This window comes from Larimichthys crocea, chromosome XV, assembly GCF_000972845.2.
Source record: "Larimichthys crocea isolate SSNF chromosome XV, L_crocea_2.0, whole genome shotgun sequence".
In the NCBI taxonomy this organism is placed as follows: Eukaryota; Metazoa; Chordata; class Actinopteri; family Sciaenidae; genus Larimichthys; species Larimichthys crocea.
In genome coordinates this window covers 1,168,790-1,312,968 of record NC_040025.1, presented here as the reverse complement: position 1 = coordinate 1,312,968, position 144,179 = coordinate 1,168,790, and the positions used below count along the sequence as shown (strand labels likewise).

The 144,179-nt window shown below is 39.1% G+C and overlaps 1 protein-coding gene across 2 annotated transcripts; it reads left to right on the top strand.

Moving 5' to 3' along the window:
• Window positions 1-41,274: 41,274 nt before the first annotated feature.
• Window positions 41,275-85,259, top strand: ajap1 (adherens junctions associated protein 1). 2 transcript variants are annotated; one of them, XR_002042221.2, is made up of 6 exons: window positions 41,275-42,458; window positions 63,689-64,446; window positions 77,639-77,726; window positions 77,872-78,114; window positions 79,678-79,810; window positions 80,754-85,259. XR_002042221.2 is itself a non-coding variant. In XM_019263441.2 (6 exons), exons 1-5 carry the CDS (start codon window positions 42,430-42,432, stop codon window positions 79,748-79,750), a joined length of 1,191 nt encoding a protein of 396 aa, XP_019118986.1. In that variant the 5' UTR covers window positions 41,275-42,429; the 3' UTR covers window positions 79,751-79,776; window positions 80,754-85,259. The 2 variants fall into 2 exon arrangements, 1 of the variants encoding a protein (XP_019118986.1); XM_019263441.2 differs by having other exon boundaries at window positions 79,678-79,776.
• Window positions 85,260-144,179: the final 58,920 nt, after the last annotated feature.

Genomic DNA, 144,179 nt, shown 5'->3' with positions numbered 1-144,179 from the left:
CTGATTCTAATAAAGCTAGAACCCTATACACCATATGTTATTGTTTCCAAGCAGGTGATGATGGATGAGCCTTCAGACAGCCTATACTCCACCAAACGCCTACACAGAAACAAAGTGCCAAGGTTAAACTAAGACCACTGGACTTATCCCCGGGAGAACGGACATTAATTAAAGCATGTAGGCTGCTGGTAGTCCAATTTGTTTTGTTTTCCTCCTTTTCCTCTGTGTGTTTTGTTTCCTGACAGACTAAACTGAGCTGCTGCAGGCATTATATATTTAACTTCACCCCAAGAGGTTTCAAATTTGAATACACCCACAGCCTTCCGTGTCCGCTGTGCACAATAATTGAGTTTTTGTTTATTTTTATGGACACAAACTTGAACAAAAGAATTTCAGTGAGTGAAATCAGGCTGATTGGCAAAATCAGATTCAAACTGAAAGCCTGGTATGTTCAGCTTTCACATCTATCATTTTTATTATATTCAGAAATACTGATTTCATGCCCCAGAGAAATATTTGAGAACGGACTTAAAAGTTGACTATGAATCATTTAATGATTTAAGAAACTTCAAAGGTAAAATGAAGATCGGTCTCTGGAGAAGTCTTGATACCATTAGGAGTTGCACAAAATCATGGCTGAATAGCTTCACTCCTTTATAATGTCAAAGTTTCATTCTTGCGAAGGGGTGTGCAGAGTCATTCTCTGATCTTAATGCCATAATGGCCACAGTGAGAAATGGATTGTTAAATAGAGATGATAGAGGTACTGTGATAAATCCTGGTCACTATTCAGCTGGGAAACTTTCACCTCTATGTAACCTGTACCTAAGTGGAGAACATTGATTTGCTATAAAAGGATCACATACTCTTTCCAGTCCTTTTTTCTATCTGACCAGACTGCAACATGTGTAAGAGATTCTTTTTTCAGGTTCACTGCACTGATGTTTGATGGAGTCAGTGTGCTCTACTTTTCCAGGAGGACAGAAGGAGTCCTAGTCTAGGTGCCTTTTATCCTTTTTCCTCTGCTAATGGCTGGGTGCATGAAAGGGATGTCCGGGCCAAGACATCTTGACATCTGCTGGGCAGACACTCTTGAGCTTTGGTATAGATATTAACCCTCTGGGGCCCTATCAATGGTCTTATCAATTGCTTTTGCAATCGTGGGCGATTGTTCAGATCCCAGAGGGTTAATGGCCACCACAAAAAGATTGTAAATGATTTAGATAAACCCTTCAGCAGCTTCAACATCTGGCAAAACATTTCCCTTAACTAACACTTTGATGAATAACAAGGTATCTTCAAAACCTAAGGTCTGCTGTGCATATCCATGGCGTCTGGAAGATACATCCAAACATAGTGATAAACCCCTAACCCTCCTATACCTGGACCCCACCGAGCACATCTCTGTCACGTCATAGCCGCAATGCAGTTTTGGTCCGTTATCCATGTGGCTTCATACCCCACGAGTATGGAGGACTAAAAGTGCCAAAATTAAATAAATCAATACACTATTAAATAATTACTTAAATGTGTCATTAATTAATTAAAATTGGAAATAAATACATAAATGTATCATTAAATGTGTCATTAAAGTACTGACTCATTTTATGCAAAAAAAAACATATATAATTATTTCACTATTTCCATTTCATGATTTGCATTTACATTTCATGATCCTGTGTTGCAGTGCTTCATGAATTGTGAAACTGTCAAACTCCTAATGCCTGATTGGTTACCCTGTGCAAGTCAAGTCAATTCCAGATAATGGATTGATGCAGAGCTAGTGAATTCTAATACACTGGATGGCACTATTCACTGTTACGTTGGTTTAGATACTCAAACAAAACTTTACCACCAACGGCTAAAAATCAAGGGGAAGACTCGGCCCTACTAACCCCAAATGTTGAGACCGTGTGCAGGACAAAATGTCTAAAAGTTGCCTGGAGCTGCTGAGGGAAGCAGCTAATTTGATTGAGGAAGCTCTGAGCAGAACTCCTCTGGCTCTGGCGGCTCAGTCACAGCAGACACCTGCCGATCCATCACGTACACCTGTCCAAGGTAAGGTTGGGCAGGTGTAAGTAATTTCATGTGTGCTTTTAATCACAGCAAGAGCTGGCTTCATGAAGATCCTCCATTTTCTCTATCCAGGCACTCCACTTCAGACCAAAGCAATGGATCAGACTAGATTAACATTAGCCCCACCCACTGACTTTGATGGGCGAGTTTGACAGTTTGACAGTTCATGAAGCACTGCAACACAGGATCATGACATGTAAATGTAAATCATGAAATGGAAATGGAAATCAAATAATCAAATAATTATATATGTTTTTTCTTTGTTTTTTTTTACAGAAAATTAATCGTTATTTTAATGACACATTTATGTATTTAATTCAAATTTTAATTAATTAATGACACATTTAACTAAATATTTAATAGTGTATTTATTTATTTAATTTTGGCACTTTTAGTCCTCCATATAGGAGGAGTGTTTCAAAGATTTGGGCATTTTTTCTTTCAGTTTCTGTGCCTTTACCATGAGGAAATCTACTACAGTTAAACAATTTCCCGTTTGGCTGTTTTTACAATCAGAAGTTTGCACAGTGTTTTATTTTGATTATTAACCACATTATCTATGACGCATTTTAAAAACTTTGAAAACACAAAGGCAGAATGCAGAATTTTGCAAAGCAAAGCTGTTGTACAGAGAAGGGTCCACAAACAACCTTCACAGACACATAAGAACTCTGCATCCAACAGTCAATAGCTGTTATACTTTTTATAGGTGCTCTGCATCCAACAGTCAATAGCTGTTATACTTTTTATAGGTGTTTCTTTCTGCTTTGTGTAACAGAGTGGTTCTACAAGCACGTTAGTGCATTCATTGGGCGGTTTCAGAGAGTAACAAGGGTCTGAAAACACAATGAAAACAATTGGTTACGGCAATTTATTCGAAATATCCACTACACAATAAATGATCATAACCTAAAAACTAAGCACTTCTGAAAGCTCTTTTGGATTTCACCCTGAATTTCCAATTCATGGCTTTCTCAGAGCCAAGAAATCCCCTCCAGTTACCATAAATGATACCAACATAATATAATAAGAAAAAATCTACAACATCTGCATTGAGAAAATGGGACCCTCTCAGTTTCATTTTACTTTTGCTGCAGCCTCAGGGGCCTCCAAGTTAAAACGAGCATTGGTAAAAGAAATGAATTTCAGACACAAAAATGTCCCCCCCAAAAAAGATCTTTGAATATTTAATAGCTCAAAAGTCAATTCACAGAGAAGTTACACATTTGTGCAGATATGGTCTTAAAAACCTTGGGCCTAGGCATAAAGGGTAGCATCTGAAACCGCTCTGTTTGCTTTAAAGATGTCCAATATATTGTGCACAATCAAATTTGAGTATTTAATTGTATCTTAAATAATGCAGTTAAACTGCAGCCTGCTCTTGTGCCAACTAATATAACCCTCCACTGTGGATAAAATGATTTGTTCAATTCTTTATGAGTGATGGGAGGGAAAGCGGAGACGATTGGAGACTATAGACTTATGATAAATGAAATAAACTGAATGCATTTCCAGTGTGAGCAGACAGAGATTCAAAGAGACAATGCAATAAAACTGACCCTTAGAGACTGGCCTCAGTGAGATTGGAGGCACCATTAACAGAGGAGGTTAACATTCTTGAAGCAATTATGAGGAAACACAATTGCAATGGTCACACCTAAGCATCAAAATCTGATAAGGACATGTGGAATATGCTGATATGTTGGAATATACGTTTTCAAGGTTACAAGACAACATTGGTCAAAAGCCTGAATGGAGAATGAAAGTACATAACCGAGTGGACTTTTAAGATTATTAAGGTGAGTCCCAGTGTAGGCAGCGGGATGTAATAGCTTGTCATTAAAATTTGCATTACAGCCAAGAAATAAGCAAGCTCCGTTGATAACTGAACTCCATTTGTGTGGCTGTTTAATGGATCTTGTGGCAGTGATAAAAATGTGTGTAGTTCATGAAGAATTAATTACCACCCACAGCTGAGAAGGCCATGTTCAAAAGGAGAGCTACCAAACAACTGTGTCTTTTGTTGGTAGGAGTGTTTATAGGGCTTTAAAAGAGTTACACTTTTAACAGCCACTGCCCGTATATAGAGTTTGTCACTTCATTACCAGTTGCCTGGCAAACAGAAAAAGAAAGATTCCTCGAGGGTACTCAAGTTGTGACACTGGTCTATACTGAGCAGCAGTAATTTAAAGAATATGGACAATTTATATGAAATATCCTCGTAGTTTTTAAAATATCACTTGAAGCCACCTGCCATCATTTTGGATCAGAGCCATGACAGAAATGTGTCAAAATGCAAAAGATGTCTCAAAAACACTCCTGCAAGATAATCCACGACTGCACTGTCCATGAGATAACATGTGGACAAGGTCGATAGACAGGAACAAAATGCCAGACACAAACACGAGAGATCACAGTTCATTTCCAAGCATTCAATGCTGTTTTGAAAATAAATTATGACCATGTTTTCCATAATTACACCAATCACATGGTTATTACTGTAACTATGACAACAAGGTCTCCTAACATTTAAATATTTTTAAATGGGTGGTGTATGATCTACTTATCCATCTGTCAATGTATTACCTACAATAGACAGCAGTCAGCGTGCCCCCCAGTTTGGAAAAGCAGACAAGAGCTCCTGGAACAGAAGGAGCGGTATGCACTGCTGTGGATGGCGTCAGTAGAAAAACATACTTGAGCCACAAAAAATATCAAAACCCATTTACTTTACACTGTATTAAGAATATTTTTACCACTTTGCCTTGCCATTAGACTAACCAGTCCAACCTTAGAACCAGAAAAACACAAGCACACACAATCTTTGAAATCTTAGAAATGTTTATGTACAGTCAGAAAGTTGCAAGATCAGACTAAAATCAAACATCTGATCTGTGACGCAGTGCGTAGCACAGGTTGAAGTTCTAAGGTTAGCACCAAAGAAAAAGGCTGTGGTAAACAGATGAAAACATTGTTTATATAGCATACACTTAAGCAGATGTTGCTCCCATCCCTGTCTGCTTCTTCAAACTAGAGTCATGCTGACCACGGTCCAAAGTAGGTAGTACACCAACTATGGATGTCATACAACCTTACTATAATACCTGAACTATCCCTTTAATAGGCATTTTTAAACCAAACTGTGATTTGTTAACGTTCCAGTTCACCATAAAGATGTTGACTGGAGTTTAGTTCAGTGCTTTGTGCAGGCCAGTTAGGTTCTTCCACACTAAACTGGGATGATGATTTTTATGGACCTGGCTTAGTGTACATGGAGCATTGCCATCTTGGAACAGTAGAGGACTTTCCCCAAACTGTTTTTATGCCTCAAAGTTGGAAGCACACTAAAATATCATTGTATGCTGTAGCATTAAGATTTCCCTCAATGGGTACCAGGGCACAAAGCCAACATCATAAAAAAAACAACCTCCATACAAAAAGTACACTAAAGTATAGGGACTGCCTTTTGGCATAGTGTAGCGCCGGACCTTTGCCAGAAATGGCAAAACTCGTTGGTTTACTGACACTGAGCATGCGGATGGACAGCAGAGTGGTGGATTGTGCTACATGAGTAGTTTCTTGGGGCATTTTGTTATGTTTTGTTATGTCATAAGTTATGACACCTTTTTTTCCAGGAGTAACTGTGGATCAATTGCAATCCAGTGTAACTGATGTGAATCCAAGCTGACTACTGCTGCCATCTTTCAAGAAGAAGCAAGCTACAAACTTTCCACAGCCACCTCTCCAGCTTACAGAGGGAACGTATTTGATATATTTTTGGTGCAAGGTGACTTTAATACTCATGGCTATTTGATGCACTCTGAAAGTGCCCCTTTCCAACTGCAGAAAAAACATTATAAATCACAGAAAACATATATAATAAATTATTTCAATGTCATTGCCAGCCAAATAGACTAGAGTAAATAAGGGGCATTGACCCCCATTTGCTAAGATTAGCTGTGCATGAAGAGGTTTTAGCAGTTGAATTGTGTGAGATAATAATGCTTATACATTTTCTAACTAGCAAGTTGCAGAATGCCACTCTGAGAACCGCCACTATAATCATCTGTTTCTGTAGAGTGTGTACGATGCCAAAGTGGTTCATTTTGCTCCAACTTACATTTAGCTGAACTGAATGTGATATATAGTGCATTATGTACACTGTGCTCACGTCCAGCCAAGGCAGGCGCCAGAGCAGCTGAAAACAAGGACACCACAGCATGGAGGGCGAATTCCTCCACAGTTGGCTGTTCCATGGCTCAGGGCTCAGGCAAACATCTGTTGAATGTATTAAGAACTCAAACCGAGCCAATTACCAGAGGGAAACACAGCCCCTGGTCAGTCTGTCTGTCCTCGGCCCATTTCTGGTCAGATGTTGATGATTGCGGCTTGCTTCCATCTTCCTCCCTCTTTGCAGGGGTGATTGGCTGAGTCTAGTCCAAGGACGGGGATGTGGAGAGCTACAGTGGCAATAAAAAGCCAAACTGACTGAGTCATGTTGTTTATAAAGGAATCCATGCTGGAGTGGGTGTGAGGAGGTGGATCTCTTTGTTTATGTGTGTGTTTGTGTGTGTGCTTTGTGTCTAATCTCTGGCAGCTATTTAACGTCAGTATATTCAAATTCAGATATTTGCTTCCAACCACTGGGGTGTTTTAAGGTTCCTCTATAGGTGGCTTGATATGGAAGGAGGAGGCAATTATTTTTGATTGGACACAGATAACAGGCTTCTCTAAGTGGGTATGTGCCAGGTCTGTTCTGCACTGTAGCTGGTGGTTCAGTGACATCAACCCTGGATTAAAATGACAGCAGGTGAGAGATCAGTTATAGGTGTTAAATACGTAAATGTCACATATGTGAGAGATGGATCAATCGAGTCGCTAAATGCTGGCACTGGAAAAGTCACACTGAAACGACAGATGACTGTCTGCGTAAATTTGGATTATTTTTAGTTTTATTAGGAAAGTCTTGACGTTAAACCACAGTCATGAGGTTCAGGCTTTCCTGTTTAATGCTCAGGCCAAACACTCAAATTACACACTGACAATCTCATAGCACTGCAATGGGACTTGCTGAGTACTCCAATGTGGAAGAACAGACTGATTGCCTATGGGTTAAGGCATCAACCAGGAACCACAATTCCACAACACAACTTGATAGAAAAGTTAAAGGTCTAGACTCTAGAGTGTCAAATTTAGGGGGAGTGTATGTACAGAACATGACAGAAATGTAATCTAGTATTCTGACCATAACTAATGTTTTCATTAGTGTATAATCACCTAAAAAAAAATGTTGTACTTCTATTACCCTACTCATTATATTACTTTTCTGTTACTCCCCACAAAATTGGTGATTGCTTCCTCTTCCCACAAACCTGTCAGTGTTTTTCTGCAGCTTATGAATCCATAAAAGTTACAGGCTGAACGAAAAGCACATCTGGTCATCAAACTGATGATAAGATTCAATCTTTAAAACAACTTCTGTTATTGCAAATCATTTTTTACCTGGGGGTAAGTTCTGTTCCCTGCAATCTGGAATTTCCCAAAGATCTGTCATTTCATCCCCCACACATCCAGCCATGAGCTCCATTTGTTCTTTGCTTCTTGTAACCTGCTGTTCACAATTAAAAGTTTTGCTTGTTTAACTGTTGGAAGGCTACAGCCATCCTCCGCCTCCTCCTCTTTTACGTTATTGTTTTGTCATAAATCATAAGAGGGGTATCAAAACATTTGCGGTCGCATTTATTTAACCACTATTTGAACACAATGACAACAATGTATATTTCAGAGATATGACTATATTGTCGGTTGTGCTTGTTCTAAAGTGTGAACCTAAATGCAGACCTGAGGGTTGAGTGAACAAAAGGAAACTTTAATAACTTACTGTAGAGGATGGTAAACACAGAATAATAAAAGGTGTCTGGTGAGTTCAGGCAAAAACAATCAAAGAAAACTCCATAAACAGTAGTCCAATAACAAAAAAAAGTAATTTTCCACAATGTTGCAGATGAAACGAAAGGGTTGCAAACAGCTGGCAACTACATTTCTAGATGCCACTAAATTCTTTTGTCAAGTTTGTGGCCACGCTGCTCCTTTAAAAGGCATTAATCCCACTGTGAAAACAACACATAACTAATATGTGTATGGAGTACTCTGGTGTGTTACACTACACCTTGTGCTATTTAAAGGTGTGAAAGAAAATGCAGGATTGTAAATGTAACCTACATTTGGCCACCTGGACTGGGTGTTTGATTAGCGACTTCTTCTAGTTAGTGTTGTGATATGCAGCCGCAGTGTTTCTCTTCATACAAGCCCCGCAGACCTCCAGGTGGCTTTCTTTGATGCCTTGCTCTATTTCAGTCTCCACAGGCCATGCTATTATACTGACAGCAAAGATCTATGCTAACGTCATCATGGGGATACACTGCCTGACTTGCTATTTCTGATATAAAAACACTGTCTCAATTTTATGCTTTACAATTTGAAAAAAAAATTGAAAAATCCTAAAAAAAATCCAACATGATCTCAATGAACATGAAAGATGTGCTTGTAGCGATTTGAAGTACATGACCTGTTACACTTTTGTGAGAGCTTTTGTGACTTCTCTTTTCTGTACACAAGAGCTTTACAAGGGCTCTTTTTTTTGTCCTTTTCCGCAAAGATATGAGCTTGAGAATATTTGAAAGCCAGGAATGTCAACATCTTGTGGTAAAGTGACTTCTGCTTAAGAAAGAATACATTTTCTTGTACAAAGGAATTTTGATTATTTTGTTATTGTTACTGAAGAAATTTTTCCACTACACCTCCAAACGCTCAGTCAGAATGATTTCATATTCACTGACAGCACCCTGTCAAACAAGTGTTCAGCCTGATTCAGTACTGTAGGTCAAGCACCTCCTATAATCCAGTGAGAATAAATTGACGCATGCTAAAGCCCAATTCAAGTCAAATTGGGCTCCTGCACAGCTCAGTACGTGTGCAGTGAATAGCCTTTCTCTTGTATTCATTGCTAACAGAAGCATCCATCTTTAGACATCTTACTATTGAAAGGCCAGATTTCTACAACACTCAGTAACGCTTACAGATGAATCAAAGCATTCCATCTTTTCTCATTCAGCAAGACATGGTATTGTACACAAAAGGTGAACATGTAATAAAGTATTTATGGCTGCCCCCGTCTGGCCTATTACCTACACATGTAATGGGACACATTGGGCTGTGACTGCCCATCTGAGTGAGCAACAATCTTCCCCTTTCCTCACGGAGCCTCTGCTGGAATCCATTGACATTTCTTTGTTTATGTCGGGCCAACGGCACTATCAAACTGCGCACAACTTTCATGGGGGTGTCTGTCAACCATATCAAACTCAATTATTCCCAGCGAAGTCAGATACTTAGGCCTCCACCAAAAAAGTAATTTCACACCAATTAAAAGCTGCAACAACAGAATTTGCAATCCAGCATTGCGGACCCTGCCTGCAGCCCTGACAATGTGATACAATGAGGTCAGTTGCAAACCGAGCATGATGATCATAATGGCGGTGTCTGTTTTTTCATAGGATGAAGTAATAAAACGGGAAGGAATGATAGAAAATCCACACTACATGACAGGGGGGTGTCTATAGGGAAAAAGAGTTTGGGGAGGGGAGGTTTCAAGGGAATAGGAAGCATTCCTTTAAGTGTGAAGAGAAATAAACACACAGCATCTGTTGAGGACTATCGTGAGATAATTAAAACCCACAGAATACCTGTCTGGCCCATTGGGTTTTATAGCGAATGCTAAACTGCAAAATTATATTTAATGGAAATTGGGTTGTCACTGTGAACTGAAGAGGTGAGGAAAAAATTAGCACGGGTTACCTCATTGGCGCTCTGTTGTCATTAAAAGATCATTATAAAACATGCATGTTCAGAAAAAGAAGGGTTAGCTCCACTGCATCCATCACGGACTCGAACATCTATGACACCAAACCCGTTGGGTTCCAAAGATCCTTTTATTATGTTGTGCCAGCAGGACGGGGCCTCTTATCAAATCTCTCATCCCATTGGACCTGTTATGGGGGATTTTCTCTGTGGGAATCTTATTATTGACGGTTTTCTCATTTGAATAATTTCGCAATAACAAGAAAATGAATTTCCTGTGTCCCTTGCCTGGTAGCATTCGTGCAGCTAAAAAGTGTATCACTGTTTTAATAGCTTGCCTGTGGTTGTTTTTGCATCGCTTTGAACACAGTCTGGGAAACTATTGGATGTTGTCTGCTTGAAGATAATCTTCAGCTAATAAGGGCATTCATATTCTTGTGTCACTATGGTTTTATTTGGTCATTATTAAATGCATAGTTTAAACATGCCCCTTTTGCTGGTATAAAGCCTGAACTGTTTGTTTGGTGGGATTTAATGCAGAAAATATATTAGCAGCTGTTCTAACAACACATAGCATACATCTGTTGGCATGCAATGAAATAATACACAGTGCTGGATTTAACCTAACCCTTGAAATACAGAGAGGCAGATTCTTATCGCAGGTATCAACAATACAAAAATGTTACTTCTGTAACCTTTTATATCTACAGACACTGTATATCCTCTAACAGGAGTGAGTGAGTCCACCATGTTGAGCTGCTATTTCTACAGTAGCCCAGTGAAGTCGAACTAAACTGTTCATGCAATTTTCATGTATGTTTCACATTTCACAGCCACTGTAGTTTCTCTATCACGCTAGGAAGGACAGAAAAAAGTGTCATTTAAATTTCAGGGGAGGCAGTTAACTACAACTCCCAATGTGTATTTCTGCAAGAAACAATTAATTATCGAACTTGGAATACTAGTGGGGAATCAGATCTACCCCTTGAATCAGTTCCCTTTTGAGGTTTTTAGGTCATTTTTCATATCAATATCAATGTAGCAACTATAACGCTGTGTTTTGTTCACAATAGTGACAAAAAAGTGTTTTGAACTTGCTACAACTGATTCATGCCTCTGACGGGCCTCTTGACATGACATCACAGAAGAGCGTGGTGGCACAGATAAAAGATACAAACATGAAGTTTTAACTTCAGCCAAGTTTTAAAACATTTTTCAACTTTAACAAATTTCTGAATAACATAAGATACAACCCAATTGGAATCACCAATTACTGTTGTAGCAAATCCCTGTCTGAAGTCTGTGCCTTTGTATTACTGTGTCAACTGATCTTGGTAGTTGAGATTATTTGAACAGACAACACATTTCCCTAATTAACCAGTCAGGTACGTGGGTTTCAGAGCGCCGGTGCTGTCTGTGTTTGATCACTCTTGTTCTCTTAGAAGCAGGTAGCACTAACTACAAAAAGTACACTTGCTGCATATTTGTATTGGCTAATTATATTTTATCCCCTCCATCCAAACACAGGGAAGTTGTTAGCACACGTACACAGTGTCCTCTAGCTCCTTTGTAATTCCTCCAGACATTTTATCACTGATTCCTGTTTTTTTGTGATAACAAAAGAGAAATCATCTAAACAAGTAGAAAGTGGCCACAAACTTGACAAAAGTAATTTCAGGGCCTGTCAACATGCTGACTTGCTCTGCTCGAGACATCGCTGCAAACAATGGATATCAAGTCAGCAGAAAATGAGGGATAAGACTTGGGGCATATTATCTTGACCTTGTGTTTGGTCTCTTTTCAGCGCTCAGCTGGCAGGGAAAACAGAATGTACACAAAGATTTGTTGTCTGAGTGTTTACGTGGACTATTGACAAAGCCGCGGATGAAGAAGGTGTCCATTAAAACACCTTGGGCCTTACTTGTGCCATTGTTGAAATAGTCAAATAATTTATCTGTCTGATGTGAAAAGAGGAAAAAATCAATCCGGACAGAACAGCCAACATCAACAATCCTGGGAAATTACTATTGTGTAAGCTGTATGATATGTGGTGAGGACAGAATAGAAATGTGATTTCAACAGAGTGAAGGAAGTCTCGCTTCAGAGCACCAGGTAGGAGCACTTAGGAGCTCTCTCGCAAAAAACTTTCTTTAACTTTTTATGTTTTTCTGCATTACACATCAGTGTTGCATAAGTGGTTTCAGAATATGAGTACAGTATACAAGTCTGAATTAAAGCTGATCTGATGCTGTGGTTACTGGTGTGGCTGTTCTACAATAAAATGACGATAATACACTGACTTGTAATCAGTTGAATGGTCTTTCTGCACTATGTAACTTTGTGCTCTGGGTTCGATTTCTTGTGAGAAGAACGTAACGCTTTATGGCATTAAGTCACACACCAACAAATATTTAATTTCTTTTCATTTCAACAATTTTTTCCTGCTTTCCCTCTGATGTCCACTGGCAGTATGTTCTCATTACTAGTCTGGACGCCATGATGAGTATGATCTATGTGAAGTTTGAAAAGTTTCATGACGATAATAGATACATCGTTCCAAAGTCTGACAGTAGGGAGGAGGAAAAGACTTCACACCTACAGACCTCTGATCGTTGTGCTGAACCAGTGTTACCATAGGCATGGCAAATGAGGTTTTCAGATGCAGGTTCAGGGTGTGCCAGAACTAAAGCTTGGCAAGTGGGCAATGTAACCAGGGTCAGCAGCCTCTATGGACATAATAACAGTGTTTGAAAGGCCGAAGGTAATGTTGGAGGAGGCTAAGAAGTGAGAAATAGAGTGACTAAGCAAAAGGCCACCAGAAACAGTAAATCTGGACAGACTTTTTTTGGTGTTGTTGTCAGTCTCCACAGGCCATGCTATTATACTGGCAGCAAAAATCTATGCTAACGTCATCATGGGGATACACTGCCTGACTTTCTGTTTCTGATATGAAAACATATTCTCTCATAGTCTGATTTTATGTTTCACAATTTTGAAAAAAAAATCTTTAAATCTTTAAATCCAACAGGTTCTCAATGAACATGAACAATGAAAGTGATTGAAGCATAGCGATTTGAAGTACATACACTGAGCTGGGCATCCTGTTGTTGGATAGTACGTAATATTGACTGGCCATTATATCTTCTGTTGTTCCACTTCCTTGATGTTTTTTTATTTTATCATAAGTGATATAATCATAACCATCGCTTTAAGGAGCAGAAATATTTTATACTCAGGGTTATATAAAATTGGATGGTGCAACACAGTTGAATTGATTTAACTGTTTGATGTGGCTTCAAAGGTAAGGTTCAGTCCAAGCTGTTTTATTTCTACAATTGTTACTTGAACACCTAGTTGGCTGGTGAAGTAGCAAGACAATCTTTCAATTTATTCTCATATTTAAAACATCATTCTAACTATAACTAAAAGTATTTGACCCAACTTTGCATAAAATCCTTACCCAAACTTTGATTGGTTTCATTGATTTAATTTTTTAACAAGATTTACTCAAACAGGTGAAATGCTAAGAATGTGTGATATTTTTTTCTGTTTATAATACAAATATATATGTTTTCCATAGGTAGGTTATGGCTATATTTAGATAAAAGACATATTATATCATATATTTCACTTAATGAAACAGGTAGCAGGTTTGTCAATACATGCTTCCTCAACTGTGCTACAATACAACATTTTTAAACATTGCAAATAACATGAAAATAAACATGGGAATGTTTGTTTAGTGCTTTATTTTTGGTTTATCAGATCAGGTATCTGGTGAAATTTTAACCACTAGTAGCACTATGGACTTATTGACTTCCTGTCAATGGTTTCACACTTTTTCACTGATCAACAGTCAACTGGAGTAAAGTGTGATGAAAGGAAGAAGAAGATTGCCAGCTAGCAAACATGGATATAAACAATGCAAGATTTTAAATAATTTAAAATTGGCTTTGCAAATGTTTTGAGGAGAAATGCATTCAATGTGTTTATTAGGCCTCAACTTGACAAGAAATCACTACACGGTGTCTTTAACTCATAGTACTTATAAGTCTTGCTAAAGACAGCTACACCATACTAAACTGAGATTAAACAAATGACATGTCAATGATTTTAAACCATTTATATATGAAGCTAAAAACAACACCAAAGATTGTCCTCTGGGGACAATGACCAGTATAGAAAACTAGTAGCAACCTGCTACATTTTAGTGTCTGACAGATGGACGGAAAGGCAAACATCACAATTCTTCATCCTCACTGTTGGCACACCAAAACATTCACTTAAAGTGAAAATATAAAAGAGGGATGTCAAAATCATTTATGTAAGTTTTTATTAGGATCACAGAGGCTATTAGAGGTATTTTACATGAGGGTTTTGTTTAGCTTTCACTCCATTTCAGCCCATTTAACGAGTGATTGAAGGAATTACCTCCATACTCATGAATATTCCAGCGGGGTTAGGTAGAGGTTTTGAAACAATCTCATCCCAGATCTGACTGTTCTCATCAGCTAAACCCTGTGCAAACATTATCCACAATATCACTTGCTCAGAATCAAAGAAGATGTAGACAGAAATATAAGATCAGAGCGAGTTGCCTGGGATAACAACAGCAATGTATAGTAATATGTCTGAAAGCTTTCTGTATTTGATTTGCTTTTATAAATGCAAAAACATCTTCATTGTAGCAACACATAACAAGCTGGAGACACTTCAGACAGACTTGGAGAGATGCAGACTGAAGAGTGTCTGAAAAAATTGCTATCTTCTGTTGATTCAAACGCACTTTAACATCTCAATTTTCAGAAGCTGCAGATACATAATATAGCCTAAAGCCTAAGGAACTACTCTATGCCATAAAGGTATATGGCCTTTGGTGCTGGGCAGGTTGTTTACTTGTTAATTGTTTACTGAAAACGACTACCAATAGTTCTATATGGGGAATTGGTGACAGGAATGGAAGTCAACAGGCTTTTTGTGTGCTGCAAAACCAAAACAATAACTGCAGACTTTGGTGTAAATTTTCATTTTGCTCAGGGCTACGAGTCACCCTTTTGCAAAAGACAAAGTAATTTGATTCACAGTTAATGCAAAAAATATTGCAGGTTAAAAAATGGTCATAATGGGTTTTTGTTGAAATAGTATGGAGCTGTTATATATTTTGAGTCTCAAAAATATTGGATTGCTCCGAAATTAGTTCTCTTATACTACCAATCTTAGCTCATCGGTTTGAGACAAGTACCGGTAATTGAACATTTTAGGATGATTTTAAAGTCAAGTGTCTTTAGTTTGGGCCCACGTGACCATCAAATTCTTTTACAGAGACTGGAACATCAAATTGGCATCAAAGGAACCGCCTTAAGCTGGTTTAAGTCGTATTTCTTAGATCGATCTCAGTTTGTTCACGTCAATGATGAATCCTCCATGCATACCAAAGTTTGTCATGGAGTCCCACAAGGTTCTGTACTTGGACCACTTCTATTTAGTTTATATATGCTTCCTTTAGAGAACATTATTAGGAATCACTCTATCAATTTTCATTGTTATGCTGATGACACCCAGTTATATTTATCGATCAAGCCTGATGAAATCAATCAGTTATAAAAAGATATAAAAAGTTGGATGACCTACAATTTTTTTATGTTAAATTCAGACAAAACTGAAGTTCTTGTAATTGGACCCAAACACCTCAGAAACTCTCTTTCTAGAGACTTTACTTTGGATAGGATCACCCTGGCCTCCAACTCCACTGTAAAGAATCTTGAAGTTGTTTTTGATCAGGATTTGTCCTTTAACGTCCACATAAAACAAATTTCAAGGACTGCATTCTTCCACTTACGTAACATCGCTAAAATCAGACGCATTGTCTCTTAAGCGGATGCAGAAAAACCATGCATTTGTTACTTCTAGGCTGGACTATTGTAACTCTTTGTTATCAGGCTGCTCTAATAAGTCTCTTAGGACTTTGCAGCTAATTCAGAATGCTGCTGCATGTGTTCTGACAGGAACCAAGATCAGAGATCACATCTCTCCCATTTTGGCTTCCTTGCATTGGCTACCTATTAAATCTAGAATAGAATTTAAAATTCTTCTCCTTACTTACAAAGCTCTTCATGGTTAGGCACCATCATATCTAAAAGAGCTCATAATACCTTACTACCCCTCTAGAACACTGCGCTCTCAGGATGCTGGGTTCTTTGTGGTTCCTATAGTCTCCAAAAGTAGATTGGGAGCCAGAGCTTTCAGCTATCAGGCTCCTCTTCTGTGGAACAAACTACCTTTCTGGGTTCAGGAGGCAGACACGGTCAACACTTTTAAGACTAGATTTAAGACTTTCCTTTTTGATAAAGCTTATAGTTAGGGCTGGCTCAGGTCATCCCTCAGTTATGCTGCCATAGGATTAGACTGCCGGGGGACTCCCCCTCCCCCCAGGGTTATGTTACTAACCAAACTTCCCCGGAGTTTCTGTGCTCTGTCATCCAGCTGGTTCTCATGGATCGTGTCTGCTGCTGTGATCCTGCACGACGTCCACTACACATATTATTACTGTCATTATTGCTACCATAAATGCTACTGTGGTCATTTTATCATTCATTGTGATTCATTGTCATTTTGTCAGTCATTGTAATTGTACAATATGTTTGTGTTGATCTGTCCTGTACACGTGACATCCATTGCATGTCTGTCCGTCCTGGGAGAGGGATCCCTCCTCTGTAGCTCTTCCTGAGGTTTTGTCCACATTTTTTCCCTGTTATAAGGGTTTTTTGTGGGCAAGTTTTTCCTCACTCGAACCGAGGGTCTAGAGACAAAGGGTTTCACTCCCTGTGCAGATTGTAAAGCCCTCCGAGGCAAATGTGTTTTGTGACTTTGGGCTATACAAAAAAAATTTATTTTATTTTATTTATACTTACTGAATAACAAAATTATTTTTGATTGATTGAGAGAAGATTATGGTAGGTCTTGTTTATGAAAGGCATTGGTTGAACAATCAACAGTTCCTCAATTTGTGGAAATATTCGGTGTCTCTGAATAGAAACCTGCTATTCCAGTGAGGCTGAACAATTTCTTCCAAGCTGAGCTCTATACCACACTTGTTTATACGGCCAACATACAGAGAGCTCGCCAACTAATTCCACCTGAGACGAAGAGAGATTGATTATTGCACCAAGCTCGTGCAACAGACCTCACACTATAGAGTGGAGGGTCGTACATTTCCAGCTGATGGCTTTAACCTCAGTGTCGATGGAGAGGTGAGAAAATGAGATAGGGTTAAATAAAGACATGGTGTGAAGGGTGAAAGAGGCAAGTGATTACTGTATATGGATGAGACTTGAGTTAACTATGCAGTGGTAGTGACAGTGAAAGTGGGGCTTCCCTCTTACTGTTAGATAAGGTGTGAATCGTACGGTATGTAATAAATCTAATGACCTCTTGTCATAATGAAATATCTGGTGTTGCCTCTACAACCTCCACACACATGATTTGTGGCACCACAAGGTCATGGTGGTGATATATCTGTCACAACTTCACCCGTTTATTGCCAACAGATTCTTGTCCACAACATCATTCAGAGGTTGAACTGCAAAGCAGCTGTAAGACAGATAGGGCGATAAACCTGATGTTCTCTGTCTTTGTGCTTAAAATGAGAGCGACGTTCACTTTGATAGCTTAGGTGGTATGTGAAGAAGGACAAATGTATAGATAAGAAACTAGCGTGCCCTCCCTCTTGACAGCAGAATCTGATATTAGATGTTGATATTTCATGGTAAGTGTAAGTTTTGATTTGATGGGATCACTCAATAAAAGGTCAGGGGATCACCAAAAATCATTTATAATCATCCACTGGGGACCACAACCACATTTCATGTCGATCTTGTTTTCTTTGGCACAGTGCTGCACCAACACACTTTGCCATCTGTAAGGAATGAATCAATCTTATGAAAACTTGAATGAGAATTTTGTTGTAATTTTGGTCACCATTGCTATTAGTAATGGTAACTCTGCTCTGACCAAGATAAACATAACCTGAGGAGATTTTGTGTTGAGTTATGTTATGGAACAATGTTTAGGTGCCCATTTTATTTGAATCATGAACACATAAGAGGATGCACAGGGACCAAACGTATCAAATTCTCTTACTGAATCAAATTTGACTGTTAAATTCTATAAATCTTATCCAGACTGCTTATCATACACATTCATCACAGTTTACAAATTTCCTGGTTTAACTTTGACCAACTGTACTTAAAGTAGTCACATGTACGTAAGTACAATGGACAAACTAAACACTCACTCTGGTCATACCTGCTTTATCATCTGATCCCAAGCATTTTTGCCCTATCTGACTCTGTGGTAATGATGGAGCCTTGTTGTACAATGTCACCATTACTGATGATAGGAAAACCTCAAAATTCATCTCATGGTTTTGGTAAATTTCCACAATTCCAACATTCCCACTTTACAACACGACTGGCCAGGTTGACCAGCTGTTCTCATTTAAGTGCTTCTTTAATTTACATAATGTGTGAGTTAAATAGGAACTGAACTGAAATATGCTTTTTCTTAAAACATTTTTTTAGTCCAGTTAATTGACACCCCAAAGACAGTTTTGTCTCAGTTTCACAATGAAATCCAGTCACAGCTATAGATGATAATTATTTCCTCTTTTACCCAGAGCTGAGATAGTGGAAAGCTCACTTCTGCAATCTATGTTCATCTCATGGTGTAACGAAAGAAGCATATCCAATTAAAGCCAAACATAGATGACAAGTGCATCAGTGTGCCCCTGTGAAAATAAACTAACATCCATAAAAAGCAGCTGGTATGCCTAACTGTGGTCCAGTATCATCCTTGTTGAGCCCAGCAGCAGGATTCCTTAAAAATCCTGGACGTTACTTAAAAGGTTGGCACTGGCAGAGTGTTCTCTTAATATGCTTTTGATCCTGCACCCCTCAAGAAAGTCTTTACAGTTCTAAAAGTGGGCAAATGGTGATGTCTGTCCTCCTCTTAATGAGAACACCCCAGATATTATTCTCTTATAGATATTGCTCTCAGGCTGACTGACCTGTGCAAAATAACTTTGTGGTACTCAGTCATAGAGGGATGGTAATGAGTGAATTTAATCACAGCTTTTGGCCTTTCATGAAACACGTGATGTAAATTTTAAAATTGCCTTAGCCTTGGAGGAGACATGAAGACTTTAAGTGGAATACCACAAAACTGAAATAAACAGAATTCTGATGGCCTCTAGATGCCCAATCAGTATTTGTAAGCTCAAGTCTGACAACACCCCCAGAGCCAATTTTGGTTTTAGTTGCCAATTTATGCAAATGTAACCCCACATTCTTGAAGGTTAACTTACTCTAGTCAGTCTGATCTGTGGGTAATAAGCAGGGGCCAGTTTCTCTTTGGGTAATCATCCCAGATCGATCACCTACACAGAATAACATGCCCTACTTCTCCCTAAATAACACACACATTTTGGACACTTAATTTCAATCATCATCTTGTGGCATGCATGGTTTATAGCTCAATGGTAATGCTCGCATCTATAAAATGTGACGCATTGTGGGATTGTCAGCAGAAATGCATGTTTATGCAATGGACTAAGATATATTCATACTATAGAACCTACATTTCTCATTCTGAATTTGGACATTGATATAATGGCAAAATGTAAATACAGTACACTCATAATAAAAAGAGAGTAATATCAGACACAGTCGGGATTCACAGCAGGCTTGTGTTACAATCATAATAGCCCCCTCTACCAACAGAGGTAGGAGCTAAGTGTACATGAATCGACAATCTAAATGTTACACATCTATAATAATATTAAAAGGTCAATTATGTATTTACAGAATATGGCCAAAAAGGAATATCCTTTTAATGAATATGTTTTCTTCAATATAAAATCACCTAAAATCAGAAGAATCAATGTGTTTTGTTACCTTAGAATGAACCCTTTATATCTATAGACACTGTGGGTCCCTTTCCATGCCATGTTGCACTGACACATTTCTACAGTAGCCCACAATAGACAAACTAAACACTGCTTCTACATAGCATGTTTCGCAAGTATCCCAGTGACCAGAGTTTCTTCTTCATGCTTGGAACAGGAAGGCGAATGGAGGGGATTGCAATCCGCAACTACACCACTAAATCCTAGGCACTGATCCTTTAAGATTTGGGTCTTGTGTTCGTAGTCAAAAAAACAAAACAGAAAACAAAACAAAAAAACACAAGCAGTAAGATGATCAGACAGGTTGTAAATGAATCCCCCAGTAGTAGTTTTTTCATATTATTATTTTGATATCTTTTCTCATTTTCAACACAAAAGTTTACTGTCTTCATTTTTGTTGGGTAATTATTTCATGAGTGTCAGGTTTTCAGTTGGACGTACTAAATGTCAATAGAACTGTGTCAGAAACATATATTTTTATGTCAAGGCAATTTTATTCCAGTAATTATTGTAGAAATACATTTTACTTCTTCAGATGCATTGCATCCGCTAAAGAAAAAGACCTTATCTCATATGATTTTCTACTAGATACAGATCCTGTAATTATGAAATCAGTAGCCTGTCTAATTATGAGTTTTCCACATAATTAAGATATCTTTTCAATTATTTCATAGTTTTACATGTATTTATCAGATGATACGTTTAAATGACCCTATAATTATCAAATAAGGTCTCTAATTTGTTCTGGGTCCAATTAACAGAATGCAATGTGTTCCTGTGTTATAAACACTATGAGGAAACAATAAAAATCCTATAGAGCCTAAAGTCAATACGTCATAGATGCAGAGTTATAAACAAGCAACTGTGGTGCTTTTTTGTTAATTGGGCTTTAAATCAAAGGCCTTACAGTGAATAAAGCCACATATCTAGAGGGTGGATAAGTAAAACGATTCAATAGCCAACAATAAATAGACACCATAAAAGTGGCAGAAAACCATGAGGCTCTAGCCAATTTGAATGACGAGAGTAACCTGAGAACAGGGACTCTTGGAGCAAGCCGTGACAGTTCACACTTATTTTGCTTCAGAGTGTTGTGTTTCAAGATAATTTCCACCTCGCTCCCTTCAGCTCATCAGCACATTTGCATATTCTATTGCAAAAGTTTGGCAGCCACTGACACCCTTCTAATTCTGTTGTGAAACATCTCAGTCTGAATCAAATGTGTGTTTCTTCCGTGCTGAGTCCTGGCACAATGCACAGTAAGTGGGAGACTGACTCTTATATCACCAAATAACACTGCCATTGACTCATAAGTACAATAATCAATACCAGTCAAGCATTCTGAAGATTGAAACAGAATGTATTGAATGCAGTGTCTTGTAGAAAGAGAGCGGTGTGCAAGTGATCAATAGATGAGCTTGTCCTCATTAAGGGAGCAGATTAGGATAAAAGAGGCTGGATTTTTGGCTCTGACACACAAAAACACTGACCCAATAATTATTGGTACAATTATTAAAGTGCAATTAATAACATTTTACTGGCTCTTTGAACGAAATGGTAATAATGTAACTGTGGCTGCTAATGAAGTGATTTTGATTACCTTAATTGCTCCGAAGATTTAAAACTGTCTAAACAGGCAGTGCTGACCTGTGATTTCTGGAAATGGTCCTCAGTGAAAACTTTACTCTAGAGTAGAGTGAATTTACCACATTTAAATTGCACTAATACTCCCAGTAGTTACCTGAAATTAATCATTTTCTCATTTTATTGTTAAACATAAATATACATAGCTATTGCATTAATGCTGTTTAATAATAAGTGTGATACAGTGTTGTTTCCTCAATAAGAGAATATCACATTGAGAACACTTTGTAGATTGCAGGTTATTACTATTACAGTAAACAAGGTAAATAGTGTTTTAACTAGGTGATAGATTTTATAAATGTTATTTGTGTGTACAATATTCATTTTAAGTTACACTTTTAAAAAAAATCATCAATATCACTTAAGCCTTTTTAAAGATGGAGGAAGTTTCAGACCTTCTTGTACAGTAAGAGGTAACCAACCATAGTATACAGTGTAAAACATGGACGCCGTTTCTGAAGAGCTGTCTTGAAGCTCACACTTTGATGGGTCTGGCTGCAATCTTGACAGTCCTGCCTCTACCACCACCCGACTAATTTAAAAATGGACAAAGACGTGGCTAATTGGTGGAGATGAGGCAGGCAAAATGATGCCTGGGTACTCAAGCAAGCCACTGGAATGACACAAGCCTGCCAATCAAAGCAGCCATGCTGTTAAATATGCGTTTGAGCGGTCGAGTTATATAGAAAGTCACCCCCAGTACAGTTGTCATCAATGGAAAAATTAGCTATAGAGATTAAGGTTATAAACATGTTTATTTCTGCTGTGAAGTTGGACATTTTAATATAGGGGCTTATGGAGATTGGCTCATTCTGTAGCCAGACTCATGTGGCCATTCAAGGAACTGCAGTTTTTGGCACTTTGGTATTAGCTTCACTTCGCAGCAATAGAGGTTGGTTGCCGCTTGTAACCAACTAATGTAGCTAAAGTAGCTCACATTAACTAGCTTGCTAAAGTTTCTGTTGACACTGAAACAGCAATTTGACATGATTTCACAAACATTCAGAGCAATTCCCATTGTGTTATAAATAAATAAATGCTAGCGTGCTAACATCAACTTTGACTCCTGGCTCAAATAGTCAATCACTTTGTACCTGGAGGAGATACTGGGCAGTGCAAAATACAGTGTGAGCATAAAATTTGTAGCTAAGGAGACAGATAGTGTCTTGTGTTTTGATGTGTTTTGAATACATTGTGTGATTTTAAGCCAGTCATTTTATTCCCCTGGGGGGCTGTTTAACTTTATAGAATTGAATTAATTAATGGTCTGCATTGCGTTACTTAAATGGTACTTTCTCCTGTAAATAATCTAATCCATTCTAAATGTGTCAAATCTTAATATGAAGAAACACTGAAAAATGGTTTCGCGGCGCATACTGCAATATTTTTGCTCAGCTGAAAGGCTTGGACTTGCGCTGGATGTTCCTGTCTGCTGCTGACTAATTATGTAAATGAAATTTTTAGTTCATCAGAAGTTCAGGGAGAGTTGGCAGGGGAGAATGAGATAATTTGAAAAAATCTTTCATTTTATCATCCATTTGCATTTAATTTAAGGTCTCCAACATGACACATTCACTTTCCCTTCAGTGGTATAAAACATGATTCATTCATGATTCCAGGATAAATTCCCCTCCTGTCAGATCAGTCTTGTATCCATTAATCTTCCTATTTGTTTGGTTTTGGTTTGTCGTTTGCTATATTATAGACATTTTGAGAAAAAAAGTACATCTGTTCTGCAAAGGTCATACATAGGACCTTTTACTAAATGTGTAAATGTGTCAACACAATCACATTTAGTGAGGGAAAAGGCAGATTTACCAAACTCAAAATTGACATCACAACAAAAATACATTTACTACAGATGAGTGGAACATATACTGTATTTTATAATATTGCAAGTTATTGCCATTTGACAATTTTGATTGATTTTCCCAAATAGTAAGCACATCATTCACAGCAGGTGACATGTTTATTGTTGCTTTGTTTCAGGCTGCAGAGTCACAATTCATTCATAAAGTACATGTCTGTGCCATGTCAGTTGACTCTAAATTTAGGTTCAATACAGCTGTGTAATTCAAACAAATGGTACAGTGAACCATCAATTGAGCATTATGGAGGCTGAAAAGTCATGTATTTTACTCTAATATTTCACTTTTCTTCTGCACTCAATCAACCCTCTGCCAGCGTTGTGGGAGAAAGACAGAGTGAGGAAATTGAAGGCAAAGGCTGTTATATGTAAGAATCCCCACAACGTGCTTACTGATTTATTTTGTTTGCTCTCCCTCGACTCTTTTCTCTAGCTTACCTCTCCTTTCTCGCTCACTCATTCTCCCTTTCTCAATGTCTTCCTCGCTCTCCCTTCACAATTATCTCTTATAGCCTGTGAGGTGATTAATGGGTTTCATTTGACGTCCTCTCCTACCCTTCGCCAAGCACCAACAAATAAAACCAGGGCCCAACACACAAATTGTCCCTCAGAAGAGCCGTAAAACTCGGGGAAATACGGGGGCTGCAAAGACAATGAAGCAGAGAGATCTGGCCTTTGGAAAGAAAAACATTTGCAGAGGAACAGCCTGGAACAATTTCCTCTGTAGCCTCTCTCCCCAGAGAAATCCCCCTACTGCTAATCTACAGTTATTGCTACTGCCGACGGCAGTCTCCAAATTAAAGAGGGGAGGGGGATAAAAAAACACTTAGACCTCGTCTTTCCACTACTCGTTACAAACACTTTTCTTTTTCTGTGTTTCAAAGAGGCTGTGCAGGTGTCGATAGATTTGGCTTGTCATTGGCCTAAGATGTCTGAATGAGGAAAGGTGGCGGTTACTGACTCAGTCAAAGTCAAAGAAAAATCAGAAAATGAACAATAAGATGGTCTCGATGGAAAGATGGAAAGCTGTTCTACAGTACTTGCTGCTGGACTAGGGTGTTGATTAGCTGCCTGCTATGTCTTGTGTTGTCGCACTTGTTTGATGTTTGGCTGTGTAAATCTCAAAAATACTCATTTCTACGGAATGTTGCTTTAACAGCATGTTAATATTGTCATTGTAGGCAGTGTTAGCAACTAAAGCATCAGCCTCAGAGAACCAATAGTTTGGCTGTAGACCCTTAGTCTTCATTGACTGTTACAGCCATTATGGGTGGCCTTCCCTTCCTGATAAAATGTGATGTTTGCTCTCAGGACAGACTTTGGAGAAAGTTTGCACGGAGTCTGCATGAGGTCACTTAGAGACAGCCATTAGTACTAGGTACTTCACTGTGACAAGCATAAAAGACAGCACGTGGCCATTAATCACACTTGTGCTTTTTTATTTTTAGTCATTTATAGTTGTATTAAATATGTATGTTTACAGGCAAACTTTCTTCTCCAACTTTATTCCAACAGCTTTACTGTTCAGTAGAAATGCGTGATCAGTGTAATGTAATTTATAAAACAGTCAAACATCTGATCACAAACTGCAATTCTTTCCCTGTACATTATTAGACAAGGAGGGGCTTTCCTTCTAGCTCTAGGCCTTTTTCAGCAGTCTTATCCATGAGGCATGGTAGGAAATGCCATCCAATGACATTCAGCTCGGTAAAGGGTACATCAGTCCATCTGCTTTGCAGTTTGCAGCTGTCTGACCACTTACCAAGCCTTGTCTGGGCATCATTACCGTATGTTCACCATCCTTCCGACAAGTAGACCCTATGTGAGACAAATACAAAGGCAGCCCTGAGGTCATCCAGGAGTTGAAGTACCACAGAGGAAAAGGACAATACTAATGTTACGGTGTGCCACGCACCCTGCTGCTGCACTACTGTGGTGATGTAAGTGTCCTAACATGCCATAACATTGGTATACAACATGACATTTAAGTCATAACCAAAGGCTTTTCATAATTCCATGTCTTGTTTTTGCCCTGTATGGATGATAAAATGTCTTATAATACAAGCAGGACTCCAGCAGAGTCACACAGTCTCCTTAAACTTTGCAGATATTCAGTTGCCAATTAACAAATGGTAAAATATAACCCACACACAGAGCCACAGCAAAGGTATTCAGCAGAAGTGGATCTCCAATCAGCAAAGTGCCAGGGTACACCACAGTGTTTTACATTAACAAGGAAACTAAAGCAATGTGTAAGTATGGAGGGTTATAAATCATTCAAATCACTTGACTTGAAACCTTGAAGAAATTTATCGCCAAGTGTGGAATGGGATGGTGGTGGCGGTGTGGTAGTGGTAGCAGGGGTGTCTTGAGTGAGCTTTACAAGCCTTTCAATAAACAAATGAATAATTTTGAGAGAGTCGTTAGAAGTGGGCTGCACTGTTCGTCTTAAATTGATGCATTGAGGATAAATTAAATGCCACAAAGAGGGAAAGGAGCAAGCAAAGAAAGAGGGAATTCAACAGAGGCTATATTACAAGGTGATTAAAACAGTGTCTCTGTGAATTGCTATGCTGGGAGGCTAGCTCAAAATGAGGAACAGGGGTGTAAAAGAAAAAGGCAGGAGGCTATCTTTTAGTTCTGATTTGTTGAGGAAGCCTTTTTTTCCCACAATGTGCAGATTTCAGCTTTTACATTTTAGCATTTGTAAAGTGTTTGACATGCCGGTGGACTCGTGCAGCAGCATAATCATAACTCTAACTGGTTCCTTTGAAATACTTGAACATTTTTAAAGCTCTTTGACAAGTGGTACAAATATCTTAATGATGACTGCAGTGAGTATTATTGCTAAATGGCACTTTAAAACAGAACATATTGATGTACTGTATACTGTACATATATACAGCTAATATTGCAGTCCAGCCATAACAAGCTGTTACTACAGTAAGTGCTGTCATTGTTCTGTCAGGATTCTGATGCTCTGTATTGGGATGAAGTACATTTGGCTTCTGCTTTACACTGGATTAAACTGATCTGATTTGAGCCTATGATGAATCTTATTGGATTTGTGGCCCTCCTTTCACTAGCAATTGCATAACCCACAGAGGTAGGGGAGTACTAAAGAGGAAAATAGGTGTGGAGATGAGGGGCAAGAAGAGATCAAACAAATAAGACAACCTTAAATGCTCCCCCTTGAAATACAGAATGACTGAATGTGCACTAAATCTGCATTTACCCACGAGACAGAAAAAGCAAATTATTATGTCCGTACAGCAAATTCCTTTGAATTGCAGATGAAAGCAAATAAAACCTATTAAATGTCTCATAATACGCTGGTGGCACACATGCACTTATCAAGACACACTATTATTCAGCCCCTGGCAGACAATGGTAGTGGTATGGCATGGCCGATATGTTACAAGGATGATTGCTGCTTTTGCTTCAAGGGTCCTGTTCTTTCCAAATGTCATATTTGCGTAGGTTGAGAAGAGAAAAGAAAAGTTCATAGCCAGAGTGTCTTTAATCCATTGGCTGACATTTTTTTATTGCTCAGCACCAACGTGATTTACACCATCCCAGTAGTGCAGCCTGAGGAGTAATATCATCAATTTGGCCTAATTCAGTTTCAGTGACAAGCCTCTCGCACTGAGTAAACCCATTCCCTCTGATCACCTCACTGTTTAAGTGGCCACCAGTTAAGAGTGTGGGTTTATATAGAAAAGTCTGGTGTCCCAAAGTGGCATCATAACAACAAAAAGTCAGATTACTGTCAAAACATGAGCAATGAAGCGGAGAAAATGTCTATATTTCTTAAGGAAACTGGAGAAAGAACAATTCCTGTGTTAAGTCAACTTTTACAGAGAAAAACTAAAATTAATTTTTTAACTCGGAAACAGCAAACAACCTTAGCACAAGGTCAATTTAGTCACTGTTCAGGAGCTTTCTAACATATCACATGAAATAGATGAGTTAGAAATGGATGAGAAATCCTTAAAATTAGACTTTAATGGAAATTTGAACGCCTCACATTCCATGACAAATGGTCAAAACTCAGAACACGTGATATGATTTGAAACAGCTACCATATAGACTTTGTAATAAGATTGTTCTTTCAACTGATGTTTCCCAAGGTGAAGAATGAATTTGATGAACCTCAGTTTGTCAATATGGTCTCATTTAGTTTATTTGTGTCAAACTAGAAGATTTCATAGAGTTACAATGGTACCAGATATTGTTTTATCTGCTTGTTGTTGGATGGATGGTTGGATAGATGGTTCAGATATTGACAGTAGTTTAAACCAGTTAAACTAGTTCTGAACATCTTTCAATAGTCAACAAGGCAAAAGTCAAAGTTGTTGTCTCTAAGTTGTTAGTACAGTGACAAAAACACTTACAGAAATAGGATTGCTGTTACATTGTGTCTGCCTGTCTTTGAGGAAGTACCTTTTTACATTCAAATTGTTCCCAGTGCGACTTCAAGATCCATTTCTAAGATATGTAACTACTCCCTTCAATAACTTCTTAAAGCTTTAGGAGCCGCAAATGTATTTTTGTTAATGTTGGTAATATCTCTCTATAGTCTGGACTGTTTTCTATGTTAAAGCCAGTTCTTTATCGGCTTTCCTTCGAAAGGCAAACAACTGGCACTCTGTGGTCTGTCCACTTTTGCTCCTTCCCTCTCTCTCCATAGATATCTTATCCTACTTAATACCAAAGCCAACCAAGTGTGATATTGGCTGTGCTGGCTTTTCCAATGGATCCACCCACTGCACTCCAGCAGTATTTTTGCTCCACCAATAGTCAGGAAACCGTGGTTTATTCCAGCTCAAGTTTTCGTACAAGAGGACAGCATTTTTCTAGGTGACAGGTACACAGTAGTGACTTGAAATAAATCAAATTGCCCTCATGGTCATGGTGGTCATCATGCTCTGTTTCCCAAGATGGAAGTGAGGATCTTGTCTTCCTGACCCATGTTCTGCCTCACCAAATTCTGAAGAAAAACTTGTGATGTCTCTGGGTCCCGCTAAGCTCTATTAAAGGAGAAAGAATATGTCTTTTGAAGATTTTGTGTGTTGTGTGAGGTGCAATGAAGAATTCAAGTTCAAGTTCTCAATAAAGGATGACATTATATGCTTAGGAGTTTGTCAAATTCCTCTAGGTAACATAACAAAATCAATCAATTAACAGGCTCTGGGTTGAATTTTCTCGAGACTCCACTTTGAATCCACTGTGCAGACGCTGCTCCTCCCTTCAGGCTTTCATCTTTTGTCTCTGTACAAGAGTGTTGCCATTTGTTACAACTTTTTTCTGCCTAGACATGAGGAAAAATGTGCTGCACAAGTGTGACCTGGGAAAATGGAACAAGGTATTTCTTTGCACCACCCTCAGCATTATCGACCAATCAATTATAACATTCTTTCCTCCGCGGTGCCTCTTTTCTGTCAGTGTTATGCTTGTTTCCATAGCAATGACACCCATGCTCCCACACTCTGTACTTCCAGGTAGGCACTGCCGGGTTGACAATGCTTCACTGAAGAATTTCTCATCATTACAGCTCCTCTGCTAGACTAAAGAGAGATATTCTAGCAGTACATCGATTGTCCTTGAGTGTGCTCCAATAAATTTTCATTGATATCTCGTTGGAAGGCTGAGGCATTAACATTCAACTTACCAGAGTGGCTTTATACTTATGTCTCTGTGATTTAAGATGAATAAAAAGGGTCAACGTAGAAAGCAGTGTAGGATTGCGTTTATACTCTAAACATGATAAATAGATGAAAGGTGAAAGTGAAATGAGAAATGGAGCGTTACATTTGTATACATAGCATACCATTTTACATTGTGCTTAACTACTGGATATCTTAGCATCCTCTGGCCTTAGAAAATACACTGTTTAGCCAAAGTTTTGTCCCCACTGCTACCATAAATTGACCATTTCTTCAAGGTCAGCTCGCCACATTTCACATCACTGCACCCCCTTCCACCGGCTCTGCTGACGTTGCTCAAATCCTAACTGATTTATCTGACTTCCTTTGTATGATTCAACAAAATATAAGAGGCAGGAGAGATATGCTGCAACATATAACAGCCTCCAAAGCCGTGCATTACAGCGCTATGCTTTTCATCGCATTTATGTGATGAAGGCTGATTTTGTTTGGCAATGTGCTTCAGCTTTTTTGGAAAATTATTTTCATTTATGCACGGAGAATGCTCGAGCCAGAATGCACAGGGATAAGGGTCTTGCAGCTAGTCAATTAGCAAATCGAGCTTGATTTAATGTTCCCTCCACCATCTAATCATGCAAAACACTCAAGCGCTGTGGTGATTTATCACGTGCCAATCTTTCCCACTTCCAGCGAGGACTGCACAGTGTGTGAAATGGATCAAGCCACTTTGTTGTTTCGTTTCTTCGCTTATTCCAGGCATATGTCTGTGGCTATCCATAGATGCCAAATGAAAAAAGCCCAGTCTGTTTTCTTTGGAAAACATGTGCGAGTGGCCTAAAGACAAAAAATCATTGTATACTCAATACTTGTATACTCAATTTCATAGTCTCCTCAACTTTTCTTCTTTTTACTCTAAAAATGAGTTTCCATCTGAAGAACTACCTTTGCTTGCAGCATCAATGTTGCCGCTCAAGGGTGTCAGTCTGAACCTTGCAGGTTGACATGTGAAAAAACTGTGTGACTTCACAACAGCTGTGTGAAAGCAGATGAGATAGGTGAAAGTAGTGTATCGAGATATTGGCTGTTACAGTCGGAGCAAGGAATTCAAGCTCAAGTTCCCGACAAAGGCTGTACGTTATGTACATGTGCAGCTCCTCATATCTTCCTTCGGCAGTCATCTATGAGCTAGCTGAGACATATACTGCCAGCATAATAAAATAATATTTTGTTTTCCATTCCGCAACAAATACTACATGTAAATAAAGGTGAATAGTTGAAGCTTTAAAAAAAAACAAGTAAAAAAATGTGAAATAAGAGAATATAAAATTTTCCTGACAACAGTTGCCCTGGCCAACAGCCCAGTGTGCTGACTGGGTGCTTTTGTCTGTTTTGGGGTGTGTGTAATACGAATAAGTGCATGGCCATTCTGATGCTGATGAGTTCACACTTGTTCCTCACTCACAGACCCTGCATGCAAAGAGTTAAGGTCAAGGAAATCATAATCAGACTAAAGAAAGATAGCTAATAAAATTTTGTGAGGTAGAAGCATTCAATAATGTTTTAAATGAAAGTTAGGAAATAAGCAGTAGACCTAGTTTTCTGCCTATGTCATCAATTTCTAAGAATATCTGTCATCTTTTCTTCATTATGACTGTGTAAAATGGACTGTGTGGGCAGTTTTTGTACATTAAAAGGCTACTCTAGCAATTTGCTATCACACTTACAGTTTGAAGAGACAGGTTAATAAATAATCGTCAAAATCAATGCACCAGAGGCCAAGACGTCCTGACTTTTACTTCTCGGGGTGAGAAAAAAAAAAAACACTGGATCATTTCCTTCCCATTATGCAACTATCAACTATCATTCTTCAAGTCACTACAAACTTGGACTATGGGCTGTGAGGCCATTTTGGTGTAGTTGCAAAAGTTGCATGATTAGTAAAATAACAAAATTTAACTAAATGAAATTTTAATAAATGAAATTCAGTTAATGTGTGCCAGGAGCACATGTATCATGCTCTAAAGACCCAAAAATGTGGAAGCCAAGGGAAGCTTAAAACACTTTTTTCATCAGTGAGCATTTTTCATTGCAATTAGTTTAATGTGCACAATCTTGGAACACAACATCCAGTTCTCTTAAAACATGCATGCATTTGTTAGCCCACAGTAACACAGATTTTCTGTTAAGAACTACGGCTACTCATATACCCTGACTGTATCGTTTCCTGCGAAAGCTGCTCCTCACATGTTTTTGTTATACCCAAAACTGGCTGATTATTGGAACCACTTCTTTAAGGTTGTTTCTGAGATACAAGGGCTAATAATCAAACCATCCCCAATGATCGCCATGGAGAAGGCAATATTGTTGATGTGAAAACAGGCACGTTATTTAATTTCCTGCTAACTCAGAGATGGAAACAGCAAACACCACCATCTAGTACCTCTTGGTAACACGATACAATGTCTTTCTTAAACTTGGAGAAGATCAAGATCTTACTGCCTGGTTCAACATTTTTAAATCACTGGCAAGTATTTCCTACTTTAAAAATGTATCTGTTTTCTCCTCTGACTAGCTATCACTTAGAGGGTGAATATATCTTGTATAACATGGCATGTTATGCCTTTTGCTATTAGTGGATCTTTATTTTATTATTTGTTTGCTTTCCATTTGTAGATAAGTACAGTATGTGTGTGTATATGTGTGTGTGTTTATATCTATAGAATGTATTTCCTTTCCTATTATTATTACTAACTGTGGAGAGCCATCTCACAGGGGTGGCGTGGGATTCGTTAAGGTCTAACGTTTCAATATGTAAAATACTTTTCCTTGTTATACGAATATCTTTGTTACTGCTCTACTGCTCTACTAATCTTTCCAGAAAAGAAAAAAGAACTACAGCTACTGAAGACGTTTTTACAAGAGGCTGAGTATTCCTCCCCATGATGAGTAAATATATTTTAACTTAGAATTTCATGATGAAGCCTGGATCTTCTCCCTTTTCCCACTCATCAGTTTCTTCTCTCTCTTTTCCTCATCGCTGTGTTTTGCGCTACGTTTTCCAGACCCTGCTGTACCACACCTGTCCACTTACAGATTCACCTGACTGCTCTTGCCATAAGCCAACTCCCCACACAGCTGTTCCTCATTTGCTTGTTAGCTCCTCAGTAGATCCAAAGACAGTATCCCACATGCAGTGGCCTGATTGTGTATGTTATGTAACCATTGTAGAGCTATTCCTGTTTATCATATCAGACTTACTGCCCACCTATCATCCTGCACCTTGTTTGACATCCCATTATAACCCATAAGACCGATAAGTACAGAGCTGTTTATGTAACTTGACCTGTTCAGTCTGTTGAGTCTGCCAAACATCCAACCTCCAGCATTCAGTAGCCCCCAAACAACACAGCTAATTGTCCATTATTTCAATAAAGCAAAAGATTGTCCTTGGATATGCTGTCAGTATCACAACACAGTATCAGTCTACTTAATGCTCTTGAAGGCCAAGCTGGATTGTATGTAAATCACAATCAGCTCCACACATGGAGCGAGAGTCATGGTACACAACCACTATAATCAACATGAATCATAAAATATTGGAGGTTAGATTGCTTAAATTATGTCTGATTTACTCTGCCATAGTTACACATTATATACAATTCACAAGACTAGTTCATATATTTAAATATTTTTGTGATATAATGTCCTTATAAAATGTAAAAGGAAGCACATCATGCATTTTTGTTTTGGACAGTTCTTAATCCAACTTAATTTTATAGGGTGTAACTGGTGGTGGGATCGTACTAAATAGTAAATATATATTTTGTCCCTTCCAAATGCACTTTATACAGTGTATTAGCAGGGGTTCACAAATAAGGGAGATTTCAAACGTCTAAAACAAATCAAAGAAGAAATAAAGTGAACTGCAATATACATTGTTACATGTATTTCCTGTTTTATGTCCACAGCTTGAGGGCAGCCTACAGGAAACTGTTTGTAATGTCAAAGGCCTTGTGTTATTGCTGACATTAGCCCATGTCAGCGATTATAAACATGCCCCCGAGCTGTGATTGGACAGTTTATTGTTTTTCATTTTGGCATCAATGATGCTAAGGGCGGTAGGTATGATCTCAACACTGGTAGCTGACTAGGCGCTGGGGAGCAATGGGATGAATCTCTCTCAGCGAGAGAGAAAATCTCAGCAGGGGTAGAAGCATGTAGAGCTCTGAGCTCTTCATTCCAAAGATAATGTAAATGAGTTTTCTCAAATATTGGTAGGGCAAGTTTTTCTTCCTAAAATATTGGTGGGAACATGTTCTTACCATCTATATACAAATCTCTGCCCTTTTATTTTATATTATCATTATTATTATTGAATTTAGGCTTAAGAAAGGTATGCTGCTCCCTGCTGGGCAACACTGTAATTCAATACACCTCTTCACCTAGTAAAGAAACAAATAATTCATCTATTAAAGAGAAAAGGCTAAATCATTGTCTTTTTAGTGTGTTTTTTTATTGTTGAAATAAATGTATATATGAAAAGGAAACAATGAAAATACAAAGGAAATGCAAAAAACAAACAAACATACAATGTCTGTTGTATATGACTTTACTTTTTTGTTTGATTTGTTTCTGTTTGGGCATTTTGAATCATCTATACTCAGAGAGAACACTGATTAGTACAATTGTGGCTGTGTAGAAAAGATGGGAGCAGTTGAGTTGGATTTGATTTGTTGGTGTTAACCAAGAGGGAGCTGCCTCTTGAATTGTACTCTGACAGGACTGTAGAAGTAAATGAAAATATATGAATGAATCAGAGCCAAGAGGCCTTGCTTTGTGAGAGTATTAGAAAAAAATATTCAACATGAGGTAGTCTCCCTGACTAGAATGTCTGTAAGCTCCATTTAGCCTCTCTCACAGAGCACTGAGCGGGCAGCAGACGATTCAGGTAATGCTTGCTGACATTTGATGTAAATGTGGAAGTCCTGCCTTCATGTTTAAGCAGTTGGAAGCTGCTTTTATATTAAATATCCTCACAGACAACATATTGGATGAAAAGGTGGAGTGGATCCCTTTAGCTGAAGCTCTCCACTCAATAACACCCAAGAGATGAAGACCTACAGAACAGGGACTATAAATACCTCGACCATTTTCCTGTCCATTCATACAGTGACAGCCTAATCTAATTAAACTACCAACCCAACATCTGAAATTACAGTTTTATTCATTTTCTTGCAAAAAAAAAAAAAAAAGATCCCTTGAATTTCTACTGTTCATCCCAGCTGCCACTGAAACATTCATCCAAATAATGTTGCCATAGTAACACATCAGCTTTCTAAGTCTCATGCTCCACATTTTTTGGCGCATGAGATATAGTGATTATGTCAGATTTCCATGACATGCTGTATGGTTACCATGGTAAATGACTGTATCAAGAGCGTAGAAGTGGGAATATATTACGAGTCTATCGTTCTAAATTAAGGGCTCTTTTATCCAAATATGCCTTGTGTAATATGGCTTGAGTGCTGCTTATCCTTCTCCTTAAACATTGAAGGTGTGTGACTCAACACAAATCAGTAAGTGGCAATTATTTAGGGTGACACCTCGCACAAAATGATATAGTAAATCAAACTAAATGGAAACCCTGAAAGATCATCTGTTACACTTGCACCAACTTTTTGTCTTGATGTATTTGTTTTCATCAGCACTTCGAGTGCTAAGCTTGAATTTTGAAGGACTTACCTGTATAAGTCCATTTATAAGACATCCTCTATGTGAACCATAACAACAGATAATAGACTGACAGCAATGTTTTTTCTACCCTTACAGCAACTGTAGAATGGATCCTTACACAGATTACATTTACCAACAAAAGCAATGCATTTAGTCTTGGTCTGATTCTAGGGTCATGTTCAATATACTTAGGGGTTTTGGTGCTATCATGTGTGTCCTGTTTTATTTTGTAATTCTCCCCTCAGAGGTCCCTGATTTGTGTTTACCTGTGTCTCGTTGTCATGCCTCCTTTGTGTAGTTAGTTTCTGTGTTTCTTGGTTTCCCTGGTCAGGCCGACTGTGTATGAGTCATCAGTCCTGTTTAAGTTCCTCGGTTCTGTATTCTGTCCATTGTTCTGTGTCTGTGCTTCTCCCTCTGTTCCTGCTCCTAGTGTCTCTGTTCTGAATTTTCATTAAGTCAATGAAACTTTAAAGTTACAGTAAATCTACCTGAGTAAGACATTTTTTGTCTTCCAACCTCAGGTCCTACAATACATTCTGTGATGTTAAAAGTTGCTTGCAAAAAATGCACAGACTCCCATGACAATTGACAATTTCCCTTACATTATTTTTTAGGCTTCAGGGAGACCTGCCTACCAGCCAACTCTGATTGGCACCACTTTTTGCCACTCGTAGTATGAAGTGGGAACTAACAAATGTCCATATTGCAGCCTTTGCAATATATTTTATCAGTGCTTGTGATTACAGTTTAAATTTTACTATAAGCACTGACTTTGAAAGATGTAAAGCTGAGAATAAATTCTCAGTGCTTCAAAACTTTTGGCAGGGGATCCATCACAGTAGGGTAGGGTAATACTTTAGGTGTACAGAGTTGCTTCAGTTAACATTTGAGTTCAACTGCTTTAGATTTAATATTCATCCTCTACTACACTTTTAAATATAATAAAAAAATATAGTTTGTAATGTTGTTTTGAGTTAAATGTTCAGAAAGACAGACTAACCTATCCAACCTTTAAAACATGAGCACTGAACGGAGAGCACTGAAGTGAACCATATATTAATAGCTGGTTAAATGGGTCTTTGCATATACAAACAGTATAGATAGCTCCTGTGTAATCAAGCACAGGCAAAACTGAAAAGCTGCCAAATCACTGGATTAAGTGATTTTTATAATGGAAGCATATGGACAGAACCATTATAGTGCTATCACTTGACAAGAATTAACACAATTACAATAAAATTCTGAGTATGCTCAATTAACCCAGTGATGCCCAGTGCTAGATTGGATAGTCTAGCATGAAATTAGCTTCTTTCCATTCACTCTTTGTAAAATCAGTTTTACAGTAAAATCCAAAAATGATATAATAAAAACCTGTGAAAATGTACCCAGTTTCAACACATTATATTCAATTGACAGTTTTAAATTAAAACATCAACTCAGTCCAGTTTTAGTCACATGTGGTCACTCGGATCAACACGGTGTATGTTTAAATTTTAATGACATTAAACAGTATAATACTGCTGCAGGAGCTCTATAACCGGAGAGGAGAGCTGGTGTGTGAGCGTAATTACATTTTAAACATTTAGACATCTTCTAATGTATCTGTCAGTAATGGAGCTGTTTGAAAAAAAAGTTCCAATAACATTGTCCAGATGTTCTACTGTATGAATGTCTATGCGAAATAGGCAACAGTGTCTCCATTGGAGTCTCCAATTAGATTTGTTTTTATTGGAATTATACTAAGTTGACTAAATAAATAAAAGGTGTCTTGTCAGCACAGCTAGTAAGAACAACACAGGTTTTGTTGTTTTAAAGGTGCACTGGTCAATATTTTTTATATTCACAGTGAATTAAATGACTATGTGTAATGTGATAGATGTCACTCATGGTGACAAACCCAAAGATAATTATCACCTGAGTGAGATTTCCTCAACTTTTGATTTTCCTTTTGCTCATTGTTTTGATTTTAAGACCCACACTCACAGCTGCCATCAGCCTCATTTCCATCCACATCAGACCACTAATAAACATGATACCTGCCCGGCACCGAACATAGCATCTAGCCAGTGCACATATGAAGCATTTAGTGCCAATGTGCCAACATTTTTCTTAGTAGTTAGCCAAATAAAGAGGAAAGAAATATGCTGCTTTAAAGCTGCCAGTGTGTCTGTTCATTTCTTCTAAAGATCCTGCAAGACAGTGAAGGCCCACTCAGTATGCATACTAATGACAATGGCTGACAATGGATTAACCTCATAGATGATAATTAACATTTTGGCTAAATCTTACACATGTACATCACATTGATCTTAATGCACACTGCCTCGCACATTCTCATTTGGCACATGAAAAATGCGTTCTGATTCTGTTCTGTCAGATTCAAGTGTCAGCATCTCTATCTGTTCTTCTGAATTTTAAACAAAAGTTGTGAAGGATATTTTCACGACTATATTTGCTGTCAAAATAACAAACTAAACTGTTGCCCAGTGAGAATCATGTAAAGTCGCTATATTCAATATATAAGCACGACCACAGCAATAAACCCCCTACACACTTCAACTGTACCCACAACTGCCGTTCAGAATGACTCAATCCAGCTTAGCAGATACACAGCAATACTCAAATCCCTCTTCCTTTTAATTCGCACTCTCGTGGCATGGTGTTAATGGCTTACACAACAGATGTTTCGTATGCTGCGTTTAGGTCCATGTGAGCTGAAACCACCCACGGTCTTAGACATGCATGACAACCTGTGACTGTGTCTCTGAAGCAAAATAAGCCTGTTCACACTTTATCACACTTACGTTGCTTGCATGAAGTGACGGAAACAAGCATGTGCGAGTACAACTACGTACACAAACATGTGACACGGGAAGACAACATGCAAAACAGTGAGTGTGGGAAAAAGAAGTGTGAATCTGAAGGGAAGAGATGGGGGAAAGTGACAGAGAGAAGGAGAGCGATGACAGCCTCCATCTGCTGGGGAGCTAGTGACAAGCTCCTCAGACAGAGGAATCCACTTGGATCAGTATTTATGTATACACACTAATGCAGTAATGAGTGTATTTGACAGAAGTGTGCTTTATAGCAACAATTAGTCAGGGAGGAAAGTTGCCTCATCATGTATGGAGCAGTCAAATTATATAAACAGCTGCAATTCTTGAGAGGAAAGTGTTCATTGCTTCAGTATATATCAAGGCAGTCCTAAAGAATGTGAGCAAAAGCCTAACAGATCTACATCGCCACACCTGAGGTGAAGGGAAGATCATTTTACAGGATAAAAATATGAATGTGTCTAGTGCACATTGAGAACTCGTGTACAGAACAAGTCCAAATACAGCAAGCATAAACAATTCATCTCTGTAATATTTCTTTTTTCAGGAAAGGCTAGAGCAGTCGCTAAAAACAGGTGTGATGTGTTCATCGGTTTGACAATTTGACCTTGAGGTGTACAAGGAGGGCCTCCACATTCTCTATTTTTCTCACGCAAGAGTTGATCTTGTCATAAGTAATGTTTTCACCTATCTTACCATGCGGTCACATCAGCACGTTGATTCTAATGTAATGGGATTTTGCCTCCCGCTGACATAGTAGTACAGGTGTCTAAAAAGCCTCCAGGATGACAGTTTAATGCTGCATTCATGTCATATGGGAAAGATGGTAGATATAAGCCAGCACCACCCCCATCCCACTACAAAGTACATTTCACTTCAGCATTCAGCTGGTAAATATTATGAGAAAACACATTAACCACAGCTTAGGGAGTTATCACTACTCTGAAGCTCAGGGTGATGCGATGGATCCTGACATCTAAGATATCCTGAATTCTGACATCATTACACATCCATCTATATTATGTCTATATATACAGTATATGTAGTGTTCTCCTTTACAAAGAAAATCTTCGGCATAATTGCATGTTGCAATTTTAATGTTATAACCACATCCATATTAAATACAATAAACTTTACTGAACTCTACTGCATTTTTGTTTGATAAGAAGAAAGATCACAATCTCCAAGACTTATAAATATAATTTTTAGGCACCCTGTTTTGGGAATAGGGATGGCAATAATGGTCCTCTGGTCCTTAAAGAAATATCTAAATAACTATCGGATGGATTGCCATCAAAGTTCATGTAAAAAATACATGGTCCCCAGAGGATAAATCTTAATGACTTAAATGACTTCAATGACAATGCCTCTAGTGCTGCTGTAAAACATTTTTGTTTTTGAGTGAAATTTTGTAGTCATTGATCCATCCTTCCATAACCATTACCGCTTATCCTTTTCCCATCAGGGTCATGGGTGGTTGGAACCAATCCCAACATTAGGCAAGAGGCAGGGTACACCCTGGGCAAATCGCCAGTTCATCACAGGGCTGTTGTCGATACATATCAGTCAACAATACATTTCAAGTGTGAATTGCTATAAATTTAATACCAGCATTCATATTTCCTCCAGGATCCCTTAACTTTATTCCTAATAGCACAGCTAGGTAAAAATCTCTCGCTAGCAAGGCAAGTCCTGTTTCTGCTTTTTATGACAAAAGCAGTCATCTTAAACCATTCACATTCACTTACAATAAAGTCTCTGCTTGGGTGCAGTGACAAAATTCCTGCCCACTACCACCACCACAGGGAACCAACATACCAGGGAAGCATCTCTGCCGTGGTCTTTCATTCCAACAAACACAGCTAATAGTATTCTAAGTTCAGAAACTGGAGAGGGATCATGTCCTTGTTGCAACACCAGCAACTTTTAGTGGTGTGACAGGTCACCTGTGCCTAGGGACATGGGATCTATAAGTAGTATGAACCTGTTTACTGCCAAGATAAGCAGTGGGCAACACACTAGGGATCAGATTTTCTTAAATGAAAAGGGGGCAGGAGATGCCTTTTCCAATGAATATTAATAATACAGTAATATTAATTAAGACTTTGTAAATAAGCTTTAGCTGTCTTAAAACATCTAAAATATTTAATGCCAATATAATAAGATTACTCTTATCTTATGTACTAATATTGCTGCTTCCTGAAACTAAATGGTTTTGCAATATAGCAATCATTTCATGACAATGAAATTATCCCAGTTACATATTTTAGTAAAAGTGCACTGATTAGGATTCTTGGGTCAAATCATGAATCACTGGAAAGCCTATCACGCTCATATGATCACAGAGTCTATTTGAAGCCTTCAATTTATCCTGTAGCATTACTCATTTACGTAACTCTTCTTAACAACATTGTACATTAAGTTTTAAAATTCAGAGATCTGACAGTATCATTAATTGACAACTGTTCATTTATGGGCTGGCAACATATTCCTTTCTCTCTCTTGGAGACACAACTTAAAACCAGAGCAGCCTACGCTTGGTTATTGGGAGCAGCTGAGAGCTTAGCAAATATACAGAATGACTTTGTAACTGTGGAGGAGAAGGGGGGCGGGATCTATTTCTAGTAGGTTATTTCTTATTTTACCAATATAATTCTACTGGATTGTGCAACCACAATCCTTCATTGGTGGACAAGGCTTATAATGTAGCCTATTAAAATGACAATACGCCTTTTAACATAACACTAGATAATCTCTCTCTCTCTATGCAAAATGCTAAAATGGTTCACGAGCTGTTAATGTACCCGGGTGGCCCCCCAAGTACACTGATATAGCTTTCCTGTGAAATAAAATAAATGCACCATCGGGTCGGCTCTTCTGATCTGTTTATAGAGACCAGTGATCAAACCCTTTAGAGTGAATATCGTCTGATAGTCATCAGTAGTCGATCTATGGGAGCACCCTTATAAAAACAAGGCAATAATCAGCTAAATGACTCTTTAGCTAAAAGGTAACATTCCCCAAGCTTTGTAATAGGCAGAGCTTGTCTCATCGAATAATCACATTAAATGGCTATTCACACTACTTGGCCAACAAGCAAAAACCAAACTACGGTTTGTCACATTATAAATGCTGTCAAAACATATTTAACTTTGGCACCCCCTCGTGGATGCATCAAAAACACACTGGTGCGTACAGCAAGGAACTCCTGAGTAAAAGGCATGCATAGACTGTACCAATTTTCACAGGCATTGGCCAGTTTTTCTGGAAACAAAACCATATGCCAGCAGAAGCCTTTAAAATATAATTAAATTATTATTTTTTATTTTTATTTTTATTCTCGTTGCAGCTTTAATTTGTTTTGTTTCTTCCAATAATCTCAACTGATTTTTTGTTCTGCACGTTTCCATTCATTTTTTTAAAGTAGCAATCAATTTAAAATTACTTTCATACTGGTTTGCTTTTATTACCAGTATATGTATTATCTTTCAAGATCAATTATAATAGTAATTAGAATAATAATTAAGTTGTTTCCACTTACATTTCGCAGTGGTACAGGTAAGGGAGAGCTGAAATCATGCTCAAATTGTCAGGAACCCTGTATGGCAGAAACAAAAGGTTACATCATACATTATTATACTGTTGGTCTCCATCAGCTGTATGTGACTGTATGTGTTTGACACAATGATGAATGTTTTTCTGATTTATTTCCAGCCATTTCTCTGCAGGTTTCACTCCACTCAAATGGCTCAATCCGACACTCTGCAGCTCTGTACTGAACTGGACAGTACTGCCCCTTGTCATACCCGATCTGACACTCATGAGTGTGTGCACCCACATGACGCGAGACACTCCGGCACATGACATATTCGGCTTTAAAATGACGTCACGGCAGCGTGTTTCTCAGCAGGCAGGTCGTTCGTCAGTCTGAGAGAAGAGGAGCAGCAGGAGACGGACCAGCCTCCTTCTCCCCCTCTGATGACAAGCTCTCATTCCCCCTCTGTCCAACTCCTCTGAAACAACTCTAAACCTCCAGGATTCTCATCCGTCGCTCCCCCTCTTTCTTTTTTCAGTTGCACCTATTCTTTTTTATTATTATTATTTTTGCACTTTGTCTAACCCCTTCTCCCCAAACCCCAAACACCTCCAGAGATGTGAATAGATAATGAGGACCCCCTGCCAGCGGTGACTTGTCTCCTCCGTGCTTCAGAGAACCGAACATCCTCATCTTCCACCCCCCAGTTTTTTTTTTTGTTTTTTTTTGGACGCTCATCTGCCTCTTTCAACAATGTAGGAGAAGCTACGCTGTCATTTCAGCGACGAGGATGCCAACTACATGCCTTTGTTTTTGCTCTCCGCAGCTTACATCTTTGTCTCTCCGTCTCTGGGGGTGGGGGGAATGAAAGATTTTGCGTGAAGGCAAAGTTTGAAGGTACCTCTTCTGGTTTCCCGCTCACCTGTCCGCCTTGCACGCGGACTTTAACTGATAACGAGGAAGATTATCGCCAGAAGAACATTTGACGAGCAACTTAAAAGACACCTGACTATTTGTTCTGTTTTTTTTGTTTTTTTTTTTGTTAGTGGGATTTGACTGCGCTGTTGGAGGAATTTCATGTGCGCAACGTTGGAGGATATGGCTTAAAAATAATGGTTGCGTTACTGACAGCTGGAGTAAGGTCCGTCACTTGAGTGTTTTTTTTTTTTATCAGCTACTGTCGACTTTGGTGGAAACCCATCTAAATGGGAGGATACCTGGAGGACTGAGTCGGATTCGGCAGAAGAGAAAAAATGTGGATAAAACGGAGTGTTGCGCGCAGGTAAGACACGAACAATTTAATATCATGCACTTCTATTCTAGTCAATAAATGCTTGGGAGAACCGACACATGCGGATATTGTTTCATGTTTCACGTTTGACGGCGTTGCTGGACAACATGTGTATTATTTTTTTAATCTACGCCACTGCTAAGTTATGAGAGTCTGCTGGAATTGATGATTAGCTTACATGCATCAATATGTCTCTCAAAAACACGCAAATGTCGGTGCTTTTCTACCAAAGTTCTTCACTTACACCGACTATCTCCGGTTAGAGTGTTGTCACCGGGCGTAGTTAAGGCGGAGGCTTTATGTTGATAATGTTTTGTGATGTTTAAGGGAAGAATATGGTTGAATATTTCGCGTCCTGTACGCTAGGGGTCGCCAATAGTACGGCGCAAGCCACACTCACATACACACTCGCAGACACGCGCGCGCGCGCGCCCCCCAATCACACGTGTACGGCCGCACGCGCATACATCCCCTCAAGGTTAGGTCTGTCAGCACACACTTTGTGAGACACACACGCACGCGCACAGAAACATGTAGTTAATATGTAAATTAAAAAAATTATAGGTGGAATTAATTCTAGGCTAGATTGATTTCTTTGTGCGGTTATGATTAAATTAAATTTGGAGTGCCTTAGTGTAGATTTTCCCTCTCCCAGAAAAATATGGGTGTATGTACTGAGCAGTGCTTAGAGGAGAGGATGTCATGTAGACAGCCCGGATGGAGAGGTAAGCTTTACTTCATTCCTCCCAAAAAAACATCCACACACACTTTCTCAGTGGAACATTTTCCAGTCATAGAACAAACATAATAAATAGATACTTCCTCCGCTTTCATGATGAAATGGTTTCCCTAAACTAAAGCAGTATGGGGACCAATCTACTGACTTAGTTAGGAAGTCTGACAAACAAAAGCTAAAATTGAGCTCATTCATTTGCCGTAAAATAGGTTTAGAGCAATAATGACATGCTGTGAAATGAGACCAAACCTGCCAGCGGTGAGATTCTCTTGCCACCTGCTGGATCTCATTCCCACCGGTAGCTCTAATTCCTGCCCATTTGCTGCCGTTCATTTATTATGCATGACACACACTGTACATCTCAGGGCTGACCTCGCAGGGTAGCGGCAGTACACAGCGTAAAGACAGAACAGTTGTATAAGATGGTGAAATGAAATGCATTTAGGTCCCTGTATCTCTGGATGGATCAGTCACAGGCACAGAGAAACCAATTTCCATCTTCAAGAATTTCCCTGTCACTTGCTGACATGATGTGGAACATCAAAATAGGACATAAGAAGAACGGCAACTGCTGTTATGAACTGAAGCTGTTCACTATTTGTAATTATTCACCATGTTCCCAGATAAATTCTTGTATTTGTATACAGTATTGTTTGTTATTGTCAGTGATGGCAATATTTGGTTTCCTGAACATTCAGTGTGTGGGATAAAGCCCTGCTTTCCAGTACAGGTTGTGTATAAAATTTTTTTGGAGTAACAAGCAGAAGAAAAGAGAGAGCGAGCCTGTGCAGAGAACGCTCCTGTACCTGTTGGAACAGACAAAGAACAGACCACCTACAGACACTTGATACGTGGGCGTAAAACACAACAGCAATGACTAGCAAATCTGGAGAGAAGAATGGATGGATGGATAGATACATAGATATATTATACAGTATAATATAATATATAGTTACAATTAAATGTATTATATTCTACATACAGTAAGGATTTTGAAGACAACCTCTGTGCCTACTCCTCGTGTAATCCGGGCAAACCGTCTCATTAAAACAATCGTGGACTAAAGCTGTCAGATAATTCATCGTTTATCGACTTAATGTAATGATATGATGATAGGTTATGATCATGTCATGTTGTCATTTCGCAAACTTGTGTCATTCAAACAGTCACTCATTATCACATTAGAATGAAAAAATAACAATACATTATTTTTTTACAAAATCTGATGCTCAACACTGGAACTTAACTTTAGATCAATTAGTCTATTTTCTGTGAGATTGTTTATACATTTTCCATATATTCCATAGTGTAGTAACTATTTTAACTCTATTGTCCTGCCCTTCTGTCAGGAGCAAGAGCAGGAGGCACTTCTGCTGTAATTGAGTTAAAAAAAAATCTAAAGGGATGCAATTTAAGCTTGAATAATCAATGAATAGTTTAGTTTTTAAATAGACAGTATAACCAAACAAAAAAGCCAATTATAACGTCCCAGAGCCCAAGATGACGTCTTCAAATTGTTTCCATTGTCCAACCAACAGTCCAAAAGAGGTTTGATGAAAAAAAGGTGCCAACCCTCACAATAGTGTGACCAAATTAATATATTACACCTTTTGTGTAATAAATTAATGGTGAAAACTGTGGTTGGTTCTGAATATATATAGATATATAACTGTAAGGTTTCAGCACTAATTGTATTACTCCTGAAATAAGTTAGGTGCTTAATGTGGTGTAGAAGTACTAACTGTGTAACACATTTGCTTGTTGAAAACTGCTTAATCATGTTAAAATCACCCAAAACTGAAACTCTGGCAATGGCAAGAGGTTTGTTCTTTGGCTTGAATCATGTGTATAATTAAATTCTCCCTATAGCATTAACTAAGCGCAACACTATTACTCAGGATGCAAATGGAAAGGAAAACAAAACTGTGCTAGTAGGACAATAAAGTACCCAACATGTCCAGTTAAATTGAATAAAAGCACATGCATTGCTGCTGATTTTCAGTCAAAGTAATGGTTTTCGGTACTGTATGAGACCTGTATCTGTATCTGTATATGTATATGTATCTCAAAGAAGACTAATTTAGTTTTGATTCAAGGTGCGAGGGCTTGTAATGGTACAGAATTATAACAAGCTCAATGCGGAGAGTCTCTCTCTTGTGGGTAAACCAGCAGGGAGTTATGATCTCTCCCAGGCTCAGGATCTCCGGTCTCAATCTTTCCTGGACGTGAAGTTAGGATCCCCACGGTGAGCTCATACCGCTGAGGCACTGGGGATACTATCAAGCCTTGGCACACTGCAGCTGCGAAATATTATTGGCAGAGGCACCGGTTGCCTTTCAGGAGGGCTTCATTTCTCAATTTTCACTTGTTAGGTACAGGTGACTGATCCTGCACATGTCTAGATTTTTCTGGCCTGGATAAATTCATGTAATGAATGGGCATAGGGTAAATACAAGTGAGTCAAGTGTTTGGAGTGTTAGTTCAAAGGGACTTTTAGAAATACAATAAGAAAAAGAGCAAAGGTGATTTGAATGAATCTTGAGCAACAAAAGCTCAGGAATTATGTCCTTGTATTGATATTCCCAGTGATCATGTACTTAGTATTCAGTGCTTTACCCAGGCTTAAACAAGAAAACTGTTTTGTATCACAGAAATAGTCTAATTTTGATCAATATCACAGGCTTAATGAACCAGAGTTCCTAATATATTATACTCCACACTTAGGTGTTTTCTCTTATGAGGAGTCAGCATCCTCACAGCTAGCTCTACCAAGAACTCCAAGGCTCAACGTGGCGTTGCTGTGTGAGAGGCCATCTGATATTCAGATATTCCTGTGATTTAGGTGCCATCTTAATGGCCTCTATGAGGGTTATTAACTGGGCCTCTCTGGAGCATGATTAACCTAATTTGCAGTGAAATAGGCTGTGTTGCTTCTCTGAGATCCTATCCTCTAGAGATTTGTGTCTGTGCGCTATGTGTGTAAGTGTGCGTGTGCGTGCATGTCGTAAACACCCTGTGCTCGGCAGTCTGTTAAATCCAGAAGGACCAGAACAGGTTGTCCCCGTGAAAGAGACAAAACAGAAGTGAATGCTGGTTCATCTGACCATGCTGGGGAGACGACCAAGACAGCAAGAAAAGACTAAGAGAGAGGGAGGGGACATTGTTGCTAAGGACGTGACATGTCATTGACTGGCATAGCAATTTGTAGAGAAGAGACATAATTAGACCATAACTGCATAGTGGAAGCTTGAACTGAGTGGACTGGAGTTCAGCTCATGTAGTGTTTGGAAAAGGAATAAATTAGGCTCTGTTGGCCAAATATTCAATAACAAAGATTATAACTATAACTCACTTTTAGTTTTGGACTTGAAAACCCCGAAAAACAGGATTTAGAGCATCATGGGACAGTAGACCTCCAGGACAAAACACACACATTGTTGCACAGGAGTGGGCTAACAGCTTCTTCTTCTCGTATGAGCTATTTGGGCTAACAGTGATGCTGATCTCTTCCCAAACTAAAAATCCCACATTCAGACCTCATGAAATTCAGGTCCAAGTTCCCACCACAGTGCCAGCAGTCCTCAGCCTGATTGGGTTTAATGACCAGCTCGTCCAACTCGGGCTACATGTGAAAGTGTGTGTTTCCATTGCACTGAAGCACATCCATCCCACGGAGTGAAGGAACTAACAGCACAGGGCTCATACTTGATTCATGTAGTGAGCTTTTGCTGGATCAATAGTGCCTCTACAAAGGATCAGATTTATCCGTCATGGCCCTTCACACTAACTGGTCGTCTCCAGACTTGGGGGGCGACTCTCAGTGGACCACTTTCCACCGTAATAGTTCATAAATGAACAAAAGAAAGCCGCCCACATCATCTTCTCCTATATCCCAGCTACTCTGGTAATTAACATGGATTCAGGCTTCGGCTGAAATAAAAACGTTAACAGTGAGGGGCTGTGTTTATTGGAATGTTCTCCTGTTTGTCTGATCCTTTTTTCCCCCTTTTCCCCCTCTTCCCATGCTCTTTACAGCCCTGCTTATCTTTCTGAGCATGTGGGTCATGTACTCTGAAGTGGAGGACATTGTGCAGTAGGGTAATTAATGGGATGATGCAACACCCTTGGCTGTTGCATCTTAGACCCCCTCCAAACCACACACATACACACTCTCCACCCAGCCCAGCCTTTTATTTCTTCATTTGTTTTCCTCTATGAATTATGTTCCGACATCGGCAATGCAACAGTATTTCTTAAACTACAACCATAGTAGCAGCTGCTGCAGCTCAGGCTTACAGGCACGGATGCAGTCCGTTTGTGTGCGTTGCACACTACCAAAACATGTGGACAATTTCATAGAATATTTGCCTCCCAGAGGCGTGCTACACAGAGGCAATCCATAAATCTCTAGAACTCTTTGGAGAGCCAACTGTGGTATTTATCTCTCTAATACAGGATATCTACGGAGGAGAGCTTAACTCCTACACCTCAGAGCCTGCATTTTTCAAAGTCTCACGGCCACATCCTAGCTGATATCCTAAAAAACACAACAAACACGGAGAGATAATTTCAAATGGTGCATTTTGATGATGAAAAGATTCAATGAAGTAAAATGTATTATAGAAGTCCAGGGGAACACTGTACTGTGCAGCACACTGAAATGTCAAAACAGAAGATTACGTATCTACAAAGATTCTCAGCATCCATCCACCGTTGCTTCTTTTCATCATCTTTTCAGAAGTTTACATGTTCAAAGTAACCTTGATAATCGCTCATGTCCTTGAATAATAAGATATGCTGCTTATGGACAGAAGAAAATGTTGAATTTTGATTCCTCAAAATAAGATGTTAAAAGGGCCCTTTAAAAGTGTTCATATGAGCCAATATGAAACAAAAAAAACCTGAGTGACATGTTTCTCTTGTGTTTTGTCATTAATCTGTGGGAGGTGAGAGCAGCCGTTGTGAACACCTGTCCAGTCTCGATACTTATCACACTCAGATGACATCACTGGCGTGTCACTTAGTTTGAACAGGATCTAGGAGGATTTAGCCACCATAATCAACAAATTAGAAACACAACATAGAGGGAATAAGCGATTTGGTTCCTGTGTATCTTGGCGATAGAGCTTCCCACCACAGAGCCATTTGCATGTGTATACATGTGTGTGTGTGTGTGTGTGTGTATGTATGCTGGGTTATATTTGCCCTGTCGCTTAGTCTGAGAGCTTAGAGCACACAGCCCTCTTCAGTTCCAACAAAGGCATGATTGCATATTCAACAGGCTGCAAATAGAGACTCAGAGGTATTACAGCTCCTCCTTTCAGCGGACGGAGGATGAACCCCCTCAGCTGTACTGCATGAAACACACAATACTTTCACAACGGCAATGCAAATACAAACGACAACTAGTCTAACTAGATCAAGTATCTTTGATCAGAAAATATGTACCGCTTAAAATGTTCATCATAAAACCATAAATTACCATAAGGTGTTATAATCACAGGATATATTATAATTAAATCAGAAAATGTCATGGGCTTTATTTTGTGTGTTGTAAAAGGTATATGATATATTAAGATGTATTATTACATTCTCCTACAATAAACCGTATAATGAAAAGCTAAGTAGCATAAGTTTTCCATAGCATAATCAATCAGTCAATCAAGGCACTATAAGATTATTATCAATTTTATTATTAAAACATACAACAAGTTATATTCATATATTTTATTGTTATAAACAAACCTCATAAAAGACTAAAACCAACAATAAATTGACCCTACTAACAAGTATTGTCTCTGGAGTTGAAGCCTGATATACACAGACATGCAAGTAAAGTAAATAGACACCTTCATTCAAATTCAAATTAAAGTTAAATCCCTGTTATCGTGCCACTTTTGTCCAAAAACATAAACATATAATGATAAACATATTAATAAGCCTGAGTTTCTCTGGTTTGACTTTTTCCTGAACATACTGACATCCTGGTTCTGTAAATACTAGTGTATCAAATGTGTATCAGTCTACATCAGAGAATAGTCCCCAACAAATTCACTATTTTCTGCAGTTTAAGTAATGTCAGTGCCCAGCTATTTTTGGAAATGATCTGGCCCATTTAAAAATGAAACTAGTCATTATGAGAGAGGTGGAAATGAACCAAAATACTCAAGTTGTGGACCAGAAAACCAAAACAACAAAGTTAAATCTCATCTTAAGTCAAGGAGAGTTGCAGACTGATAATTCTCTGTAGCTTTTTCTCTGCCTTTTTCACTGTCTGTTACTGTTCATACAGTAATATTGAGTATAGCCACTAGCCAGTGTGGGATTATCATAACCATAACGTATTTTAACCCATGTATGGAGTGCTGCCATCTTCACCTCTGTTTCTAAAAAATATAAGCAGAAAACACAAGGTTTATCAGCTGTGAAGATGAAAAATCATTGCCAGCCTTCAGACATCAGGACTTTAAGCCCCAGAATCTGCCATCTCCTTGATCTTGCCTTGGAAATAAAAGGCTGCTGGAGCCAAATCTCTGAAAAGTGCTCTGCAGAATAGGAGAAGAGAGAGTGGGAAAAAGTGCCAAGCAAAGGCAAAAAAAATGAGCAGAACTGGATTAAAATAACAATAGCACATTTTGCTAATGGTTCATTTTGAGCTGCTGCCACAATATGATACTGTCTGTGTAAGAATTATGGCGGATAAGAAATGTGCTGATCATCATGTCTCTAGATGAGTGCTAAGCTTTGCGTGCCGTACTGTGTGAAAATGTAAAAGCAGAAGTATGCTGACTGTCATTCCTTCTTTCAAACTCGTTACCTTATTAACACACATTAAGGCCTGCAGACGATTTTGATAAATGAGGCTTTGCTTTGCTTTAGTGAAAAATTTACCTTGGAGTCTGACAGAATGTGAAGCACTACTTCAACAATGTGCAATGGTTTGTCTTCAGTGTCATAACAGGTTCTATTGTGTCCAGGACTGTGGGCCGAGTGCCAGTTAAAATGAGTTTTAAATGGAATAATGGAACGAGCCATGTAGCCTCATAATTCATGAATATCCAATATGCAGCACCATTCATCAAGGTTGTAGAGAATTCCTTTCAGCATTTTGTATACCTTCTGACATTTTCAATTTGCTTTATCATTAACAGTTTATTGAGTTTATTGGACTGGAAAGGCAGCCCTGCCATATTTTTCATATGAATAACACATTTGTCTTGAGAAGTTCAGCCATTGTAATGGCCATATATTCCTAAATGACAGTTGGGCGTTTCTTTCCAACTGTACGCATGATTACACTCCCTTGTGTGGATTTTATTTCTTTGTGCAAGTGGAGATGATTCCAGTCAATTTAGGTGTTATCTCTCAAGAGACACTTAGATTACTCTGTACTGTAGCTGTCATCCCTCTGTCAAGTTCCAGCGATCAATATATTAGAGGATGGAAGGGTAATGAGGTGAGACTGGGATGACTTCATGTGATACTGGAGCATAAGTGCATTATGAATAACAATTGTAAGATAGATATTTAAGTGCTAGAGACATTCATCTGCACAATTTCTTTAGTGTAGTGTAATGTCATTTAAATGATCCTAAAGTGCTGTTCACCTTATTGCCTTTGCTCGCATTTGCTCCATTTTTTTTTTTTGTCTGGAGTATGTGGTGGGTTTGGCATGCTAGTAGTGCTTAATGAACTCTGTGAGGCAGCTGGAAATTCAGGAGAACACGCAAGCAATCTTGCCAGGACTCAAGCTAATGTGTTTGTTAGTTCCAATTAGAGTCCTATGAGAAACTACTTGGATGTAGTTTAATGCTCGGTGTGTCAAACAGCATATGTGAGAAGTGATGGCGACTCCTGAAGAGGTTAGTGTAGATACTACTGGCATCAGTTATATCAGCTCTGGAAAGTTTCCTTTATTGAATGGTTAATAATTACAAATATCAGCGGTCATTATCTTCTGGTCTAATACATTCAATTTAATGACCATCTATGCAGTAGTTGTCCAGACACTTCAATCTGGATGGATAAAAAAAACAGTGATACCAGTGTGGCCAATTTGTTATTTTGCTTGGTGAAATAACAAATGCGAGATACAAATTCAAATGCAGTGATCAGGCCGCTTCCAAAAAGCAGTTTGAGTCTCTGAGTGATCCAAGAACATTTGCAAAGAAACAATAGGGGTGTAGATTACACCGCAGGTCTTGGCAGAAGTCGCTTCACTAGATAAGCAGACAAGAGAATGACTTGAAAATAGCTAGTAAAAAAAAAAATAAAAATCTGTATTATATGTATGCTGTAAATAACCAGCCAAGACGTTTATTCTTTGAACAATGCAGAGTTTTCTTGTCTCAGGCCAGGATTTCTTTAGTATGCTGTCCCCAGTGTGTGGAAAACACTGTAGAAGAAGGAGGAACACCTGAGAGACAGGTGTATTAAGGGGAGCTGAATGGTCAGGGAGTGTGTGTGAGTAAGTGAGTTTCTCTTAAAGCTCCCACATAGTCCCTCACTCCCCCTGAGAGTTTTGCACTCTGCAACAAAAGAGTCTCGCTTTTACTCTATAATCTAAATGTCCCAAAAGTCCCCAGCCCAATTCTCTGCTTTACCCCACACATGCATAAAAAGAAGAAATATAAACCGTAATATATGAATAAATTCAGTCTGCTGCAAGGAAAGAAGGAATTTATTGTACACTTTAAAAGACCTCCAGTGTATTTCCCAAACATACAATACAATAATAAAATAACAACAGTATGTAATAACAATGATAATATAATTATATATAAGTATTTGCCCCTCGAACACAGCACAAATTAGTTGTAAGACCATTCAAAGTTTGCATTAGACTCGACGGTCAAGGTCGTAAAAATTCCATCATAATCCATTACTACCCATCATTTAGATTTTTTAATGATAATGAGATATAACCTCCTACTGAACCTGGTAATTCTCCCCTCCTTGCAGCCACTTGCTTCCTACGACATTAGTTGTGCTTGCGGAAAAACATTCTTGTGTTAGTATTACTTTCTGCCATCAGTCCCTCTTTTTGTCATCTTGTTTATCAACCACATCACAATTATTGTGCTTTCTAAAGAAATTTCAGACACTCAAAATTCCCCATTACTGTTGGAAATATTCAGTCAATGACAAAAAATATTTGATGTATTTATGATTAGAGTATTGATGTTAAGTTGTATTGCTTATGCCTGAGGATTTTCATTGATCGTACTTGCAGTAAGACATGATGATCCATGTTGAACTTGTTTAGCTGTTCAAATAAATTCATTCCGTTTGTTTGTTTTTTTGCTTTAGAAGCTGCACCATCAGTAAATGTGAGATTGTTATCAATCTCACTCAGTAGATACTGCAGTTAAAGGTCGAAATCTTTCATCAGTCTGTCAACGGCACTACCAATTTATTACAAAGTCAGTCACCATCTTAAGACATGTTATTCACTGACAGCTCAAGACAACACATGGTTCAGGAAGGCAAGCCTTATGGTTTCCTAGTATGCAATAACTAAATAACAACATGGGAGTAATTTCAAATATTGAGCAATTCTCAAATTAAAATTGTGTATGATATTCCACAGTGTCTTCATGTGTAAATGAAACTGTCTGCACCTGACTGTCGCTCCATGCTGCCTATTTTAACAGTGCTGTTATGGCAGTTCCAATTTCAATGCAATAATTTGATTCTTAGAATGTAAACACCTGTTCTAATGCTCACCTGACACTGTAATATGTAACATGTAATATTTTATTTCCAGGGATTACAGCCCTGCTCATTGTGTAAGGGAAGCTTGATCTAGTGAAATAGTACATAGAAGTATGACGAAGAAGGGAAATGTCCCAAGTAAAATAAGATGTGCGCATGTATAAAATGTCTTGTGCTGGATTTTCTGACAGGATGATTAGCTTTGTTTCTCTTTATGTGTAAACCAATGTATCACTCATATAATACATGACCAAAACAATGGCCAGAGTATTTTGACATGTAATGCCGTTGCTTGTACTGCTCCTCTTTTTTCAGAGAGAGCAGTAGTTAAGTTCAATTGTTTAGAGCTTCCCTACTTGAGGCTGTCTCAGCTTTACAGTACATCTCTGCTGACCTCCTCTTGAAAACAGTGATTATTCTGGGTCAGACTCTCTTAAAGCTACACACTGGAATTTATGGAACTGGGAAGGGCAGAGAAGGACTCTTATCATGCCCTCATTTTCTCAATATGCTGCAGTTGAGGCAAAAAAAAAAAAAAAATGTTTCTCTCACTAATCCCAGAGGGGTCAGAGTAATTTCCATAAATGTAAAATTTGTGTTTTCTATAAGAAAGCAAGGCAATTACCAGTTTACTAAAAGTGATGATATTATTTACTGTGCGTCAGCGTTGTGTTTCATGTTTCTTTTTTCGAGGTCACTTTAGTCTTTAGGGAGATTAAGCAGCATTTTCAGCTCCCTAAGGCTTCATGCACTTGTGAATTTAGTGTGATGCTAATATGGCTTGAACCCTCCTCTATTATTAAAAGCTTAGGACTGTTATCATAGTGTGACAGCGCGTGATGTCATTTATGTACGGTACAATCATCAGTCTCAGCTGACCAAGCAGTGATCTGTGGAGCAGAAGATGGATGTGTTTCCTGGACAGTGGAGAGGCGCGCTCACTGTAGACATGGAGAGTTCACTTAGACATGGATATGATTTTCAAGGCTCAGCAATAATATTATGTCAGGTAAACTTTTCTGAGCTGCTGATGCACCAAAACAACACCACCCTGTTACCATAGCCACATGTGGAGTGATTGGTTGAACTGGGCCAGAATACGCTGTCAGGGTGACATGTACAAGCATTAATATAGGGCTTAAAAATAGTTAATTGTCAATGTAAATATATCACTTTTAATGGAATCTTATGATGGTAATGATATGACCTTCATGGCATCGGTTTAATAATTTTTGTTGCCTAAATGAGCTAATTTCAATTCATAATTTTGTAGTGTTCAACAGTCCAGTGTGTGGGATTTAGTGGTGAAGTGTGGAAGTTACTGGAGTAATAATAGTGGCTACTGAGTTGACATCAAGACCCCATTATAAGTTAATATTCATATTTTTGACATCTGAAAAAATACAGTATGTATATACCCCTCTCTCTCTCTCTCTCTCTCTCTCTCCCACACACACACACAGACACTCAAGGGGCCATTGTTGTAATTTGATGAAGCAGTCAAATGCAGCTTGCTTTGCCAGTGGGGTCCAATCTGCACTCCTGTGTGTGTTGCCCTCATAGTGACTCATCTGAAAGGAGAAGTGTCCTTGTTCTATGGCCTGGATGTTATCAGAGAGTTTTCACCCCCCTCCCCACCCCTCGAGGGGTAAGACTGCCATGCAGCTCCTTCCCTGTTCTCTCTTTTCTTTCTCCATCTCTGTCGCTCTCTTAGGGTAATGCAAATGCATACTCCATATCCCCCCATCTCTATTTTAAGAGTCTTCTCCCCAGTGTGAACGGGCTGTGCTCGGGGCTGGCAGAATCAGGGAAGGTGGAATGAATGGAAACACATTGTATGAGCTCTCACCAACATCCCACTGTCTTAAATGTATTCTTAATCCATAATCCTTTAAAGTAGTTCAATCTAGCAGCATAGCTAGTGGAGTTGCTTAATGGTATGCCTCACGATTTTAAAAGAAGTCATACCCACACCCCTGGAGGCTTTTGAGGAAAGCCATGACTGTGTCACGTTTTTGGTTATAAATAACATCTAATTCAATGATCAACACACAGGCACTGAGAGCAGACACATAGGCATAAGAAGTCTGCTTAGTGTAAAATAGGTAATCATGCCATGGCACTGTTACTTCTTTCAAATATTTCATTGTGTTTTAAATTGTTTATTTAATATCAAAAGTAAGCCCACGTCTAAATCTGAATAAGACTTTAAACAAGACTAACACCAGTGTAAACATGATTCCACAGAGTCCACACACTGGAGATGCTGACTAGGTAATCCTGATGGTGCTGAAACCAGCTGCAGGATCTGTTTTACTCAGTTCAAGTGTTTGGTTAAGCCTAGAGGCGTCAGTGTACCTTGTAGCTTCCCTTTCCTCAAAGAGAAATATTAACTATTAACCACTTGCAACTTAGTGACATGTCCATACTAATAATAATTAAAGTGCATCTGGACTGACAGCTGCAACTTGACACTGCAGTGCGACTGTCACAGTCACAGTCACAGTAGTATATACACAATGACTAAAGTCCTGAAGTGGCTGGACTGATGGCTCAGGCTTATTACTGTATTTTTTTACACTCACCTTTGTGCCTATTTTCAATGGCTGAATTATTGCATGAGACTGATAACAAGGTAACATTTATACCAGTCCTCTGATGCAAAATGATCCCTTAACAAAAACATTTCATGCTGTAACTAGGCAGGGATATTAGCATTTTCTATTTTGCATATTTTCTCTCCTGAATGAGGTAAAACAAGTCCAGGGGGATAAAAAGATTCATCACAACATACTGACAATTGGTTTATGTCTTCATATATATTACCCAAATTACAAATACCCCTATTGGGATCAAATTAAGCAATGGATTAATGTTTAATAGATGTTTACATCCTCATCATTTAAAAAAGGAATAAGGGTGTCTTCATACAGCTAAGGAGCACCTTAACTAGGACAGTTCCAGTGTCTGTAAAAGCATAAGATTGGCTGTGATGAAAAAACAGGTCAGCTGTAGAGATTAGGCAGTAACATTTTGTGACAAATTCATGAAATATTTATTGTATATATTTTATTGCAAGAACTGTAGAAGAAATCTTCCTGGAGTCCACACACCACCAACCAAATGCAATGTCCAAAAGTAAAAGTCAAGTTAGTGAAAAGTTCACTGTTGAGATGCAGTCCTGCTGTATATATGCTCACAAAGTCTCATTTTAACCTCTAGCTGTGTCTGTTTGGACCCACCAGAGAAAACCACCCACTGCAGCTCGAAACTTCATGAACTGTAGCTGGTGAACCTTTTCCCCAGTGGATCTTTTTTTCCTTTCCAAGTGCTGTTTTTAGAAGTGTGTGGGAGAGACATGGATACCATAGTTCAGCCTGTAAATGCTCTATCAATTGCTAGTGTTACCCTGAATAAAAACACTGGTTATTTTTTATACTCTGAAATTGTTAACACAGGAAAAACCCCACAGAGAGGTTAAAAAAAAAAAAGAAGCAAACCACTGATTCAGCCAAATTCCTGCCTGGAAGATAGCGTCTCCTATCACACCTGCCTTTTCTTCGAAGGTGCAGTCACCTTCAACAAGGCGCCTTTCAATGGCTGTGTTGGCTAGAAAATGATGTGTACTCAGTGGCAGGGCTGTCGAGACCATGGTGATAAAATTTCTGTTGATGGCAGCCTGGGGACGTAGGGCAGGAGGATTGAACGAGGCATGCCTTTTTCACCTCCCTCAGGTGGGATGCCCATCTGCTGAGGCCTCACTTCTACAAACTCCCAAGAAGTTCTAATTAAGACCTACTTCGCACAAGTGATCACACTGTGACGATGACACAAGATGTGGGCCAAGGATACAGTGCAGGAGACAATAATTAGGTGCAATATCTGATTAGCTGCAGAGATAATAGTTTTGTTTTACTGGGTCTGACAAGACGCAAAGGATGAGTTCAAAGAGTCAGATTAATCCTTCATTAGCTCCTTGTACTCTCGTGATAATTTATACATACATTTTGGCTCTAAATTTAGACTTTTTTAATAGTCCCTATGTGTAGTGCTTCTTTAATGTATTCTTAACTGTTTTGCCACATTTTGTTAAGCTTGACTTCCAATGATTACTAAAACATCGCAGCTCTGTGAAGCATTTTAAAAAGTCTTTAGAAGAGCCTTCAAAGTTGGCCTCATTCACAGAGACTATATCCTGCCTTTTGTTTCTTTGCTTATTTGTGCCCCACTGGCATATGGTTTGCAGAATTGCTGCGCATAATAGCCTACACAGCACTCAACTGCTTTGATCTTTTCTAGGGGAAGAGCAGATTCATCAGGCACTCAGCACTGCTTGCCTTTTATAAAAAAAAAAAGCTTGACATGTTGCAAGCCTTGAGTATGTGATGAGTTATCTTTTCTTGAAGATAAATTGTGACTGTAACTGGCTAAAAACTGGTCACATACTGTCTGATTACACCGCACGTTTAGAAAATGTTGATTTGATCTGTCTGTACTGCTCTAAATCTGTCTTACACTGCTGCTTTTCTATAACAATGTTTTAACCAAAATATACATTCAAAATCTTAATAACAAAAGCTGTAAAATATGTATTTTTTAAAAACAATGACCAAAATTTGTATTGGTTTATCTTTCCCCCTATTTGCATTCATTATGGAGAAGACATTATATTTGAAAATGAAGTTAACTGAAGTATTGTGTTGACATTGCATATTGCCTCTACATCTGTTCAAGGTAATCCCTTGTACATTATAAATATACATAAATTCACATTACCTTAGAGTTATATAATTAAATCGGAAAGAAAATAAACATAACAAAAAAACAAACCCAAAAAGTGCCAAAGATAAACACATTGATGGAAAATATGTGTGATAAACTAATCCCCTGAACTCCCCTTAATAGCATTCTCGAGCATCTGCGAGCACCATCCTAAAACTGGTCACTACATCGAGCTGGAGTCAGTGGACAGCTGGACAAATAAAAATAAAAAAAATTAAGTGTTTTGTGAGTGTATACCTACATTGTGTTGCAACTGTCCTATTCCATCCACTAAATAGACCACGAAACATTAACACCTCTATATGTGTGACTCTACTTAATTTGCCGCTTGCACACTTTGCATTATGTCACCGCTGACTTCATACATGCACAATATATGAGTCATACAGTGGACCTTATACACAGAGAATACACTTATTAGTACAAAGTGATACACAGAAAACAGTGTTGAGTGTGAACTATGAGTAAGATGATGAATAACGCTTGGGTCATCATGGGATTTTCATAGCAGCAAGGTTGTAACTCTTGACCCAGCCTGATGACAAATGTAACATTCACATAAAGCCAGCCTTCCTCCAAGGCACAGTATAACAAGCCTGTTGCTGTCACCGGGGGAAACATTCATGTTTCAGTATCGCCATAAAAAACCCTTGAGCCCACGCTACATATGAAGCAGGGAGAGGAGAAATGCAATTACTATATCTAGAGTGCTGTAGAGAACCCTCAAACTCTGTTATGGCTGGATTTACAGATTATGAAAGAGTGAAAAAAAACAATAGACTGGAAAGCCAGCGATCATAAAACAGTGCAAACCACAGTAGAGCACTTCACACACCAACAATCTGAAATGAAGAATGTAGACAACATTCTCTTATGTAAGGCAACCTGTATCTATCTTCAAGGCACAACAGTCTGTATGGCCTTTTTTAATAACCGCTCTCACCCTTTTCTCGAGAATTTGATTCAGGATTATGCGGAAAATCTTTAATACAGACTTCAAAGGCTACTCCTCATTCATCCAGGTCTTTTGATGGCATTATGCTGGTTATGTGAGGTTTCCAGTTTCAAGAGCAGGTATTAAATTGTATTAAGTACTATGCACAATTGATTACTCAGTCTAATGTTTTCCCTGTTTGCGTAGAAGTGTGGCATGGGTTTTGAAGAGGAAAGTGGCAGGAACTCATAAAAATGTCCACTTTGATTCCAGCATTAGTGAGACAGACAGCGTGTGCTGGCAAAGCTTTCAATTGTACTTTGTGAACCTTATTTTCTGAGGTTTTTGGCCATAGGCATGCTGCAAACATAGTCACAGAGTGTTATTTATTTATGACAAACTCTATAACACAATTTAGAGCTTGAGTCATATGTCAATGACATTTTAATGAAACGGGAAACCCTAATTATGTGCTGACTGTGGTTCTCAAGCGTGAAGATCACGTGTTGTGAGTGCCTGTCAAGGCCTAATCCTAACCCCCATGACAGTGGCATTTGTAGGAGGCTGCAGAATAAGTTCGAAGTAGATTTACTGAATATAGTACAGCTTAAACTGGCACCGAGGAGGGAGAGAAGTCAAGCTTGGTGAACACTCCTCCAGCGCTTTTTCATTTTTGGGCTGAGAAGCATAATCCACATATATTGCTCTGAAATATCACATCTTACATGTACTGTTACATCACTGACTTTCTGTTAAAATTCTACATTGCTTGAGAATGATGGACAGCAGAGGGTGGGATAATATACATACACAAATACACACACACAGCCAAGGGTTGCTTTCATCACTAGCTATCTGTTATAATTGGATGTGTGGCAGGCATCATGGTTGCTGGATCAATAGGTACAAGAAACAACGAGGGATGGAAAGCATGTCATATACAGAAAATATTGCCTGTGTCTGTGTGGATTTTGATGGTAGAGGCTCCAGGAGTGTGTGTACGTGTGATGCACAGAGATTTTTTTTTTTTTCCTGGTGTGTCTGTGAACCGAAGCCCAGACTGTTCGCTTTCATCTGCTGTCTGTCAAGTCCTGGTTAAAATCATTATTTCAGCAAGTCTTAAGCTGACCTTCAAACCCAGGTCCTCCAGGCCAACAGACACGCTAATTAACGGTTCACTCTATAACTTCACAAAGTCATTTCATTCCCCGTATGTCTAGCTTTCAAATGGACTTGGCATACAGAAATCCAGGATGCGAAACGGTCCTGAATAATGCATATAAAGTAGCTCGCAGTCAACTTTAACCTCCCCTAGTGCGCCTATAAACATGTTTATAGGAATGTACCTCCTTCACCAACATACCAATTTTTCAATTTTTAGCTGAATGTTTTTTCCATGAAAATCCATCTGCCTGCATGCCCCACAGCGAATGTACAATCTCAGTGCTTTGTGACAGTACAAGCTCAAAATCAGGAGACGTCACAATCCCCACTAAAGGGATTTCCTGCCATATTGTTGAGGCTTAACTATATACTGAAGTTCGTAATGACGGGACGATAGAGCATGTGCTCATAAAATAGGACACCAGACACACATTCCTAACAGAAAGCAATCTGGTATGTTGATGCTGTGAATGCTGCACTTTATCTGCCATCTGTGCAGTACACTTCCAAATGATTATGTGGGGTGTCTAGGAATATTAGAGAGTCATTCTTGAATAATGAAACTACAAGTCTTTTGAAAATATTATTTCCAGTACATTTTATCTATAGTATGTGTTGTTCTTGCTTGAATGACATTAGTTGTATTCGTGTTTATAATAATACTCCATGTAAGTCCAAAGACCAACACAGTACTTTGCCATGTAGACTGGCAAATACAAGTGAAAATATATGTGTTACCTTGTTACTTTAATTATTCTGCCCTGTACTGGTATATTATATTTACTTTAGAAACAATAGCAGCAATTTAATTGCTAATCAATGATTTATAGCTACATATAACAAAAAACAGAGAGTCTACTTTGTTCTTCAGTCTCTAATTAAATCAATTAATCATTTACTTAAATTACACAGCAACTACTAAAATCATTTCATACAGTAATACATTGTTTATGGTTCACATTGATCATCTTCCTGCAAAGCAATTAAGAGCAATGGAGTAAATCTGCTGGACACTGTGTTAGGCAAACCTTTTAGACCCAGTGATAGACTTAACCACAATACACTTAACATGTGGATAGCGAAGGTTTCTTTCTTGATGATGCAGATTCATAGTGAACGGGAAAATACATCAATATATGACAAAATGTTTACAGACTGTGAAAAGAAGGTTTACTGTGTTTCTACAACACTTAAAGACACAATGTTGAAACTAAATTATTGACTGAATCATTTTAATGACAAATACACCATCTGGTTTATTAAGTTTTATTAATTGCATAATTTTGATTAATAAACAAATAATTAAACACAAATCAAGTCTTTAAATCTAAGTTTATTCATTGTATAGTAAATACAAAAGTTTGATTGATCAGATTTCATAAAACTCATGATGTAAAGCCCTAAATAGCCACCATTTTATTTCCAAACTAGCAGATTAAATGGCTTCATCAGAAATCAGGCAACACTTTTGGACACATTCTGCCATCTATTGATGGTAGGCAAGTTAAGAAAGTTGTTCAACAATTCATATCACTGCTTACTGTTGGCAACTTACCTTTTTAATTAGAGTTCTTTAGCATCAAAGCACCTCTCTCTGATGCATTTAAACAACGCTGTTTTAAAATGTTCTGTTGAGTGTGAATGAGCTCATTACATAGTGTCAACTATTTCTTATGAAGAAATACTTTCCTTTTCTAGAAACGTACCCAACTTGATTTCAGTGTCAGTGATCTTTCATTCAGGAAAGCAGCTCCACTTCTGTGTTACGTCACCTGACATCACAGCAGTCACCTTCGGCAGTTCTGTAATATCATGGGCTTTCTCTCTGGTTAGCCAACTGGTGTAACATTTGTTACCACCTGGCCTGAGGCTGCTCTTCTTTATTGATCTGGCCATGCTTGAGCCCAGCAGGGTTAAAAGCAAGGCGCTTAACAAACATGGTCATTAAACATTTTACAGCCTTTTTTCCACCTTCCTGCTCCAGATCACATTATTCATGATAAGTAACACCACTCTCTTTATCAGATATAGCTTTAATTTGGCGTGGAGAGTTAAATAGAGTGGCCTGGAGTGTGTTGATTGGGGATGTGCCAGATCTCAGTCTGAGGTCAGAACCAAAACTCTCAAAAGACAAATTATTATCCATATCTATAACTGACAATAATACACTGACCTTGTCGCTGCTCTTTGATGAACACATCAGTCATCATTTATGGCTCAATTAAAATGCCATTCTAGATTATTTATCAGTCAGTGGTGTGCCTGTTCCTCACAATATAAACAAAAGCGTTCACAATCACTCCACATAGATGGTTTCAGTGTATACACACTTACACATATATATGATATTTTGTAATAACTTACTACACCATGCTGTGATAGTAGCATAAAAATGTAAGTTAAATTGTAACTTTCAATCCTAATACTAAACCATGTTTTACAACTAGATTTCAGCCACCTCACGTTAGCCGTAACGTAACTGTCAGAAAATTATTGCATTTTACAAACTCTTTAAACAGCCTTTTTCTGTATCATTCAGTCACTGATGGGAAAATATGGCATGCAAGGTGTTAAAATTGGCATCTTTGCTAAGCGAAGTTGACAAAAATATGTTAAATCAATAGCATAGTAGTTGTCATCCATCAAATCACGTGGTGTATGCTTCCACTGGCTATTGTCTGTACTGTCTTTGTCCCATTTCCTGGATTTATACTTGCGGTGTGACGCAGCTTGTTGTAAACCTGTTTGTCGAGGACTTGGAGCGGACATTAATTTTCATGCGAAACTCTCACACTTCAGCTTTAATTTTGACAAACACAATAACATAAGATAAACATGTGAGAAGAATACTCAACAACTAGCAAGTGTAACCAACATTCCCAACAGAAATCCAGTTTGCCCTATCAAATGTGTACTACAGTGAAGCTAGATGATAGTTTAAACTATTAGACTTGTAAACATAACTCCAGTAATTATGGGATCAACAGACATATTCTTGTTGCCTCTGACCGTTGATGAACCCATTCACACTCTTCCATCTATCATCACCTCTGTGATGCTTCCAAAATGAGTCCTCTGTGTGGGCTTAAATTGGCCAAGGACAGCAGAGATGAAAGATAGCCCATAATGAGGTTTCTCCCTTAGGAATCAATGTGAAGCTTTGTCCCAGGGGCCATTGAAGGTTGTCTTCAGAATCACTCTACTTGGGGGTCCTAGCCTGAACACACAGCCTGTGTCACGTTGTCATCGTGTTGATAGGCAGAAGTTAGGTATATGGAGTAACGACATTAGACATTTTGGGTTGCACTTTGCTATTGAGCCTTATGGGTGAAGATTTCTGCGACATACTTGTCATGCTGTGTCTTCTACTGGCATTCGTGTTACCTTCCTGATCATTGCACTGCATAATCAAATTGCCCTTTGGGAATCAGATGACTTTGTGTCTGCGGGAGATAATGCAGAATATGATGATCAGCTAAACCAGGTCTGACCTTGTGTGTCAGTGTAATCATCCCTGGATTGATATGAATCTTTAACATCAAGGCTAAGTCTTTACTTTGTCTGACAGCTGAGAGCAAAGAGTGCACATCTAGAATCTTTCACATGTTGTACAACATTTACTTTGCGTCTGACCTTTATACTGTAATTCAAGAGGTGCTACAAAGCTAATTATTATTGAATCTTAATTGAGTAGAAGTCAAAGAAGTTGTGGAGTAGAACTTTGCCAAGAGTGAAAATGAAGGGTGAATACAGATGTGAAACTTTACAGTAGGTCACTAGCTCAAAGGAGGGAGACAAAGGGAAGCTGATTTGTATGGACATCTGAACATATAGTGAACACTGTCTGAATCTAAAACAATTTATATTATTTGCTTTCTCCCTTCTCTGCAGTCCGTCTGCTTTGAGGCCAGGCAGCTGTGTGGGGCACCGGTTGTGGATCCTGCTGGCCATGACCCACCTCACCCTGGACTTCTCTGTGTGCAGCCCCCTCAGTCAGAGTCTGGGTATCAAACTCACGCCTAAATCGGTGCCTCACTCACAACCTCGCTGGCAGCCAGTCTGGGACACGCCCAACAAGCTTCACTGGAGAACAGTAAGTCCGCTGGCCCGCCGGCTTCTAAACCCTATCCCTCCACCCCAGGACAACAGAGCTGGGATAGACTCAAAAGTCAAGGGTCACCAGCATCGGAAGCCAGTGCATAAAGGACAAGCAGCGTGTAAGGAGTGCCAGCTAAAATACTCTCAAAAGGAGACAGGTGATACTTTGGCTGTAATAGCTGAAGCTCCAGCAGCTTTATCCAGTGGGAGCAGAGGAGACACAGTGAGGTTGTTACTTAGAGCCAGGAGACAGCTCAAATGGGACAGCTATGACAAATCCCAGGAGGGCCGGACTACGACAGTGGCCGGATTTATCGACTGGGGACCCACAGGGACAGATAGCATAGATGATGATGGCAAACCAGAGCCCAACATAACACTGTCCACCAGGGTCTCAACTACCACAGTGGCCACAACCACTAGCACTACAACCAGGCTCTCCCAAAGGACGTTCACTGTGGTGACCACACCAGAGCCCAAGAGCACCACCAAGGCCACTGTCAACTTCGGGGAGACTGTCAAACCACCAAAGCCATATGGGGAACCACCTGGTAAGACATTTAATAGCTAATTATATAGTATGAATGTTATGGTGAATATAAGTAGGCTAAACACATCATTTCAGTTGCCTTTTTGTTGAATTTTTGTTTTAGTCACACTTTGCAGACTTCCATGTCTTCGATACAACACAGATACCATGCATTGAAGCCATTTGATGTTTATCTCTGTGCCTTAGATTTTGTTCTGCAGGTTGTCATTGTAACAAAAACAAAACATAACTCAGTTCACTTTTAACCAGAGACAGTTAAGTTAAGAAAACAGGAAACGTGCATGGCACAGAAATACACACAGTGGACAAAGTGGTGTATAGTAACCAGATAGATAGGCTTTTCTTCTGCAAAGTTCTTGACTTCAGTTTGTCATGTTAGGGCTATGTTGACAAACATAGACAAATCTTTATAATCTGTGTATGTAAATATGCATGTAAATATGGATTCCATATGGATTTGCAGAGCAATGTACACTCACTGTGACAAGCTCAAAACACTGAATCAGAAACAGATGAAGTAGTCCATGGGGGTAGAGATGGGTCAGGGCAAAATCCTGATCCATCTCTACCCTCATGGAAACCCAGGATTTGATTACCAGTGTTGGTACCTCCACTTTGGTTGTGCATTCCCACAAACACCGTTGGGATCACATTTAACATTACACCATAGACCCCTACTGGGGTGTGTGGGTGGGATCCTGTAGGAGAAAAATTACACAACCCCTGTTCCCAGGGGACCTCTCTAGGTCAACAGGGATACGGGCGGCAATGCATACACTAAAGAATTGGGTGTTTGAAATTGGTGACAAAAATTGCTTAGAATAAATAAAACAAAAAACAAATAATTTGAACTCCTGTCATACCTGCAATGATATTGCAAGGCAAACACTCTTCACCTTTTCACAGTAACACATGACTAATGATCCAGAGTAATGATCTGCTTTTCATTAATATGATATTACAGCTGGGAAAAGCTGCTTCGGGGTGAATGTCCTTGACCATACTGTGGCTCTCATGCCTGAAATACAGTACACGGGCATATGTGATTTTTATGGACAGTCCCACTGAGCTGGAGACACACAAACCTCCCAGCCAGGCATATTAGATTTACCATTTCATTAAGTCCATGAGGTACACGGCGTTTTAAATGGACCATACAGGTAGTCATAAAGCATAAGTCATGTTTAACAACTTGAACAAGCATTATGCTAATTGGAGCTTTCCCGTTTGGTGCATTAACATAAATGTCATAAAATTAGGCAGTAAGGGTGATCAAAAGTCCTTGGCCACCTCCTACTCAATTACAATGAAAAATGTTTTAAGACATAGAGGAATGTGTAAATGCGTACAGTAGACGTACTGCAGACAGAACTTAACGTTGACAAAATATCTGTTTTGGCTCATTTATGAAGTTGATTTATAAAATAAGTAATTCATGAAGGTGATGAATAGTTTTTGTTTTTTTGTGGAGCTGTACTGAGATGACTTTGTCAACCACTGTTGCATCCATAGGACAAGCTGTGTGTTTAGTGGACTTACAGGCCTAACTGGAGCTATAACAATGCTGTTAATAATTGTGTTAATCCAGTATTCAGATAATAAACAGAAACAGCACTAGGTGCTGAACTGGGACCACAAGCAAACCTGGATGTCATAGATGATTACCGTACCTCTTCAGTACTGTGCATATTAAAAAAAGACAAACACTCAGGTCTTATGCTGGAACACAAATTACTATAAAAGTCTGGTTTAATGTTTGTGGTATAAATATATGTACTATTTGTACTGTGGTGACTGACGTGAGTAATGAAAGGTATAGTGAGTATGAAATTAAATGGCAGTATGTAATTGTCTTGTCAGTATTGTTGTGATCTCTTAATTTTCTCTTGATTGGGAGGTGAGTGTGAGACCACCTGTGATTCAAAATGATGGCTTGATATTGTATCCTGGAGGAAATCAGTCGCCACCGTTAACTGAAAGCTGATGAGAAAAAAGGAAAAAGCTCAGATTTTTACGACTGACTGCGCATTACTGTATCAATAAGCAGACTGTCTCTTCAGAGCAGATGAATAGAATCATATTTCAAAGCAAAGCCCGGGTGTTTAACTGCTGTTGAAAACTTTCCTTTTGCCTTCACAACACATTAACCCGGGTCTGCCTCACATTGGCCCCAAGGCATGATATAATTACCACCACAGCAGTGTTGGATTGCTGATGAAATTAAACTATTAACAAAGGAGAAGTGCTTCACCCTGTCTCTATCTCTGTCTCTTATTCTTATCTTTTGTGCTTTGTCTTTGAGGATGTTTATGGATAAGTTCCATTCAGTCTAAGGCTAATTAGTGCAAACTCAGATAGGAAAAACCTTATAAGTTTGCTGTAGATTGTAGCTAAGGGAAGTGGTTTGGTACACAACTGAGAAAAGGGGACATATGGAGTGTCCTTTAGCTCGGTTGGTAGAGCAGCCGCCCCATGTACAAAGGCTCAGTCCTTACTCCGGCAGCCCAGGGTTCAAATCCGACCTGTGGCTCTTTCCTGCATGTCATTCCCCATCTCTCTCTCCCCACATTCTTCTCACTCTTCAGTTGTCTCTATCGAAAATAAAGCTTGAAAAGGCCAAAAAATATCTTTAAAAAAGAAAAGGGAACACATACACATTGTACACAACTCATATATATTCATTACATAATATAGATACATATTTATGACCATATGCAGATCTAAATGTGTTTTACTGTACTGTTTTACATTTATTATAGAATCACTTTGGTTTATTACAACTTGGGTCTCATTTTTCCAGCTTTGGCCATCACTTCTATCGGTAAAGACAGCTTTGTACTCACCAAAGTCATTTCTGGGAACACGGCTGCATTGTGGTTTGAGTAATGGGATTTTAATCTGCCTCTAATGCTTCTTGGTTGCATTTTTAAATACTGTAGCTTTTCTGTTATCTGTCCGGTGCATCTAAGTTTAAGGTGTAAGCTAAATGTTATTTTGAACCAGTTTCTTCAGGATAACATTGAATGTTAGTTGCATATAAAAATTTATAAGTATGCATCATTTTAATGAAAAGTCATTCTGGTGTTAATGAGGAAAGGAGTTGGCAGAGTCATCCCACTTATTCAGTAAATTCCTAACATAAAATCGTTGCTTCTATCATCAGTCAGTAAGGCTGCTGTATTACAGCATGACATGTCAGTGCCTAAAACAAAGGGCTTCTTTGGCTCATGCTCAAACAGACTTACACAGGCGTGTCAACTTCCATTTAAGGCTAATTTTGAGATTAGGAGTTTGGCTTGTGCGCCTGCACACGTCATGATAATTGAGATGTATTACATTGAAAAATGCATAACCGGTTCAAATACTGTGTATGCATTATGTATATTTGCTTTCATGCATGCACATAGTTTTAGTCCTAAATCTACAGTGTGTTGAGATATAAACTGTGTGCTTTTGGCATCCAGCTGTTGGGTGGCTACTGTATGTGGCTGTCTTCCCATTGCTGTGTCTTGTCATCCTTCAGGCTCACACTCGCTGTGCCAAGTTAACCGTGACAACTATCTCAGGTGAATGGAATATGATCTACTTATTTTCATGTCATTGTTCAAATACATACAAGGACAGGGTGCAAAACATGCAACTCCATGAATATCAGGTGTGCCCAATGTACGGAGAAAGTCATCAAGATCATGCTAAAAAAAGTGTTCTCACTATTTGATTACTCCAGTAATCAGAGGATCAGTGTGCATGTAAGCTGCTCTCCCTTTTTCTCTGTGTCTTTCTCATCCAGCATCTCAAACAGACGTACCTCAGCTCAGAGTAAACCTCTGGGAGAAACGATCACAGCCGCCCTGACATCACAGCTAATTGTAATCTAAAAGCACTGATGTAGAAATGACAAGTGGCTCATGACATGTCTGTATTATCTGTAGAACGGTGACCAACAGTTACCATTCATAGACACCATGAATAAACCATTTGAGCAGTAAAATGTTTTTTTCTATATATACTTTTATATTATTTTCTTATATTTTCTTAATATTTTATATCATACATAACTGTGTGATTACTGTATGTGCATTCGCCCCTGCAGTATAAACAGGCTGCATGGACTAAGTCACTATGAGTCATCAATACTGTAGGCAACCAGCACAACTGCAAGCCATTAGTCTACTTTATCCTCGCTACGTAAGGCATGTGCGTATCATGACCATAATCATCTCACACTGTGTGTGCGTGGGTGTGTGCACATCACTGTCAAACATAGATGCAAGTGCTTGTTTGTGGACGGAGGTAGGGAGACGGGGGAGGCAATCATTCCAAGATGCCTCTTGCACATAGAAGTACTGTACACGTTGAACTATAGTCTGGATCTTCCAGTCTCTATCTCGACTGTGGTCCAATGTAATCATTAATACATCAAGTGATGATGCACCTTTGACAGTCTGTTCCACTTGTTTCGCTGTGAAGGTAGAAAAGAAACTCAGAGCGGCGAGCTCCAGAGCACACTGGAAAAATTGTCAAAGTTTCCTGCCTCTTTAAATAAAATGTCTCCGGACATTAAGTCAGATGTTCTCGCTGGATGATAAACACACACACACACACACACACACACTTTGGACCAACAGGCAGAATCTCCTCATTAAATTTTCTGTGCAGGGTAATTTTAATTTCATCCATGTATCTGGTACCAGCTATGTCCAGCAAATGTCTGCACCTAATTCAGTCAGGTCAAGGTCAGTGGTCCGGAAGGACTGGTGATAGTAAAATAACATTTAATCATGACAAAGTCTGTTTTTTTAAATTGCGTACAAGAGGAAACAAGATGCATTCTGTATCTGCAACAACATTGCATTTGCTTTCTAGCAGTTAATGTTGCCATGACAACGATGTCAGTGATCAGAAAATAAGCCACATTAAAACCACATTTATGTGGAGACTGGCTGTAATCTGAATATTCAACTATTCAGCTCGTTGTTGCAAAAAAACAATTTTTATTTTCAGGTGATTTTGCAGGTGAATGTACATGCATATCATTATTCCATTTCTGCCAAATTCAGTAAATAGAGCAAACTAAATCATACACACTGGGTCTTTGAAATGAATTAAATGAAAATGTAACTTGTCTATCAATTGTTACTCTCTCTGTTTTTTTTCTCCTTATCGGTCTGAATAAGGTTAGTCAGTGTGTTTTGGGAATAAGAGAAAATCTTTGGACATCTTTGGAATTAACTCTTATTTTTTTCTTGGAATAATGTTTTATAGAACATTTTATTCATATATTATTATTAATAATGAACATTAAGCACTGCATATTTAACAAATGAAAATGGCCTGATGAAGATCCAGCTAGGATTGAAACAAATGTGCCTTCGGTCACTGTGCAGAAATGAGCCATAGACTTTACATCCACATGCCTGAGCAACTTCCGTGCTTGTTTCATTAGTTTCATCTCGTGTGACATTTGTGGCGGCTTGCTTTGGTTTGAAACCAGCGACATTAATGACACAGAGAAAGAACACAACAGCTCTCCACAGCTCGTGTGTGATACGCTTTTTGACTGCAGGCTACTGTATGTGTCTTTACTCCCACTCACTGTTGGCATTGGTGGTGCAGGACAACAAAAGGGACAACTCTTTCTGTCATTGCAGAAAATCCAACAAGTTCATACCCTCTCCTAAGATAAAGAAGTTATTGTTGCCTACAGGCCTTTAGCAAATCCCCTTTCCATGCTTTCTGTCTCATTAAACTAGTTTGAATTTCTTTTTTTACACTATTTTCATGCAGTTATCCAATTGCCAGTGTCAGCTGTCAGTACACGGGTCTCAGTTGAAGTTTAATGACTTGCAGCCTTGCTGTAGGTAGCTATAAATCTGTTATCAGGCCCTGCCCTAAATTAAAATAACACAGTAGCATAGTAGTAAGTAGCCACAGACAATTCAGCCTTGCCTGGTTAATAACTTCAATGTGTGTTTTCCTGCATTGACAGTGTACCACCAGTGTGCATACTCACTATTAGAATTGATCATTGTGCATTATCTCAGTCAGGTTGGACAGGAGTTAGACGGGATGCCACAGATCTCAGTGGTTGGCTCCTGTTGATCTCACTCTCACAGCGATGTGGCCGTCATACAGGCGGTGGGAGGAGAAGGGGGAGGTGAGGGGTGACGGCTGGGAGGGTTATATCTGTGGTGCCTCCAGATGCTCACTGATTGTTCCTGGTGATTGTGCTGCTAGTAATGGCGACCCCCCTCTACTCTACGCAGATGGAGCTGTCAGCTCCATTATGGGTATGAGATGATTAAAACTGCAGTCAGTAAAGCCACCACTGATAACTCGGGTCTTGTCAGATGATCTTAGAGTAGCAAGGTTAAATGTTACAGGGTTGTGTGGAGTAAACAAAAGGAACCATGTGTTTCTGCAAGATACAGTAGAACTGCATGGTCGTGCTTCCTGAAACCGACATGTTTAGTGACTGGAATAAAAGACGACACCCAGTGTATGAGTCAGAAGCTGTTTAAAAGGAAATAGATCCATCTGGCAACAATTCACATCACGCCATTAAGTATGCTAAGGGAATGGAGGGATAGGTGAATGGAGTAAATAGGTAAGTCTGTAGAGCAAAGTGCGCACATGTAAAATGCATGTTGTGTCTCAGGAATCCATTTTGAGTGAGTGAGCTCAGTGAACATTGTAATGCAGAATTTTGACCTGTGCTAGATTTGTAGAGGCGTACAATACAGCCTCTTCAACAATGAGAGACACACAGAGTCATCGAGAAACCACTTTTCCCAACAGTTTCCATGGCAATCCAATAAATTTGCCATTACTCTCTGTATTGACTCCCAATAAACTGGGTAAAAATGAATCTCCTTTTCTCAAGCGTTAAATCTGGACTTAAACGCTGATGCCTGGTGACAGGCGTGCAGAGTCAAACCCCCTTTCCCTGATTTACAGAAAACTCAGCCAAGAGGAGATGAAGGGGGCAGACTGAGCAGATGCTGTTTCACTTTCTGTCTCTCCGCTGCTCGACTCTTTCTCCATGGCTTGACACACCTGCCTGAAGGAAGAGAAGTGCAGATGTTGACTGAGACACTATTTTGGATACGGGAGACTGCTCTGCCAATCAGAAGGATAAGGGCAGGATTTTAATATGACCCCCTTTTTTCAAACTCATTTATTTATTTTAGTCTGTGAGAGATTTCCAGTTTCCAAAATGACAGCAAAGACAGAGAGGATAGAGTAGGCAGACGAATTGGACTCCAATCCATTGCAGGTGCCCGATATGTTTCCCAGCTCATTCGCCCGCTGAACAATTAAGCTAAGCTTTGTTTGATGAAAAATACCTCCTGTCACCAACATGACATTACACAGACTTCAGGATGGTTGATGGAAGCTGCTTTAGCAGAAATGCCATTTTACACCCACCCGAAAATTGCCGTCATTTCCATTTGTCTGCTGCTAACAGGATGAGCCATTGTGTGTTCCTTACTCTGCCTGTTACAGTTTGGCACACAGGAGTGTATCCACCTGTAAGCCATATACTTTGATAACCTCCTTTTTTTGGGCCATTCTAGTTTTTGCCATCCAGCCTGACTGAATTATACAGCGATGCCTTTGACATTGTGAGAAAAGACATGTAGAGTAATTGTTTCTGATCTCACTCTTCAACTTTCCCCTTCTCTCTCCCTCCCATTCGTCTCTCTCTCTCTCTCTCTCTCTCTCTCTCTCTCTCTCTCTTCCTTTTCTTCAATAAGTGTTTTAGATTGCTTGGTGGCTCAGTGGAAATCAGCCTAGATTGACACTTTGACTCCAACGTTAATTGGCAATTCCTAACTATCAGTAGGCCGCCTTTGATAGACGTCTTCCCCCAACCTGCCCTGCTCAGGTGCCCAGTAGTAGGTGAGGCGATCTTGGAGGGGTCATACAGCAAATTAGCATGTATTGAATATGCCTGTACAAATGTGCATTGTAGTGTGTTAGTCAGGTGGCTCAACCTCTGTAAGATGCACTCTGCTTTACAAATGAGGGGCCTCTCCCACATTTTTAACCTTTTTAGCCAACACTGCGTGGGTGTAGGCACCATTAGCCCTAAATGGTTCTTTGCATTGGATGATTGATAGGGCTTACTCACAATAACTCATATATACATATATATGCATAGTAATTAAATAGTCATTCTCTTTCCCTCATCATTTGTCCAGGATTGCCTTGTTATAGCATTGTTACTCAGAGGACAAACTGCCTGCCGTTTAGCTGCTGTCACATAATTCACTGTGTAAATTGCAGGTTAACAATTCAGGAAGTCAGCAAGGTCAAATGGTTGCATGCCAATGCTGAATTGTCTTTGGTTACTGTAACAATATGCACTTCACAAATTTGTTATTTTTAACATAAACCACATTTCAACAATTACATTATTTTGTAACTAGACTGGTCTGTGTTTTCACATTGAAATAGTATTTCAATATTATCTTGTCTCAGCAGCCACAATCTGGACTTTTTGTTGTTTTCAGCTTAATTTTGATGCTTCCATACAGTATGACCAACATTAGCAAATAACAACTGTGAGACTTGCAAATGGTTGCATTCCTGCCTGAACACTGGATGATTATTTCAATCACTAAAACACAAATGAACCAAATTTAGAGCTAAATACAGCAACAAAGCACTAATTACTAGTTCACAAATTAAGAAACATGCAGAGTTGTAAATGTATTGCACGTTTCTCTGACTGAGCCTAAAGCAGCATTATTATATATATTTTTGACACTTGGGTGCCGCAGAACACGTTGTAAGCACAACAGGGACATTTTATCACCCAAAGGTTGTTATGACAAACATGTCAAATATGTTCTCTTTTCACACATCCAGCAGACCCCAAGTTCAATATTCATTCTCCTTTTAGCACTGTTTTCGTTTCCACTAAGTCTTAGGGGAAATATCAGTACCTTTAGCTACTAAAAGCTCCACTACATTCACCAGCTAGTTGCTAACTTTGTCGTTGTCTTGGTTCTCTTCAGGTAACTACAAGCACAGTGGATCAATCAAAGCTTTTCTTTTTACTGAAAACAGCTGCCTCTCTCATCTGGAACCAAGGTTGATGAGAGCAGCGAGACTGAACCATCCATATGTGCTTCCAAGGTTGAGGGTCTTAAAACTAAAGCAATTAGCTCAAAAGCTTCTGTATAGCTGAGGGAGACTGCAGAGTCTGGTTATAAGTCTCTGGGTTTATCATCTCTCATATTAGACAAAGTCATTTGTTCCATTGTTACATTTTGCTGAGTTGTTAGGCTTTGTTTTAAAACAGGCATTTCACATTTGTAACGTCCTACAGGCAAGGTTGTATTTTAAGTTAACATCTTGACCTTTTTGCTGAGTGTTGGCCATTAAAATGTTTTTTTTGAGGCAAACATTGCATTACTAAAGATTCACAACACAGCTTTAATGTATTCGGCCTGAAAATGCCAAGATAATGTAATGTGCCAATGGTAGAAACCATACTGAGGAGTTTTTCAAAGGTGTTACAAACCTATTACCTGCTATGCACAGTTATTGACCGCCCACTGTGTTTTTGCTTCTAAGCTGGAGATCTTTTATAAAAAGTGGGCAGCACAGAGAGATTTCATTTAACCACTATGCTTTTCTTTGACATCTTCATCAAACTGTCATGGCCAAGAAGGCCCAAAATCTCATTTATTTCTTGCTGGGAGCATTGAGGGGGGCACAAATCCTGCTGCCACAGAGGTCACGAGCTAGCTGTCCCCTCCCCTCTGTATCCCTTTTAGTCCTTTCCTTTTTTTCTCTGTCTCTTTCTCTCTGTATCTATCTCCCACTCACTCCCTTTGTTTGGCAGTGATTTGACCAAACAAAACCTAACCGGGTATCTCTAAAGCAAGGTGACTGCCAAAGGTGATTTTTCAACCTGACTGCCAGAACACAATGAGTTTGAGCTAGCCAGGCCAAATTTCCCTCCCTCTAACTGGCAGTTTTGGATGAGAATAGAACTGGCCTCTGCACTCGCATTTGTCACCCATGTCATTATCTGCTCTATTATCCCTGCACCCCTAAACGTACTACCCTGAAAATAAGTTATAATGGACTTAATGTTGGTGTTTGTGTTGCTGGACCTCACAGTCCTGGGTTCATTTGTTTCATTAAAGAGTTACTCCATACTGAAGTATGCATATTTTTGGCTCCAAAAAGCAGCCTGAAATAACTCCTAATGAGCTATGTTGACTTAAATACCCTGAAAACATGTAGCATAAAACAAGTAATCTACACACAGCATAAATGCATGTTTACCAGCTGAGCCAAATGGATTCCTCTGGTATTAAATCACTGCTCAGCATGGATGTCTTTTGTTCAGTAGTTGTTTTTACTCTATGACAGCAGTGTGCAAAGTTCAGCTTTTGATTGGAAATCTCCTGAATGGCCTGTGCCTGACATCAATATAAAATGAAACAATTCTCAGTAGAGACTTAAGCTATTGATCAAGGTCGGGGGCAAGCTCTATTATGCCTGCACTTAGACAGATGTTAATTTATAACTGAATACATCCAACTTAACAGCACTGACGTCAGCCGGAGACAGGCAGACCAGGAGAGGAGGGAAGATAGAGATGGGATATGAGGGAAATGCAAATGACTTTCTAGATAAGTTATGTGCCTTTGCCTTGTCAAGGGAATTTGATTGCGCTTGGTAAGGTAAGGTATCCCTGAGCCAGCCTGAGATATCATTAATCCAAGCTTGACCCGGCCTGCCTTTTCCATGGCCCTGCCTTTTGCATGGCCCAGCCCACAGAAGTTTATTATGAGGGCTGTCCAGGCAGCAGACAGGCAGAAGAGAGGGAGTGCGCCTTTCCAAAATGACCGACCAGCACTTCCTTTTGAGCCCTCTGAAGACAAATTGGCTTAGATCAGCAGCTAGGCAGCTGGCTGATGGAGAGGTGAGATGTATAAGGCCCACGTGAGCATTTTCATCACGGCATCTTTTCTTTTTAGTTTTTTTTCCTCTGCCTCCTGCTGTATGTCACCTGCTGCCGTATGTCATTGTGTCCGAGCCCGTCTCATGCTCTATCACTCACCCACACACATACACAACACACTTACCATACAGTGCAGATGAATAGGCTCACACTAATCCTCACTTTAGACATGTATTTTGCTTGTGGATTACTGTCCCCTGGCAAAAGTGAGAGATCAGCATACACAGGAGTCTTAAGGGTTTAGGTAAGAACAATAATGTTGTACTTTAGTCATACAGAACAAAGGAAGCAAACAGAGAACCTCTGGTTCACATTCAAGCTGGTTACATTGTCAAACTGGATGCAATGCATACTGTTAGCGAAAGGATGCATAGCCCCTCATTTAAAGAATGGTCATAATTTTATGACCATTTATGGATTTACATTGTCCAGACAGTTTAGCAAAACAGGCTATAATCTAACAACATCAATGAAATTCACCAATTCAAGTGTGTTTATTCTCTATTAACAGTATTTTAAAATAAAGCATCCAGTCAGTACAACTTACCATTTTTCTCAACCAGTATCCTGCTGTCTTTTTAATAGCACTGTATTAAGATTTTAATTTTGTTCAAACAGTGATTTTCTATAATGGGGGCAAGTAGATCTTAAACAGCCCAGTTTATCATGAGAAGTAACAGTTTGTGCTTGAAGAGAAAGCGTGTTACCTGTGGAGAAGTTCTGGCAGGAATTACTACTTCATGTTGTCACATATTATCTGTGGTTCAGATATTTAGTAAAGAGCAGAGTTTCTTACAGCAGCACTATTCTTTTTTTTATTTTTTATTTTTAATTTGCATTGGATCAATCAACTGTCTAATGAAAAGGTTACTTGTAGTGACAATTTATCACCACGTTTGCAATTCCCATCAGCTCTACAGACCATTTTAGCCCCTTAACTCTTAATTACAGGTGCAGCTGATGAGAAAGCTGCTAATGAAGCTAATGAAGTCACTGTATCTTATCTGCCCAGCACCAAACAGCAAGCACACGTAGTTAGTGATTAGTACTAGAGGAGGATGTAGCAGATATTTTTTTTCTGGAACTGGTGGAGACCAAAACAGAGCCAATAAGAGAGTAAATATTATGTTCAGTCCAATATGTTAGCAATTTCACCATATTTAAGCTGATAGCACTTTTCAGATAAAACTGAATCAATGCAACTTTAAGTAGCCTGCATTGTCTTGAGAACTGTTGAAAGACAATTTCTTGATTGTGTGCCTTTAAAATATTAATTTCATTCCAATGAAGTTTATCAGGTTGTCTGTAATGTTGTTAAACAGGGTATAAAGCAACTGCTGTGAATGATGTGAGTTGTGCTAGCAGGGCTCACATAAAATATTTGACTTGATATTGTTTTAAATGTCTTATCTTACACGTCTAGTGTCTCTTTTATTAGCTGTTCATTCATAAAACACATTTTGGCATTCGAACTGATTTAAATTCAACACATGTATTTTGCGTGCCTCTACGAAGCTCAGAACACCTAATTTATTGCTCTATCAAACGAGCTGCAGTGCTTGTCTGTGTGTATTCTCATCCGTCTACCCTGACGGACCCATTAACATACCTGTGTGGGTTTTCAAAGCATTCAGACTATGCACCAGGATCTCCTTTTGATCAAATATTTTATTTGATGTAGCATATCAAGTCATTTGTTCTCCCTTAATGTTTAAATAAACATAAAAGCCTTAGGGTGAAATCTACTGAGGTACTTTTAGTTTGAAAAGTAAAATTGGAAAGCCAACAGGGAAGGTCTTACTTTAGAAGTTAGGACCAGTATACAGAGCCATAACACAGTCAAACAATAACAACTAATTTTCTCATTTTAATGACAAAAGAATAATAAGTTGTCTCTATACTTGGTTATCCATTACAATCAGCTGTACTGTAATGGAATAATTCATATTACTCTTAAATTATGAATAGCAGAGGATGACAGTGTCATCAATATTTACTGAAGAGCAAAATTGTTCTGTGTTGTTATCCTCCACTTTTCAAGTGAGCTGCCCTCGATCCTTAGTGGAGTGCAGTGGGTTTGTACAGTACAGGAAATAAAAGAGAAGTGAAGTGCTGGGCTCTCTGATGTGAACAACAGGAGTGAAAGCATTTCCTCCTCGAATGATTGTAATCCTCTGCTCTTTTGTTTATTTCTGTCTTTCTGCAGGTTTGGCAGTTCACCAGATAATCACAATCACTGTGTCTCTTATTATGGTTATCGCAGCCTTGATCACAACACTCGTCCTTAAAAACTGGTAGGAAAGATTCCTTTACTTTTTCATTCATAAATACATTAAGTGTATAGAACCACTTACTTTGTCATGTCAAGCCTTGTAGGTGACCAAAGGTACAAGGTATGATTTTATGTTTGTTTCTTGTCTTTGGTGCGTGTTTTTGTAGCTGTGCGCAGTCGGGAAATGGCCGCCACAATAGCCATCAGCGCAAGATCCACCAGCAGGAAGAAAGCTGCCAAAACTTGACAGACTTCACCCCAGCCCGGGTGCCCAGCAAGGTGGATATATTCACTGCCTACAATGACAGCCTGCAGTGCTCACATGAGTGCGTTCGGACTGCCGTGCCCATCTACACTGATGAGATGATCCAGCAGACGCCTGTCTACAAGACTGCTTACAATGGAAACAGGTACTCTGGCCCTGGACTCTTTATTGCATAAAAGGTGGTTGCACACTGGAACATTTCTTCAGTCAGCCAGCACTGGATATCCACAGTCTGTTTATGCTTTTTCCAAAGTGATGTCTCTGTCCACTACAGTTATTATCGCTAATGTTGCAATGGACTGAAACCCCATGCTGAATAGCAGAGCTAGATCAATTTAAATTGGGTTAAGAAATCAATGTGTATTCCCTTATAATAATAATGTTTTTATGAGTGGATAATTGTCCTGATAACTTACACATTAAATTATAAACCATTAAAAAAGACAAACAGATGACAAAGAGCATGCTGAAATAACAATCATAGTGAATATTTCTTTGCATTCAATGCTTGGATTCCTCCCACTCTTCTCCTTGCGTGTTCTGTTAAGTCTGAACCACAATCAGCTCACGTCAGACCGAATCAGCACATAAATTGTTTGCTTTTAATGCTGTTGTCCGTTGTCTTTTTCTTCATCCATCTACCCCTGACACCTGGCTGAGCGTTGGGCTTCAGCAGGCTTCAGCGGCACGTGTAAATCTAATCGCTGATTTTTGCTGCTGTGCAATGAGTCAATTTATAGATGTAGGCCAACGGGACGTGAAGTCTTTACACTGCCATTTTCTATCTCACTGATCTTCCTGACAGTGTTTTAAATGGTAGACAGGTAGATATATATATACACTTGAAAAAAAAACTTCAGTACCCAGAATTTATATATTGTGCTATCAGCACACTGCACACATCTATGTTTACCAACCCAGCTAATCTGTGCTGCTTTATACCAAAAAAAATAGGCAAGAGATGTAACAATGGTGAGTCACTGGTGTGTTTCATTCTGAGCTTAAATCTTTCTTCTCTGTGGGCGAAGATGTGTCTCTTGGTGATATAAACTGACAAGGCAGGTGTGTTTGACACACATAGAAATCTGGACAATTGTGGTATTATACCTGAAACTGTCCTTTGTATGTAGTGTAACAATGAGCTTGGTGGAGTTTTGACAGTGTTTACTGTCTGAGTGGATTAACAGTAACAGTCATCTAAGCTGCAGGGCCAGCAAAGATGGTCACACTTAATCTGTGTGTCCAAACCCTGTAACAGATTCATTCTGCTGCTAGTGAGGGTAGGATCATTCATCTGGTGTAAATAGTCCAAAATGTCTGGATTTATTTATTTATTTAAAGTCGTGGAATGATAGACACATTTTTATTAGTGGAACCTCTCACCATTGTTGATTAATCTATGATCAGAATGTGATTATCTGTTTGTGTTTGTCTGTGATCAGCAGTAGATTGTTGACAGTGGCACTAAAGGATAACTAGGGAGATTATTACAGTAGGCTTTGGAGGATCTATGAATTCTGTTGAAACAAATGTTCTCATTTGGTATCGACTATCAATACACCTGTTCAAATCACTTCAGGTTAAAAGCTGACTACCAACTGATATTGACAACCTATACAGCACTGATTAGATATAATAAACATGTAACTGCATCACATCCACCAATATGAGTCCACAATGTTCTCACCTCTCATATTTTATCCTACAGGCCCTCCCCCACTGAAAGACAACTGATCCCTGTGGCCTTTGTGTCAGAGAAATGGTTTGAGATCTCGTGTTGACGAGCTGAAGGCCTTGTTCACTTCCTGTGAGTAGAAGAGACTTCCTGAATTCACGCTCTGGTGGGTACTGTGCCACTTTGTCCCCTTGCAAATCATCATCTGAGCCTTAGCCACCACCTCAATCACTGTGGTGATGCTGCCCCACTTTGGGAATAGAAGGGAACTTGGCATATGTTTGTTATTTGTGACATGATTATTCTTCCGTCTTGTGTGCAGTGATGAAAAAGGGCTGAGAAATCCAGTTCAGTGCAGCATCAGAGGTCTTAGTATTTGTGATAAGAGACTAATTATGTATATATCAGTATTAATAAGCTATAGGCTCACAGATAATGATTTCACTCTCCATATCTGAAACATTTTCATTAATATTTATGTTGCCACTCTCATTCCTACACCAATAGCATTTGTTTCAAACATCTCTAGGAGTAAAGAGGCACTTTCACTTGACTTGTGACATATTTTTATGCATGGCTAATGTATGCCAAAATAGCCTGCATTTGAAATTCAAAGCGTGAAAGTTAAACACATGCTTTGGCCCCACAGTGTTGCTGGAAGCCCGAGGGGAGGTGTAACGTCTGCTATTGACCCAGATTTTAAAAGGAATAGATCGCCTGCAGGTAGCGTAGTGAGAGGACAGCGCCTCGCCGTTGTCTGGACACACATTAGTCTCAGTCAGCTCAGCTCTACACAGCGTACTCCCATTGCTGCGGTCTTAAAGACATAAGATACTTATTATTAAACTGCAAATTTAATGTGTTTCCTAGCTCTAAGAGCATGTGACAGCAAGCATTAAGAGTTCTGTGTTTTAATACAGAAATGCCCTTTCATCTGGTTTGAGAAAGGCACTGAGTAGCACCTTTTTTAGGCAAGAGCTGAATTCCAGTTTCCCTTAACAGAAGTGTAAAGTAGGGCAGTCTTAAGAATCCTATCTGTCTTGCAGTGATTGTTTTATTCTGCGCTGGGCTCATAATGAGGTAGTAATTGTGATTTTTGTTCTCCACAGGATCCAGTTGGAAACAAGAAAACACACAAAAACAGCTTCTTTTGTAAAATAGTGTGATCACTCTTTGGACACTGGTGAAGATATTTATTTTTCTAGAGATGACAAGCAGAGCAGCCACGGCGCTGCCACTCCATATTTCCAGGAACGTACAGTCATTTAGATATAGAATATATATAGGTATATTTACAGGATGTGTGGGACAAGACTGTGGACGTCGAGGATGTTCTCAAGAAAAACACTTGACATTTGATAAAGGAACCCACGGAGATGTTGTGGGTGGAAGATGAACTGTATTTCTGAACAATGTGCCAATAATGCCACTATGTGCCACAACCTGGATAGAAGGAAGTTTCAACAACAACTGATGGACTAAACAAAGAGCGCTATATTAACCCTGTATCGACTCCAATTGCATTGTTTTTTTGTTTTTGTTTTGTTTTTTAAAGAAATGTGAAAGATAAAAAATGCTACAATGTATTTGAACATGTTTTAAAATAGTTTTAAGAAAAGTGTTACAAAGAGTCTAAAAGATATTTATATGAAGCACTATTCTAGTCGGAGAAGAGAGAAGAACAAGAAATGGTATATGCTTTATTGAACAGTTGATTTTAAAACATCCTTTCTATCGGTCCCATTTTAAAAAAACAGAATAGTTATGTCTATTTTTTTACACAGCCCTAACAGTGGAGGTCCGAAGCACTTGGGATTCAGCACTGTTAATTAAGTACTCCCGCCTGAGCTGAGATTATAACAAAGAAAACAATCTGAATACAGCCAGTGCAAGCCAATCCAACGCCCGCTCCAACTGCTTATTATCTAAGATTTGTACCCGAATTGGCCAAATGGAAAAACAAACTAAAGGTTTCTGTCGTGCAATGAATCCCTAAGCAGCAAGTTCATGTATAGATTGAGCAAGTATAGCCACAGGAGACTGCATGGAGCTGGACAGGACATTCATACTGCCTCAGGTCTGTCTAGCTCTCTTGCACACTTAATGTTGGTCTCAGTTTCAGCAGCTGTTTGAGGAAAATTCTAATGATTGGTTATGATTTATGCTAAAATAGTGGACATGATTCAATTTGAGCGTCAAATTCAAATAAGTAAAGTCATAATTTGTATAAATAGGTAAGAGATTGAAAATGAATCCCTCCACAGACAGTAAATGAATATCCCCACCCAACTCCCAGATTGGCTCACTTTTCATTAATTATAACCTGAAATTGAGAAAGTCAAGAAGACCGTGAAACAATCTGTTGAAGGTGGAACAAAATTATCCTCAGTTTTTCAACTAAGAATGAAGACGAAGCCGTGGATGAGGCGCTTCTAAGTGGTGTCCCTCGGGATCGAAATGATCGCATCATGTGTTTTAAATGCAAGATGCAAGCAGGGAAGGCTTCCCTCATCAAATGTATAATAAGAATTAGTCAGCTCTCTCCAGAGCCAGATCCACTCAATACTTGATGACAATATTTTCAGAATTTCAACTATCAGAGACAGGAAGTTGGCAGTTGTGCACAGATGGATTGTTTTAAGTTGTGCCAAAGGAAGTGGAGATTCGATCCGGGCTTTAATTTTGTTCTTTTAAAAACCTAAAACACTCTGTCACTGTATTGTTGAAGTAAGGGGATTATGACAAGCCAATCAGCCACTGCCACATTGGTTTAAACTATCTCTTCTGACAAGGTGAGGGAACCCGTGGTGAGGAAGGACAGTATAGCTCTCCTGAGAGCTTTCTAGCACCAATAATTTTATTATCAACCTCAAACTCTGAAAGACAAATTGTGCTACAAAGCTTTTGAGGATGCCACCTATGAATCTACCTTTCATTGTGCTGTGGGTTTGTACAAAGCACAAATACAACTCTGTAATTGTAAACATTTTTGGCTGCAGACAGCAATATGTACAGATTTAAAAGGTTGGTTTTATTGCGTGTCGACAGTGGATCTTAGGTGGTTTTTAGGTTTGTACTCACTTCCTTAAAGAATTCAAAAAAACAGGTTGTCCCAGTGAGATCAGTATCTGTAAATGTGAGCCATTCAGGAGGTGCCGAAAGGGCCTGGGATAAAACACTGTGGTGCAAAACTCCTGCTTTTGCCCATTCACAACATGAAAACCGCTCTCATGAATGACCCATACCAATTCAGCCTCACATGTGTGTCAGGCTGCGGAGTTGCTTCTTTGACATAACATATATTTTTTTGAATGAAGAGTGTTATCTTAATAGTCAGATGGTTATGAAAAACTGTATATTATACACGTGTAAATGTATTTTCTATATATTTGCTTCTATTTGTGTACAGGTGTGTTCTATTTTTCAAGACCTCTCCAGTTTTTGGAAAGGTTTCAGCTAGGTCGGGGATAGTGTCTTTGTTTACATGTGTAACTACAGTATTTCTTTTAAAACACAAAACTAACCTTGTGCCAAGCTTCCTACCTGCACTTTCAAGCAGTACTTGTATTATATCTTTAGCTAACCAGTATAATACTTCAGTAGACGCTGCAATAGTTCAGAGTCTGGAGGGTGATTTCCAGGTGGAACGTCTCAAAGTAGTACTCAGTGCTGAGTGGTTCAAAGACATGTTGTGATCATATCTTGGGTTCTGCTGTATTCATGGTTGGCTGGGAAACCAATAACTCTCTCTTCTTCAACATCATTTATACATGAATTCAAATATAGTGTTTCATCATATGAATAAAAAAACAACAGTGTAAATCCAACAGTAGCGGCCAAGAAACCAACTCAACTTGATCTAGACTGGTTTGCATTCATTTGTCACAAGTTCTCATTTTGTAATTGTATGTACATAGTAGCCTACGACGACCACCCCAGAAAATGTACAATTTGCCACATACTTTACTGTAATGATTGCAAAACCTAACTAATATTAGCATCTATGAGTGTGATAAACAACCTGGGAATGACATCTAAAGAAAGAATTGGGAAAGAGTGTTAACTACTGTTTTGATTCTAAATTGACCCGGTTAATAAATGCCACACAGAGTTACACACAGGAAGCCATTCACTTTTTTTCTTTTATGAAAATTAAGAATAATTCTGGTTTATTTTAACTTGGGCCTTATTTTTAGCCATGCTAGCTGTTAGTCAGACAGTCCACCACTTTGGTGTAGACCGATGGATTGGAAAGTTGGTTGAGATATCCACGGTGCCCACAGCATAAATCCTAATGACGAATAGGTCACAATATGGTTATCTTTGAAGTCTGTAGACTGTGGATAACCTGAGGGTTTGTTTACAACCTGTCTGATCTTTTGACTGTTCTCACCCTGTCTGACTTTTTTTATCAATGTCACTGAGTTCCAAGATCTCAGTATTGAACTTGGTTGAGTACAGTGTTATTATTACTGACAGCAATGACAAAGCCAAAAATATGGAAATGAGACTCAAGTTGCACTAAACCTGAATTATCCTTTAAGTGTACATACTGAAGATTGTTTGAGAGCTGTGGTGAAGTACAGTATCATAAAGTAGTTCCCCTGTTTTTTGAATTGCTGCAAAGTATTTCACCAAAAGAAGGTACTTGTGGTTGCAAAGTTTCTGTGCTACTAACACTGTCCCGGTTAAGTATTAAAATATGACCCCTCTGAAAATTGTTTAAATGTTATACCAAGCTAATGATGATTGGGTGAGACTAATCTCTCATTCTTTGAAACCTACACAATTAGATTATTGAAGTAAGCGAAACTTCGACATTTTGAATTTCTTTGTGTTTCATACTGTAGGGAAAAGGGTTTATAGGCTTTTAATTCAATTTGCATTGAAAGGCTTGTTTGCATTGTCAGCATCCCTCATTAAAACCACGCTGCCAGCTAAAAGCAATTTGCCTTGTATTCCTGAAGGACATTAAGACAGAAAAATGTAACTTGCAGCATATATATATATTAAAAAAGGCAAAGTTTTCCGTTTATATTTCAGGACAGCTGATGAGTGTGGTGTATCATAGCTAAGAGGGAGGAAAATGATTCCACCTCGTTGGTCCGACTGGATTCAGGAAATATCTGAGAGCAGTGCAGGGTTAGGCAAAGCCAGAGGGAACAGGGAGGAGGTCTTAAACAAACACCAAAGACTTAACATACCTTTTTCACAATGAATGAATATGTTGCGGCTCCAGTGTCTCTACAAACCTCCCTTCAGCACAAACAAGCTATCAATCAAGCAAGTATTCCTGTCAAGATGAAGGATGTCCCGCACACTCATTTGCAGGGACTGTGATTCCCGTTTGTATGTCAGACATACAGAGTGGAACTTATTGACATATATGCTGTTTGAATTGAATGTTGACTGAAAATCCACAAAGCCAAGGTTTGTTTTTCCCATATCATTGGCAGCACAAGAAGAGAGGAATCAATGTATCAACTCTGTTTAATCACAGCCTTTGGGTGTCTAATTAGTATGGAAACATGTTTCACAGCTGGTGGTGATTTAAATTTTGAGAAAAAGTCAATGGCAGGTCGCTCAAACAGCAAGGTGAGACTCAGTAGGGAGAAGACTGACATGTAAACTGAATCCATTTATTTTTTTTTAGCTGTCAGAAAACTGTAGCTCCTCACTTCGTTTCTCCTCATCATTTGACAAAATCACGTACTGTGCGCTTACTGTATCTAAAGCGGAGGGCTCTGACTCTCCTCTCGGGTCATGTTTTTACCTTTTTTAATGTACAAGAGCTAAGGCACTGTCACTGTCAGTGCTTATCAATACAGTCAACGACTTGAAAAGAGAAAAACAACACTTACTTTGCAACATCTCAAAATTCCCATAAACCCTCTGCTAGATAGAGACTAGCTGTGTGACCCATATCTGCCATTGATTTGCATAGAGGGCCTCACATGCTGTAAAATGCCTTCAGAACAAAGTGTAAGTCTGGAAAAATGACATGACAAGGAAATATAGATTCATAGTAGCTTGTTCACTGAGACTTGATCAAAAACAGAGTGGGGTGTCCAAAAAACAAAAACAAATATCACACGTACAGTTTTTATTTTGAGGGGTGAGGAAGTTGTATGTGTTTTTTTTTTCTTTGGGGGGGCGGGGGTGGGGGGGGGGGGGGTTCTGGGAGGGCGAGGGAAGGGTTTCACATGTGGGCACACAGTGGTTTGTTCATCGAAACTGACTTACAATCACAGTCCATATCCACCATGAAGGAACTTGACTCGAGTTGTGTTGTCGCCATAAAAATGAAGAGTTTGTACTTTGTGACTCTTAAACTTTTTATATTTGTGTTTAATATATCAATGAGTACCTCTGTTAACTTTTGTATAAGACTATAGTATATACAAACACACATACACACACAACACACCTCCACAAAAAGGGACTCCAGTCTGTCTCTGTGACGGCTAAATGTTGTATAACTTTTATTTTGTGTCTTATGAACCACATCTCTTCCTTTTGTAGTTATTGGTAAACGTTTCGATTTCCAGGTGACTTTGATTTGGTTACTCTTGTACTACTAAGCTCTGTATTTGCAAGCACTGTAAATGCGATTCTCATTGGATTCGTCCTCTGTACATTTAGTACTCTGATGTTGCTATTAATAAAATGTAAAACAACTTGGGCTTGTGATCTAGGGAATTTCTTGGAATGAGTCCCGGGGAGGGCACTGATCAGGGCAAACAGCACAAAATAAAAGATTTCAATATGAATTCAAGCTGGGTTCTGTATGCGTTTTTCAAATCAAATGACATGCTAATTTTAAAGTTGCTATGCTTAGTTAGCATTTTAATCAATAATTAATCAACTTACTAAATTAGATACATTAGTAAGAACAAATGAGACGTGTACTGAGGAGAGCGTGACGTGACCAGGCTCAAGGGCCTGTTCGTCCAACACCAACAGAGTCAGTCAGTGAAAAGGGACATATTCATCACAATATAGTTTATAAGGAAGTTAATAAATACAGGACACCAAGGACAAAATAAAACTTTGTTAATACAACATCTGTAATGTTATGAAGATATCTAAAAAAGTTTCTTTCTTCTCAGCATGAAGAAAACATGATGCCCAGAAGAGAAAAAAGCAATGCAAGCTACATAGTCAATAATATATCACAGATAATCATTTGTGTTGGAGTTAGTTGGTCACAAGATAATGAAACTAGATATATATACAGTTCAAATGCATATGGGCCTTTTACAATGTTATTATTATCTAAATAAAACTTTGCTAATTACGGTCATTTTTTTGAGAAACCATTATTGTAAAGTCTGTGTAAAGGAAATTGGAGAGTTCTTTTGGAGCACATTATATATGTGAGAAGACAGTGAACTATGTAGTACTAAAATGTGGGGCCAGCTGAACCAGCAGAAATGCTGACTACAAAAACCTGGGCTATCGCTTATTCACCTGATTCCCCCATCTACAGTTGGCTTTTAATGAATCCTGGTTTAAACATGAGTCCTCTAGTAGTGCTTATGATAGTGTCACAACCTGGCTCTTTGGGCCATGACAATGGTTTTTAGGAGGTTTACATATTTATTTATTTAACATAAAGCAACAGAAAATAGAACAAATGTTACAAATGGGATGTGGACGTCACTATTATCAGTGGTGTAGGATGTGCATGGGTGTAAAATGTTGTGAATGTGTGCTGTCAAGTGCATTTAACTAAAAGACGTCCAGCAGACGTCCACTCCACAGACGTCTGCTGGAGAGAGAGAGAGAGAGAGAGAGAGAGAGAGAGAGAGAGAGAATGAATCAATCGTGGGCTTTTATAATCTCAGGGCACCGGGCCCAGGTGCCCCAAACACCAAACCCAGCCCACAAAGCAAAATCCCAGGGGTCTCCACAATAGCCATGGCTCATTTTGACATTTCAATTGATAATTATTCAATTGAAACAATTACAATTGTCTTCATATTCCCAATTTTACATATGTGTATGTATGTACTAGTGTGGTGTATAAAACATTTGAGGATAATAATCATATTATTCAATAATACTCAAAGGTATAAGCTGCTGTGCTTCTACGCCTGCATTGTTCACAACATATAATGTGTAACATGACTATAGTTGAAATTGTACTGTTTGACAGCATTTGTGATGGTGTTTTAATGTGGGATTACCTCATCATGGGTTTAAATGTGATACAGAATCTAAATCCACTGGCACTAGAGCTTTTGTTGGTGTTTAAAAAGATAATTGCACAAAACATCTAATAATATACTATCACATTATGTTACTGTCAATATTATTATTGGCATTATGATCTATAGTCATTGGCTTCAGTGCTCTATTGGCTTATTAACTGACGAAAATAGGTCTGGCACCATGGCCCGTCTGGATAAAAAGCTCTGAAATGAGCTGTGGCATATTTGTAGGGAGACCCATAAGTGCTGCAATAGCTATTTTTCTACCTGATTAAGGTGTGAAATGTCTTCTCAGCCGGCTTTTCTTCCTATCTGGAGCAGTCAACCATTAATAATAGCACTGATTAAAGCTTTGGGAGCACAGCCCCTGTTTGTTTAGTATTCGCTTCAAAATGGTTTTGCAAGCTGGGTGGAGAATCCTGTTTAACATTCGCCCTCGAGTTACAACTGGATTCCACCAGCTCAAATGGAAAAGCCATCGATATCAGTTGTAGTGGCAATTGTCATATTTGTTTAATGTTCATTAGTCTCTTACTGTATTTCTCTTTGCAACAGTTTGTTTCACTATTTTGATCCTGACCGAAATGTCTCAAGGAACTTGCCATTTATTTTTTGCATGTTCACGATCTGAACGAGGATAAATCCTTCTGACTTCTCGACATATTGACTTTTCATCTGATGCCATTGTTTCTTTGCAGTAATGTGAATTATTACTTAAATAACAACAAAGATAGTGACTTTCCCGATCAACCTCAACTGTACATTGTATTTAGTGCTAATTATGAATCGTTAGCATGTTTTGCTCATTTAGCTCAAGGCACTGCTCAAAGGATGCTGTTTGGTCTTTCCGACTTGTTAATGTCCTAATGTATTCTCATATCCTAAAGCTGTCAGAACACCATTGCTAATGTGTTATATTTTAAGTGTTTAAGAATAACAGATGAGCTATAACCAATATCAAATTTGGTTTGATTGTTAATATCTGAAATTATCTGAATCAAGTAATTGCAGTTTGTTACAACTTGCATCACATATATCTATAATAATGACATTTTATTTACCAAAGTAAATAAAGATCTGGGAAGAGGGCAACATTGCCTAAAAGAAGTATGAAGGGGCAAGAAAACTCCAGGAGTTAGACAATATGACAATAAGCCAAACAATAAAGTTGTAATAAAGAAGAATTATAGTGTTTTATAATTCACTTTAATGTTACATACAATCCATTACAGTACAAATGTTCTAGAAAAAACGCTCATTGTCAAAACTAGCAAGTCAAGTTATGAATTAAACTTGACTTTCATTCTGAGCTTCAGTTTCATGTGACAATATAATGTAAAAGAGATGGAGTGGTTTTCCAGTGGACTGCCTCAAGTCAATATTTCTTGTTCTTTATGAATGATGCATTCACTTTGTTTTACTTGTTTTGATGTGGAATTCTAACAACGATCTATATTCCTGTAATTTAGAAATGCTGGAACAAGGTGTTGGAGACACTAGTTCCCCATGTTTCCTCACAATGCTATCAGTGGTGTCTGACGTAGAGACAAAAAAAAAAGAAACGGATAGAGACAGTTCCTTACACACATGCACACACACACACTCAGCTGATTCAATCGATGAGACAATAAATGTTAATTTCCCTAAGCAGCCAGTTAGTGTTTTTCCATTTAACAACCTATCTTCTGATCAGAGGCATCTCTCTCATGCTCTCGAGTCCTCTCTCTTTCTGTCTACGGGTTGTCGTTTTCGCCCTCGCTTTCTCCCTCCTGCTGTCTGGCTGTTTTTGGGATCACCTGGAGATACAGTTCTCCTGTTTGACGAATCGACATGGGCAGAATGAGTCCTCCTCTGTGCTCCCTAAAGCCAGGCTCTTTCCTAGGGGTGGCCTGGCAGGCCGCATTAGCATAAGGCCAGTTGGATGGGTCCGACCTGAGTGTGACAGGCCTGGAGCCCCCCTCTTGCTCCTCATACATTAAATAGAATTATTCACAGACGGGCCCGATCAATGGGGTGGACGGCTGATGCCAACAGCTGCCAGGGAGATACTTTAGTACGGTGAGATTAATCCCTCCTGTAGACCTGAACCCGTCAAAGACTCTGCCACCACCAAGCCCAGACAGCGCAGTCAGTGTTGATTAGCTCATTTGGTTGTCTGTTGTGGAGTGGAGGGGAGGGACCAGGCCACTTCTGACTGGCAGATGAGACAGCGAGGGCACGGCGGACAAGACTACCAAACTATCCTGCTCCAAGTTTATGTTTCTCTACAGTCATGATGGAGGTGATTGGTGGTCTCTATCCAGTAAAAGAGTATGTTAAAGACTTTTCCTGCCTTGTGTCTTAAAGTAGTCTTCATTGCAAAGGAACAAAAGCTACTCTAACCACCAGTCGGTTTGGGCTACACATGAAAATCTCTTGACCCACTGCTTACACTTCTTCCTCTGATCACAGCTGATCAGGATTCCCTTCAAAGAAAGCTTGATCAACCCAAACAGTTGACAACAACAACTTGATAAATAAATGTGCCTCAGCCAGTTTAGTAAGCTGTAACCACAGGTGACGTTAGACTGTCAATGCCTTCACCATGCCCTCACCTGAAGTAATAGCTGTAGATAGCGGATAATAGAGGATGAAATTGGCCATACTGCGAGCCTCATCCCATATCCTGTTGTGATTGTTGCACTCTAACAGAGCATCATCCAGCAGGTCCCAGAGTGTTTCTGTCTGGTAGGTTTTCAAACTACATACAATCCAGGCCCAAGAATTGGGTTAGCAGCAGGAAAAATGGGTTTGCTCTCCAGTAAGAAGTCAAAAGACCGACAGTCTGTGTCTAGCAGCTGTGAGTTGTTGCAGTGGGGAATAATTCCTTGCCAATCTGGTTTGCACTTGTAGACGTGGTGTGGGCCACTGCATTGTTAGACGCTTGACCGCACCCCTGCACAGAAAAAATAAGCGTTAGGTTTTGCCAAATCGAGCCTCAGTTGGTAAATCCACAGAATCCTTTAAACAGCTCTTTGTCCTTCTTTGTGCAACATCGCCCACAGAGAAGTCAATCAAATAAGCTGTGCACTGCTAATGGCGATGGCAAAGTTGTTTAAGGACTACTTTCATACGCTCTTTGTTTTTTCACCCTGTGACAGCACTTTTCTAACATTGTTATTCTAGCCTCAAAGTCCATGACAGACTCAAAAATTGGCCGTAAGTGTGACTGGTTGTCTGTCTATATGTGTAAGCCTTTTCTGTCTGTGGATGTGAACCTGAAATCACATTTTCTACTTCACTAGCAATAAAAAACAGAGTAGGGCATCGGTAACCAGCTGTTCTGCGAGGGTGAGAGCTGCACAAGGTTACATTAGCTTCAAGGCTGCACCTCTCCTCCATCTTACTACTAACAGATTTCACAACACGACTGATGCAGAGGTGGTTCTGAAGGTCATTGGGTTAACACTCTAAGAGCTAAAACTACCAACAAATCTGCCTTAGTAAAGCTCATAGGGTCAAAATGGTAAAAAAAGTCTTCCCATGAAGTGATGAAGGACAAGACATTAAGTTACCTTAACACAGTTGTTATTACTGCATCATGACATCATGTTACTTCTAAAATCTGTGTTTAGAACTTAATCCTCCAATTTAGATGAAAAAGACATGTACTGTATAGTCCTGACATGGAGCTAAAAGGACAGTACAAGAAGCACTAGAAAATTACACAGTGCTTATGGTCAAATGGCATGCTGTAAAAAACACAGTCATCCTTAGCGCCACCAATAAAACATTAAGTCTGAAAATGGCAAAACATTTTTGGGTGACAGACTAACTCAATGTCTGTCACTTAGAGGAGCTGTGAGATGCCAAAGGATGAGAGACGCCAGAGAGAAAGAGAGAGAGAGCCTTGCAAAGACTCTGAAGTTAGTTTTTACCATCCGTTCAACAAACTTGAAAACCAGAAGAGGCCCCGGGAAAGCATAAAAATGACAATTTAATTCCTCTTGCAAGAAGAACAGACACTCCAAAACAGGTTAAAACCCGGAGCCCAGAGTCGCCAGAGGTGATTTGTGGTGATGTCATCCAGCTAAAATAGCTCCTCATTAGCACCTCTGAAGCAGGTCGTATGATTAATCGTCAGCAAAGATTTACAATCCAATTAGAGAGTGTCTGGGTGTGGAACAAATGACTCACCTTTGAGGGAAACACATCAATGAAAGGAACCAAATGGACTTTTTTCAGGCAAATTTTTTGCCTCTGGTTGATTGATGCTGATGTGGATGGGCGATGACTCTGGGGATGTTTGTCAGATCCTGAGGCTATCACTCACCATGCTGGGTGGTCTGTCATCGAAACATGGCAAGTCAGTAGACTCGCTGTTTATACTTGACATCAGACACTTTGTTGAAGGGATTTTACATTACAGTCTGCCACAGAACACAAAATTGGGTCTTAGTTAGAGCACATTTGTGAGTGTACATGCACACACGTGCCTGTGAAGGCATTTCTCTCAGAATGACTAATTTAGCAGCGAGCGCTTCTCTGCTCTCCAGCCTAGCCTGAAGTTTTAATCCCCACATTTGCATGGCTAAACATAGATCAGCCTCCACACAGCCACACTGAATATCGACTCGAGGAATATGAATGCTTGTTTTGACTGCATGTTTGGAAATGTTGATTAAACATGCATGAGCTCACTTCTTCTGTCTCTGTGGCGGCCTCTTATCGTATACACTACCTGTATATGATACAATGAGATACTACATGCCCAAGTTCTCAACTAAAGTGAAACAACTTTTCACTGTGGTGGTGGTGGTGTTTTTTTTTTTGTCGGGACCAAGCCACTCTGTGTTCCAAAGAGTGATTCAATTCCTTGCAAATGGGCTCCTCCAAGAGCTTCTTTGCTGAGTTTAAGGAGAGAGATCACGGATGCGGAACGGATGCAGTAACCGCCGACTTGCTGGCTGATAGAATAGCTTTATCACACACTACTTGCACTGTTGAGCTGTGGTATTCTATCTTTCTGGTATTTTCACACATACAGAAATGTACAAACACACACAAAGAGAGCTAAATAAAAGAGTGATATACATGACAATAAAGCTGTTGTTACTTTTGTAGTTACCGTCTTACATACAGTCAAAATATTGACTTCCATTTAATTAAGCAGAAATAAAACAGTGTATTTGTGTGTGTGGGTGCCTGGTATTAGAAGCTCTGAACACATCTTAACAGCTGCCGCATCCTCGGTTTAAAATGTGTCTAAAGCTTCTGGAGAAAAAAAAACGAGGCGTTTGTTGTTACAAATAAATGGATGTATGGAACACATAATGTATGAATCAGTGAAATATCTAGTGGTTGAACATACAAGGTGTGATTCAACAAAATAGAAGGGTCTCAGATGAACTGATAATGTGCAGTCTGTGTTTAAAATGAGTGTGTGCACACATACAGTAGTATCAGAGTCATGATCATGGTTTGAAAATGAGAAACTGTGGCATTTAAACACATCATGCACATCTTGACTCAAGTTCCACAGTGGCTGGTCAGTTTAACAACAACAAAAAAAAAACATGATGATAAATGATGATGTTATGAATGATGATTAACATTTTTTCACACTGTTTTCCATTACCGCTAATCAAACAGAGAGGCTGAATCCAGCAGAGTCCAGACAGACGGAAACCAGACAGGGTTCATCTGCAACTGTTAAGATAATTCACAGAAATGATGGCTCAGACTTTGACTGAAGACACACCTGCGGAGATAATAACCTACAGGGTGAATAACCACTGCTTCAAAAAGATACGGTTTAACTTGTACCATTGATATGCCCCCCCTTTTTTTTAAGCAGCCCATCCAGCAAAGAATAAACTCCCTGTTCTAAAAAATGACATGTAAGACTACACTTGCATATTTAGCTCATCCAAAAATGGGCCAGTAGCAATTTCACATTAACACTTAACTTCTGCCTCTTGTCTTCAGGGAGTGTGGATCATTATGAAATTAACATTAGCCACAGAAGAGGTGCAGATTTTAAGATAAATACTGTCCCGCAGATGGGTGAGATGACTACATAATTATGCAATCTTCATTCCTTACTCCAGTCGCTAATGAAAATTAGACAACTAAGTCATGCAGTTGTCATTGAAGGAGAAAAAAAACAGCTCTCAGACAACTACTGAATGATCAGAGGGTGTATTTGACTATACACAATGCTGACTGAAAAATAAGTTATTAAAAATAAGTGGAGCCTGTTGCTATGGATGACATCATGTTTTTACTTTTACTGGAGGTTTGAGAAGTGACCACTGCTAATGAATGTGAAATAAAACATGTAGATAGATAGATAGATAGATAGATAGATAGATAGATAGATAGATAGATAGATAGATAGATAGATAGATAGATAGATAGATAGATAGATAGATGCACTTGATAAGAATGCCACGTTTTTTTCCCACTTCACAAGTGCAAAGCCCCAGTATGCATCATACATACAAAAATAGACCGTTTTATATCCTCATGTGTACAATCAACACACTGTAGTTACACAAACTCAGTCAGATGAGATGGTGCTGAAATTATCATTCTTTAGTCATCAATACTGAAAGTTTGAAACCTGTGCTACTGACCCCTAGGCTGAAATTACTCAAAATGGTGGTCATAGGGTATTTAACATTATCTAAAAGACTTGGCAGTACTTTGCAAAATCAAGATGCCATCGTCAATAATGCCAGAGCCAGAAGTGACTATAACTGGATGAGAGCATGGAAGTGAAGACTTGAAAACCGCGAGACCGCAAAGTCATGGGGAACTGGGTAATGAATGTGGGAGGTACCGAATCTCGGTAGAATTTGGGTCATTTCCCCATAAACATACATTTTTTGTACGACTTTTTTGTACAAGCCAATGGAACTGCCCCGTGCTGGCCATTGTCACAAATAGTGACATTGAGAATATTAAAATTTAACACAGTATGGGGTAACAAATTTGCAGAACCAATCCCTCTTACTTCACAGGTCTTTAACCATGTCATGTCATTTGATGTGCTAATGTTATCCTCAAGCTCCATCATTACTGGAACAGCACTAAAAGTTAAGGAATAAACCCTGTCTAGTTGAATGTGGTGCTTTACACACAGACTTTTCTAAATGCCTGTCTGATCTGAGTCTAAATAGACAGTACAACATACAGATTTCTTCCTTTAGCACACAGAAGGCAGTGAGGTGTGAATACATTATAATAAATTTGCACTATGTATGATCTTGAGAATCTGCATTCCTTTGTCAATCTAACATACTGCTGACTGTCAGACATGTTCTAAGCAGCTAGCAGCAACTTATGGGAACAGAGGGAAGTCACCTCCTGGCTATTGATTTTTCTCCCTGTGAATGTTAAATGTTTATTAAGAGAGTTCAGCAGCAGTAGAAGAGGTGGGGTGGCCTAAGGCGATATCCTCTTCTCTGAATGATTATGTTCCCCCACTCTCTACCCGACTCTCTGCCCCACCACCACATCACACCATTCTCTCCCTCTGAGTGAACACAGATTGACTTCAGGACAGCTCAGATCTGCTTTTTCCCATCTATCTCCGGGGCACGGCCCCCTTTCCTCATCGCCCCCGATGTCCCTCTCCTTGCGTCCACAGAGAACTTTGATTACCTTCTCTCAGCTCAGTGGCTCTGAATGGCAGGACAGGCAGGTCAGGAGTCCAGCTAACAATACGAGGAGTGGGGAAGAATAGGGCAGACTGAGAGAGCTCCTGCTAGATTCACTGCCCGCCATCTGAGACTTGTTTTCGTTCAGCTGATGGAAGATGACTCTTTCTCTTTGTCTGAGATCTCTTTCAACCAGGCGAGAGAAGATCAAAGAGGCAGAAGTGACAGCGAGACTGAAGCTAATTTTTGGATTTGACTTAGAGTAGTTTTTACAGTTCTGAACCTCTTTTATATGTTTTTTGTCCTCTTTTTCATTACTTAAGCAGACAGTTTAGGGAAGCAGATTGATCTTTAAGCATGTTTCAATGCACAGTTATTGTATATCTAACATTTTAAAATCCACAGGTCAGGTACAGGTCATGCATTTTTTAAAGTACAAAGCTGACCCCAGTTTCAACTTGAGGGGGTTAAATGAGATCAAAGCTGGTACTGATGTTAATATTTTAGAGAGAGTGAGGAAGAGAAATTGCAAGAAGCCAAAAGCTTTCCTGTCGTTTTTGTTCACTGTATCACTTGCTCCTGTTGAGAAACAGCCACGAGAGAATAATAGAATTAAGCAACTCTACTTATGCACTTTGATGCAACTAATCCTGAACATTGCGTGTGCGTGTAAGCATTTTGAGACTCTGGAAGAAATTAAGGGGATGATTGTAAATACTGATGCAAGCGTCTTCAGAGAATCAGCTCAAATTAAACATTACGGGTCAATTTAGGAGGGGGTTTATGATCAATAATGCTGATGTTCCCGTATCTTTACATGCATGGGCTGAACTTGATGCACAATTTTCTCTGTCAGTCAACTGCACTATTTCACTATATATCATGTTCCATTCTGAAATTAATTTGTTCCATCTGACATATTCCCATCCAGATGCTAATTGCCTGCAGGCAACAGATGAGGTGGCATACTGTGATTATAATCACAGATAAGTTGGAGATTTTCATATTTTGCAGACAGCATCCCGCCGTCTTGACCTTTCAGCTGTTTTCATGGGACTGTCCTGTTTATGATCAATACACCAGCTGCCCTGCTGAGGATTGAGCCATGTGCTCAGAATCCTTGCTTTCTTTCAGCGCCTCCGAGTTCTCACCCTCATAGCGAGACTCAGATTTACAGTCAGATTTGCTGTGTTGTGTTACAAGGCTCTGTGTTTTTGGAATTCATTTGTCAGAGCACTGCTTCTAAATAATTAGAATTGAAGTTATATTAAAGCTATGCCTGGTCTGATTACAGTTATATTGATCCTGTTCACTAAAATGCTATTAACACTAAAATGTATTGAATTTACTTTGCAGCAAGTTAAAAAAAACATTTGATAAATGGTTTCTAACACAATATAGTTGCATGCAGAAAGGGACATTCTGAAGCATTTCTATATGCACACATCTGCTTATATGAATAATACAATATTTTGTATTATTACAACTATGTTTTAATGTATTGTCATTCATATCTAACCTTACGAGTTCATCTCGCCAGGCTTCAAGAGACGTGCTTGTGCCCAGACCACTGTGTCCTGTCAGGACCTTACAGCAACTACAGCATAAGCTACTGCTCTGTTTTCATGCTAGGTGTGTGCCAACAACAAGTGGCAACCTCTTTGGCTGTGAAAGCTAATGAAGCTAATGCAGAATGCAAAGCCAAAAACTGTAGTTCGGTCACTTGAGTCTGGGTACAGAACGGATTAGTCTCCATAAGTCCCCATATTAAAATGTCCATCTTCAAAGCAGAAATAAACATGTTTACAGTCTGGTACAAAAAACTGTTTTGGTCTCTATAGCTAATTTTCCTGGTCAAGTGTACTGAGGCTGAATTTCTATATAAGTCACCCGTTCAAATGATATTAGGGCTTAAAGTTATGCAGAATTAACAGTGTAGGCGTTGAAAGATGATGATTTGAAACAGTTTCAAATCATGCGTTCATAGATGGCTCTGTGTAACAAATCATCTGGCACAGTAAAGTTAATTCCTATTTGTTCATACAAATATACTATTTTTTTTCTTGTAGGAGTAGTTATTAACATTGACAAATGCGTTAATACTGTGTATGAATGTTAAACAAGGCGACTGGAAGTGAAGTGTTGCCTTTCTACACATGTAGAACACATTGTACACATTGTGTCAGCTCATCATTGCTCATACTAAAGTGACTACATACCAAATTTACCAAACTTTTATGACATATTTAAGTGTTATGTTGTCATATTCTAATTTTGATCAGCGATTTACATAGGTTCGGTGTTATGCTCATTAATGTGAAGGCCAATCAGTGCAGCAGTACACAATGGTTGTTTTACACTGACATGCACATAAAATAACTATGAACTCTAAACTCTGAAATTGCTTGAACTTTGTGGAATATGTTAACTCTTCTTGGTAATATAACAGCTCCTGAGTCAACTGCAAATGAGTTTGTCAGAATGGATGCACAACTCTCATGTTTACCCCCTGGTTGTGCTCTCATTCATGCTGACAACCTTGTTTATTGTGAACAGTGTAAACCAATGTTTTAAAATCAGAGCCACGAATTCTTAGCAATTGGTATTTTATACAGGTTTGCTTCAGAACCCACAGACCCCGATAGGATTCAAGAAGCTCCAACAAGAGAGTTTTAAGTTTGTAGATACAAGGGCAAAATCTGGATGTTAAAAATAGAAGAAGCTGTAATGACTTGTAATGAGGTGGATCTGGAGTCATGGAGTGACATTCTGTAAAAAATGTAGAAGAATAAGGAACCAATCAGTGACGTATATTTGACTGAACCACTGATTCAAAATGATGACGTTAATGTTGAAACATGCACACATGCAACCATCCATGCACCAGAGATGCAGAGAGCTCCTGTGTCAGTGTCATTAGAAAGTTTTAGCTTTCAAAGTCATTTCAGTAGGTTTCATCAGTGGCAGCTGGTGAGAACATTAATTGCCAATCAGTATATCGTAGCGGCTTTCAGGGGTTAAGACCATCTCATCTACTTAATATCATCCAGTGTCTCTCCCCTCTCACATTGATCGAATGTTGTTTAATTACCAGCCAACTGTAGAGACTCAATGAACTATTAAATAACTTAATGATTTGGCACTTTCCCCCCAATAGCTCGTACCCAGTGAGGCAGCTCCCTGCACATATTATACAAATGACTACCGGCGGAGGCGTATCAGCCTTGTGCTCCTGTACTCACAACAAACACATTGTAATTTAGTTGCTATGAACCACATAGGCCATGTAAGCACCTCCGAGATCATAAACACTACAGAGAAAATTGTTATCCTAGATTTGCTCTTTAAAAACACATATAAGACATTTATTTCTTCAGTTGACTCCATCCCCCAAGCTTGTAATACTCTAATCCTTTCAAATTCACCTGCACTGCGTGCCGCCACCACCTACCCAAACACCCCCACCCCCCAGAGGTGCTGTATCACCAAATTGAACAGGAGCCTTTGCAGGCTTTATGGATCGGTGAGATGCCTGCCGTCGAGCATGCCATGACCGGCTTGACACAGTGGGACTCGTTTTTATGCCGCTGCTACCTGGCTTTTTATAACAGCTTAAGTGGGAAAATGAAAGTTGTGGATTATTAAAGGCGGCTAAAAGGCAGCTGTAGTAAGTTGGTGCCACTTGAGAGATGTCAACTCGATCCACACATTGGCCGATGGCAGCTTTCATATTACTAAGGATTCTTTTCAGCGTTTATCAGCCTGGAACTCATGCTGTACAGTATAAAGTACATATCCTGCCTCCCTGCATCACCATTAACAGTCACTCAATGCAAATGCATGAACATCTTGCCATAAATCATTAAAACATCTCTCTGATCTTACCCCGGACTGAAAGGGAGTGCATAATGCACACACTTACTTAAAGACCATACTGGTGGTTTTCCATATTTCAGGCACATAACTACAAATTGTGCATAACAACACTACCAACCACTTCCTCAAACTACTATATTTTACAGACACATGAAGCATATCAGGTTTTTCTTTGTTTGTTTTCAGTAAAGTTATTCTATTATTATTGTGTGCTAATGCCATGGTTAATCCAGGGTATGCCTCATTTAACACTATCCTTTTCACAAAGGTCACATTTGCGTATAATTTGCTTCCTGGGTTGACTTTTCCAAGAGCATTGCAGAGGCAGTAAAAGCAATGCTTTGCTTGCTTTCACAAAGTGGATGGAAGTGTTGAATACACTAGTGAATACAGTTTTTCAAAAGAGAGACTGGAGTCAATCCTTTCATCTGATTCTCAGCAAGAAGGCAAATAAGAGTATTTCCCACAATCTTGAACTTTACCTTAAGGTGTACAAATTTGACTATATTTTATAACCCATTTTATCTATTCTTTTTTTTATTTTTATGGTGGGCCTGAGGGTCAAAACTAAGCAACATTTGAGAAAACATTTCACAAAATGCAAAGACATTTTAGAAAACACAACAGAGGAAAGGGTGGGACAACACTTTGTGACTGGACAGAGCCCAAGACAGTTCAGAGTTCATTCAATAGGTGTTTTAAGATGGGTTGGTGCTAGACTAGATCAACACTCTTAACTCAGCATTGCTGCTATAACTGCTTCACTTTATGACGAAAGCCTTGACGGTACATGACAGCTGCTATAGTTTTCCCAGTAAACACACCAACCTTTTCGGCTGTCACAGTCCCTTCCTGCCCAACCTGCTGCTGCTCCTCTCAGGAAGCCATTCTTCTTTTTCGCTGAAGGGTCTGTGGGCAGAAAGGACCGGTGTTCTGTGGCACTCCAGCTAATCTGGTTTTGTCAAAAAAACAAATCAGAAGTGTTGTCTCACCCTACCCATAATCTTAAAATGTGTTGTATAAAATTTTGCTGTGTTTTGTAAATTGTGTTTTTACCTTCAGGGCCACTGCACTGAAATATTGATGATTTCTACATAAACATATTTTAATCTATAATCATAATTGTTTCAGCATTTATGTATTCATGACATATCTGAAGTTAGTTTATAGGAGTTCACCTTGAAAATTCATCATGATCCAGGTAGCTATGCGTCATCTTACATTGTACTTTCTTTACAGTAAGAATACCTCGCTGACTTTGCTTTCTTTGTCTTTTTTTGTACACCCCGGTAATGAGCAGATACAAAAACAAAGGACAGAATGTCATTTTTGAGCAGCTGACTGGCAACAGAGTGCTAAAAAGACTACACATGGCTACAGGTTACAAGCTTTGGTTTAAAATAGTCGTCATCTCTTGCCTGTGTGTCCAGAGGTGATAGGTGGCAGTTTTTTTGGAAGCTATTCAAATTTATTTGTCCTGTCTGTCCTAAAGTCCACAAAGACAGAGGAGGTGAGTCATCCATCCTCAGCCCTCTTCTTGATGCTGTGGCACAGTCTGACTATCCATCCCTTTTCTCTGCACCGCAGAAAAACTATCCATTCATCCTCACTATGCTTCAGCATGACCATCCATCCATCTTTAGCAGGTTAGAACAAAACATTAGCATCAATGAACCATACATCTTTGATGGGTGTGGAATACAAAGTAGCATACAGTTTTCAAGTTAGTTGAGAGGAATTTTATTAAGTTTCTGTTTAGTTTCAAGACCCAAATGTGATTGAGATTAATAATAAAGTTGCTGTGTTGAATTTCTGAAAATCTGCAGCAAAGATTTTAGTATATGTAAAGGAAAATATCTCTCCCAGCTGTCAGGAAATGTTTTACATCCATTAGTGACAGAGATGGATGTCTCAAGGTTGGACATTTTGAAAGAACTCATGCTCTTGGCACTGTTTTCTGGTCCTCCACCCCCACGCTGCTGCTGCTGTAGATTTCAAATGTCAGCATCTCCAGTTTGATTTGTCACCTCTGGTGTTTCCTGAATATTTGTGGCCAAATGTGCAAATCTACAGTGTCTAATTTAGTGGGTGTTGAATGTTACAGCATCATTTTTTAATTATGCTGATATGATGAATGTGATTTAAGATGTGCAGAAGTATCTGAGTTCAAAGCGATTAATCCACAGTTGCTTGGTGTATGTATGGTCCAGAATTGCTGTGTTTCTAGGTTTATATGAATGTGTTTGTCAGTATTTACATATACTTGTATGTACAGCAGCCTATCCAATCACATACTGCAGCTGTGTTGTCTCATCCTCAGCTTTGTAATGGCATATTTTGCATCTGTAAAGACTAGATGTAGTTATTACACACTCACAGCATATTAGGCGTTTTGTGAGATAAGAGACATAATGAGAGATTATAAGAGAGATAATGAAACTGATGAATGAAATATTACCCTAAATGTTGGGTTCTTAGCAGCCCTTTAACATCCAAAAGTTGCATCCTCAGTGCTAAAATAAAGGTAGTGGAAGTCATTCCACCCAGAGAAAGTCACCACTTAAGCCAAGAGTCTGGTGAAGACTGGTCCTCTGCCACCACAAGCCCTGCAATGTTCGGGATCTCCTCCCCTCAAGACCACATCCAGTCACCCTGCTCCTGACTTGCAGTGAGTTCAATAGACTGTTTCAACTGATTCTGATCTCAAGGTGGTGTTGGCATTTTGCCACAACAACCACTTCAGGCCAGATGATGTATCCTAATGACTTTAGTGATCCCCTGACTTATCCTAACGAGCAGCCTCAGCTGTATATATTTTTTGTGTTAATTAGCAAATATTAATATGCTGATATGCTGAACAACTGTCACACAACAAAACAGCAATAGCATGGCTACAGACAGTCTTGTTTCCTAACCTGACAGGTTGCTAAGAATTTTGCCTAAAATGCAGTGAATTCATATTTCTACATTTTTACCTGTAACAAGTACCTGTGATAGCAGTTAAATCTGGATGTCTTATTAAAGCTCTATTCCTTGTCCTAAAATGTAGCCTTATGTGTCAGGGTATTATATTGGACTTTCAAGATGCTGCAATGAAAGAAGTTTTATTGAGACATATGAGTGAGAGATCAACAACAGGTCAATAGAATCTGAAAACCACCACAGTGTGTGTAGCAGTCAAAGCGACCAGCCACGTCTGTTGCTCTCTATGTAATTTTGCATGTGAAAAAAGGAGTCGGTGCATTCAACTAACCCACAGCAGTGTGGCCTTTCTTGCTGTTGAAAAGGAGCGTTCTTCTATTGTGTATGTATTCACATTGAAATTCTGACATTGATTTGAGCCTTGCTCAAACTGCATAGATTAGCCCCACCATATATAAAAAAAAAACCTGAACCAACTATTGATTTCTTACCGTATTTTAGCTGATTAAAGCTGCAGGCTGGGCTGAGATTGAAAGAAAGTAGACATGAAAAATTTTACTACCCAATAAAGTCATCCAAAGCTGAATGCCCCCACCCCACTTCAGAACTCATTCTGGCTCTGCTGACAGTTTGTGGTCAACAACAGTGCTGAATGAAAACCCTCTGCTATTTCTCTCAAGAGAAATATTTGAACTAGGTCACTCATAGTGTGCAGAACGGGCACAAAATGGGCTTGCAGCTTGATGAAGAACGCTTGAAATCACCCCAGAGGGAATGAGATATGTTCATTGAAAAGAAAAGATCCACCAGGTCCATTTACTGAGGATTTATCCTATGGTTTTGTTTACTAGCCTGCAGAGCAATAGGCAAAGACCCAATAACATGCAGTTTTGCGCGTCAACGAAGTGAACAAATTGCTTGAAGGTAGACAAGCAACTTTGTCTTTGTCCTAGATTACTGAAATGTGTCTCCTTTGAATAACCTCATTCTCAGTTATCAAGTCATCTTCACTTTGAGTGCTACTTTTGCAGCCAGTGCTGCCAATTTGCTAGACAAGACCAGACAAGACCTTTTGCCCCTGAGTGACACAAGCACATACAAGTAATTTGAAAATTGCATCAGGTTCCATGGTGCATAAAGTTTGGGCTTACCAAAGCAGCATTTTCCCCCAACATTATTCCCTAAAGATGTCCTAGTAGTTCCTGCACACACACCCTCATCCTCCTCTCCTCTCTCCTCTCAGCCTTTTGCTATTGTAATGCAGGGAGGGAGAGTAGAAAGCATTGAAAGCCTTGTTTTCAGCAGCTGCTGTGTGTGTCTCTGTTGAGTTTTTCCTAATTACCTCCCAGAGGAGCCCTACTACTGTCAGACAGAAAGAAAGGAGGGTAAGAGGGAGTGAGATGGAAGAGGGGAGACGTATGTAAGGGAAAAGATGGGAAGAAAGACAGAACGTCGACGGGAAGAGGAAGACAGCGATACAAAGCGAAAACAGGGAGGGTGGAGGGAAATAAAGCAGAGGCAAAAAGAACAAGCTTGGATGAGGTCTTCCATTTAGCCTCGGTCTGCCATGTTGACTGTCACTTCAGCTCTAGAAAACAGGTAGAACGCCTCCATCTTCAGTACAGGATTTTTAAAAATGCATGGAGCCACTGTGGCCCACTGTCCCAAAAACAATCCATCTAAAAGGGTTATAACATAAATGTAGAGTAATTGTTTCATCTCGTGTTGTACAGCAGGTCATGGTAGTAAAGGTCTGGTGTGAGGCGTATATGCTGAATATACAACTACAAGAACTAAAAATAGCAGCACCCAGGTCCATGTTGGTCACATGAAAGCAGAAATATCCACAGGCTTAATGCTAAAAAGATGTAGTAAGGACTATATGAAGCCTTTATCTGCACTGACAGCGCTGCTTTCACATATTTACAGTGCACTCACTTAAAATAAGAATAAATGTAAATTTTGATCAACATCTGCTGCTGTGGTCACAAGGGGGAACTACAGTTTAGCTGCACTATGAGGTAGTGAGGTGTGTTCAGATAGAAAGCAAAGCCAATTTTTCACCTTGTGTCATTTGCATTAATTTGACTGCTTTGTGTATCCACCCTAAACAGGCACTGTATACAGGCTGTAAAGGTTCTAGCTTGTGACGTACACACTGATCAAGTATGTAGGGTTGTAATTTTGTTTTTATTAGTGTATAAACACCTGAAACGTGTAATTGTATTTATCTCCTCATGCACATTCAGTAGGGGCCGTACAGATAACCTCCTGGCTATTACCCGGTTTGGTGGACTCTCTTCTGAGCATTCAAAGGGTTTCCTTGTTCTTATGTCTAACAAGGCATGGTGTGTTTGTTTGGTTAGGGCTTGATGTCCATGTAATGACCGGCTGTCCAGTCAGTATGGTTATTGGTATTCTTTGTCCACTTCACTGGCATCTTCACATGCCTCTTCATCACTTGTATCAGCGTTGTCTCCCTTGAAGAGATCTGCTAACATTTCTCAGTGAATGCGCTCTCAGGTCGCTCTTTGGACTGATCGTGTGTAAGGAGAGCAGCAGCAGCAGCAGCAGCAGCAGCAGGTTCAGTCAACCAATCAGGAGTCAGACCGAGCTGTGACTGTGCGTAATCACTAATTGGTGATTGGAGAACTTCTTTAAATTTAATTTTCTTCTAAATGATTTCACTTTTTTTTCACAAAAATTCAGTTTACCTGAGTGGGTTTGTCTGCATCCTCTATAGTCATGACACTTCAGTTCCACTGTCTATGCAACAGCCTTCATAAACAGATTTCTAAATTAAAAATAGATTAGGATTAAGGTTAGTTTGACCTTTGTTTCATTGTTCGGAAATAAATGAATGTGATGACGTGGTGATGTCACGAACCTGTCCATTGAAAATAAGTGTCAAAACTGTGTGTGTCTGTGTTCAACTCAGCCTCTGACTCTGATGGATTTATGATGCAGAGCCATACAGCTGCAAATTTCTAAATCAAGCTGTAAGATCTTCAACTTGCACAGACACATCTTTGCATCAATTAGTGACAAGATCATAGAGATTGTAGCTTAAATTTGGAAAGATGTCATCAGAGGAGAGCGTTGGTGGAAATCATGACTAAAGGGGAAAGTTACTATGAGATATTATGACGGGTGGTGCACTCGTAGATATTAATGTGAGCTGTAGTTCTGTAGAATTAATCGTTGTTTAACTGTGTCACAATCAAAGGGTTTGATTTTTAATTAGCAAGTGTTGTAATAAATATTTATTTATTCATGTTAGAATAAGGATACCCAAAGACTATGTCTCACTTCTTCACAATGACAGATGAAAGAAAGAGACGCTAATGGAACAGCAGCTCATGGCGCTGCAAAGGCTTAATTGTCTCTCCTGGTAAATTACGGTGCATTAGTTTCTTGTTTTAATTTCTTTTGTGACATATTCAAAGGGTATTAAATAGCCATAAAGTTGGCAAACACAGCAACATATAACAGCTAACATAAGCAACCAAGCTAATGCAAAAAAATTACGGATGTATGTGTTTTATTGATAAAGAATTTTGCTACTTGTATGAGGAAGTGTATGTTATTTCTTCTTTTCAAAAGTTGCATAGTCAACATTTTAAACAGATGTATTACACAAGTTACTTTTATGTTGTGACACAGTAGGCTACAGTGCAGCACACAGGCACAGAGAGGGCCGATAAAGAGGCAAACACCGTAAAAACTTTATGGATATTTTGATGGTCCTCCGGCCCACTCATGCAGCAGACCGCAGGGATTTGTCTCGATATGCCAGATGGCTACTACACCACTGGGTGCAGCTTTAACCTTATGTGACTTTTTTTGATTTTATAATAAATACACAAAAGAACAGAGAATCATAGTTCTTATAAAGGAGGATGATCGAATGTCCAGTGGATTGTTTCATTTTGACCTTTGGCACATGAAACATTCAGAGAGTCTGGTGCAATAAAATACAAATGTAAATACTGTCTCTGTGCCATGGTGAGAAATTTAATATGTTTGTCATGATCAGAGGATGAATATACCCAGGTTATTCTAACCCACTTATTCTTTCAACCATTCACACAAAACCAGGTTGCTGGAGTAACCAGGTCAAGAATGTAGTTGTCTGTGAATGGAATTGAGGCCACTTAAGAGACTTCACACTACAGACAAAGGGATGTGTTTTGGGTTATTTTATGGTAATGCAGATACATTTTTCTTTCCACTTCAATTACTTATCATTGGAGCAGCTCCAGCTTTTCAATTTCATTACCAACGTTCATGACTAGAAGCTAAAAACAACAAACTAAAAGTCATACATCAAAAATGTCCAACATTTTTGCATATTGTAAGCAGCTCTTACTTCCTGATAACAACACAGGATATAGTGCTGGATTTTAGGTACACACTGAAGACTCACACAGGATTAACATCACAAAGCCTCTCCTGTTATCACAAATCAGGGGGTAGCCCAGGCAACATCAGTCCTGTGTAAATAGGGCCTCAGAGGGCCATATTAAAACACATTCCCTCTGTGATAGACTTACATGGTGGCTGTGAAAGTCAAGTGCGACTACTAAAGGGAGTAATGTGTAAATTATATTTGAGGAGGGATTTCTTTGCTTAAAAGTCTGGGAGATAGGTTCTGCTGACCAGGGCTGAGTTATGTGTAATCTCTCTCATATATTGACAATGTATTGGAAATGTAGACTAAAGCTATCAAAGTCACACTGATGTTTAAAGCCATCTTAATGAAGCTGTCCATGGTGCTGAAAAGGCACAGTAAGTAACAACGTGAGCATTGTATCTGGTTAATTATCATACTGAGTACATGCTGAAAATATAGCCTACAAACAGCGCCTCCGGCTTGCTATCCTGTGTATAATACAGTGTTATTAAATCTAGCAGTGATGGTTCTTGTAAGCTTCCCCAAGGAGACGTATTGTCAGTGAATGCAGGTGTTGACATTCCCATATGCAGCCTTTGTTGGGAGCCAGGAGAAAATAAAGTGCATACGCACAGTTGAATAAAGAAGGAAAAGGGAAAGAAAGGATCAAATTAAAGTTTCTTTAAAGATACTTTTTTTTTGCTTTAACTTGTCACTATGAAGTGTCCACAGTGTAATAGCCATATAGCCAATAGCCATGATTAGATGATTTTCATCTAAGGGAATACTTTCATGCTGCAATTCTGTCAGCCACCTGGCATGATATTTCCCAGGAAAATGAAAGCTTCTGTTGTTACCTCCCCCTCCACCTGGATTCCAGCCACTGCTTTAGTAACTTGTTTGTGTGAATAATGTTACTCAAACTATGTTTTTACTATGCAATACACATCACTACAGTATTTTTTGCCTGTTCCCAAATTCAATATAAAATTGTGACAATCTCAATTTACTTCTTCAGTGAGCATGCTTCTTTCTTCTCTCTTGTGGTGTTGATCATTTCGTCATGGAGCTGAACTCTGAGGAAAATGGAAAGCAGCGACAGCAATTCCACTTGGAAATGGCAAGAAATATCTTTTCTGCCCGTGTTTTTCTTTCTTAGCAGTAAGCAGTCAAACTGTGCTGGACTCAATAGACCATTTCGCAGCAGATACTTTGACTTGTCATAGAAGAAAAAGCAAGTGATGCAATAACAATGCCTTCATTCTATTCAAGTGACCCAGCAAGTCATGACAGTGTGACACATACACAATAACAGAACTCTGAAACTGAAGCTGCTTTTCCTGCTGTGATATGTCAAAACTTTTTATTCTAACTTTAACTTTTGTATAAAAAAAAACAAAAAACATTATTGGTTCCATGTGTGAAACTGTAAATGATTGCAAAGCTAAGTTATCAAGAAGCAACCAAATGGAATGATGGAACACATGTTGCTGTAACTAGTCGTCGTACTACTTGTTGTGTCAATATGATACATGCATAGCATCTGCTGAAACATAACCCTGCGTATGACTACTAATAGTGTTACATCTGCCTCTGCCACGCCTACCTCCAGGGGTTAATTGTCCTGTCCCCAGTCCTTGTGTGTGTGAGTGTTTTCAGGTGTGCTAGAGCAGAGCAGGAACCACCAGCTGCACCCAATCCTACAATCATCCGGCAACTTACTTATACTCAGCCCTGCCATGACCACGCTGCCAGATCTTAGACACTATCCGTTAGTACTGCGCAGCAAGCCCTTTGATATTGTGCTGACGTTTGGTCCTGTGCTGACTTTTTGTGATCTCCTCTGTAGATCGTTGCCTGCTCTGCCCAGCTCTCCAGCCCTTGACTTCCTGACCTTTGATTAGCAGTGAATGAAGTCCTGCAAACTTTTTGACATTCATCCGGTTCCAGCCACTTTTGCATGTTTGCAGAGACACTGGAGCCTGTATTTATCAAGCATCTCAGAAATTCACACCTATTGCTAATTAAGACTCACCAATTAACCTACAGGTATTACGTGCATGTGTTTGGATTTCTTTGTTCGGACTGTGGGAGGAAAAGCCACACAGTTCGAACCAGGAGCCTTTTTCCTGTGAGGCGACAGTGCTTACTACTGCACCACCGTGCCGCCCAGTAACTAAGTCATCTGGGTTATTTGAATAGTAGACTGTAGGTAAACATCACACTACATGTTGTGTGTATTGTGCATATTGCACACACAGGGGTGATGTTGCTACAGGTGGGGAAAATTATCTATCGTTATATAACCGAGAAAAGTACAACATAACCATACAGTCAACATCTCATATTATAAACCCATTACAAATTGCATGAATATTGTTTATTTTTTGTTCACTCATGAATGAATGTATGGAATAAAGATGCCAGTACGCTTCACTGTTTACTTGACCATCTTCATAAATAAATTAAGGATCCTTACACTAGGAATCACAGATGGGTTTTTCTGATTGGTGTAGAAAGCACATACTGTTTAAAAGGCATTGATCCATTGGTCATACAGCATTCTTACATGGTATGAAGATATACATGTGGTATACAAAGACATGAGTACTGTACAAATTTGACAACTGTGCCAAAGCCAAAAATCCCTGTTGCAGACAAAGCACACTTTACAATTTAGAAATACTTCAATTTTGGAATTAAATCCACCTTAAAATCAAGGAAATCTGTAACACAAGACAGATTTGCAAAAGTGTTGACTAACCGCAAGTGTGGCTTTCCTTTGCAGGTAAAATCAGTTATTGTGTGGAATAATCCAAGGTGGATTTTTTCTTTGTAAATTTGCTCATGGAAATGAAATGGGATCAGGCAGAGATACCTATATATTAATATATCAAGAGAGGGGTATTACCTCAGTGGCATATTATTTTCTATTCTCCCAGTGCCCCCCTCCCCTCGACAGGCAGCATTAGTAAATGTGTGCTGACAGCAGAGGTTACCTTGAGCAGGCCGCTGGACCTGGGGGCTGTATGTCTTCATTTACCCCAGTATCTGCAGATGCCAGGGAAAAGGGAAAGTTATTTTCTGTGCCTGGCCCGCGGGGAAAACTGAGGCTAACGATCTTGGCCATGTTGATTGTTACCTTGCTCCTAGAATAGCACTTTGCTTTTAGGAGTGAACGCCAGGGAACGTAAGGAGGAAGGATGAGAAGAGATGGGTGGGGTGTGTCTACGTGTGTGTGTGAATATAGCAGAGGTGAGGGTTGGGGATGGAGGTGTGTGGGTCACTCACTTGAGACACACACACACACACTTACGCAGTGGGAGAGCTATGAACCCAAGCGCCCAGACAAGTCAGGTGTACTGTGTGATTATACTGAATCGGCGTGTCCACCTATTAATCATCTGGATTATTTAGGTCAACCGTGATGCAACCACCTTCCATGAGGTTATACACTATACAGTGCCCCATATTATCCATAGGTTAGTATGGCACGAGGTGTAAGCATGTCTAATGATTACACTTAAAGGAACAGTCCTTCTAAAACCAAAATCACAGGAGAAATAGTGCTTATCTATTCTAAAGACAGCTGTAATTATTACTATACTAACGGAGCTAATTAATGTAAACCCACTGTGATGTCACCATTGGTTTGTAGAGAACAGTTTTAAAACTTCAAGTTTGGTATGCCATGTTGGTTTTTTGGAGCCATGACTGACCACATCTGTCATGTTTGGTCACGGGACATACCATGTTTTGGGCTGGGCCCCCCAAAGAAAGAGATGAAATATAGATAGATATATAATATATGTTTCTTCAGTGATGAATAACAAGGACCAATGGATATATTTATATGAGGACATAATCAGACTAGTTTATTCATCATCTGACAAAAAAGCATCACAAGTATTCATTCTTATAATAAAACCATATTGTAGCCAAGGCTATCCAATTTATCATGGCCTAATATTTAGATTATTTCCAGTTCATCTAAAGTTTATTATGTTCTAGTTATATTATATTCTTTACATTTTACATCTTTGTTGAGTACCACTTTTAAATGTTCACCAATCCTAGCCTTAGCGAAGCGAGTAACCTACAGAGAGACAGAGACCTCAGAAGAACAGCTGCTGATGTTTGGCTGCTGGCCAGCTTCTACAAACTGTTTTTATTCTCGTCCCAGACAAACTCTGAAATAATGAACTTCAATACAACGTGACATTCTGCACTGAGTAATACAAAACGTCTTGGTCCTAACCTCGAACCTGCATCTCATCAGTCCGCCTTCTGTCTGCCTCTTTTTACGGGTTTTTCTTTGGCGGGTGTGTGCGCACATACAGTACACACACACATGCACGCAAAGTGTCTTCTTCTATTGTTTCATTTATGTTGCTATGCTTAGTATGAAAGCTGCCTCCACCGGACAGTAAGCTAACTTGAAACGATCATGACATGAATTCTTTGGGACGGGGGTCAAAACTCTTTATTTTGTACACTGGGGCGGGTTGTGATCCCCCGATTATGTGATTACCCAAGTCAACAGCTAAAAATGAGAAGCCTGGAATCAAGGGCTCCTTCTTTCAAAAGTTATTCAAATGTCAAGTGGTTAATCTGCCAGCATTATCACTGCAAATTACAATATGTGCCATGTGAGGATGGAAAGTTTGTGCAACAGTAACTAAGAGATCAGGGCGTATGAATGGATTATGAATCAATAGCTTATCATAAAGACTGAAAGCAGAGGGATCTCTGGCGCTACCCAAACTCTAAAAGACTTTTCACCAAAACTTTTCTTTTCTTATACACAGTTTACTTTGTCCTCTGGTACACAATACCACATTTTAAAAGCATCATCTTTTAGAGGTTTTAAATACTTGCAAAAGTAACACTTTATGTACGATAGAAAGATGTATTAAGACCAGCTTCTAATCAAATCCTTGACATTGTATCTTGTTTGATGTTGACACATTGTTCTTATCTGCTTTGAACAGAGCTCTAGCTCTTTCTTTTTCATTATAATGGAATAGATAAAGAGCATGTGTGGACGGTAGAGAGCAGGAGTCTCAGCCACAGAGCCAAAATGAAGGGTTATTACAGTTAAATACAGGCTGACACTCTGCTGGCTAATCCTCAGGGCGGCCATTACAGAGAAAACTAATAGGCACATCAGTAATCAGGGCCAAATTCATTGTCTTATCTCGGCCCGAAAAGTACCTCTAAATAGCCCTATAACAATCACCGTAAGAGATTCTCACCCAATATTCAGTAAGAAGTACAGACTGTCCAATTGATTAGTTAATAAACTCACCTTGAAAAGTGAGTGCTCAGATTTTCATTCCTTATTATTTTTCTCATCCTTGCTATGAGTTTATATCTAACTGACCACAAGACAGAAAGTAGACTGGCCCAAAAACTCCAAACACACTGCTTTATTAAAGCTGCACTGATCAATACTTCAGACTGACAATGGATGAAATGACTCTGTACAATGTGAAAGGGGTTGCTCTTGGTGATAAACCCACACAGAATTATCACACTACTCCAAAGTTCTCCTTAACTCTACAGATATATATATATATATATATATAGATATTATAGATATCTATATAATATATATAGATATATATATATGTTAAATGTGACATACAGATATAGACATTGAAAATGTAGTTAAAAGCTGTATATGTTAGTAGTATGATGTTGATATGAGTCGAGACCTTTACTCTTTAGTGAAGCGTTGCAAAAGCTGTACGTGAGCCGTGCTGCTCAGTCGGCCTGTAAGGCTCTTCTAACCTGCGCCACAATAAAAAGCAAGAGGTTCAGCGATGCACACATGCTGCACACACCAGGCAGTAAACAGCTGACATTTAAATGTATAACGTTGAAGAGTATTTAACAGATAATGAATTGGACTTTATTTGCAGGAGTTATGAGGTGAATATTAAACTAGTTATACAACATTTATAAGAGTCATAAAAGAGAAACCCCTCCTGTGTTGTTTTTAAGGGAAGTTTCTCCTTATCAGTGTTTAAGGATTGAGGGTGTCATATTTCAAGCCATACAAATAAAACTGACAACCTAATTTACACCTGTGAGGTTGTCACAAACAAAACTACAAATGAATAATAATGTTGCGCTGTGCCTGCAAACTTTGGGCAACAATTTATGCCATAACAACTTTACAATATAATAATATGGCAATCTTGTGTTTACAACTTTCTCTGCTGCCCCAAAGTGTCCACAACCTCGATAACTGCAGCTTTAAAGCCCAAAAGTAAAAGTTATTAAATATTAAAATTATTGTGAATTATTGAAATACCATTAATCTCTGTCAAAATGGGTGAAATCTTGTCATTTTTGTTCATAATAACCACCTAACTACTAAGCATAAACCACAGAGCAGTATCGTATTGTTTTAGAGCATAGCCCCTGCCTATTGCAATATGTTCTTCTTAGTGTGGAACAACCTGGCCTGGCTGACCTGCTCAGAGCCCTGTCTTCAACACTTTGAGGAACTGGAACTGCCACTCAGTCAGTGCCTAACCTCGCTAATGCTCTGACTGGGAGTAAATCTCTGCAGCCAGCTTCCAAACTCTTGTGGAAAGTCTTTCAGGTGTTCAGGTGTCCACATACCTTTGGCCATGTAATGTATTTTCTAACATGTTCTAAATTGTCAGCACCTTGGTCAGTGGTCCTGTGCTTTAGTCTAGAACTCTGGCAGAGATTTAATTTCTTGTTTGTTTTCTGTAAATGAGCTGCTTTACAAATTGCTGTGAGTTTGACTTGAGTGTAGGGGTTTGTTGCTGTCGGCCTGTGATCTCTTTTGTGATTATCATTCAATTAATAAGCTGTCTCTCCACTATCTTGTTAGTCTTCCAGAAAATACACAAGGAAACAATGTCAGGCAAAAATTAGGTTTCACTTCCACTTCCACTTCCACTTCTTCTTTTTTGGTTTTAAATGAGTTATAACTCAACTGTGTGTGAGCATTGTTGTCATTGTGGGAGTTAACAAGACTCACTTCCTCATTCATTAGTTGCAAATGGATACGTTCAGTTCACAGTTTACCAAAAACATGAGCATGTTAATAAACAGCACTCTTTTAGTGCATTCATGCACAAAACTGACTGAGTATATTAATACTGTATATTAACTGGCTGAAGTAATGCAGTTAAAAGTGAGTTAAATGTAACCTCAAGAGTAAAATAAATGTAGTTTTAATTTGTTTGAACTGGTTGGTGAAGTATTGTAAGTTATGTGTTTAGTTATATTTTTTCCTTGTCTAGCTCATTATGTTGGTTTTTAGGGCTCCATGTTCAAAACTACTTGCTTTGTTCTACCAACAGTGTAAACCCATAAAAATATTGAATCTAAGATGATATAAAATAGATAAATGCAACACTTCCCATATTTTGTGAAGCACGATATGTCTGACAAAGCACTACGTCACATTTATCTACTTTGCCAAAGATGTTTAGTTGGTCATGACAAGGTAATAGTATTGAACTAACTGTATTGATAAAATGTAAACAGTGTAAACACTGGACATATTCACTACACAGAGCTGAAAAGCATACATCATTCGAATGTACCCTGATGCACTTCTGTTCGTGTGGTCAATTTATTGAATTAAGTTTAGTTTTAATTTGCATCCTAATTTGACCCTGGCACCTCTGACTAAAGCTCAGGCTGCTTTTATTGCTCCCTACTTTGTAATCAGTCAGTTATTCATGAATACTCGGAATACCAATGGTCTTACTCCTCCAGCTGCTGAGAGGTGGGAACATTTCATGACATTCATATTGTTCACAAGTATGTGGGTGTTGAAATTTTGTAAACCAACTACAAGAACCAAAGATAAATCTGTGAGAATTTTTTTCCACTCTGCTGACAGATGCAGTGTCGCCCCTCAAGTGTCGAAATGCAAAATGTGATGACTGGATAACAGGTCGAAAAAATATGTCAAATCCAAAGTCAAGCTTTCAACTTATTTTCTGAACACCAGATTAAACACATTGTATGTGTGATATCTCTGTTATATTTGCACATTTTTCATATTTTTTTATTTTAACAAGTTACATTTTCTGTATTTTCACTCAACTTTAACATACACTGACCTACATTCAATAAATTGCCCTTTGGCAAAGTCCAGAGAGTGTACCCGAATGAATAATTTAATGTACTATAGGTGGGGGATGCAACAGTGCTGCTTGAGTTTTTCCGGTCGAAAAAGCAAGAGTCACCCTTCCTGATCAATATGCATCTTGACATTCTGGTCTATTTTGGCTACAGTTGGTTGGTTAAACATTCATGCTCCCCTCATGCCATTTTGGTGACCCCTACATTTTTAATGGAGTACCAAATTCAAGTCAAAATTTTCATTTGTCCAATATTTACTACTGATTTATGACCAAATATCTCTAAAACTAATGACATTTCCATCTGCCTCACTTTCACTTTATCTTTAGAATTGAGATGGTATTTAGTTCAAAGCATTGCCTCAAAGAGCTGCTAGCATGGCTGGAGTCTCTGATTGTTTTTGATGCTGAAAGACAGACACCAAACCTGATATTTACTATTCAACAAAAACTGTATTACTTCTGTCTGGGCATGAGAATGGTGTTGCTGCTGTTCTGTCTATTTTCTTGTCCAATAATGTGGTCCAGTGCAGGATATTTTTAAAAAACTCATGGCTGGATTTCCCTGAAATCGTCTGTGGATGTTCATAGTTGCCAGAAAATAAATGTTTATGTTTTTGGTGACTTTCTCACCATGACCTAATTCCAAATCAGGCACTACAGCAGGTTTAATTAATAATTTGGAGTGAGGTACTGTGTTTAGGCTGTAGGGTTTGCCAAGATAATGAAGTGACCTGTTGTGGAGAAGTTGAGCCTGAATGAGCTTGTGGAAAAATACAAAACAACATCACATGGCTAATCTGATGATCAGCCAGGTGAAACTCCTCTACTTTCAGCCTGAAATGTCACTCAAAGTGAGCACTGTCCAGGTTGGAGTCCATGGGCTAAACAATGACACTCCCAGTTGTGTTCTGGCTTGGTTTGTTTTATGTGTTCTACCTTTGTGTCTGGCTTGCAGTCTATGCTGCAAAATAATTTTATAGTATCTTTATAACACAAAATACCTTTCCTTTATGTTCATTTGGGAGAAGGACTGAGAGAGAGGGAGAGAGAGAGAGAGAATAAGAAACAGCAGTTGTCGACAACACAGGCAGTGAATGAAAGAGAGGGAGCAGTGATGGTGAGAAAGTCAGCAAATCAGAAAGATAAAGTTATTTTGTGATTGTTTTTTTAATGGTTATACCTACTAGTGGTTATTATCATCACAGATTAACACACCTACCCACACCAACGCACAGCCCTGCTGCGATTCACCACAACACCTTGCTGAAATAAACCCATCATCAAGACTTATTTCTTCATACTTGACAAAACATACATCATACAACTGTTTTCAAATGCTTGCATTTGCTTTTAGTCTCATTGTTCGGTTGAACAATAACAATAAAGTAGCGACTGTTTTTCTTATTATTTGTCCATTTATTAACAGGTATAAAATCTAAAGCAGTTTTTTTTTTTTTTTACCACATTACTAAAATATGTTGTTTTGGATTCTTCTTTTTATAATTTTTACAGTCAGCTGAGCGTGAATAAGATTTGTAAATGTCTTATTGTAAGGTTGACTGCAGAAGCACCACAGCTGCAAGTGTCTCAGCAGCAAAGTATTTTTATCTTCACATAAATTCCTTTCCATCCTTTCCAGTTTTGTCATAAGAATATCTTTATTTTTTCTAAAGAGAGGAAAAAACAGCTTTAGAAACCAAGGTGAAATAGCAATTTATTTAAGTTGTGCGCCACAGATAAATAACTTGGCTCTGTACATATGGTCCCTGGCTTCTAGAGGATGATGAATGTTTTAGGTCATGGTTCCCTTCTACATATTTCCCACATGCATGTGAGGCCAGGCATTCAATGGCATGATAACTCACTCTGCTCGAATAACTGTCCACAACTCTCTCTCTGGCTTTACTGACCGAGTGGAAAACCCAAAGGACAGCCCCTTCTGTTGCCAAAGCCAGGCACACGTTAGGCCCCCATCTATCACCCTTGCCCCCCTCCCTTTTTTTTTTTTTAAAGAGATTTCTTCCTTTTTCCCTCTCCATGCCTCCCTCTGTGGTTCTCCATGAGTCCCCTAGGCAGCAGCAGGTGCACTTGGGGGGCTATGGATGGTCTTTGCCAGCAGCTTGAATGAACCCTTTATAAACTGGCTTTCAATGTCCCCCCTGTTTCCCCCTGTGCTATCATAGGAAAACCATTATCATCACTGTTATGATCTACAGCCTGCCGATTGTGACTCTTCCCCGCCAGACCATGAGCTTAAACAGACCTCCTGGGGGGCTGTGATGCTCCATTTCAATCATGCCCATGAATCAGGCCCTCCGCCCCGATCCCTCCACCTCCTGCCACATGCACACACTCAGCACAGAGACAGAAACTGCATGTAACTCCAACGCAGCCAGGCTACAGTGACAGAGAACAAGATAGACGCAAGAGACTGACACCCCAGCTTTCAGTGAAATTACTGCAGAATTAAGCTGGTGAACTGAGAGGAGAAGAATGAGTCAGCACCAGCCTGTCGTCACTAGTATAGCCTAAAACCAGGTCTGCTGTAAATCCAGAGATGCCAGTTAGCTCTTTAAAAATCTGCCACATTTTATCTATCATATCTATCTATTTATTTTCTTTACTGGCAAAAGATAATCTGATACACTGGATGAATTCTTCATAAAGTATGTGGTTTGTGGGATGAGACCTGGATAGTTAGCAGTTCTGGTGACAACCAAACAAACACCTTTTTAATTCAATATTTGCTCTGCCTACTGGGTGCAGACAAAAAAAAAAACCTTCTTTCCAAACTGAACATCAAAAGACTAAATATTAGATGATTCAGCTTGTTTTCAACCATGACAGCAGCACGACTGTAGGGATGGCAAAGCCAGTCTGTTGATCCACAACATTGATTGTGACTAAATACCCAAACGACTATTGGATAGACATATTCAGTGAAAAGTTTCAACATCTACAATACTGGATGGTTTGGCAAACATTTTGGTACAGGTACTCATGGTTCCCGTAGGATTCTCCATTAGGAAAAGCTATCTGAATGACTTTGATGCCCTTATTATTCCTCCTGCACTACCATGAGGATGACATTTATGCTTTTGAATCGATGGATGGATTGCTTTGCAATTAGATATTCCAGACATGTCCCCCATAGAATAAACTGCAATAAATATTCCACTGGTGCCACAATCAGGTCAAAATTTCAATTTTAATGTCCAATTGGTATTGCCTCCTTAATTAATGATTAGTTGTACTTTGTTTCATGTAAATGAGCATGCTACACGCAAAACAGGCAGGTGAACATTATACATTACAAAACATCAGCATTGCCTTCCTGTCATTGTGTTTTAACATTTTTTCAGAAAGCCAGTACAAGAGCTAGATATAATTAATCTCATATATAGTTAATCTCGGAGTGGCTTTTAGTCGTTAGAGAGTTTTTTGAAAAAAATGTTGCAAGACAGATGCTGAGCTTCTTCCTGTTAATAAATAATGTTAGCTGGCTGCTATGTCTTGGTGGCTATGGGTATGGCTATGCGTTGCACTTGCTTGATGTTTGGCTGTTAGCAAAGTTGTCAACTTGCAATTTTTTTTATCACAAGTAATGTAATAATAATAAATGCTCATATAGAGCTCTCCATATGTATGATAGTGGTGTATAGGTGAATTGCACTCTGAATCTGGGGTGCCAAGTATTGTTTACTCAACTCTGCTTACTTACTCATTTATTCAATTATGTGACATTTTAAGTAAATCAGGAGTGCTGACTCAGGTTTTCCCCTGTGTGTTTGTGTATTGACAATTATTAAGGTCGCTAAGCCTATTTTGTGACTCCCACTACTATGTTTTTTTTGTTTATTGGGTTTCAAAGATTGATCATTGACAACTGATGACAGGTTATGTGAATATGGCAATTACTGAACACCATTAAATTGACAAAAGCAAGGGCTGAAATGATATGCAAAGCATGTTTGATCCAGTGATGTGCACTAATTAGCAGTCATGGTCAGCTGGGACAACTTGCACTGATGCACATGAGTAATGATTGTTACAATCAATGAGAATGTTTTTTTGTTTTTCATGACAGGACTAATTTTATATTTTATATTTTATAAGTGGTGGGTTATCGGACATAGAAAAAAATATTTCTCACCAATATGCAAGTGAAAACGAGAGTACAGTGATGCACAGGTCAGGTTTTTATTAATGCATTAAATATCAATGATATCAATGATAAAAACTAACTTTTGACCTGGGTAGTCTTTGAGAAGAACTTTGTACTTTTACTGACATTCACAACACACTAGTCGTTTTACTTGAATACAGTTTTTTAGTGCTCTTTCCACCACTGCAAGTTTTTATCGGTTTAACGAAGTGAGAGTAAGAAGTTTCATTAAGTGTCTTTTTATTTGCCACATTTTAGCTGCATTTTGGTCATGGTGTATTGACAGGTCTCAGTGGTCAGAGCAGGTCAACTCTCTCTTCAGGTAATAATGCTGTGAGAGCACAGAGAGTGATAGGGTTAAATCTGTAAGGTACTACCAAAGTCACTTCCCCATTTACTTAGAAATGAGTGTTCTCCTTCATCCTTCATTGTACATTCATGAAGGTCCTTTAACCATATGTAGGGACCACTTCACTTTCCATCCTCATTGCCAATGCCATTATAAAGGTAAAAGCCATTAGAAGGGCAATTTGTTAATTATTAATTGACCCATCCACTTATGACCCATGTACTTTGTAGTGATGATGAAGATAGGCTTTTAAGACCCATCCCACCCTGCTCACATCCACAGCATGCTTTAGATTCAAGACCTTGAAAAAGAAACAATGCAATCTGAAGCCAAATTGCAGAGTTGCCCTTTGCACCAACAGGGGGTAGGGAAATATATTGAGTTGAACTTTCTGGGAACAAATGCCCCCTACCCACCCACAGTGATTCACAATAATCTTTTATCAAACAACGCAGCGACATTGCCCTCTATCAAATTGGTTACCCATCAGCCATCACTCCAATCCAGGGGTTTTTAGCGTCTTGCCCTGGCACTCAGTCACTGGTGCCTCTGTGGATTTTCCAAATGTACTGATCCTGCCAAAGACTCCATTGCCTTATTAAAGTGCAGTCACAGAGGCGGTGCTGTCGCGATCAGAATGCAGCAGCCTATGGGAGAATGAGGAGGCAGTGACAAGAGAATTCATTACACCACTTTTGTTGATGGTGTTGTAAAATAGAGTGTGAGATGCTGCACAAAGGTCATCTGCCCACACGTTTTTGTTGTTGGCGAAGGATCTGAATTACTGAGTAAGTTAGTGGCGATGTCTTGACCTTTCACTTGCATATGGCAATCTTACTGATTTTTTCAGAGATAGTTTGTACTGTGTTTGAAATAGGTGGAACTGAGGTTATGTGACAAAAACCTGAACAACAAAATTCATTTAGCAAAGTCATTGTTAAGAGAAGAATTTAGGGAAAAATTTGGACAATTGCTCACTTACTGTTTTCCTGATTGTGTTTCAAAAGTTTGCTTTAACTTTTTTATTATTATTCATAATTTTTATAACAAGTACCAACAGACTCACTGCATAGTTTAATGAAAACAATAGAAATTATATGCTGTGGCCTATTGCAGTCACCTGATCTCAGCCCAACTAAACACCTGGGAGATTTTGGACCAGAGTTTGTGTTGCTGCTGGATCCAACCATGCGTGTGCCATAGAACTATGTAGCCTATGAACTCTACTCTACTCTACTCTACTCTACTCTACTGTATCTACTCTACTGACCAAATCTGAGCAAGTTAATAAAGTCTAGTGGGAAAAATTCTCTGCTTCTCAAATGCTCCTGGTGGGGTCCAGGTGTTAGACAGCACGGTTGTTCATCCCAGCAGAGATTCAGAGGCTTGTAGAATCAATGCCAAAGTGTTTGAAGTTATTCTTGTGACGCTTTACGAGACTTTGTGTTTAATTTGTCCTCTGTCTATATTTTAGCCATGCACATGCAAATGTAATGCACGTGGGGATGGCTGCCTAACATAGGCAGTCATCCCCACTTGCATTATATTTTCATGGGCTGATATGTGGCGTTTTATTCAACACAGTGTTACTGATGTGTTTCATATGATGTCCATCCTGTCTATCTGATCTGAATTAGGATCTGCCACTGCTTTCTCTGCACAGAGCTTTTGTTCTGTCGCTAGCAGGTTTCTTCCTGCTCTTTGTTCTCTTGAGGTCTGGGATTCTGTTTCAACAAAATAATCAAACCAAAGATTGCAGGAGAGTGTACAAAACCAGTATGAATTCTGCATAAATGTGCCCAGGGATATACAAATAACAGATGTAGCCTTGCTCTCACTACCGGACGTGGTGTCCTGTTTTCCTATGTATACTTTAGTTGTTTTTCTTTATCTATCTAAAGTGAATAAATATGCCATGTTTTTTCTACACCATTACTTTAGTATGGCCCAATTATGTTTGCGCCTGCTTAGCAGCTCCCTTAAACTTTTAGCTGAGTTGAACTTGTAGTTCAAGTATTGTTGCTCATACATGCATGCATCCTCAAGCACTTATAAACTATTAAAATGTGTTTTGTTGCTTGCTTTGTTTTTTATCAGGGATTATTTAAAAAGGTCAAATGTTGATTTCCCTTGTGTCACGCGCTGGCCAGGACGAGGGGCTGATAAATGTTTAGTCAGGCAAAAACACATTTTTAAGTAAAATTTAAAAAAAAAACCTTCTGTTGTATTCATACTTTCTATTGCTTTTGCAATAAGATGAGCTGCCAACAGACCAGTTGTATTTCTCTCTAACATTAAATATTCATGACTAAGCAAATGGCTGAAGCAACATGACTATGAATAAGCAGCAATCAAAGTTAAAGTTTAGAACCTGTGTGGGTGTGTTTCATAAGATTTGACTGATGTTACCAAACATCTGTCTTCAGATCCACATGTTGCTAATTCAGATGTAGCTCCACCCATCTTAAAACCAGTGAGCAGAGCTCAATAATGTTCATATAATTGCTGTCAGACTCAGTGTATTTACTGGAATGTCTATATACTGTATGTACCACTGCAGACCTGGTAGTGTTGAGCCTGAAAAATAATCACTTAAAAAAGTTGTTTATTCGTGACATTGCTGAGTTGCCATCAGTAAACATGGCATCCATCAAAGTACCCATTTTTTTCCTCTGGTAAATAAACTGTCGTCATGTTGTGTCATGAAATACATCAGTGCTGTCCTACAGTTTAGGAAGATTGCAAAAAAATTATGCAAGATTGCACAGCAAGCAGCCGGCATGCTGATAATTCAGTTACAGAACTGAAAACAAAGAACAGGGTTAAATCAAATTTTTATTAACAAATGACACAAATGGCTATTTGGGGGTTAAACACAATGCCTCTGCAATGCAAAATGCAGAGTAATTTGAATGGTTTTGTAGAAAGTACACTGTGTGGTACAGTATGTTGCCATATTCAATCTGCAATGGATTAAACAATCTGCAATGGCTTAAACTGCATCTGCTCGGGCCCGAACCTCTTATTTTAAAACAAACAAATGTTGACATTTTGAACACACAGCAAAATATATATAACCAAGGGACTCATTATCCAAGTTAAGGTACTTAATTGATCCCAGAGTGATGAAAGTGATTGGTTGTACTGCTTTAAGTTCTTGCGCATAAACTGCAAGCAGAGCAAAATGAAGTAATTGCCAACTAGCTGCAATGCAATAAATGCCTAATTGGCCTGTTCGCACAGTTACATAGAGCATCGCATGTGACATTCTGCACAATGGTGCCATTTTGCCAGAAGCCCAAAGCACAGTAAGGTGAGAAAAGAAACTATCCACCAATCATGGTGCGAACTCTTGTGCGAGCTCTTAGCATAATTAATCGACCTTTATAGTATTGGGGTCACAAAGAGGTTACAGTCATCACAAAAATATTGAAAGAAGCTTAAAAATGAAAAGCGACCAAGTGACTATCTGTCAGCCACCCATGACCTTTCCCCCTACATACCTTTAAACTCTCTAATTATACAATCCTGTAAAGAAACTCATTTGTAAAATAAATTGCCTGCACACTATAGGCTTAGCTATATGTCACCTTTCAGCTGATAATGTCATTTATTCACACAGTTTTTATGGTAGCGAATATGTCAGCTTTGCAGGATGCTCCATCTGTGTCTTACAAATAGAAAGAGGTAGAGGGGGAGGGGGAAACATCCATGCTTGCCAGCTCCCTGCCAGCGAGTATTAAATAGTAAATGCTCAAAGCGGGCAATGCATAATGAGAGCTGACACATGTTGATTGGATGAATGTACAGAAAGTCTTTGTCATAGTTTACTATAAGAATTATGATTCATGCTTTTGGTGAGTGGGCTGGAGAAGTGGACCACACAGCCGTACATATCACAAATGAATGGGAAGTCAGCGAAATGCCAGTGTGTCAAAACTGATATCAAAAGCTGTCTCTCCAGGCTAAACAGATAGGATAGTTCTGTTTTGTGAATTAAGTCTGGAAATTAAGCAAACATCTGCATAATAATATACAATTAAGGAAAGATTAAATGTCTTCTCTGTGGATTTTGGAGGCTTTTTATTTTAGTAATACCAAAATTATGCCAAAGCAAACCATCTGGCATGTACATTTAACTGCTACACAGACTCGGTCTTTGTAGTGTGTGGTTGCGTGGCAGTGCACAAAATAAAGGAACAATACGCTTTAACTAATTTCTTCCTGCTGTCACTGGCCTTTTTAAATAACTTCACGTGATCCTTGTATTGTACTCATTGTTATTGTTTGTTTTTGTTTATTCTTTAATAACTGCTTATCCTTATCGGGGTTGCGGTGGGCTGGAGCAGATCATATCTGACACTGGGTGAGAGGTGGGTTACACCCTGGGTAAACTGCTAGATTATCACAGGGCTAACACATAGGGCAAACCATTCAGGCTTACTTTCACACCTATGGGTAATTTAACGTGAAAAATTAACCTATTAAGTGCATGTCTTTGGACTGTGGGAGGAAGCTGTAAGTACCCAGAGGGAACCCACACAGACACAAGGCGAACATGAATTTACACAGAAAGGCCCCTGTCTGATGTGGGAACCAGGAACCTTGTTGCTGTGAGGTGACAGTGCTAACCACTGCACCTGTTTATTGTTGTCTGGTTATATGGTTGTGTACTGCTGGCTGTACAACAAATTGTCCTTAAGGGATAAAAAAAGATATATTTTATTGTTGATCCTAGTTATACTTGTAAAGCTATAGTAAGGTCACATTAGTGTTTCATTTAAATTAAGAATCCCGAGCTGATCATAAAAATCGAGTTAGTGTCTGCTAGAATAAAAGTAAAAATGCCGCAAACATTTGACCCATATGCTGGGAAAATTTAGAGAATGAATATGAAAAAATGATTTGATGGCACCAGTGATCTTCTCAAGCATGGCAAAATACATGAATTCACTAACATTTGATCGGAACAAGCTGCCAAATGCCCCACTGTGTTAGCAGTTAGCCAAAAGTTTTTATCTGTCTGCTGTTGGTGATGAGCAGGTAGATTACGTCCATCACAGTTTATCAGAACTTCTTCTGAAAACCGCTGCTGCTGGAAACATCAATGCAGCAGAGACCGTCTGCTGGAAAATCAAAGAGAGCACAGAGTTTAAAATGTCCTGTCGGGTTGGGAGATAATTCTGTGGATCACTACAGGAAACGCTTTACACATTGTAGTTATTTGCTCCATTGTTAAGAGAGCAGCTTATTGTGCACATAATCTACCAAGACAAGAAAACCCAAGCACATTTTGTCTTGAGATTTTGCTGTCCACACTGCACGAATGCCCTGCAAAGTGTCAGATCTTGATTTCCAGACATTTCTGTGCTGACTTCATATGTTCGCATCTTGAACTTGTACAATCTCTTCTTTCTCAAGTTTGCTTCAGCAGGTTTGATCCTTCCATCACTCCTCTGCTGATCCACTTGTAGCTTTTATCTATATTATCCACTCTGTCTCAATTCAGTCAAGCTAAATTAGTCTGAATGATACTGAGGCAGGGCACTTATATTACACGCTGTATGTAAATGTTGAGAATGTTGAGAACAGGTTTCCTCCGCTTAAGAGCGTGTTTGCAAAATGTCTGACTTCAACAGGAAAAGAGACTAAGCAGTAAGTCTCTAATCACTGTGTCAAATCTTTCCACACAAAAGTTTAGCCTAAACCCTTCACACAACAAGACTGAACAGCATGATGCAGTTTTACCTTGTGGATGTTGTTAAGGATTAAAAGCTGTCTTTGTGTTTTACAGCTTCCACTCTGTGCCGACAACAAAGAGAGTAAAAAAAAATGACTGCTACTGCTGTAAACGGGGAGAAGCCAAATGAGGATTTATACAGAAGCTAGGGGGATTGAAAGCCTTGGACTCAGCTGATCAATACATTCAAACTTTGAACAAATGCACAAAACTTTCCATTTTCCTGTGAATGAAAAATAATACATAAGCAATTTGTTTGGTTCTTCTAAATTCTGCTTACTTTTTCAGCATGTTTCCCACATTTTGTACACAAAAAGACAATATTCTACTCCTACACGCTAAATCCACATGTGTATCCTGGCATGCTGATATATCCAGCCACTTCTTTTCGGTGATAGTGCTGAGCTTCAGGAGTCAGCAGTGCATTGACAAGACCAAGAACTCTTACACGGCTCCCAACCTGCGAACACAGCAGGACTTGGTCATGAGTTGTTGGAACAGATTCCCTCTGTTCGGTGGCCATTACACCTTCCAACAAATCATAAATCCTGAGCCTCTGTTCATCCCCTCTCTGTCCTGGACTTTTTCCATCCTCCATCACAAACCCACATTATCATGTTCATCTCATTAAAAGAAAGCCTTTTTTCATGGCAAAAGAGACTAATGCTAAAGAAAAAGTATCCCTTGGAACTATGAAATTCATCTTATTTTTTGTTGTTAATATCTTGCAATCAGACGTTCAAACTATTTATCTGTTCTTAAAAGAAACTGATTTATGGACAAATGTTTACACAATTCAGTGATGATTAGACACAGCATGCAGCAACATGACAGCAAGGACAAACTAAGGAAATGTACAGACAGCATGCCATTTATAAAAAGGTAAGCCAACGTAATTATTATCATTAAGCGCTGTAGTTGTGATGTTTATGTTACTTTCAGTCAGCCATCATTCTTGTGGCAGAAAGAATGAGCAGATTTCAGGATTAGCACAGAGGTCACAAGTAGCTGCAGTAATGGTTTGTGAGCAGGAACAACAGAAAGTATAAATATGAGACTAAAGTTTCACAGACTAAAATTTATTTCATTTAAGTTTACGAAAAGAAATTATGTAAACAATTTTTGTCTCAAACTAAATCAAAATCTGGTGCCAAAATTGGCAATACACCATTCACCACCACTTTACCTGAAACTAATTTGCTTCCACAAATTATTCACTGATATCTGAAACTGAGCTAGCAGCTGTTAGTGTGTAGTTAAAAAAAAAAGTGCACAAAAAATATTTTGTGCATTTCATGTCACCAGTTGATAATCTGTGAGGATATTGTGGGTTTGAATTTGTACCACACTCAGTGAAGGCAGTCTTCTCAATTACAAGAATAAGTAATTAAACTTAAAAGTGACCCCAACACCGCTTTGATGGTGACTATGAAAAACTGGCTCCAGTCAGATTCCAAAAACAGTCCAGACCCTCTTTAGCAAGCCAGAAAACATTATATTACTGCTATGAGAAAAACAAAACCATATGTTTTTTTGTGTTGTTTTTGTAATACAACATGTGATTGACTATTTATTTGGTAGTTAAATGGTTGTGATCAGGTGTCCACACTGATGTCCACTCCTCATACAAAAACTAGTGTTGCTCAGCATTGCTTTTAAAAAACATGTTTTTGCCATCTACATGTAAATAATATTTCTGTCTCATCATCTAAGCTGATCGCACATTGGAGAAGTCTTCATTCAGTGCTTTCTGCCAATAAGTCAGATGACATAGCATATAAAGCAACAAAGTCCATGTAAAGTAGTTGTGGTGGATGAATGGGACAAACAGGCCTTTCACCCAGGAGAATTGAGGTTTGTGTCCCATGTAAAACTGGAAGTCAGTGTAGACTTATTATTAGACTTTAGGTTTATTATTTTCAATTTTTAGGGTAAAGTTGCTGAATGCACACTGTATACATACAATTTTGGTAAAGACATGTTTCATTGGTGCAAGAACATGCAGGTAGGACGTCCAACGGTTGTGTGTCCAGTGTCCTGAACACAACTTTTTTTAAACTGTATCTAGATGTCCTGAGTCTTGCACTTAGACTGGCTGACATTTCGGATTCCTTTTAAAGAGATGCAGCTACTTCCGAAGGGTGTTTTATAAAGTGCACATCTCGAAAGTGGTTTGACAGTTCTGCTGAGAGTGGTAGATGACATGGCATCATTGGAAATGGTTCTTGTAGTTGAGTGATAGAAATCTCTGCAGAGGGCCCAAAGAAGAAAGCCTGACCTTCTCTCACTGATTACTAAGGTAAGTACCAAGGACAGGGTATATTGATCTGTTAACCTTGTATCAAAATGAGTGTTAACATTTTACCTTTTAACCAGTTAAAACATGAGCCGACTTGTTTATATGAGGGTATAGAAATGCCAGACTTTTTTGACATTTTGTGGCACACTTCTCTGTAGCACCTTATTGTTTAATCCCATCATAAACAATTCTCAGAGCATTTGTAATTCATTTTTTTCTTCTGTTGTCAAGTGGGCCTGACCTCCACATCAGTGAATTAGCTCTTGCTAATGGGATACTTTGCGCTCACATAACATAATATTTTACATGACTCAGCCTTTATGCAAACTTTATGCTTACTAAAAGAGTTACTGTGCATCAGTGGGCATGTTTACTGTACCATCCTCCAAACAGAAGATGAAGCTGGTGCAAGCAGGCAGCAAAATATTCGTGGAGTGTTTTCACATTGGCTGAGCTCGGGCTGTGGAATTTGTTAAGCAGTGATTATTGTAGAATCCTATTTACTCTTCATTAGTTACACAAACTTTGTGATTACGTGAGATGGCATACAAGTGCATATGAATTGCTTTTTGGCTCAGGTGTTATAAACAATGTTGCTGCAGTACGTCTGTGCTGCACAAGGGCAGCTGCTTGACATATAGTAAATCCTAGTGGTTTAAGGGTGATGAGAAGCCCTGAATGCGAAGCAGACTTCATCTGTCTCTTCAGTCGAGTTTGCTGAGTTGGTGGTTTCTACCTTAATAACTCAACGCCCATACAGAGAACCAGACCTCCCTGACAAGGATCAGCTCCATCTATGGCATACAGAGCCAGGGAGGCAGCGGAGAGATGAGAGAAATCATGGAGTGGTAAAAACCACAGAATCACTTAAGTGAAGTGGCTACTTGCCATGTGAATTGGCTTTTCAAAGCTGGGTCTGCTTGTGAAGTGACCACAGTGGTGAAGAAAACTCTGGTAACATTCTTAAGTGCACTAAATCACACTGAGATGTCTGTAGGTCAAGAATAATGACCTGTACACATAGAAACAGCAGAAGACAATATTGAACACATTTAACATTAAAGCATCAGTTGCAAAACAACAATAAAATCCTGAAAATATGAAACCAAGAGAGCTGCATTGAGACCGTTTATTAATTCATGTGAACTTTATCCTTGAATGTATTGCTACAGGAAACACTATTAAAATGAAATGGTTTATTCCACTGGGAGCATAAATGTACTAAGTACATTATCCTTTTATATTATGAGATATCCTGTATACAAAACTACAATTTTGTCCTGAGGATAGTGTTAGAAGAACATTCATGGACCTGGAATAATTAATTTTCAGGAGCATTATCAAGCCGGAACTCAACAGGACTCAGAAGTTGAGGTGTCAGTGAGCAGATCTATGATGTTGCATGAACATCAAAACTTCAAATGAACACTGGAAAACTTTCATAGTGGAGGCTCACCCAGGTCAGAAAACTCTGTTCCAGAAATGTCACAGCCCAGATTCATCCAGGTCAAACTTTACTCAAAGTTAGATGGTTTTAATTCTTAAAAGAAACAAACACGTCTTTCTTATGAACATCAAAACTTCAAATGAACACTGGAAAACATGGCACCTTTAACAGTGATACAACACAAAAAGGCTATGAAAACTAACCTAAACTAAAGTAAACAAAAAACACTCCCAAGGAGGAAAAACTCTATACTGGTTATGAAAAATCATCAAAACCACTCTCAAGGAGGAAAATCAAAAGGCTGCAAAACATTAACTTTAATCACTACTAGAAAAACAAGGAAGAAACAAAAACTCTCCTGAAAGGTGGAGGCTAGACAATACTTTACACAAAAGCAAGGAACTGAAAATCTCCCCAAGGGAAGGTGAAAAAACGACTAAACTAAGCACTATGGAACAAAAAGCTAGACTAAAAGTTTCATCATAAAATCACTCTTCTGAGGCAAAAACTCATAAACATACACGCTGTGACTGTGATCAAGACTTGGAGCTGGCTTGGGTGCACAAACATAAGATGAAACACTTTGGCACAGGACAAAGGGAGACACGGAACCTATATAGACGCACACAGATGGGTAATGGGGAACAGGTGGAGACAATCAGGAATCACAGCGACAGGTGACACACAAGCGAAGGGCAAGTGATCTGAAACGAGAGGTCAGGTAAATTTCAAAATAAAACAGGAAATCATGAGACAAAAACAAGAACACCAACATATTACTGCGTTGGCGAGAGCTTCGAGAAATAACAGTCAGACACTGAGCTGAGCTTCTTGCTGTTGGACTAGTACAGTAAGTAATATTAGCTGGCTGCAATGTCTTGTTTCCTTGATGTTTGGCTGTTAGGGTAGCAAGTTGTTACAATGGTTTTGCACTCTCAAACTGGGGGTGATCGATATAAATAGCAAAAATACAAATGTCTACCTAATATTGCTTAAATGTATAAACTTCGAGCAATCTGGCTGGCTGTTTATAACCTCACTCAACAGCAATGGACAGGAAGTGGACAAAGTTAGCATCAACTAAAGTAACCACATATTGTTTTCTGAAGTTTAGTGCTCACGCACAGATCAGACTATTTCACAAAAACATCAGATTACACTATAAATCGCTTTCGCCACATTCATGGTAACAAAAATTCAGATCGCACCTCAACCTTGCATCTGTTAGAGCACACAGAAATCTGTGGTGTTGACATCTCCACTCTTGCATTTTAGCACGATTGCTCTGTGCCGGGGAAAAAAAAAAAAGTTGACAGAAGAGTCAAAACAAATTGATGTGCTCCTAATCTGCATATTGATTGGGAACTTCATCAGGCGTTCCTAATGAGTGCACAAAAAGACTTTGAAGACTAGGCTGGTGATTATGATGAAGTTGCCATTCAGAATCATCTCAATCAAGAACCACACACATCTAAACATAATCAATTACAATGTTTCTCCTTTAGATCTACATGAGGGACTGCTCTCTGCAGATGTTTATTAGGTGGATGTTTTGAAGCTGATTGAAACAATAACAACTTCATGTCATGTTTGAAATGCTCTAACTAAAGACTAGGGGTCTTACACCAAGTGCAAAGCGGTATAATATTTCTCATGGTGGCCATCTTGGTTTGCCATGCAGCGTGCTAAAACTTGCTGGGACTTAGCTTTACAGGTACTTGGTCATAAATCGTTGACAAATTGACATATAATAATAATAATTTGAATCGAATGATGGCCCTAAATGAAAAAAAATCATGGCATAAGTACAGTGATTGAAATTCATGTTTACTGTAAATCTGAGCCTTAAGTGAAAACCTCATGGTAGAGTCAGAGTCTAGGATTAATCCTCCAGAGACCACAAAATGTCTGCACAAAATGTCATGCTAATCCACAATATTGTTGTTGAGATATTTCACAAAGTATTGGATGAGACCGACCTACATTGCCATCCCTAGAGCCATGTCCTCAGCATAGCTAAAACAGTGACAAAGTATCCCTCATTGCATCATAAAGTCGAAAACAAAAAAAAAAACCCAAAGCAAAACAAACACTCACTGCCCATATCGACAAATCCCACAGCTCTAGGGGATTCCATTGCAGAGATTTCACATTTTTTTGAGAATTGTAAGGATTTGAGCCATGCAGTGTTTTTAGTGTGTCCTCATCCCCTTGTGGGTTGTAATCCCATACCTAAGAAAGGCTTTTTCTCCCTGGGTATATGTGTTCCCTTGTGTCCCAGAGTCAACCATGGCTGCAGCAAACCAATTAAGTGCTGCTCTGGAGCCCCATCCTCACCTTACTGTCATCCAGCATTTTCAGTTAACGCACCTTCTCCCAAAACACTGACACATTATAAACTGTGGTTACATTAGACACTGATGCCTGTTATAGTATAACACTGTCATGTCTCTGACATAGCATCCTGATGATGAACTGCATTATCTAATCTTTCTATATAAATTAATACTGCACATTTCACTTTCTGATGCTAGGGAGTTTGTGGTTGGGACTGGTACTTTTCTCTGAAGTTTCCATGTTCTCTCTGTGCCCGTGTGCATTTTCTCTGGTTACTCCAGCTTCCTCCCACAATCCAAGATGTGTGTGTGTGTGTGTGTGTGTGTGTGTGTGTGTGTGTGTGTGTGTGTGTGTGTGTGTGTGTGTGTGTGTGTTCTGTGTGTCAGCCCTGTGATAAACTGGCCATCTGTCGAAGGCATGGATACGCCTTTCACCCAAGGCCCAATATTTGAAATGCTACAGATACCTAAGGCTACCATAACATTTCATCTCTATTAACAGATATTTGCATACAAACACAGAATTTGTAGGCAAGGGACAAGGTTTTGTTATGCAATTTTCTATCCTTAGGTTACACAAGGTCACGTGTGGGCCTTGAGGTCCTCAGCAGTATTAATTGTTTGGCTTTGACTGAGAACGGTAAGTGCGAGTCTTTCTCAACACTGTGGTGGCCAGGGTCGAAAAGACCTATTGCTGCATAATAGACATAATAGATAGCTTACCGTTGACATTCCAAACTGCGTAAACACACATCTGTGTCTCCAGACTAGAATATGCTGACAATCACACCTGCATGGGTAAAGACATTCTCTTTGGCTAATTCTGGGTGTATAATATTCATGGTGTTATCTTGGGGTTTAAAGTCTGTCCACCAGGATGAGTTGGGCAGAATGTGAGACAGACTCAGGCACTTCTGATGAACTTTTAGAGTGTCTCTAATTGGCTTACACCAATTTTTTATCTTTTTTATATACTTTACTTTACAAAAGCTATTTTGCAGTTTGTTTATTATTGGGTTCAGACTATAAAGAGATATAATACAAAGTACTAAAAGAGGGACAGGACCACTCATGGCTGCAAAACTTCCACTACTTCCAGGAACTTTTTAAAGAAACTTTTTAAAATTGTATATCAAATGTAGCCTAATCAGTTTTGAGTTTTGTAAGGTGAAGAAAGGATGAGAGGTTTTCCAATCAGGCACTTTTAAATTCCCCACAGAAGCAGTCATAGTATTTGAGCCAAAAACCCTAAAAGAGAGCTCTGAGAGGTTTGGCAGCCTGGCCATGTATGATGTTATAAATGAGTTTAATATTTGCAAATTTAATGATCCAGAATGTTGGAATGTTCAATTTAAGACATTCAAATGTAACTGTCTTCCAGTCCAGACTTTTTATTGCTTGGTTTTGTATTAAGAGGTTTGACAACCTTTTGACAAGTTATTGTAAACAGTTTGTAAGAAATGTTAGTTTATGCATGTGCTTTAGATACCGTGGTCACAATTTCTACCTCATATTTTCAAAATTAAAGTGAATAGAATATTATATTGACAAACTGGACCTTAGAGACTTGTTATCTGTGTAGAAATTGTGGGAAATACAGTTCACAAAAAAGGTCAGCACATGCATAGAAGCTTAAAGGAAGCTCCAAATAACATAAACAAAACATACATGTGCTCAGTTTGTGTGCACAATTCAAGGACAAGGAAGAAGCCGAGCAGCTACACGAAGTGTGTTTTCTTGCTGATTCTCAGCAGCAACTTCTAAAACATCTGTTAATGGGTTGTCCATTGATTTTTAGATTGAGTTCATGGACTTCCCCAAGAAGGCCTGCACCTGGACAAATGTAGGCACTGTTTTCTTCTCAGTGAGTGTTTTCAAATCAGTTAACTGTATGCAGTAAAGAGACATATTTAAAGTAAAGCTATTCTCTGTCAGCCTGTTGTATGTCATGGATAACACAAAAGGAATATGCTCCACGATTGTAATGTCTTAGTGGAGGCATGTCTCACAATTATGGAGCATGCAATTCAAAGGGGTATATAAGCTTAAAAGCCACTTAAAGCAGGCTGGATGAATAGATAAACTGTTTGTCATGACATAGCTCCAACATGTAATTGTGACTCTCCAATCCCAGCTTTATTGAGCACGTTGCGTCATTGTGGAGAGGTGCGAAACTAAATGCCATATATCAGCTCTATACATATTCCTATACAAATCAATGACGCACAGGTGAATTTTTCATTGGTTTCAGATCAGTGTCTGATCACATTTTACCACTTTTTTAGTGTGATGACTTAAAATTGGAACTTGGCTGAGATGAAAGTAGACACGTGTTGGTTAAATCTTGCACTCATCCTTTTAAGGCTTGGTGGAGGTATAATTAAATTCCCTCATGATTTGTTTCCAGGGCTTTGCATGTCTGCATGCCATTTTGCTAAAGAAAATCCATTAACGATTTCATCAGTTTGTAACCTTCTTTGCATTTGTAGAATTATTATCCTCCTCTATTTACTGAGGTCCTCCACTTAAAATTTTTTATGCTGTTCATTCTTTGATGTTTTCTTTTATTTCTTGCTTATTAGCAATGGTCAATTCTCAGCTTGGTTATTCAAGATGTGTTTTATGTTCATCTGGGTGTAGAAATAGCCAGCTACTTCAGCTCGTTTTGCTGAACTGTTATACCCACACATTAATTTCAAAGGGCAAATAAGCACAAACAACTTTAACAACGGTGGGTTTGAATTCAAACATCAAATGCTTTTGTCATTCGCAGAGTATGCGTATTTAACCCCAAGATCACTTTGCACTTTTTCAGAAAGACAGATGCCAAAAATGTAGAAGCTTCTTCAGGATTTCAGCTCACTATCCATGAATTATGGGAGCAACTACTGTTTATTCCATTCACTGAACCGGCTTCTGAGAGAAACAGTATGCGACAGGTGTCTTCAATTTCCTGAGAGACAGCCTGTCACACCTATGAAGAAAAGTTTGATATTTTGGGCAACAAGCCAATTTGCTTTTTTCCAGAGAGTTAGATGAGAACATTATTAGCACCCTGATATCCAGTCTACTGCCAGCAGCCAGCTTTGAAACAAACACTGAAAGCAAGAAAAAAACACCTAGGATGGTTCTGTCCAAAGGAAACAAAATCCGGCAGTTGGATCATACCTTGAGAGTGATATAAATTTAGTTTGCAAGAAAGTGATTAAGTGTATTTTCAAAAATGTTGAACCTTCCCTTTATGCCCTTTACTGCTCTATTCTACTGTACATCTTCCAAGACCACTTCTTCAGGTCAACTTCACATTGCTTAGTTGTAGAAGAGGGTGGTATGATCACATTATCTTTAGAATCAGAATCAGGAACAAGGGTCTTGCCAAGTAGTTTTTTACATACAAGGAATTTGTCTTGGTGTTTTGGTGCAGAACAAACGCTAGGTAAAAATATAAGAGATAAAAATCTACTAGAAGGAAAATAAGTTCTAGGAGATATAAATATATGAACAATATAATTGTAAAATGATGAATATGTGAACATTTTAATGTACAAGATGTTTTTAAGACACATAATCCAAAAGATGTTAAGGTTATTAATAGGTGTGCATTTATGTCAGGTGTCAGTAGACACTGTGTTCATGTCATGCATAGGGTCTGAAGATGGAGGGGGAGGGAGAGTCAGGGCCTTGTTGATGATTAGATAAAACTGCTCTTGTGGTGTGAGGTTTTGATCCTGATTGACCTCAGCCTTCTGCCAGAGGGAAGTGTCTCAAAAAGTTTGTGTCTGGGGTGTGAAGAGTCAGCCACAATTTTTCCTGCATGCCTCAGAGTCCTGGAGGAGTACAAGTCCTGAAGAGATGGAAGACTGCATCCGATCACCTCCTCAGCAGAGCGAATGACATGCTGCAGCCTGCTCTTGTGGCAGCGTACTAAATGGTGATGGAGGAAGAGAGGATGGACCGAATGATGGAGGTGTGGCACCATCATTGTCTTTGGCAGGTTGAACTTCTTTGGCTCTTGCAGGAAGTACATCCTCTGTTGCTCTTTCTGATGTTCAGTTCCCACTTGAGGTCCTCAGAGATGATCCCAGGAAGCGGAAAGATGTCAACTGGGCCAGGTAAGGGTGGGTTATTAGTGTGACGGGTTGTCTTTCCACATCATTTGACGCCTATTCAGTGAAAGGAATATCTTGAAGTTGCATCCATAAATCATGCAAAGTATCATGGGGCTAAGAATAACATGCATGTTGAACAATAAAGAAATTCTTGGATACCTGCCAGACAATCAGAGAAAATAATTCCCTGTCACCACTTACTTACTTTTTTAAAAACAGCTTTCTAGTGGATATCTAATCTAATTACCTATCCTCCTTTAATGGTTTATGTGTAACCTTATTGTCTGTGAAACTTGAAGAAACATTTCCAGGCTTTACAGAATTTCTGCAGGAAAGGAGAAGCGATGCACTTAAAGGTTACCGGCTGAAACAACTGTCCAAGGCCAGCAACCGGGGTGGTCACAGAGTCAGGAGAGTGGAGAATTTTTTATACAGAGATTATCTGTTCACCATGGCAACAACAGTGCTGTGTAGCCCAAGGCCAGCTTACTGATTTGGCTTTACAGTGCCAGTATAGTGGGCAGCCAGTCATTGCTTGGGCAGAAATAACTGTCACTGCAGTATCACCACTCAATAGCTCACTCAGCCCACGCTCATTTCCTGCTATTCATATTTGTAAAATGTTGTACTGGCACTTGGCAACTGTCAATGGCGTTTAAATTCCATGATAGCTACCTACTTAAAATAAATGAAGACATATCAGAATAAGTCACTGTCATGACATACAGTAATCCATCTAACAGATTAGGATCTATTTTTAATGGGTGTTTTAATCAGTTTCCAGTTTAACCCTACTGGCAGTTTTCTATTGTATAATCCATGCCTTTGCGGTTTTTGGTCACCATTATTTAGCCTCGAAGGAATGTTGGATTATGAATCATAGTATGCCTTGAAATGGAGCCGGAAAATCTCAGGACTCAGTCAAGCTCACCCAGTTAAAATTCCTACCCGGATGATTTCCTTTCCATCTCAAGGGCTCCTTAGTGGGTCACTAAAGGTCAAGTGCAGCAAGTCACCTGAACCCAAGCGTTGACATTTACCACTTGCACAGAGCTTAGGGAATATTGGGCGATCTGAGGGAAGCATGGAGGAGATAATACAGCAACAACAAAGAATATTAACCTCCCATGGGAATCCAAAAGCTTTCATTTAATAATAATGCCTTTGTGTTTACCCGGTATGCAAAGACTGTAATGTAATGTGGAGTTTACTGGAACTGGACTGTCAAGATGATGAATTATTGTATAAAAAATCAATATACTGTGTCTATAATCTGCCACATTTGTTAACTGACCAAATCAGACTCAGTAGTCAAACTTTATTCACCTCTCAGGCTTTTACTGTGGGATATGTGTACATACAGGAACATTAAGTGAGTACAACAAACAGATCTTTGAACCATGCAGGAAATAATATGCACCCTGCACAACAACATATTAACACTAGATAAAAAGACTGACAAAACTGATGAAAAAGTACACAGAATCTTTCTCACACTACATTTATATGAACACATGTATAGTTACAAATGCACCTATGTCTGTCATTACGGTATCCTGCATTTGCCACAAATTTCAATTTAGCTGTGGGTAAACACATTTAATTTAGTTTAATCCCACTTTTATGCACCTAAGCAGCTGCATTATAATGGTCATTTATTTTGAATGGTATCCATTTGTCCTCTGGTGATCACTGCATATAGATTAAACTTTAACCACCTTTTTAGTTACTGCTACATCGCTTCTTATAATGAGGTTGAATTAACACAATCCACAAAACAGAACGTGAGTCTTCGTCCCAATGCCTCGGTGACAGCTATTGGCTTAATAACAACAATGAACAGGGCTGGGTTGTGCCAAATTCTGCAGTAGGGAGCAGTGAAGAAAAGGGATCTTTTACAGCTCCCATTGTTATTAATAGAACCTTATTAATTACTCACTGAGGTATCAAATATAGCACAGACAACATTCCTCGTCTCAGCTGGAGAGCGCCAGCCATGCAGCGCTGCTTAATGTGAAGCTGGCCCTGGAACAGCTGCTCAGGCCTCAAACACCTGAGTCCACAGTGGGCCAAGCAGACATGGCTCATCCTACCCTCAATCAGCTGTGTATTAGCGCTGGATTTGCCTTCTCCTTGGCTGTGCACGATTCAATGGCACCACCCATCTGCAACCCTCTGAAGATCTATAGACATATTTGTCTTTCTTTACACCTTGACCATTTTGTTTAAATGTTTCTCACCTAGAGATACTACATCTATCTTTAGAGCCTCTGGCCTCAAGGTACGTACATTTTGAGTTTTTCAATTCACCTGCTGCATTGTGTATTTACACTTACCTCCCCACCCCTTTTGTGACCACAAGATTGTCTGGTCTTGTGACTTTTATGGTGTTCTCAAAGTGTCAATATGAGTTGGATGTGGCAAAGCCAAAGTTGACGCCCCCACAGAGACTTTAACGTGTATTAATGTGAATATGGACAGTAAACGCCAAGAATACATTTTACTTCTGAATAAGACCAATGAAAGAAACACAGAGACTGAATGTCACACCTGTCAAGTTGAGTTTTTGTCCTGTCTCCATGTTTGTTTTGTGACTTCCTGGTTTATTTTAGAAATTAACTCTCCTCTCGTTTCAGGTCACTTGCCCTTCCTCATGTGTCACCAGTCTGATTGTCTTCTCTGATTCCTGATTGTGTCCACCTGTTCCCCATTTCCCTCCATGTGTTTATAGTCTGCGTCTCCCTTTGTCCTGTGCTAGTGTGTCATGTCCTTTGTCTTGAGCACCAGCCTTCTTGTCACAGTCCTGTTAGGAAATATTCTCGTAATCTAGTTTCCTTTGTTGTTTTCTTCTTGTTCCTCGTAAGAGAGATTTTTTGTTGGCCTTTTGCCTTTTGTAGATAATTTTATAGTCTAGGTTTTTGTTGTTTTCTTCTATTCCTTGCTATTTTTTGTTGGCCCTGCCTTTTTGTAGTTTAGTTTAAGCTATTGACCATCCCTCATTGTGAGGCGCCTTTTGTTTTCCCGGTGTTTCCCGGAGATAGAAATAAAGTCATCTGCATCATCCCATACTCTGCGTTCGAGTCCTCTGTCTCGAGTTCCCCGTTGTCACTGCATTGAGTTACAGAAGATAGCCCAGAGGTGATGTCAAGGTTCGCTAGAAAATATAAGCTTCAGAATTCTACCTGTCACTTTCTCCCAATGACCTTTTAACTTTAAAAAAGTATAAAGAAGTGTTTTCCATGAAAGAATTGCAGAAACTGTCAGTTCATTACAGAAACATGCTTGAACTAAAAGTACCCTCACTTCCACCAGAAGCACTCTTGCATTTGAGTTCATAATTCTTGTATGGCCTGTGTTCATCAAAATGCTGTCAGCAGTGATGGTCACCTAAATTCTGCAACCCTTACGGCAGATGCTATAAATACACTTCTTGCCTTTCAGGTACAGCAAAATGCTTTTATGCTGTGATAGAACTGTATGTACATGTTCCCTTTATCGCAGGGCTAATGTGCCAGACTACATTAGAGCTACTCCACAATATGCATGTACTGAATATGCATCAGGCAGAGGAGGGCATGTACTGTGTGGATGCAGCATCTGTGTCTTCTTTGTTTCCAATGAGTGGACCATTTTCTGATGCCCTCTGACAAGCACCACGGTTCACATCACAGGCAGGTTTCCAGCCATGTGGCGTACAATAGAAACACACTCGTTATGCTGTTGAGGAACACAATGCCCACTATGACAAGAACAAGGAACAGCAAGGCAACGTGTCATACCTGACCTCTGAATTGGACAGTGTTTGTATTCGGTCTGTGCGCCACTGTCATTTATTCCATATGGTTATCCCTGTCAGTAGTTTAAAAACAGAAACAACCATCAAATTCACAAGACTTCTTAATAGTAAGGTGAAGATGATGTCTGAAAGAATCTACATTAGAATAAACATTTAAAGCATACATTAGTTTTTCCTCCACATCAAACGATTACCTTGAAAATACAATACATTCAGTATAGAAGGTAAACCTGCAGTGCAGTTGTTTGATGTTCTTTATAACAGATGCTTTGAGAAATGTGCAAAATAACAAACGGCACCAACCACTCACAAAAGACTCTCCCAGTCATTTAAATTGCTTGTGTACCGCTGCCTTGCCTGTTGCCTCAGACTCCATTTCTGTAACCTTTTGTGGAATGCGATGGAGGATCAATGAAATTGCAATGGCTGTAGTGCTACGTATTGATCGCAGGTTGTCTGTGGCTGTAGTCAATAACCTGTAGAAGTAACTGGGGACCAGGGGCGGGACAATCAACACAATCACATCAGGCCTCTACAATGTGCTTTCCACATAGGCTTACCATTAACAGATGATTGCGTAGCTTCTGAAACGCTCAATAACAAATCTAAACGAGGCTGTAATGATAAAAGTTTGTTGCTTTGGTGGGAAGTTTCACAGTGCTGAACGCCACAGTGCCTGTCAAAGGGACATTATGTAATCTAGGAAGTTTACTGACCCGTTACATTTGTTGACCTCTTTTAGCAACCTTGGCTTGAGCATACAGTGTTTCATTTTATGACATGAGGGCAAAGTAATATATCAGCAAAATAAAAACTGGGATCATCCTACTTGATCATTTGTTTCTTTTCTCTGGGCTCTACTCCCTGGTTTGAAGTGGGCCCATTTGAAAAAAACAAAAAGGTGATGCATCTCAAATTTGGTTTAGCAACACGTGAGTCTCATAATGGTTGAGGGCTTTGTTTGCTACAAACCTTCGCACTTATAATAAAGCAGGTTAGCTTCAAATTTATTATGCTTTTATTTTTAAAACATAGGGATGTTTCTTTCTGAGCTTAAATTCTGGTATTGCTGAATTTATTCATGAATATTTAATGTTATGGAGAAATACAGTTTTGAAAGTTTTCTGGGGCTTTAAACTTCATCTTACAAGTAAATAATACTCCAGGCAAAACTGGCAAACTTCACTTCAAAGCAATTATCAATGAAATGTTATACTGACAGTAGAGGTGATTTAATTGTCAAATATGGCTGCAGGAGTCCTAAATAGTGCACAGGAAAACAAATGCAAGCAAATCACTGCAGTGAGCTGTATTTAGTCCCCAGCTGTGGTGTTTCTGGTTTGACCAGCTGCTCCAGCAAACCCAGTGAATTCAATTGGTGATTATGGGTAGGAAGCCAGTGGGGAGTCATGTCACTGTCATGTACAGTACCGTGCCGTGGTTGGTTAAGTGCTGAGACAGTTAGTTCACGTGCACCCAAGAAGACACATGGCTGCTTATACCCTCCACATGACAATAAAGGGAGCAGGTGGTGCAATGTATGCAGAGCTAGTTATTCAAAATTTGGAGTAATGAGGGGAAATATATGGTTGTTGTGGTGTTTTCAAGAAACTAAGAAAGAAAATATCTGCCATGCAACCAATAATCACTAACAAGGCAAATTAACACACTTTCTTGCCAAGTGTGCCAAAATAAGATGTGAATATTGGGAACATTATGTTTACTAAATATTAGCTTGCTCTGTTAGCATACTGTTGTGTGCAAACTACTATGTTGTAGATATTTACCTTGCATTTAAAGAATTACATTCATACATGTATCCTTTTTAGTGGTACTTGCGCTAAGTGTCACTGCAGAGATCATACATAAGCAGATGGGTGGTTGTAGGTCCTACAGTGAGGAAAGCAAGCTTATAAAACCTTTGCCTCACCTTACCAGAATAAGCCTCAATTTACATAACCCCATCCATCTTCTTAGCAAACGCATGAGTCACAGGAGGTTAACCATCCTAAACCCTGTTGATTCAGGCCTACAGAGACTGTCAGCACTTTGAGGTTAATAGTCAATGGATCATCTCAGATTGCTTTAAAGCCATTTCAGCCCCTAAAGACTGTCTGAAGCCCCTAAATCTAAAATTGGCAAACCCAATCAGTGAGAAATCATCAATCGATGGTTGTCAGCTAGTAAATCCTCTAAAAGTGGTCTGACAGTAAATCAAATATGCAGCTGACAGCTCTGATGTGGTTCTGATCAGGTTTGATCATGTTTAGGCCAAAGAAAGCTCTGGCTTTTGTATGACACAGACAACCACAAACCAGATTACTTTTAAGTTAATTTGATTTTTTTTTTTTTTTTAAATCAGATATACAATCTCAGAGTTGTTTATCACCACAGAAGCGACATGTTCCCTCTAATTATTATGTAGTATTGTTTGTGGGAGTCTGTGTTCAACAGTGGGTGCAATTTTTTTTCCTAGGCAATTATCTCTCCAGTGTGTTTATTTATCTCACTGTTTCTCCAAGTTGAGTCTAATAAATATGTATGATTAAAGTAACCAGGTCTTTTGTTACTTCATGTAGAACTAATTATAATTTAATGACAGCTTTTAATGCTGCTGCATGTGGTTGGCACCCAATTAATCACAATTTTATGAGCAATATATTGCTATGGTTATCATTTAGGTTACGATAATATGAATACATTTGTTCACGGTGCTTCAGACAAACGTTTTGCTCTGCTGCTGGCCTGTGACTTGGAAGAATGTTTCTGTCTTGTCCTATTTATCCTGCTGGTTGAGTGAAACATTACAGTAAGTACTAGCTTGTTTTTTCTTTTCCCATTCAAGGACAAGCATTCCTTTACCGCTGAAACGTAATGCTTAAACTTCCAATGAGTCTTTTTGATTGTTGGGCTCACTCGCTCCAATTTCAGCCTGAAAAAGAAGTCAAATTGCACGCAAATTGAAATTGATCGAACAAACGCTTGACATAGAAAGAAAGGACAAATTTAAAGAGTCTCCATTTCATCTGGGGAACACATACTAGATCATAGCAGTGCAGTAGAACACTTGTGTCTATTTCATAGATTTTACACAGCATGACCAAGCCACTGGGGAATCTGCCTATGTCCACTTCATGAAAACGTAAAATCCGTTCTTGTGTGAAATATCGGTCAATGACCCGATCAATATCACAGCCCTGGCTGCAGATGCATTGATAAACTCTGACTGAGCCACTGTTGTGGGAGTGCAATACATTTTTACCCCAAGGTTTAATCAGTCCTGTTTTTCTGAGACATTTTATATGTTTTATGTATATTTTTTGCTTGCATTAACAATGGAGACTGATGATATGAGAGGAGAGGAAGGCTAAATCTAAATGCACAGTCTTCATCGCAGTTGCCGGTTTCTGTTTGGAAATCAGTCTCTCTTTGTAACCACAGAACTTGCCTGAGAATCATCATGTTTTTAAGTAACCCAGTGATAGTTGTCTATACATCCATGGGTACATTGCAATGAGGAGGCACTAATACTGTAGTTCATTTGGCAACATATGTCTCATGGTGCTAAATGTAGTTGCAACCCACCGCATAACTCAGTGCATCAGTGGTAATATTGTACTTCCTGTTTACATCCTTCAAAGCCCCCAAATTTACAGAACTGTTGCTTCATAAATTCGGAGTGCAGCTATTACAGGTTTATATAGGGGTGTCTCACAGTGTCAGACATTGAAAGCATTTGGCTTAGAAGATTCAGGCAAGATAGATGAAAATGTAAAATAATAAAAATAAGTGATAAAAAAGCAAAACATCCAATCTGTAGGCTGGAGAACATATTCGATTCCATTTCACTTATGGCCACAATAAAGGTGTCTGGGTTTGTTTTTGAGCTACTGGGTTGCTTATGAGCTTTTTCCAGAACTTTCTGTGGTGTCTCGCTGGTAGTGGACCCAAAAATGCAGAGGAGCAGAGTTTGCCAAATAAGCAGCCGTTTATTAGACCACGGGAAAAAGGGGCAGGGGGATGTCACGGGGCCAGGAAGGCAGCAGGGGCAGGGGAGCTCACGGGGGGAGCTTGAGCCGGGGACGAGGTAGGAAGAGGCCGTCGAGGGGTTTAGGCTGGGGAGGATTGGTGCAGAAGCCTGGTGGTGAGGAGGGCGAAGAGCTGGAGTCTGGAGACAGAAATAAAAGTCAATACTCAGATAAATCTCAATTTACAAAGTCTTATGAGGAGCCTAGTTGATCTACCACGACGCGGTGACAATCTGGCAGCAACATGCAGGAGGCCAGCCTCTAAATACTGCTCGAGATGATGATCAGCTTCAGGTGTGTGCAGACAGCTCCACAGCACCACACCCATCCCTGTAACGAGAGCACCTGGAGCCCAACCCCCAGCCTAGACACCACACTTTCAGCCTTTTATGATGGCCTTTGGTGTTGGAATGTGAATTTCCTTTCCAAGCAGCCTGTGCAACTTTATCAGCTTAGAAAGAACATGAAATTTTGTTCAAAAGTTGTCAACCTAGAAGTATGAATTTAACCTTGATGCTCAAGTGTATTGATTTAGTCTAGTTTGATATTACAGATATACATGCTATTATTGGCCTAAGTATTTGGATTTCTTTTAAAATAACTATCGAAACAACAGCCACTACCACCACATATAAAACCCAAGGCTATCAAATAATTTTCCAGCAAACACTGGACGACTTCACTTGCTGGTGAGCAGCTCACATTGTAATGAACATTTTCTCCATCACTAGTGTTTTACAGTACTAATATGTGGTAGCCCAATGTGTACACAATACTGTTACAAAAAATAAAACACACACAACACACCAACAGGGTGGATAATTTGAGATTATTGTATGTATTAATAATGTGTGTTTGTAGATGTGCTACTTCTCAGCTGGAAGTGATTGAAGTAAGACAAACATGTATTCAGTTTGGCTAGTTTGATAACCTTAACATCATGTGGTCTTTGTCGTAATTCCAGTAAACATTATAGTGTTACCTGCGGCTTGATTTTACAATATAATTTAGTAAAATGTTTGTGTTCAGGTCACTCACCTCTTTAGTGTCTCCTCTCCAGGGTGTTAAAACGGTCCCC

Bases quoted from the DNA above. Each gene is read 5' to 3' on its own strand.
- ajap1 (XM_019263441.2), top strand. From the start codon at position 42,430: ATGTGGATAAAACGGAGTGTTGCGCGCAG. The intron at 64,447-77,638 runs GTAAGACATTTA...GTCTTTCTGCAG, and splicing joins GCCATATGGGGAACCACCTG to GTTTGGCAGTTCACCAGATA. The intron at 77,727-77,871 runs GTAGGAAAGATT...GTGTTTTTGTAG, and splicing joins ACACTCGTCCTTAAAAACTG to CTGTGCGCAGTCGGGAAATG.